At 42.4% G+C, this 144179-nt stretch overlaps 2 protein-coding genes and 1 long non-coding RNA gene across 4 annotated transcripts in view; 2 read left to right on the forward strand and 1 right to left on the reverse strand.

Annotated features, from left to right (window-relative positions):
- The window catches only part of LOC117528766 (interferon alpha-17-like), a 36192-nt gene extending 34294 nt beyond the window's left edge, over positions 1-1898 (forward strand). Inside the window, exons 3-6 of the mRNA XM_034191396.1 lie at positions 676-768; positions 1363-1524; positions 1617-1688; positions 1791-1898. Of these exons, the coding sequence (XP_034047287.1) occupies positions 676-768; positions 1363-1524; positions 1617-1688; positions 1791-1898 (435 nt within the window). The remainder of the gene's footprint in view (positions 1-675; positions 769-1362; positions 1525-1616; positions 1689-1790) is intronic.
- A 4516-nt stretch (positions 1899-6414) lies between these two features.
- crhr1 (corticotropin releasing hormone receptor 1) lies at positions 6415-101936 on the forward strand. Of its 2 annotated transcripts, XM_034190556.1 has the most exons (14): positions 6415-6669; positions 56897-56987; positions 57067-57117; positions 61616-61735; positions 64226-64308; positions 75506-75612; positions 81486-81606; positions 82304-82457; positions 85800-85860; positions 85956-86028; positions 96590-96675; positions 97736-97874; positions 100235-100276; positions 100349-101936. In XM_034190556.1, exons 1-14 carry the CDS (start codon positions 6646-6648, stop codon positions 100487-100489), a joined length of 1293 nt encoding a protein of 430 aa, XP_034046447.1. In that variant the 5' UTR covers positions 6415-6645; the 3' UTR covers positions 100490-101936. The 2 variants fall into 2 exon arrangements, with proteins under 2 accessions (XP_034046447.1, XP_034046448.1); XM_034190557.1 differs by lacking the exons at positions 6415-6669; positions 64226-64308 and having other exon boundaries at positions 56910-56987.
- Positions 101937-108882: 6946 nt separating this feature from the next.
- LOC117528372 lies at positions 108883-121518 on the reverse strand. Its single transcript, XR_004565748.1, has 3 exons — positions 121508-121518; positions 110506-110511; positions 108883-109079 (listed from the first exon to the last, which is right to left on the reverse strand). It is a non-coding gene; the product is annotated as an uncharacterized LOC117528372 (long non-coding RNA).
- Positions 121519-144179: the final 22661 nt, after the last annotated feature.

Below are 144179 nucleotides of genomic sequence, written 5' to 3' on the forward strand. Positions count from 1 at the left end.
ACACAACCACAACAAGAAGCTGAAAGTGTAGAACTAGCCACCAGTTAGCTGCGGCGGCTACCATAAGCTACTCAGACGTCACAATATATACAGAATAATTACCATTTCCAGAAGAGAAAAACATTCCTGCTGTTCCTGCTGTAAGCATTGCAAAATGACAAAGTTTTCAGTTGAGTTCACAGACATGCTAATGTTAAAAGTTTCACCGATTTGCCTAGCGTCAGTTTAATTCCATTTTCTTTGTATTTTGTCAAACTAACAGCAATAATTATACTCAGGGAGTGGTAACCAGGCAATTACGTGCACTTGTTTCTAAGGTTCCCAGTTCAAGGCCACCCCTGCACATTCTCCATGTAATGTACAGTTGCGTCAGGAAGGGCGTAAAACGTGTAAAATCAACAGGCAGATCCACTTCAGATCTGCTCTGGGGACCCGAAGTGAAACACAAGCCGAAGGGACTTTCTAAGAGTAATGATGGCAGTTATCTGGTAGATAGTGACAAAAACCTTTTGCTTAAAAAAGTGAGGTGCTTGTGTTAGTCACCGCGGCTTAAGTGCCGGACACTGGCGGCCATGTTGACACGTTCCTATCTTTACTCGTAGTGTCACATTCTGAGGAAATGCCCACTTTGGACTTCTGCACTGTTGATTCTGTGTTTCTCTGTCTGACCTGTAGGGGGCGCCATTCCCACTCCACTGCCTGCAGCACAACCACAACATCTCCCTCCCAGACTCTGTCTTCCCTTCCACCAAGTCCAACCAGCATCAGGTAACCTGATTCCTGTAGCCACTCAGCATAGTGATGTCATAAAGTGTTGAACTAACCCTGTTTATAGAAAAATAATTATAAATAAAGATACTGTGAGACTTACACATAGGTGGAAATGGAAACATTTTTTAACAAGGCCAGACAGTGTCAGAACAGGTACATGGGGGATTGATAGATTGATGTGTTATGTCTGCAAGCAGCCACTAGGGGATTTAGAAGAAATGGGTAGCTACATGAAGCGAGATGCTACGACTGAAACAAAAGCAAGGTCCAGGAGCTCCTACGTGCACACTCGTAGTATTCGTAGTTCTAACACACGTCACACCTCTGATTCCGGAGCGCCAGCATGCTATCTATATCTCGCAGCATTTTGCCACCGCGGCTTGGTTTTTCACAGAAGTGTAACAGTGAAGCATCATGGGATGCCAAGGCCTGAGAAATGGAGAGCAAACAGATTCATCAGCGCTACAAAACAATCAGACCGTCCAATCAGAAGCCAGCGTTTTATTTCCAGCCTGTTGTTTGGGGATTATTCTGCCATTTGTCTGGAAGCCTTTTGATAGAAATGACTCAACTCTGATTGGTTCCCTGCAGTGCAACCAGGTGGTACGGGTTGTCTATGAGGTGCTGGAAGGGGTGAGGCATCTCTTCGATAACTACACACTACCTGAAGGAGAGGGCGAAGTTTCCTGGGACTCTGAGAAACTCAACAACTTCCAGAATCGTTTGTACCGACTGCTGGACGAGGGCAAATGTGTGAGTGTCTGTATGTCTCTCTCTGTCTGTCTGTCTGTCTGTCTCTGGGTTTGACTGTCTGTCTGATGACCCGTCTGTTTCTCTGTCTATAGTTGTCACGGGTTGAAGGTTCAGTGGTCGTGTCCTTGTACTTTAGACATGTAGCCGCTGTCCTCCAGCAGCAGGTAAGTCACTTTTTTCCATGTCTCTTAATGTGTCATCAAAGTGTGTCAGTCACTGAGCTAAAGGACCAATCACAGCTCTGTGTGTGTGTGTGTGTCAATCAGGGCAGCTCAGACTGTGGTTGGCTGTGTCTGCGAAGAGATTTGCTTTGGGTTCTGGACACCGCACTTCACAATCACCGCGCCTGTTTCTTTTGGAGCCACCCCCACTGACGAAACCAAAATACCAAAATAAATTGCTATTTATTTACCATTTTATTTATGACCATTTTATAGTTTAACTTTAAACATTTTATCTAATTATTCTATTTATTATTTATATTTTCCTCTGGTTTTTGTATTTATTTGTTATTTATTACCCCCACCAACAAAGTTGGAGTAGGTTAGGTAATCCCCCTGTTTGTTTATTTGTCTGTTTGTTTCTTTATCAACAGCCTGGAGCCCACACTTTTTCATATATCGTTATGAAAGTTTTACTGAAGATTCATATCCTTACAGGCAAGAACTGATTAAATTTTCAAGGTCATAGGTCAAAGTAAAAAAAAAAAAAAAAATGTTGGAAAATGGAAAAATTCCTAGCTTTAACATTGAATGGATTTTCAAAAATTCATAACTCTGTCAAAAAAGATACAATTTCTTTCATATTTGGGAATGTTATGTAGAATGGTATCCTTTATTGACTGACAAAGGTTGATCCGGATCTGATCCAGATTACAGATTTTGTGGCCATTTATATTTAACACTGGAAACCTCATTTAATGTATATTTTACATTATATCTTAATCAAACGTGCCCCAATCACTCTCGTATGAAAGTGAGGTGCAGACTGACACTCACCATCATCTGACCTGATCATCCGTTTGATCTGGATCTGATCCTGATTGTGGATTTTGTGCAATTTTGAATTTAATAGTGAAAAGTCCATTTGGTGTACATGTTACATTATATCTCAATCAAAAGTGCCTCAATCACTCTCATTTGTGACAATGAGGTGCAAAGTGGCACTCTCAATGAATAGAATAAGTTTGATCCACATCTGATCCGTATTGTGGATTCAGTGGAGATGTGCTTTTAACATTGAAAAGCCCTTTTGATGTATATTTACCTCCTCTGAGGAGGTTATGTTTTTGGTCGCATTTGTTTGTTTGTTTGTCTGTCTGTCAGCAGGATAACTCAAAAGGTTTTGAACAGATTTTGATGAAATTTTGTGGAGTGGTTGGAAATGACAAGAGGAACAAGTGATTAAATTTTAGTGGTGATCCGGATCACGATCCGGATCCTGATGCTAATGCGTTAGCATGTCTATGGCATTTTCAATGTTAAAAGTTAGCATTAAGCAGTTGCAGCTGTCATCACGTTCGGGTGCATTTGTTTTCAAATTGTAATATTTCTTAAATTTATTTTTGTTTATATATTAATAATCTAATGATTATTATATACAATTTTAGAGAAAGAGACAAAAAGAAATAGATCACTGTGCCAAGGAGAGAATCTCTTTAGGGTCAGTGACCCTATGGCCTTGTTTAGAGAAGTGTTTCATAAATGTTAAAAAATTCATATATTTGCAGTTTAGTTGAATAATAAATTGAATTTTGTCTCTTATTTGTTTTTGTCTATAAGCACATGCAATATCAATATCAGTGCTCAGATGACAGTAGCTTCTGGGAAAGGTGCAAGTTGCAATAAACTGTGATGCCAAGCGCTAAGGATACATGCTATCCAGTCACAGCAGATGAAACTTTTTTTTACTACTGAGCAAACATCATTGTTAGACTTTTTTAGGTTCAATGATTCCACAGAGTGTAGATGTTATGGCGTCAGTGACCCCATGGCCTTGGCGGAGGTTTGCACTCTCTGAGTGCTTCTAGATTGTATTTTATTTTAGCTTTTGATAAGCCACTTCTAACAGGACTTTGACCTTGAAAATTTTTTTCCAAAGTAAAAAAATTGTGGAATTGGAAACTATTGTTAGCGGAGGTTTGCGCTCTATGAGTGCGGCGCACTAGTTAATTATGGATTTGATCAGCTTTGGTGCACAAAGAATGTTTTTATTTTGACTACAAATATACAAATCAATCAAAATGTTTACATTATGTTTTTATTTTATACTGACAGATTCATGTGTTTTGAGTGTCATTGCTCCTTTATATTGTTGTTACTGATGTCTGAATAAAAGGTTTTTGGGAAATTTTTGTTGTTGTTCCTTGTATTATTGTTATGGTGTCAAATTATTATTATTTTGGTAACAAATGTGAAAAATACAAACAAAAGCACTTTTCCTTAATTACAAAAAAATAAAATAAAAAAATCCTGAGAGAGTTTGAGCAATTAGAAAAAATTACAAACAAAAAAATTTAACAGGTTAAAAATAAAAGCCATAATTTGTTCTGGGTGTCTTGGTGGTTTTCCTACTAATCTCCTTCTTACGTGGTCACTCAGTGTTTGAGAACCTCCTCCAGACAGATTTACTGTACAGTGCAGCACTGTTTGTTTTTCTGAGTGATTGACAGAAATGTTCAAGTGTTAATCCCCTGGCTGCTCCAAAGGAAAAAAAAAAGTGTTGATTTACTTGTGTTGCACTAAAGGATGACATTACTCAGGAAACCCCTCATTTTGGCTTCTAAGTTATGTCATGTTTAGGAGATTAGTTTTCACTGTGAATTTAAAAGGCATCATTTTAGATTGTTTTAAAAAAATATTCAGCATCCAGACGTAATAGTTGAGGTTTTGGGCACCACTGTAAAAATTAACCTTGAGTCCTGCTCATATGATGTTGTCTTAGCATTCCAATATAAAACACAACAAATTGAACAGACGTTTAAGGAAAATATACCACAAACAAACATATGTGACCTGAGGAAAAAATAAAATGGAAGAAAAACCACCAGACACATAAGTATAAATATAACAATGCTAAAATACCCTCAGCTGTATGTGCATTAAATAGAAAAAAGAATGTGACCTTGTGATCTCTAAAAATAGGTCAAGGTTAGCCATTTTTGAACTTGCCCAAGGTCTGTGTCTGACAAATGTTCACTGTGAATTTGAAGACTCTGGCAGTAATAGAACTGAAGTTATGCTGAGCACAGACGGGCAGATGCAAAGCCTTCACAATACCCAACGGCCATATTTGATGGCCTCGATTAATAACAACAGGGCACTAGAGGTGGGCGGATCGATCCAAATATCGATACCAATGCTGGTATTGATATTGAACGATCCTCGTGTAAAAAGATCGATATTCATACTGCACGCACTGACTGCTGTGCACGCAGATTCATCAAAGTCTACTCGCTGCGCTGCACTGGTTCACACAACACGGAGCAGCGCACCCTTGTATTGTGGTTTGTCAGCCCTCTACCTCAGCAGATTTTGTTTTAAGTTGCGTTGAGTGATATTTTTTTAAACAAAAATGTTGATTGCGATAATAAAGTATTTTGTTGTCATGTACAATGTTTGGAGAAATTCTATCCTTGGTCTTTTGGATCCTTTGGATCTATGCAGTGGCGGAATCAAGGGGGGGCTTGGGGGGGCTTAAGCTCCCCCAATAATGAGCCAAGCCCCCCCCTCAGCCCCCCAATAATTATGCCAATAATGTGAATAGCAACTGACATATTTGTGGATCTCAACTGCAGTTTTGCGCTGAGAATGTCTCAATGTTGCGTAACTGAACAAAATGATGAATGTGTGTGTTTGGTGATCCACCAATGCTGAATCACACTTCACAAACAGAATTTTCAGTTTTGCAAATAAACATTTATTTGTAAAAACCCACACACGAGGTACAAATCAGAAATTTGTGTTTGTGGATCACAAAGCACGTGTACAAATCAAAGAATATTTGTAAATCACCCTCTGTGCATTTGCAAGTATTAATGAGACAAATTTAACTCCATACTCCAAAAATGTAGGATGTAAAGTTGATTCCATGCATTGTCTTGAGCACAATTTCAATGAATTCAGTTTGCATACCTATGTGCAAGTTTACTGAACTTGCAATCATTCTAAGTGATGTGTGTGTGTGCATTGATACCACATTTTAGAGGAGCATGGGTGACTAAAACATACACCTTGGTAATTATAAAGCAATTTACTCGTATATGTTCATTTTGACGACATTTTGTGGAGCCCCTCCAACTTTTACCGCAGCTCCCCCTCAGCCCCCCCCAACAAAAATTTCCTGGCACCGCCACTGGATCTATGAAGCTTAAATATGAAAAAGTATCAGATTCGGTATCGATATCGGCAATACTGGGCCTGTATTTACTTGGTATCGGATCAATACCAAAATTCCCGGTATCACCCACCTCTACCGACAGATACACAAAGAATTGGAACATGAATCACAAGACAATCTTCATTCATTAATGTAAAAAAAAAGGAAAAAAAATGTTTGGAAATGTTAAAAAAAATCCATCCTGCACTTGATGTTGCTTTCCATCTACTAACGTGCACGCCCCGTGCGTGTGGAGGTGCAGGTACACATTTCCTACAGAACTAAAGACAGTTTCAGGTTTTCAAAAACTGACACGAAGCTGAAGCTTCGAATCCTCGCACGTGCGCATGCGTACAAACTTGTACCTGATCACATTTTCTCAGCCTTGGCCCCGCCCCTCCCTCCCTGCACCGCTTTGATTGGCTCGCGCTCTGCAGCAGTCTCACCGGCAGCGCGCGCTGTACCGGTATGTGTCCAGTCTCAGGCCGGACACGGGCCAAATAGAACTTAGTAGTTCCGAACTAATCCTCGCTACATCCCAGGTTTTTTTTTTTTTTTTTACAATATTTTTTAATTAAATTTCGGCGGTTTGTTGTGTTTAATTCGAGTGCGCTCGTGCCTCAATCTCTAGTGTGGCTCGTGCGAGGATGATCTGATCCAGACTGTGGCGTTAATCCGGATCGAACCGAACCAGAGGAGGCCGGACGCTTCACTGTGAACAGGAGGACGTGCGCGCCCGCAAGGATGGAAGGAAAACTACCGAGTCAGGTAGAAGCGCCGTACGTTCTTGTGCGTGCAGTGACGTCAGCATGCAGTCTATAAGAGCACTCGTCAGAGCGCGTGCTTCTGGTGAGCTTCCTGGCTCCTCCCCTTTACGCCCCTTCCTGATACACATGATGGTTCTTCTTCTTCTTCTTCTAATAGATTCCGGCAGGCTATACGCTGGCGTAGCATAATGCTGCCCCCCACAGGTAATAGTTAAATATCTTATGTTAGACTCTCAAATAGAGGTTGGTGGAATGGAGGAACTTAATCACAGCTTTGTCCACTAAATGCGAGTAACTGCTCTCAGAAAAAATTGACCTAACAGAAAACTCAGTCAATCCACAGTCTGACAAATCTTTAAACAATTTCCGCCTATCACTAGAATACATAGGACAGCACATTAAAACATGATGAACACTTTCCAACTGACCACACTGACACAACCCATCTGGATGTTTTCCAATCACTTTTAAATATGCTGCCAACCCACAATGCCCCAGTCTCAATCTAATCAATTTGACTTGATCCTTACGACAGGATGAGGAGAGGAGTCTCTTATTTTTAATCGAAGGCTGACACATAAAATAGTGCCTCCCTACCGACTCACTCTCCCACTGCTTTTGCCACTTCTGATCACTCAACTCTTTAAAAATACTATAACAATCAACCTTTCCCAAAGGGATATTAGCATCAACTTTATTTTTCAGAAGGGACTCTTTGGCCAATGAATCTGCGATCTCATTACCTAAAATGCCAGAGTGCCCAGGAATCCAAGTGAAGGTTACACAACAGCCAGCTGACTCAACGCGATGGAGGCAAGACAGAATCTCTAGCACGAGGTCAGGACGAGCTCCTCCCGAGGCTCTGCCCATCAAAGCTTGCAATGCAGCTGCAGAATCAGAATAAATATGACACTCAGAAGGTCTGTTACTTTGTAGCCACTCTAACGCCCACCATATGGCCAACAGTTCCGTCGAACATACAGAAGAGCAATTAGTAACACGGGTACTCTGCCTTATCTGATTATTCATAACATAAACCCAAAAGCCTGCCCTACCAGAGCTTGGATCCCTAGACCCATCTGTAAAAATGTGGCACATACTAACTGTATTCTGAGATATAAATCGATTTACTAAATTGCTGGCTACAGTCTTATTCAGCCCCAGAAGGTCCAACTCAACATCTGGTACAGGCAAAACCCAAAAAGGAATAGGAGACCACACTGGCCCTATCACCTTATTTCCCTTGACAGCCCTTTTAGCGACCTGCCGGACATCAAAAAGGAAATTAGATGTATCCTTCTTTTTAGTAAATTCATAACTCTCTTCCAATAAACACTTCGCGGATGAGTTATGCGCAAGTCCTGACAGCCTGGCCCAGTACTGAAGACCCAACTTCTCTCTCCTAATACTCAAAGGGGTCTCTCCCATTTTGACTAACAGTGCTGGGATAGGAGTAGTTCTGAAGGCACCGCTACAGATTCTTAGGGATTTTGCTCGGATCCTATCAAGCTTGAGAAGTCTGGATTTAACCGCAGCACCAAAAACAAAACAACCATAATCCAGTGATGACCTTATCATTGCTCTATAAATCATCACACATGATGGTTTCTGGTTTGCTGCAGCAATAAAGTGTCCAAAAACGAATTGGGTTGTAATTCTGAAGATGTTTTAAGTGTTTGTCAGTGTGGGGAAAGTGTGGGCGTGTCACACTATCTGTAGTTTGGTTTGAACAGGTGCAGGGAGGGTGTCGTTAATAATAATCTCTGCGTTTGATACAGAGGCCTGGTTCAATGAAGATTTGGTCTTCAGAGGCTGCAAAACGGTTCTGAAATGAGACGGTCTAGCCCACAGAGCGTTTTGGGATTGCGTTATTAGGTTATCCTGGCCGGACCCTCTGTCATCTAACAACCTTGACAACCTTGCATGCGTGAAGGTAGCGTAGTGAGCGTAACTGTTACTTAGCAATACATACTTTACTGATTTGTAATTGTACACATGGTCTGTCCCTGCTCAGTGGACACATCCAGGCATGCATTTGTTGAGCGTTAGCGTAAAGAAGCAGGGCCACATATAAACAAACAAACATTCTCACCCGCACACACACACCTACGGACAATTTAAAGTCTCCAATCCAGCTAACCTGTGTATCTCTTGAATGTGGGAGGAAGCCGGAGCACCTGGAGAGAACCCATGTAAACACGGGGCGAACACGCAAACTCTACACAGAAAGGCCACTGGTGGGAATTGAACCCCTGACCTTCTCACTGTGAGGCAACAGTGCTAACCACTAAGCCACAGTGCTGCCCTTCTCCAGTAACTCAAATAATTCAATTACAAAAAAGAATTTGCCTCGAGGCTTCATTTAATTCCTGTCACCAAAGTGTTGAATAAACACGACACTGCTGAAAATGCTGCAGTATATACTCCAGGCCTGTATGTGGTGCTGTAACACTCTCGCAAACAATGGAAAAGAAGACATGGAGCATGTGCATAACTAATGTAAGGAGCTAATCAAACCAGCAGCAGAAGCTAGAACTTTCCAAAGCTGCACAGCGAGTAAAGTAAAACCTTTTAATGCCACGGTCACATTAGCTACAAATGAGGGCGACACACAGTTGGGTTTGTCGCTTGGTGGGCGTTATGAGAAACAGATTTATACAAATCACAGATGTTCTGGAGCGTTTTCTGCCGACATGGATCATTTTGTTTGAGCAAAGACCCAGCTGACGTTACGTTGCCTGTTCACTCTGATCGGCAGTCAGAGTGTTGCGTCACTCAGTATTTGTATAATATAGACTTCAGGTCTATTTGCACTTTAAGTGAATAAAGTTTAACTATTCAAAAAATGCCTTTTCATCAACAGGGTGCACAGCGTATTTATCAGTGTGGCTTTTGCAGAAAAGCTGCATTCCACAGCCGTTTTTCACAGGCTGTGTTCACATTCACACACAGCCCAGGAAAGCTCAGAAACTCGTAATGACGTTAAAAGAAATCAATAATTAACTAGAGAAACAGAAAGGGAACACCCTAAATTTAACTAGAGACATTTCTCACGAATGCCCCGCGCACAGTACTATTTTCCATGTGAAGTGCAGTAATATGTACGTGTGCCGTAGGTATTTGGTTGAACCCTCATGTGTTTGATGTAAACTTGGATACACAGTGGAAAAATTGGAGATTGACATTATATTTATTTAGAGGATGTTGCCAACAGTGACCATAAAAAGTCGGTAGCCTTCGAACAAATGCAACTATTGGTAATTTTTTTAAAAGTAGGTCAAGGTCACTGGACTTCGAACCCATGCAAAGTACTCCGCCAAGGCATGTACCCACCAAATATGAAATTTCTGCGAGCAACAGGTGCCGAGTTACATTGCGGCGAACAAATTTCAGGTAAAGGTTTTGACAGCTGTGACCACTGGTGACCTTGAAAAGTAGGTCAAGGTCACCGGCCTTCAAACCCATGTGAAGTACTCCTCCAAGGCATGTACCCAACAAATATGAAGTTTCTGCGAGCGATAGGTGCCGAGGTACATTGCGGCGAACAAATTTCAGGTGAAGGATTTAAGTTGGTGGACCGGGTCCTTGTGTGATTTTTTTTTTATTTTTTTATCCCTATTTCTCTACGATTCAGCAGATGCATTTCAGCTGGAAGTTGAACATGCAGCCTCGCAGCCAGTTTTTTTATTAAAAATTAAAAAGCGAAACACTCAGGGCGAGTCTGAGCAAAACACAGAAGAAAGAGTGGACGTCTGCTGTTTGTCAGTGTAGCCGGGGACGGAGCTGTGACTCGCACGGTCTGACAGCCCCTCACACCGGGTAGAGAGAGAGCAGCTGGCTGCCAGGTCAGTAGTCACTCTCCACATAGAGCGGACCGTGTGTTTTATAAAATAGACAAACACACTGCTTTGCTTTAAATGCGCAGTCAGTCTAATTCAGATGATCAGCATGGACCGTCTTTCTCTTAAAAGGCTTTATTTTACTCTGTGTGTCATGTTGGAAAGGTGTAGTTATCGTTGCTAATTTGATTAGCTGTTATGCTCTAGTCTTCTGTTTTTTTCTTCTCTGGGGACGATGCAGGCCCACACACAGGCCTGGCATATGTACTGCAACATTAAATGAAGCTTCGAGGGACAGAATTTGCCTCGAACATTTTTTGTAATCGAATTATTCGAGTTACTCGACTAATTGTTTCAACCCTAGATTAAATGCTCATTCTGGACATTATACCGTGATCATAGGCACTGTGTCAGCGAGTCAGTGCGTTTCAGAGCCGGCTGAACGGCCTGTCATTGTGACGCTGAGCATCATGTGCTGTGTTTGACTGTGACATAAAATGTTTAAAACAAAATAAAATAAAAGTGACAGGTTGAATCTGCGCCCCCGCTGAGAAAGGGTGAAAATGGGGCCATCTGTGCTCTGGACTCAAAATGCGCACACACACACATACACACAGATCACTTCCTACTGGAGTGGAGTGCAGTACCAACTAAACTGGCTGGCGTGGCTGTTTTATTCATTTTATTGGAAATTTCCGAGGTGAAGTGCTGCGTAAAAGCAGCACCATGTTTTGGATTCACGTGCATAAAGAGCACCACGTTTGGTTGCTTTGCAGTGGTCGGTGGCGGTGATGCTTGTAAAGTTGTTTTTTTTTTCCCTTAAAGTAGACCTGCATTGAAATAAATGTGGTCAGATTTCAGAAAGAAATAGCTGATATGTATTTATAAGACCCTTGTGAATGCAGTAAAGTAAATCTGTAAGCCCAAATTTGTAATTCAGCGGAGAAATCTTCGTTTAAAAATGACAAATTTGCAGCTAAAATTTAGCCCTCTGTGAAAATAGTTTAATAGTCGTATCATTTCCATGACGTCAGGGACAAGACGACGCACTCCCGCCTTCAGTCCGATCCCGCATTGAAATTGATTTTATCTGTTAGTAATGTTACTTATACACGTCCTGGTTTCAACATCCAAAAGTAAGCTGCAATGAATGTGAGATACAGATCTGTGTGCTCAGATCAGCAACGACATCGACAGCGGGCGCCGTTCTTCCTCTCCCGCTCTCTGCCTTTGCTGTGCTTATTAAGTCTGCGGGCTCGTTAACGAGCTCGTTAACCGCCGACGCGGGCCACTCACACCGCCCGTGTCTGCTTTGCAGCCGGTGTTGTGTCAGATTCAGCGCACAACACCGGCATCACCTCTCTGTCTACTGAATGGAGCTGCAGCACACTTGGCACAAGTCCTGAGATTACGCTCGCTGTTTTAATGCGAAACGGCCGGTACACCTGTTGCTGCAAGGACAGACTTCTTGCGGCAAAATCCACAGCACCGCATGTCTCGGCAATCGGAGCCCCAGAGCTCCATGGACGCTGAGAGAGGTTTATATATTTTTAATGACTGGGATTCTTTGCGGGTCTCGCCTCCATATCCCGCGATGGTACCGGAGGTGAAAGACAGTAGATTTTCATTGCGACACCACTCAAGCAAACGGGTGTATGAAAAAGTCCCCCAAAATAATTTTCAAGCACAAATAAAAGAAATGTGTACTCACCAAACGTGCTGCAAGACAATATGAAGTTTTAAAAAAGTAGATCCTTCTGTATAAGACAAGAAAAAGGTGCAGATGCAAACTGACATAAATCCACAAATTACAATTGGCGCAATGCATGCTGGGAGAGGGTCTTGTCCGTGATGTCTCGGCAGCGTCCATGATGAGAGGGACAATTTGCGGAGGGCTAAATGTTAGCTGTAAATTTGTCATTTTCAAATGAAGATTTCTCCGTTGAATGACAGATGTGGGCTTGCAGATTTACTTTACTACATTCAGAAGGATCTCATGTGTAAATGTAAGTCATTTTTTGTTCAAAAAATCTGACTGCATTTTTTTCAATGCAGGTCTCCTTTAAATCTGGCACAACTGTGTAGCTATAAATGACTGTTCTCCACCCTTCCCTGTTGGCCAATCAGATATTTGCACCAAATGTCACCAGCAGCTTTACCAGCTCTAGGTTCCTGTCAATGAGGGACTTGTGGAGCGCCGTCTGTCCTTCTGGGTTGAAGGAATTGATGTTGAATTCACAGCTTGTCATGTTCTGCAGCAACGAGTGCACCTCCTTGGTGTTGCCTTTCTTCACCGCTTCTTGGAAAACCCTCTGCGATGCATCGACACGTCCGCCTGGCTCATGATTGTAGTTTGGCTGGAAGGTGTTGGAGAAAGTAATCCTGCCTATGCCCTGAAGCTGATAATAATCATCTTCCCTTGTCAAGTGTCTCTGCTCAATACCACAGGTGGGTTAAGAGCAGTCTTTGATATCTTTAATATGATGCGAGCACGACACCCAGCAGTGTGACCCTGCAGGTCTTCAAAAGAGTGGACCACAGCCCCCCCGCTTGCTTTCCACTCAGACCTTGGGTGCCGCGACATTTTCCAATACATGAGGTGCCATGTATCTGCAAATTTCTGCCCGGCTCTCGGGTTCCAATTGTCTGTTCATTGAGCACAGATTTTCTGAAAAATGAACTGAATTGTTGCTGAAAATGTGTGCTGAAAAGTTAGCTGCTTCAGCATCCAGAGGCTGTGAAACGGCAGCTCAGCGTGCAGCTGGAGAAAACAGCCGAACAGAGATTTTGTTTGCTGAAAGGGAGAAAAATCTCCATTAAAGTCCTGCGCGTGAGTGTCGATGATGATACATTTAGAAATTTACGGTTTTACAGTTGAAAGGCTTCGTGTTTCCAAAATGTTTGTAGTTTGCGCAGCATGAAAAAAGTGAGAGAGAAAGAAAAAGAGGGAGAGAGAAAAAGAGAGAGACAGATGAAGAGAGAAAGCAAGCGAGAAAGAGCACGAGAGAGAGAGAAAGCAAATGAGAGACAGAAAGAGAGGGAGAGAGAGAACTTTATTTTTAATTTTTACTCTTAACACTCGGTAAACATGTTTCCCATGTTAGTAAAGCTCCACTGAATTTGAAAATTGAGAAGGAGGGACAGACAGAGAGAGAGGGAGAGACATACAGACAGAGAGAGAGTGCTGCCTTTTCTCTATAAGTGTATAAAAGTCTATTAAAAAAAATAAAAGTGTTATGGTTAGAGGTCTGGATGGGATCGGACCAGTTGAGGCTATGGATCCAAATGCTGGGATAAAGGAACAGAATGGGTTGTGAACAAAAATATATTTATTTACAAGAAGGAAAATAATAATGCAGCGCTGGGGGGCTTGCAGAATGGAGAGTCAGCCCATTCATAGCGGTGGAAAATAGGGAGCTGCAGGTTCCTGAGCCAGTCTTGCAAATGAACAGAGAACATAAGAGGTTCAGAGCCAGGGACCCGGTGGGACACACAGAGCAGAGACCAAGAACTAGGAGAACGGAGGACAGAGATGGTGAGTGACTGCACTTGTAACACAGGATGCCTTTAACAGTTCACAGTTCACAGAAGGCTTGAAACAGAAATGTTCACAGTCCTGGAAATAATGTTCTCCGTTTAGGAAATAAGGGTGCTGTTTAGGAACTGGTCACAGTTCATGAATTATCTTCAGAGGCCAGAGGTCAAGTGCTGCTTGTCTTGTGATGCAGTTCCAATTAAGCAGGACTTGACTTTAGAAACGACTTGGAAAGTTCTTAGTGGTTCAGTGACAGAGCTCATACAGTTCTTGGAGAACAGTTCTTTGAAATAGTTCTTGGTACTAGTTGTTGGAACAGTTCTTGAAAAAAGTTCAGAAATACAGTTCTTGGAAACAACCCTTCGAATTAGCAGCTTTAGGAAAACAGCTCTTGGAATGAGTTCTTGGAATTAGCTTTTAGTCATGCACAATCAAACAGGTTCTCACAGACAAGCGGGAACTTAGCTGAACGTTGGCAGAGCTAAGTGCTCTGAGAGCCGGAGAGTTCCACGGTGACGTGGTGCAGATAGTGGTGGAGCTGGGAGCAGATGCGACATGGAAGCCGTGCAGGAGAGTGGCTGAAACATCAGCGCTCTAATTCGGAAAGTAGAGTTGGCCAGGTTACTTGGAAACCGTTTTTTGTCATGCACAGTCACAGGCAGGAATGCGTGACAGCGGAATTCCACAGAACCTGAGGTCTTAGCTGAAGTGTGGCAGAACCGTGCGCTCTGGAGCAGAGAGCCGTGGATTTCCCAAGTGATGTGGTGCAGATAGGGCCCGCTGGTAGCAATGGAGCCAGGAGTTGATACAGTGTGGAAGCCGCGCCTGATAGTGTCTGGGAGTCACGGATTGCTCTTGCTGGGGCCCATACTTAGACTTGGAATAGGAAGACTCTGGCTTCTTGGAGAGAAATCTGGCTCATGGCATGGAGAGGAGATGAGAGGAGCCGCTTCATGGAAGGGAGATGGAGATGAAATCTGGCTTCATGGCATGGAGTGCAGATGAAGAATCCAGCACAGAATGAGCTAAAAGCCTGGGTTTTTGTAACGTGCTGCTGATGAGCCTCTATGCACGGTAGGTGTGCGGGCAGCGGCTCTGCAGCGCCCCTGGGAGGGAAAACAGACGAACAACACACAAAAAGGACAGACAGGGCAAGGACCGAGACAAACCATGACAAAAAAGTACTTAATTCTTTCACCAAAACATCACTAGCTTTCATCTTAGATACACTTCGGCAAATTAGAGTTAAACTTTCAGGTCTCCTTTTTGAGAAAATCCTCATATAAAATCACAATAATCATAATAATATTCAAGCAATCAGAGCTCTGGTATCGGATTGGGAAAGTATCAGTATCAGCAGATATCCAGATTCAGGTATCAGGATCGGATCGGAAGTGAAAAATTGTGGATTGGTGCATCCCCAGCTTTTCTGAGACAGGCTGTCTTCACCCAAAGCGATCAAATGGATTAATGGGATTATTAACCATCAGATGACAAGGTAAAACCTCTTAAATCATCCTAAAGTCAGTTTTATGCATAAACTAGGCAATAATTGGTGACGCTTTGAAGTAATGGAGGAGCAGTGAACGCAACAGCTAGCAGCTCGTGTAGCTGTTGCGCTGTGATCGCTTCTTCCGTCTTTTATTATGAAATAATGCTGAATTTATGTGGAAATGATTGTTGTACAAAAGCTTCAGATATCTGTCGCTGAGTTAGATTGATTGACTGGTGTGCCGTTTTAAGGAGAAAACGAGGTGATAATCTGTGAAACTGTGGCTGATGAAGGCAGGGCAGAACATTTTTAGGGGGAGCCGTTTGGTCCTGCGACACCGGCATTGTGGGGTTTGTGCTGTGTTGTTTTTATTCCTTGTCGTTTTAATTTTATTCTGTTTTTATTTTTCGTGGGGCAAGGTTTATGTCCGCATTCGACCTGCACTCTGGGTAGTCACCTCGATTCGTGTGCTGCTGCATTTCGAATTGTGCAAATCATTCGAGCTGGCTTTGTACCACGTTCTACAGTAGGTATTCATACATGGCTGTACAAATGTCTGTCCCATATGAATGCAGCTTGAATTCTGTTTGTTTTTCCAATTCATGATGCTCTAGTGTGACAGGCCCTTAGGAGCAGCAAAAAAAAACACCTCTGTGTTGGAAAACCATTCAGAAGATTCAGACGGCTTTCGGTCAAGTGAGTATCCGAGAAATTGTGTAACAGCTGGACATGCCCCAACATGTCCTGTGAGACTTCCAAGACGGAGGTGTTTTTTTTGCTACGCGTCCTGAGCTGCTTCATGCCGATGCGCGAAATCCTCCGCACGTCTTTCATTACAAAATCTCCTGTAACAGTGGAATGTGCCGCAAAAGTGCTATGTCCATCTCTGTTGCCATTTCTGTGGTAGTCACATGATGTCCCGGATCAACACAGCATTCAGTTTAGAAATGATCTGGTCGATCCAGCCTGTCGAATGGCTGCTCGGGGCGCCGCGCGCCCTCCGCCGCTGTGGGCCGTCTTTAAAAGGTTTTAACAGTCCATAATCTGCGTGACACCGACAGAATCTTTACCAGTATCCAACTGAATCTATCGAATGGTTTCCAACTGCCTGTCTCTAACAGTTTCTGAAAAAAATTTCATGGAGCAAAGCGGCAGTCTCTCAGCAAGTTCTCAGACAAAAGAAATCCGACGGGAGGGGTGGACCAGTGCTCACTCAAAGCCTGCCCACAGGCGAATGACGCAACAGACAGGCGTGGAAAACCTCACGCATGCGCTCGAAGGTTCAAGCTTGGCTGACGTAATCACACGTGATTCAAATCCATATAGTTTTTGAAAAAAATAAAAAGGTACAATACTTTTTGGACAGACCTCGTATTTGCTCATTTTGAAATGGATGCCTGCAACACGTTTCAAAAAAGCTGGGACAGTGGTATGTTTACCACTGTGTTACATCACCTTTCCTTCTGACAACACTCAATAAGCGTTTGGGAACTGAGGACACTAATTGTTGAAGCTTTGTAGGTGGAATTCTTTCCCATTCTTGCTTGATGTACGACTTCATTTGTTCAACAGTCCGGGGTCTCTGTTGTCGTATTTTGTGCTTCATAATGCACCACACATTTTCAGTGGGTGACAGGTCTGGACTGCAGGCAGGTCAGTCTAGTACCTGCACTCTTTTACTATGAAGCCACGCTGTTGTACCACGTGCAGAATGTGACTTGGCATTGTCTTGCTGAAATAAGCAGGGACGTCCCTGAAAAAGATGTTGCTTGGATGGCAGCAACTTACACAACTTAAGGTATGCTCCCCATACCATCACAGATGCTCGCTTTTGAACTTTCCGCTGGCAACAGTCTGGATGGTCTTTTTCCGCTTTTGTCCGGTGGACACGATGTCCATGATTTCCAAAAACAATTTGAAATGTGGACTCATCAGACCACAGCACACTTTTCCACTTTACGTCTGTCCATTTCAAATGAGTTCGGGTCCAGAGAAGGTGGCGACATTTCTGGATGTTGTTGATGTATGGCTTTTGCTTTGCATGCTAGAGTTTTAACTTGTAGATGTAGCGACGAACTGTGTTAACTGACAATGGTTTTCTGAAGTGTTCCTGAGGCCATGCGGTAAGATCCTTTACACAGTGATGTTGGTTTTTAACCCTCTGGGGCCGACACCGTCGTATACGACGGCTAAGACCAAGCTTTACTAAATCATAAATAACTTTTTAATGATATGAGATAGAAACTTACTTTTTTTCTGCTGAAAAGTTAACTCTGCAGACTTTCAAGACAAGCCATCGCCATCTTTGTACTCCTCATAGAAGCTGTGTGATGACGTGCGCAATGTGAGTGTTCAATTGGAATTGGTTCACTGTCACATGGTTTTCCAAAATCCAATCGTAGGGCGGATTCACCTCATGTGAAAAGATTGTTTTCAGGAGTGATATGTTACTAGTTGGCCAGTTTGAATAGCCCCCTGGATGCTCCAATGAGTACATACTACTGGGCTCCAAATGCGCCCTGCGCCATTACGCACAGTGATCAGTGAAGCAGACGGAGAGCCTCTGATGACAATCTCACATGTTCAAACAAAGAGTGTGTAACTATCAGGATTGCTCCACTAGTTTGCATGTGAATGTTACTGGATTACTCTGTTGCTTTCTCTGCGTAAAGCACTGTTTACCATATGAATGGACAACAAAACGCATAGACCATTTTTTATATATCAGGGGTGGGCAATCATGTGCCATAAAGGGCCAAGACACTACAGGTTTTCCATGCAACCAATCGCCTCAGCAGGTGATTTCATTAAAGATCAGGTGTTTCAGCAGGTGATTTCATTGATAACCAGGTGTTTATGTTCAGAGCAGAAGCTCATCAGCAACCCACCTGCTGAGGTGATTGGTTACACAGAAAACCTGCAGTGTCTCGGCCCTTGACGCCCACCCCTGGTATATATTGTTCAAAATGTGCATTTGTGTTTATTGTTTGAACCTTTTTGTTGTACAGTCTTTCACACAAGACCTCAAATTACCTTTATAAAGTGTCAAAACAGTTCTTTATTATAGTTTGCTGTGTGTTTTGAATAAATGTGTGTGGAAATTTTTTTTTTGCTTTATTTTTTCCTTGCCTATTTTTGATTGTAAACCTTTATTACACTTATAAACACAACAAAAACATATATATTCTGAAAGCACAAGTTGTCCTGAAAAAAAAGAGACAGAGCTTGATTGTGGGATGCAGGGAGAGCTTTTAACAGCAATAATAAAACATACGAGGTCTATTAGATAATAAACCGACCCTTTTATTTTTTTTTAACTATATGGATTTGAATGACGTGCGATTACACCAATCATGCTTGAACCCTCGTGCGCATGTGTGAGTTTTTTCACGCGTGTCGGTGACGTCATTTCCATGTGGGCAGGCCTTGAGTGAGATGTGGTCTCGCCCTCTCGGCTGAATTCCTTTGTTTCACACGCTGCTCGAGACGGCGCGCGTTGCTTTATCAAAATTTTTTCTGGACCTGTGAGGAATATCCGAGTGGACACTATTCGAGAAATTAAGCTGGTTTTTGGTGAAAAGTTTAACGGCTGATGAGATATTATGGGGTGTTTCTGTCGGTGTAAGGACTTCCCACAGAGCAGGACGTTGTGCAGCGCTTCCAGTCGCCGTCGTCGGCCTGTTTCGACCTGAAAACATCCTAATTTAAGACTTAATTCACCCAGGACGTCGTGAGAGAACAGAGAAGATTCAGAAGAGGCCGGCATGAGGACTTTATGCGGACATTCCACTGTTTAAGGACATTTTTTAATGAAAGACGTGCGCGTTTCCGTGACGACTCGGCAAATCTGTGTGCGCCGCGACAGGAAAAACACCGTGTTGAAAACCATTTGTAAAATTCAGGCGGCTTTTGATGGCTTTCAACAAGTGAGTAACTGAGAAATTGTTTAACAGCTTGGGCATGTTCCAACTTGCCCGTTAAGGTTTTCAACTGAGGTGTTTTTCCTGTCGCGACCCCCCGCGGTCGGGTCCGGTCAGACGTGCGACTCTGCCCGCACGTTCTTTCATTACAAAATGTCCGTTAACAATGGAATGTCCGAATAAACTCCTCATGCCGACTTCTTCTGAAAGTTCTCTGTTCTCTGACGACTTCCTGGATCAACAGAGCCTGAAATGTGGAAGTTTTCAACTTGAAACGGTGAGACGCTGTCGCCTCGAAGCGCAGATCGCCGTCAGGCGCCATGGGCCGTCCTTACGGCGACACTACCAGACCAAAATCTCTCATCAGCCGTTAAAATTTTTACCGAAAACCAGCTGAATTTATCGAATGGTGTCCACTCAGTTGTGCCTTACAGTTTTGAAAAAATTTTGATCAAACAAAGCAGCAGTCTCTGAGCCATTCCTAAACAATGAAAAAATCGACAAGAGGGTGGGCGATTCCTCACTAAAAGACTACCCACAGGCGAATGACGTAACCGACAGGCGTGAAAAAACTCTCGCATGCCCACGAGGGTTCAAGCATGTCTGATGTAATCACACGTGATTCAAATCCATATGGTTTTTGAAAAAAATAATAAGGTCGGATACTTTTCTAATAGACCTCGTATATGCCAGGCGAGTGAACTGTCCAAAAAATGCCCTCGGACCCAGAGGGTTGATACAGTGCCGCCTGAGGGATCGAAGGTCACGGGCATTCAATGTTGGTTTTTGGCCCTGTAGCTTACATGTAGAAAGTTCTCCAGATTGTCTGAATTTTCTAATTATATTATGGACTGTAGATTATGGAATCCCTAAATTCCTTGCAATTGAATGTTGAGAAATATTATTCTTAAACTGTTGGACTATTTTTTCATGCAGTTGTTCACAAAGTGGTGATCCTTGCCCCATCTTTGCATGTGAATGGCTGATACTTTTGGGGTTGTTGTGTGTTGGGGGGTTTGGCTGGACATTTTGGTGCTGTTTTCTTTTCTTTGCTCTCCAGGTGGTATGCAAACTGGTTTTTTCTGTGGAGAAGGTGCTGGCGGAAGAGTCCTTCACCCTCATCAGAACTATTGGCTGCACCTGTGGAGGATGTTCACGTGCAGGCCTAACAACTTGCAGCACCTGTGGATGATGCTCACGTGCAGACTTAAAGACTTTCAGCTGAAGCAGATAATGAGATGGCGTTCTGCATTTAAGCCATGAGTGATTTGAGCAGAATTGCCGGGAACTCGACCTTGTGACGTTCGGTTGTGAGACGCTGAGGACCGCGCCAGGGTTTGACACATCGTGCCTGTGAAGGAGGACGGGTGAGGGACACATGCTGTCAGCACACATCGGAGGTGATTATTGTCTGAATAATCTTTAATAGTAATTTGGCGTTTTGTTACGCAGTATATTTGAACATTGATGAGAATTGTGCAGTTTGCTTCTCACTGCCGTGGCGTACGGATTGATGATCCTCCACCTGTTGTGAGAAGCTGGTCATTTACATAAAGCTTAAATTCAGACCTGAATGTGTTGCTGATAGTGTGTGCCTCTGAAGGATATTTGTTGTAGCTCTGTTGACTTACCTCACCTTTTCCGTCCTTCACATAGTCAGTTTGTCGTATCCACCTGGGGGGTGTTCGGCGGTGAATCTGAGTCCAGAAGTGCCGGGCTTTGATCCATTTGGGCGCGGGAGAGCGCGCCGTCCTTCACCTTGCCAAGACAGCTGAATATTTATGTTATACACAAATTATTGCACATGAGGGGGGAATAAATTTGTTTCTTGGAACCGCTTTCTGGCTATTTAGCGCTGGGCCATTGTCAGATGCTGGTTCGGTTCTCTGACCCGCGTCAGCACATAACAGGGGTGCTCCTTTTATATCCAATCATGAGTGTCCTCAGTTCCCAAACACTTATTGAGTGTTGTTAGAAGGAAAGGTGATGTAACACAGTGGTAAACATACCACTGTCCCAGCTTTTTTGAAACGTGTTGCAGGCATCCATTTCAAAATAAGCAAATATTTGCACAAAAACAATAAAGTTTATCAGTTTGAACATTAAATTTCTTGTCTTTGTGGTATATTCAGTTCAATATAGGTTGAAGAAGATTTGCAAATCATTGTATTTTGTTTTATTTACATTTTACACAACGTCTCATCTTCATTGGAATTGGGGTTGTACTCGATTCCATAAATATTTCATAGCTGCAGCCTTAGAGTCATTGCATAAGTTTTTTATTCAATCACAGCAAAAATCAAATTTATTAATTTGTATAGCGCAAACTCAGGATAAAATCGCCTCAAGGCAACACAACATACTAATGGTAAAACAAGGAGAACAAATGAGTCTTTAGTCTGGATTTAAAAGTCTCTACAGTATCTGACTGCTTTATGTTCACCGGGAGATCATTTCACAGCGCAGTCGCACGATATGAAAAAGCTCTGTGACCGGCAGAATTTTTATTCACACTGGGAACACAGAGAAGCCCTGCACCCTTCAAATGCAGGGCCTGAGCTCGGTTTCTTTGCCTCTTGTGCTCCATGAGTCAAAATACCTGTTAAATACTTTTGTTTAAATACGAGGTCTGTCAATAAAGTTTAGGTCCTTTTAATTTTTTTCAAAAACTATATGGATTTCATTAATATGTTTTTACGTCAGACATGCTTGAACCCTCGTGCGCATGCGTGAGTTTTTCCACGCCTGTCGGTGACGTCATTCGCCTGTGAGCACTCCTTGTGGGAGGAGTCGTCCAGCCCCTCGTCGGAATTCCTTTGTCTGAGAAGTTGCTGAGAGACTGGCGCTTTGTTTGATTAAAATTTTTTCTAAACCTGTGAGGCACATCGAAGTGGACACGGTTCGAAAAATTAAGCTGGTTTTCGGTGAAAATTTTAACGGCTGATGAGAGATTTTGAGGTGATACTGTCGCTTTAAGGACTTCCCACGGTGCGAGACGTCGTGCAGCGCTCCCAGGCACCGTCGTCAGCCTGTTTCAAGCTGAAAACCTCCACATTTCAGGCTCTATTGATCCAGGACGTTGTGAGAGAACAGAGAAGTTTCAGAAGAAGTCGGTTTCAGCATTTTATCCGGATATTCCACTGTTAAAGGAGATTTTATTAATGAAAGACGTGCGGACGGGTCCGCGCGTCGGGACGCAGCCGGCGCGGTGCGGCGGCACAGGAAAAACACCTCCGTGTTGATAACCATTTGTAAAATCCAGGTGGCTTTTGATGGCTTTCAGTGGAGTGAGTATATGAGAAATGGTTTAACAGCTGGACATGTTCCAACTTGTCCTTAAGGCTTCCAACAGAGGTGTTTTTCCTGTGGCGGAGCGTCGCGGCGGCTGCGAGCCGACGCTGCAATCCGTCCGCACGTCTTTCATTAAAAAAATCTCCTTTAACAGTGGAATATCCGGATAAAATGCTGAAACCGACTTCTTCTGAATCTTCTCTGTTCTCTCACGACGTCCTGGATCAATAGAGCCTGAAATGTGGAGGTTTTCAGCTTGAAACAGGCTGATGATGGCGCCTGAGAGCCCTGCACGACGTCTCGCACCGTGGGAAGTCCTTAAAGCAACAGTCTCACCTCAAAATCTCTCATCAGCCGTTAAAATTTTCACCGAAAACCAGCTTAATTTTTCGAACCGTGTCCACTTCGATGTGCCTCACAGGTTTAGAAAAATTTTGATCAAACAATGCGCCAGTCTCTCAGCAACTTCTCAGACAAAGGAATTCCAACGAGGGGCTGGACGACTCCTCCCACAAGGAGTGCTCACAGGCGAATGACGTCACCGACAGGCGTGGAAAAACTCACGCATGCGCACGAGGGTTCAAGCATGTCTGACGTAAAAACATATGAATGAAATCCATATAGTTTTTGAAAAAACTAAAAAGGACCTATACTTTATTGACAGCCCTCGTAGATATGACTGGGTTTAAAGTCATTTTCCCATGAAGATGTGAGTTAATGTTCATGGAAATATGGTTTAACTGTGATTCTATTGTGTGAATCAGTGGATTTTTTTTTTTGTACTACAAGCTCCCTTAAGCCTTAGCGATTGTTCATAAACACCACCACACTCTAGATTTGTTACGTGTAAAAGTGTAAAGATCTTTGATTCATGAAGTCTTTCATCCAGATTTAAACTTTTAAGGTGCAGCTTTGAAAATGACAGTAGTCCAGGTTAAACTCTTGATCAAATAAGATACTTTTATACCTTTTATATTTTCATGTGTTTGATATTTAATGTTAAAGGACATACGGTGCATCCGGAAAGTATTCACATCACTTTTTCCACATTTTGTTATGTTACAGCCTTATTCCAAAATGGAGTAAATTTCTTCTCTCAAAATTCTACTCACAACGCCCCATAATGACAAGAACAATTTTTTTTTTTTTTTTTGCAATTTATTAAAAATAAAAAACTAAGAAATCACATGTACATAAGTATGCACATCCTTTGCTCTGTACTTTGTTGATGCACCTTTGGCAGCAATTACAGCCTTGAATATGATGCCACAAGCTTGGTGCACCTATCTTTTGGCAGTTTTGTCCATTCCTCTTTGCAGCACTCAAGCTCCACCAAGTTGGATAGAGAACATTGGTGCACAGCCATTTTCAGATCTCTCCAGAGGTGTTCAATCAAATCCAGGTCTGGGCTCTGGCTGGGCCACTCAGGGACATTCACAGAGTTGTCCTGAAGTCACTCCTTTGATATCTTGGCTGTGTGCTTAGCGTCATTGTCCTGCTGAAAGATTAACAGTCACCCCAGTCTGAGGTCAAGAGCGCTTTGAAGCAGGTTTTCATCTAGGATGTCTCTGTACATTGCTGCATTCATCTTTCCCTCAATTCTCACTAGTCTCCCAGTTCCTGCTGCTGAAAAACATCCCCACAGCATGATGCTGCCACCACCATGCTAAACTGTAGGTATGGTGCCTGGTTTCCTCCAAACATGACACCTGACATTCACCCCAAACAGTTCAATCTTTGTCTCATCAGACCAGAGAATTTTGTTTCTCATGGCCTGAGAGTCCTTCAGGTGCCTTTCGGCAAACTCCAGGTGGGCTGCCATGTATGTGCCTTTCACTAAGGAGTGGCTTCTGTCTGGCCACTGTACCATACACACCTGATTTGTGTATTACTGCAGAGATGGTTGCCCTTCCCCAGAGAAATGCTGGAGCTCGGACAGAGTGACCATCAGGTTCCAGCTCTAGGAAGAGTTCTGGTGGAGCCAAACAGCTTCCATTTACAGATGATGGAGGCCACTGTGCTCATTGGGACTTCAAAGTAGCAGAAATGTTTCTGTACCCTTCCCAGATTTGTGTCTCCACACAATCCTGTCTCGGAGGTTTACAGACAGTTCCTTTGACTTCATGCGTGGTTTGTGCTCTGACATGCACTGTCAACTCTGGAGCCTTATACAGTTATATGTAAAGGTTTGGGCACCCCTGATGATTTCCATGATTTTCCTTTATAAATCATTTGTTGTCTGGATCAGCAATTCCAGTTAAATATATCATATAGCAGACAAACACAGTGATATTTCAGAAGTGAAATGAAGTTTATAGGATTGACAGAAAGTGTACAATAATTCTTTAAACAAAATTAGGCAGGTGCATAAATTTGGGCACCCCAACAGAAATAAAGTACATCAATATTTAGTAGATCCTCCTTTTGCAGAAATAACAGCCTCTAAAAGCTTCCTATAGCTTCCATTGAGAGTCTGGATTCTGGTTGAAGGTATTTTGGACCTTTCTTCTTTACAAAACATCTCAGGTTTGTTGGTTTCCGAGCAATGGACAGACCTGCTTAAATCACACCATAGATTTTCAATAATATTCAGGTCAGGGGACTGAGATGGCAATTCCAGAATGTTGTACTTGTTCCTCTGCATGAATGTCTTAGTATATTTTAAGCAGTGTTTAGAGTCTTTGTCTTGTTGAAAGATCCAGCCCCCCGGTGCAACTTCGACTGGAATCCATGTGACCCTCAACTTTAACAAGATTAACACTACCTGCACTGGCCACACAGCCACACAGCGTGATGGAACCACCTCCAGATTTTACTGTAGGTAGCAAGCATTTTTCTTGGAATGCTGTGTTCTTTTTCAGACATGCATACCGCCCTTGTTATGTCCAAATAACTCAATTTTAGTTTCATCAGTCCACAGCACCTTTTTCCAAATTGAAGCTAGCTTGTTCAAATGTGCTTTAGTATACCTCAAGCGACTCTGTTTGTGGCGTGTACGCAGAAAAGGCTTCCTCTGCATTACAGCATCATACAGCATCTCTTTGTGCAAAGTGCGCTGTATGATACACAGAGACACTATCTGCAACAAGATCATGTTGTAGGTCTTTGGAGCAGGACTGTGGGTTGACTATGACTGTTCTCCCCATCTTTTGCTTCAGCTTATCTGAGATTTTACTTGGCCTGCCACGTCTGGCCTTAACTAGTACTGTGCCTGCGGTCTTCCATTTCCTCACTATGTTCCTCACAGTGGAAACTGACAGCTGAACTCTCTGAGATAGCTTTTTGTATCCTTCCCCTAAACCATGATGTTGAGCAATCTTTGTTTTCAGGTCATTTGAGAGTTGTTTAGAGGCTTCCATGTTGCCACTCATTCGAGGTAAGGGTGTAATGATACATGTATTTGTATTGAATTGTTTCAGTACGGGACGTATGGTTCGGTACAGGGCTGTCCACGGGTGAGTTCACGTTGCGTGTTTTTACTATAATTTCTGGACTATAGAGCGCACCTGAATATTTGCTGCACCCACCAATTTTTAAAAGAAAAAAGAGATTGTACATAAATAAGCCGCACTTGTCTATAAACCGTGGGTCTCCACATTGTAACATGAGATATTTACACAGAAAGATGTTAGAAAGATTTTTTTAAAACTTTTAATTAGATACGCATTGTAAACATCACCCAGCATGCGTGCATGGTGTCCGGTGCCACAGAGCGACTTTTCTTCACTAAAACTCACAGGTAAGACCTTATATTTACACTGTATGTGTGAATTCACACCGCATGAGGAGTGCAGGGTTCAGGAAATCAGTTGACTGCATCAGTTGACGTTTGTTGTTTATTTGAGAACATTTTATTTAACTTATGACCAGGCAGCACATTGCAATTATTTTATTTTCCTCTTTGTGTAATGTTACAGTAAATTGTTGGTTTAAACAACAAGCAAATTAAGATTTTGCATTTTGTTGCCATACTGTACCAAAAATGAACCGAACTGTGACCTCAAAACCGAGGTACGTATTGAACCGTGGTTTTTGTGTATCGTTATGCCCCTAATTAATAAACCATGATGTTGAACAATCTTTGTTTTCAAGTCATTTGAGAGTTGTTTAGAGGCTTCCATGTTGCCACTCGTTAGAAGAGATGCAAAGAGGGGAATCATTTGCAAATGGCCACCTTAAATACCCTTTCTCATGACTGGATTCACCTGTGTAAGGAGGTGAATGGTCAATGAGCTTACCAAACCAATTTTGTGTTCCAATAATTAGTGCAAAATGTATTCAAATCAATATAATGACAAGGGTGCCCAAATTTATGCACCTGCCTATTTTGTTTAAATAATTTTTGCCCACTTTTTGTAGATACTAGAAACTTCATTTCACTTCTCAAATATGAGTGTTCGTCTGCTATATGATATATTTAGAGAAGAGATGTGCGGTGAGGCAGCACCTTGGATTGCACAATCACTGGGCTAACTGCTGGCATGCTGTGCAGTGAGACTGTCTCATTGTCTCTCTGTATGTCACTATTAAAATGGTCAAACACTTTGGTTATATGAACTTACATTCAAATGAATGAATGAATGAAAACTGTTTATTTCGAACATTTGATACAACAACAATTACAAGATAGATCAGTGAAGACAACAACAAAAACGTTCCTACTGTGTACCCAACATGTCCGAAAAGGGGAAATGCTTCTTGACAGTTTATTTTGTATATGTTTTATATGAGTCTTCCAGTTTATCTTATCTATTATCACCCCCAGAAACTTATTTTCATGTACCCTTTCAATATCTACCCCCTCGACTTGTAACTGAACCTGTATGTCTGTATTACAATAGCCAAATAACATGTATTTTGTTTTACTTAAGTTTAATGATAATTTGTTTCTGTCAAACCATATTTTCAATTTTCCCATTTCTATACTGATCCTCCTCAGTAACTCCTGCAAATCCCCCCCTGAACAAAAAATGCTTGTGTCATCTGCAAATAATACTAATTTTAATATTTTGGCAACATTGACAATATCATTTATATAAATTAGAAACAGTTTTGGACCCAATACTGACCCCTGTGGGACGCCACAAGCATTGTCCAAGTATGATGATGTATATTCCCCCAACTTCACAAACTCTTTTCTGTTACTTAAGTAGCTTCTCACCCAGTGCAACACCAACCCCCTAATCCCATACTGTTCACGTTTATTGATTAATATGTTATGATTGATTGTATCAAAAGCCTTTTTTAGGTCTATAAATATTCCAGCTGAATGTAATTTGTGGTCTGTGGCATTTGTAATCTCCTCAACTGATTCTACTAATGCAAGTGATGTTGAACTATGTGCTCTGAATCCATATTGACTATCAGTAAGTAATTTATATTTATTTCTGAATTTGTCTAATCTATTATTGAATAACTTTTCTAATAATTTTGAAAATTGTGGAAGCAAAGAAACAGGTCTATAATTTGTGAAGTGGTGTCTATCCCCAGGCTTATACAGCGGCACAACCTTAGCTATTTTCATTTGATTGGGAAATTTAACGGTTTGAAATGACAAGTTACAGATGTATGTTAATGGTTCTACAATCCATTCAATGACCTGTTTTACCACCACCATATCAATTTCATTTAAATCGGTAGATGTTTTATATTTACAATTATTCACAATGTCTATAATTTCTTTTCCATCCACTGCTGTGAGGAACATTGAACAGGGATTTCTTTCTATGAGATTATTATCCCAATCCTCAGGTTGGGAATCGGGAATTTTTTCTGCCAAGCTTGGTCCAATATTTACAAATAAATTATTAAAACCGTTGACTACCTCATCCTTATTTTCCTTCTTGACATTATTATCAATGAAATACTGAGGGTAACTATGTTTTTTATTACCATTTTTGATAATGCTATTTAATATATCCCATATTCCTTTAATATTGTTTTTGTTATTATATAATATGTTACTATAATATTCCTTCCTACATACCCGTATAATATTAGTTAATCTATTTTTGTATTTCTTATATCTATTTTCTGCCTCTTTAGTCTTTAGTTTTATGAATTCTCTATACAGTGTATTTTTCTTATTACATGCATTTCGTAACCCTTTCGTCATCCATGGTCGATCTTGGATTTTTTGTTTTCTGTAGTCTTGTTTAATTGTATAATTTTTATCATATAATGATGTAAATATTTGTAAAAAGTTTCATATGCACTATCAACATCACTTTCACTGTACACCTTTTCCCAGTTTTGCTCCTGTAAATCCTTCTTTAGTGTGTTCATGTTTTCCTCTGTCCGCACTCGCCTGTATTTTATTTTCTCCTCTGGCTGATTCCGCCGATGGTTTCTATTATAAACGATGAAAATTGGTAGATGATCACTAATGTCATTGATTAATAATCCACTCAGTGTTATTCTCAATATCATTGCTGAATATATTATCAATTAAGGTAGCACTATGGGATGTAATTCTGCTTGGCCTGGTGATTTTTGGATATAAACTCATACTGTACATTATACTGATAAATTCATCTGTTATTTTATGCTTATTTGGATTGAGCAGATCAATATTTAAGTCACCACAAATGAACACAGTTTTTTGATTAGTTTTTGAGAACATTTTTCCCATACAGTCAGTGAATGTTTCAATACAAGATCCTGGTGCTCTATATATACAGCTAATACATTTTTGCTTTTTTCTTCACATATTTCAATAGTTATACATTCTAATAAGTTATCGATCACAGTTGTCATATTGTCTACTATTTTATAATCCATGTTCTTATCCACATACACAGCCACTCCTCCTCCACTCTTATTCTTTCTGTTTACACAGTTAAATTCATATCCATCCAGTTCAAAATCCATTCCTTTATCTTCATTGATCCATGTTTCTGATATAGCAATTATGTTAAATATTTTTTTAAATTGACTTAAATATTCTTTAATGTTGTTAAAGTTTGCATATAGACTTCTGCTGTTGAAATGGATTATTGATAATTTGTTATCCGTTTTAATGATCCGATTAAACTGTTCATCTGTATAATAGCAACAACTGTTATTGATATTTGAGAAGAAATTATTGTCCGGGTCTATATCGTGCTCCAAGTCCAGTACATTGTGGTCTGTGTATTTAAATGTTCTCAGTTCTACTTTTCCATGATCATCAATCCTTTGAGTTATATCCTTCTTCTCTCCAGATGTAGATGATGTAGTAGATGAATAGGTTCCTCTGGTCTGTGTCATGGTGTTGTGATGTGTTTGTGTCCTCATACCTTATTGGTCGTATTTGTCCAGATCCTCGATGTTCCTGATTACCATAACCTTTGCTTGTTCTGGTGTTCCATTCAATTTGATAAATGTTTTGCAGTTGGACGTCCATGTCTGTTGAATTTTTCCCTGCTTTTTTAAGAAACGAGCTTTCCTGGCGATGTCTGCGTTTCTTTTGGTCAGATGTTCATTGATGAATACGTTTGTTCCTTTGAGTTTCCGTCCCTGTTTTAACAATGCCATTTTATGTTTTCTGTTGACAAACCTCATTATAACTGCTCGCTTGTCTCCATCCTCTCTCCTGGGCAGGGGGTGGCACGCTTCAATGTTATTACAGTCCATTTGAATACCTTTAGATTGCAGGAAGTCAGCCACCTGTTGTTCCACTGAGCTGGCCTCCTGCTCGCTGGCCTCCCCTCCGCTGTCTTCTGACACCGCCCGTGCGTAGGATCGAGGTTTAATATGAATTCCTGTAATAATAATGTTGTTCATCCTTGTGTACTGTTCCAACTCCGCAACACGGTTCTCCAGGTACACCAGACGCCGGTCTTTCTCGGCATTCTGGATCCGGAGAGCCTTCACTTCTTCCACCAGCTCCATAATGGATTTCTGCTGCATTTTAACAACAGAGATTTCCTCAGACAAAAAGTCCAGGGACTTCTTGATATCGTCTCCCTCCTCCGCCGTCAGTGCCTTCTTCGGACCCATGGTCAGATAACTCCGCGCTGGCGCCTCGGGCCTCGGTAAAGCCGCGCCGGTGGAACTGCACTGACGCCTCGGGCCTCGGTGGAGCCGTGCCGGTGGATGTGCGCTGGCGCCTCGGGCCTTGGTGGAGCCGCGCCAGTGGAAAACAATCCTGCTGTGGATCAGCGAACGTCACACTAATAATGTGATTATTAACTGTCACATAACAATGTAAAACCTCTTAATCATTCTAAAGTTGATTGTAAGCAGAAACAAGGTAGTTTAAGTGCAAACGGGGCGATAATCTCTTAATTGCTGCTAGCGCTCAGTCATGACGCTGCTAGCAGCATAGTTTAGCTGATGTACAGTGGGGTAATAAAGTATTTAGTCAGTCCCTGATTGTGCAAGTTCTCCTACTTAGAAATATGAGAAAAGTCTGTAATTTTCAACATAGGTACACTTCAACTGTTATAGACAAAATGAGAAAACAAATCCAGGAAATCACATTGTAGGATTTTTAAAGAATTTATTTGTAAATTATGGTGGAAAATAAGTATTTGGCCAGTAACAAAAGTTCAGCTCAATACTTTGTTTATAATCTTTGTTGGCAATGACAGAGGTCAAATGTTTCCTGTAGGTCTTCATCAGGTTTGCATACACTGTAGCTGGTATTTTGGCCCATTCCTCCATGCAGATCTCCTCCAGAGCAGTGATGTTTTGGGGCTGTTGCTGGGCAACACGGACTTTCAACTCCCTCAACAAATTTTCTATGGGGTTGAGGTCTGGAGACTGGCTAGGCCACTCCAGGACCTTGAAATGCTTTTTACGGAGCCACTGAGCGGTGTGTGTGGGATGATTGCCAGGCTGGAAGACCCAGCCATGTTGCATCTTCAATGCTCTCACTGATGGAAGAAAGTTTTGGTTTAAAATCTCATGATACATGGTCACGCTCATTCTTCCCTTAACAAAGATCAGTCGTCCTGTCCCCTTTGCAGAAAAACAGTCCCAAAGCATGATGTTTCCACCCCCATGCTTCACAGTAGATATGGTGTTCTTGGAATGTAACTCAGCATTCTTCTTCCTCCAAACATGACAAGTTGAGTTTTTACCAAAATGTTCTATTTTGGTTTCATCTGACCACATGATATTCTCCCAATCCTCTTCTGGATCATCCATATGCTCTCTGGCAAACTTCAGATGGGCCTGGAAATGTACTGGCTTCAGCAGGGGGACACGCCTGACACTGCAGGATTTGAGTCCCTCTCTGCGTAGTGTGTAGCCTTTGTTACTTTGGTCCCAGCTCTCTGCAGGTCATTCATCAGGTCCCTCCGTGTAGTTCTGGGATTTTTGTTCACCGTTCTCATGATCATTTTGACCCCACAGGATGAGATCTTGCATGGAGCCCCAGATCGAGGGAGATTATCACTGGTCTTGTATGTCTTCCATTTTCTTACAATTGCTTCCAAAGTTGATTTTTTCACACCAACCTGCTTGACTATTGTAGATTCACTCTTCCCAGCCTGGTGCACATCTACAACTTTCTTCCTCGTGTCCGTCGACAGCTCTTTGGTCTTGGCCATGGTTGAGTTTGGAGTCTGACTGTTTGAGGCTGTGGACAGGTGTCTTTTATACAGATCACGAGTTCCAACAGGTGCCATTAATACAGGTAACAGGTGGAGGACAGAAGAGCTTCTTAAAGAAGTTGTTACAGGTCTGTGAGAGCCAGAAATCTTGCTTGTTTGTGGGTGACCAAATACTTATTTTCCACCATAAGTTACAAATAAATTCTTTAAAAATCCTACAATGTGATTTCCTGGATTTTTTTTTTTTCTCATTTTGTCTCTCACAGTTGAAGTGTACTTATGATGAAAATTACAGACCTCTCTCATCTTTCTAAGTAGGAGAACTTGCACAATCAGGGATTTCTAAATACTTTTTTGCCCCACTGCACATTATGGACAGTGTTTTTTGCCAACAGCTGTACAGTGAGGAAAATAAGTATTTGAACACCCTGCGGTTTTGCAAGTTCTCCCACTTAGAAATCATGGAGGGGTCTGTGCGTGTGCATGCACACACACGTGCACACGTAGCGGCTTATTATGAAAACACACACACTCACACACTGAGCGGTCATTTCCTCATGTCAGCACTTTTACACACACACACACACACACACACACACACACACACACACACACACACACACACACACACACACACACACACACACACACACACACACACACACACACACACACACACACACACACACACGTGAGGTCAGTGAGCCTGCGGGAAAAAGAGGACGAGTGAAGCAGTGATTGAATTGGAGTGACCTCATGGATGGACACATATGTCGTGAGCCCGGTCCATATGTTGGTTATTCTTTGATGTCCTGTGCAAAGGGAGGAACACAGCGCTCCGGTCTTGTGTTTGCCATCCAGACATTTGTGCATCGGGCCGTCTGCAGTGCCTTTTATGGCCATCTGACAGCAATCTGTGTCGTCTACGCTTTGGATGCAGTCTGACATGTGGATGAGGCAGTCTATCTGCGTCCTGACACTGCTGGCCACGCCTCTTTTGCTCCTGACTGTGTCAGATTATGGCAGTATTTGCCGTGTCGGGCATGGCTCCGGTAAATTCTTGCTATATGTGACGAGGGCTTAACCCCTTAACTCAGGGGTGGGCAACGAGGGCCGAGACACTGCACGTTTTCCTTGAAACCAGTCACCTCAGCAGGTGGTTTGCCGATGAGCTTCTCCCTTGAACACAAACACCTGCTCATCAATGAAATCACCTGCTGAGGTTCAGGTTCAAGTAGTTTTATTGTCATTTCAACCATATACACAGTGAAACGTTCCTCCAGGACCAAAGGTGCTACAAAGAATATTATTATGGTTTATCACGATAAACAATAATAAAAACAGGTAAGCAGTAAAGTGCGGTTGTGACCATTTTTTATAAAGTGAAAAGCATAGCAGCAGTTATTGACCATAAACATTGCACTCTTAAAAGATGAGAGTGTGTGTGTGTGCGTGTGCGTGTGTGTGTGTGTGTTCAGTCAGTCACTGAAATATGTGTGACCGTTCAGACCAGACTCTGGTTGTTAAGGAGTCTGATTATTTGGGGGAAGAAGCTGTTGCATAGTCTGGAAGTGAGGGCCCGGATGCTTTGGTACCTTTTTCCAGACGGTAGGAGAGTGAAGAGTGAGTGTGAGGGGTGTGTGTGGTCATCCACAATACTGGTTGCTTTGCGGATGCAGCGTGTGGTGTAAATGTCTGTGATGGTGGGAAGAGAGACACCGATGATCTTCTCAGCTGTCCTCACTACTCGCTGCAGGGACTTGCGATCCGATACGGTGCAGTTCCCAAACCAGGCAGTGATACAGCTGCTCAGGATGCTCTCGATGGTTCCTCTGTAGAATGTGGTGAGGATGGGAGGTGGGAGATGTGCCTTCTTCAGCCTTCGCAGGAAGTAGAGACCCTGCTGGGCTTTCTTGGTTATGGTGCTGGTGTTGAGGGACCAGGTGAGATCCTCTGCCAGGTGAACTCCAAGAAACTTGGTGTTCTTGACGATCTCCACAGCAGAGCCGTCGATGTGCAGTGGAGAGTGATCACGCCTTGTCCTTCTGAAGTCAACAACCATCTCTTTGGTCTTGTCTACGTTCAGAGACAGGTTGTTGGTTCTGCACCAGTCCATTAACCGTAGCACTTCCTCTTTGTATGCTGACTCGTCATTCTTGCTGATGAGACCCACCACAGTCGTATCATCTGCAAACTTGATGATGTGGTTCGAGCTGTGCATTGCTGCACAGTCGTGAGTCAGCAAAGTGAACAGCAGTGGACTGAGCACACAGCCCTGAGGGGCCCCAGTACTCAGCATGGTGGTGCTGGAGGTGTTATGTCCGATCCACAGTGACTGAGTTCTCCCAGTCAGGAAGTCCAGGATCCAATTACAGAGGGAAGTGTTCAGGCCCAGTAGGTTCAGCTTCCTGATCAGGTGCTGGGGAATGATTGTGTTGAATGCTGAACTAAAGTCAATGAACAGCATTCGAACATGTGTCTCTGTTGTCCAGATGGGTGAACGCCATGTGAAGGGTGGTGGATATGGCGTCGGTACGTGGTTGAGCAGTTGGGACGGTACGCGGTGACTGGTTGCAAGGAAAACAATGCAGAATAAGTGTCTTCTTCAGATCTCGGACATTAAGTAGAGTCAGTCGTGTTTCCTACCTGACCAGGAGACTGCTTAAGAACATGCATATTTGCAATAGAACTAGAGTTGTGTCAGGAAGGACATCTTTCGTAAAACTTGTGCCAAGTTGAAATGCGGCGCTTTATGGTATCCGTTGTGATGACCTGAGCAAACAGGGCAGCCAAACACAAAAAAACAAATAACAAACAAACAAACAATTACACTGTTAACAACAATGACGATGACAACAACATATTAATTATGAGTGGTTGAGGTTATAGAGGCAGGGCCATGACATAATTCTTCCAGAAACACACAGAGTTGTGAATCTAGCATTTTCAGATTTATCCACTGTAGGGCTTATTACTCTGCATTTTACTCTGCAGTTCTTGACATTTCTCAGCGTGTGATGCACATTTTAGGAAAAGCAGAAACATCCAGATGGCTGACAGACAATGAAGGAACAAACACTGCTTCGTCCAATAATGAAGCTTCTGAGCTTTTATTTGAAAGTGAAGGTTTGGATTTACAGAGGCTGTACAGAGAGACAGGAGGTGACACACTTCACCCCCAAAATTCTTAATTTTTTCAGAGTCTGTCGGATTTTGGATTCTAACGTGGTGACGTTGCCATTTGTGTCGCTGGACACTATTTTACTCCCGCCGTGAGCATGTCTCCAAGACGCTGTTTTCTACAAGCTGGACACGCAGATGGATTTTTTTTTTTACATTGGTAAAAAGTCGGAATACCTTATTCTCAGGAGATAATGGACTTTCTATCTAATCCTGAGAGAACTTTGTGAGGAGCTCTGCAACACCAGCTGGTGATCGCACGCGATCCGTGCATGGGAACTCCTTTGGTGGAGCGGACTTTGGATATCACAAGTGGATGACTGTTCAGGTTTTTTTTCTCAGTGAAGCTGGTAAGGTTTATTTTTATTTTACTTTGAGTCTGTCTTGATGTGAGACTGTTCTGTAATGGAGCAGTATGCACCGCACCCGCGCAATGTGTACGCGCACTAGTTTTTTGCATAGTGGAAAGTGGCTGCTTTTACTGTGACTGCATCAAAATTAAGTTATCACTTAAAAATGAGTCATCATAACACCACATCACACTTATATAAAATTTGTAATTAATCTATGGTTCCATTTTTAACGTTAGCAGCACTCAAGTGCATGCTGAGACGTTTTCCTCTAAGAAATGCTGTTGGAAACACTCGGAAATGTTATGATTTTAGCGCGACATGTCCTTTAAAACATAGAAGAATGGAAATAATGTACGCCACTGTCCAGCACCAATATCTCAAAGTGTGTCTTGGTACCTGAAGAATTTAGAATTTCGTTCTGCCATTTTGTTCATAAAAGCCTCCCTGTTCACTGTCACAGAGGCTGCAGCAACATTCTTGATCAGATCAATCCCACAGCCGACAGCGAGAATTGAGTCGGCTGTGCACCTGCCTCCGTACGCTGGGCGCCGGCATACCTCGTCCCTAGATGGCCCTACGATCGCTGCGCCCTGCACGGGCTGCGGTCCCCATCAAGATGAAACTAAAAATGCAGAGATCTGGCTTCATGTAAGGCTTGTTTTGTCATGGTTTGTGTCATCTGGATGTAAACAGGATAAAATAAAGAGCTGAAGTTGTTTATGTGAAATTTCCCACAAAAGCGGGTTTGCGTGCCGTCAGGTTCTCCCGCAGAAGTCTCCCGATAAAACATCACGAGATGATACTACACTATAGCGGCGCTAGATGGCAGTATAACGGTGCGGTGCCGTTGTTCCATTGTCTGGGGGGAACCCTGACATGATAAGAGCACACTGCTTCATTTATGTCATGTCATGTCATGACTGTACGTCTATGACCACGGGTCATCTACAGAGGAACAGATGGTTCATACTTGTATTGCTCGATAAGAGGGATTCAATAGAATGCAGTGTTTTTATGGTGTATGGTTTTATTTGTTTTTCTCCACAGCAGAGGCATGATGTTCCAGCAGTTTTTTTCCCTCCACAACAGGTGCAATTATGGGGCTTTTTTTCGCCGTAATTAAAGACTTGCTCTTCATCTACATCATTTGATTTCTCTCTTTTTTTTAAAAATACGTTTATCTCCTTGTTGATTTCAGGCATTTTATACACCTTTTATAGGACAGCGATGGTAGCAGTGGTAAAGTTTCTGTCTGTTAATCAGAGTTTTTGTAAATTGCAGGTTCGAATCCCGTGGGTGGCATGTATTTTTTTATTTTTATTTTTTTCCACTGCAGCTGTGTGATGTGGTTCCACACACTCCAGCTGCTCACACTGTGTTCCCGCTGCGACAGTTTCATGCATGAAACTGTTGCAGCGGGATCATTCACACCTGCCTGACCATGTGTCCCTCCTGCCGTCAGCTTGATGTTTTCGTGGTTCACTCGTTTGGGTTGTTTCGCCGTGATTCTCCCTGATTCCTACTTATTCATGCTATGTGTGAAGGGGCCCTAAGCTTCCATTTTCAGAAAAGAAGCTTGTATAAAGTTCCCAAGGCATTTGCTGTTAAAAGGAGACAACAAACTGATGCAAGCTGTATCTTTACCCCTTCATGCCCTAATTTGCATAAAGCAAAATGGCCACCAGTTACATTAGAATTTCCACAATTGTGGGTGTATATGTACTATAAAAGCAAACTAAACATAATTTTCTATGTATTTTGACTTGCTGAATTCAAATATTGTTGTTGGCAAGCTGTATCTTTACCCCTTCACCCCTAATTTGCATAAAACAAAATGGCCGTTCATTTCAAGAAGCTTTTCAAAAGTCTGCTTGTGTTTGCATTAGAAGAGAAACTAAAACTTCTATTTCTATGTATTCTGATACGCTGAGTACAATTATTGTTGTTGGCAAGCTGCATCTTTACTCCTTCATCGTTAATTTGCATAAAACATCATGTCTGCCCGCTTCGTCAAATTTGTCAGAAGTGTGGCGCTATTTGCTTTGGATGAGAAAATACAACTTATATTTCTATGAAATCTGACCTGCTAAATTTAAATATTGTTGATGGAAAGCTGTATCCCTACTTCTTCACCCCATAATTAGGCAAAAAGGTAATTAATTTAGCAGTGGTAATATTGTTACCAGTAAAAAAAAAAAGTAAGTCATCTTTGATTTGACCAAGTCAAACAAATGAACAAAGTGAAGTAAAAAAGAATGATAGTTTGAAATTAAACGTTTCATGGATAAATATGCATGTCTCTAACAAAATGTGGGTAAATCTGTTCTAATACTATCTATCTAGTAATAGTGTGGTTATGTACATAAATAATACAAATGTTCCTTAAGTCTAACATGAAAGTTAAACTACCTGATACATAATACAGTCTAACATGAACATTGGAGGGACCTGTAATGGGTTCCTCAATGTCAAGACATTGACCTTTTCTCTAGTCTCCGAGTATTTGTCTTGTTGGTGAACCAACTGCAACAGGATCTATGCCATGTTAGAGACGTCTTATCAGAACTCAACATCCTCTCACCTGTGAGTTTGTTCTCCATATGTTTGAGCTTGTGATGGACTCTTGCACTATCCTGAAATGTAGCCCTTCCTTTGTCACTACCCTGAACAAGATTTTCTTTAGTGCAGTCCTGACAAATGATGCAGACATCAACCATCCACTGAAGAATCTCGTTTTATGCTGCCGAAGGCCTCCATTTTTCAATTCAAGACAACAGAGATTGTTACCTAAATAACTACTGAGAACAGTCAGAATGTTTTGATCACTGAAGTATGCAACCAGAGAAAGTGCTAACAAGAGAAAGTCACTCCACAATTGAAGTGATGAACACGACTAAACCTAAATGCTAGAGAACACAGAGATTCAATTATATTATCTTACTACCTAACACTTTAAAGATTATATGCAAGTCAGTCTAGAGACAAGGGACACTGGCAACCTAACACAGTGTATATGAAGAGAATCAGCAGACAAGAGACAACACAAATCTAATCTAATGCTACTAAGTATGAGGTCTGTTAGAAAAGTATCCGATCTTTTTATTTTTTTCAAAAACCATATGGATTTGAATCACGTGTGATTGCATCAGACAAGCTTGAACCTTCCTGCGCATGCGTGAGTTTTTTCACGCCTGTCGGTTGCGTCATTCGCCTGTGAGCAGGCTTTGTGTGAGCACTGGTCCACCCTCTTGTCGTTTTTTTTATTGTGAATAAATGTCTGAACGATTTTGAGCTGTGCTGCATCAGTTTTTTTCCAGAAACTGTGAGAGACCTCCAGGTGGACACCGTTCGGAAAATTAATATGGCTTTCAGGGACAATTTTATGGGGATTATACAGATTAAGGAGTGTTACTGCCGCTTTAAGCACGGCCCACAACTGCTGAGAGCGCGGCGCACTCCGAGCACCGATCGACAGGCTGACACCCCGCTGAAACAACCAGATCATTTCCAACGTGAAGGCTTTGTTGATCCGGGACCTCGTCTGACTTTCACAAAAAGGCAGAAGTCGTGGACATCAGCACTTTTTCGGCACATTCCACTGTTACAGGAGTTTTTTTCATGGAAAGAAAAGCGGAGGGATGCGCCACGGAGCCGTTCATTACGCGGGACAAAACCACCTCGGTGTTGGTCTCACGGGACGGCTTTCAGGTGTATTTCAGATGGATTCCGGTTGCTTTTCAGTCATGTGATTATCCGATTGTGATTGTGCATGAGCTGGACATACCCGAAAATGTCCTGGAAGGCTTCATCACAGCGTTGCTTTGCGCCATGCAGCTCCACCGCGACGCGTGGAACTCCTCCACACGTCTGTCTTAATTTGCTGATGTCCACGTCTTTTCACAATTCCTGTGCTAGTCAGACGACATACCGGATCAAGACAGCGTCCAGTTTAGAAATGAACGGCACATTCCACTGGTTTTGTGAAGTTTTTGTCATGGAAAGCAACGCCGTGATGAAGCCTTCCAGGACATGTTGGGGCATGTCCAGCTCATGCACAATCACAATCGGATAATCACACGACTGAAAAGCAACCGGAATCCATCTGAAATCCACCTGAAAGCCGTCCTGTGAGACCAACACGGAGGTGGTTTTGTGCCACGTAATGAACGGCTCCGTGGCGCGTCCCTCTGCTTTGTTGTCCGTTCATTAATGCCCCCTGTTGTGGGTCCGTGTCACTACACCTTCCCAACAGGATTTCTCGGCCAGCGTCATGGATCCCGAGGGGCGTCAACCATCGCTTGAACAGCCAATGGAAGAGCGAGGTGAACAGGCGTCAGCAGGAGGCGTGTTAGGTGAGCTGCAGCAAATCTTAACCGCTTTCACTGCTCGGTTGGACTTAGTCACTGAGCAGAATGTTATTCTCAATCGGAGGATGGAGGCTCTCACCGCCCAGGTGGAAGCGTGTGCTCAGGGCGCTGCTGCAGCACCTCCTCCTGCTGACCGGAGGCCTGAAACAGATATTCCGCTGGTCGTTCAACGACCCCCCCACCATCCCCTGAAGCTTACATAAGCCCTACGGAGGCTGTGTAGAGATGTGCACGGACTTCTTAATGCAGTGCTCGCTCGTCTTTTCACAGAGTCCCGTCATGTACGAGTCAGACGCCAGCCTGGTGGCTTACGTAATAAATTTGCTTCGAGGAGAGGCACGCGCCTGGGCTACGGCGCTCTGGGAGCAGAATTCACGGCTCCTAACGACATATACTGGGTTTGTGAGGGAGTTCAGACAGGTGTTCGACCACCCTCATAGAGGCGAGACCGCTTCAAGCATGCTGCTGTCGATAAGACAGGGGTGCCGGAGCGCAGCTAAGTATGCAGTCGACTTCCGCATCGCGGCAGCACGAGCCGGCTGGAATGCTGTTGCGCTCCGCGCCGCCTTCGTAAACGGACTGTCTCTGGTCCTTAAGGAGCACCTGGTGGCGAAGGACGAGCCGCGGGATTTAGACGGGCTTATCGACCTGGTTATACGGTTAGACAACCGATTAACAGAACACCGACAGGAGCGAGACGAAGGGCGTGGTCAGGCACAAGCCGTCCCTCTTCCTCCCGGGTCCGAAAGGGAGCCGTCTTCCTCACGCTCCACAGCCAGGGTACTCCTCGTGACGACAGCTCCCCCTGCTGCCGTTGTTAGGGAAATGAGCAGGACCAAAATGAGATCAGATCAGAGACAAAGGAGGCTGGTCCGTGGGGAGTGTTTTCTCTGCAGCTCAACTGAGCACACGCAGAAAAACTGCCCCAAACGGTCAAAACAGCAGCACTCGTCCTTAGAGACTGGGCTAAGGGTGGGTCATAATACTCACGCGGGGAAACCCCGACGATCTGCACGCATCCCAGTTACGATCCTGAGTGGGGATCTAACCATTCACGCCCCAGCACTGGTGGACACGGGGTCAGAGGGGAATCTGCTGGATAGCAGATGGGCAAAGGAGGTTGGGCTCCCTCTAGTGGCCTTACCGTCACCATTGTCGGTACGGGCACGAGATGGCACCCTTCTCCCACTAATCACACACCAGACACAGCCAGTGACATTGGTTGCGTCTGGAAATCACAGGGAGGAGATTGTGTTTTATGTAACACCTTCTACCTCCAGAGTGATTTTGGGTTTTCCATGGGTGTTAAAACACAATCCCCAGATTGATTGGCCGTCTGGGGTTGTGACGCAGTGGAGCGAAACCTGCCACCGGGAGTGTTTAGGATCCTCGGTTCCACCCGGTGTGACAGCTAAGGAGGAGGTTAAAGTCCCCCCCAATCTGACGGCGGTGCCTAAGGAGTACCACGATCTCGCTGACGTCTTCAGCAAAGATCTGGCACTCACGCTGCCCCCGCACCGTCCGTACGATTGTGCCATTGATTTGATACCGGGCGCTGAGTACCCGTCCAGCAGGCTGTACAACCTCTCACGTCCGAAACGCGAATCAATGGAGACATACATCCGGGACTCATTAGCTGCCGGGTTGATCCGGAACTCCACCTCCCCGATTGGTGCTGGTTTCTTTTTTGTGGGCAAAAAAGATGGTGGACTCCGTCCATGCATTGACTACAGAGGGTTGAACGAGATCACGGTTCGCAACCGATACCCGTTAACTCTATTGGATTCAGTGTTCACGCCCTTGCATGGAAATTTTCACTAAACTGGATCTTAGGAATGCTTATCACCTGGTTCGGATCCGGGAGGGAGACGAGTGGAAGACGGCATTTAACACCCCGTTAGGTCACTTTGAGTACCTGGTCATGCCGTTCGGCCTCACCAATGCGCCCGCGACGTTCCAAGCGTTGGTTAATGACGTCTTGCGGGACTTCCTGCATCGGTTTGTCTTCGTATATCTGGACGATATACTCATCTTTTCCCCGGATCCTGAGACTCATGTTCAGCATGTACGTCAGGTCCTGCAGCGGTTGTTAGAGAACCGGCTGTTTGTGAAGGGCGAGAAGTGCTAGTTCCACCGTACTTCTTTGTCCTTCCTGGGGTTTATTATCTCCTCCAACTCCGTCGCCCCTGATCCGCCAAGGTTGCGGCGGTGAGAGATTGGCCCCAACCAACAAACCATAGGAAACTACAGCAGTTCCTCGGTTTTACTAATTTTTACCGGAGGTTCATCACAGGCCACAGTCAGGTAGTTAGCCCCCTGACAGCCCTGACCTCCACAAAAGTCCCCTTCACCTGGTCGGATCGGTGCGAAGCCGCGTTTAGGGAGTTGAAACGCCGGTTCTCGACTGCACCAGTCCTGGTGCAGCCCGATCCAAAATGCCAGTTTATAGTTGAAGTGGACGCCTCTGACTCAGGGATAGGAGCCGTGCTATCCCAGAGCGGGGAGTCCGACAAGGTTCTCCACCCATGTGCCTATTTTCCCGCAGGTTGACCCCGGCTGAAAGGAACTACGACGTCAGCAATCGGGAACTTCTTGCGGTGAAGGAGGCTCTGGATGAGTGGAGACACCTGTTGGAGGGAGCTTCGGTACCATTCACGGTTTTCACAGACCATCGGGAACCTGGAGTACATCTGGACCGCCAAGCGTCTGAACCCCAGGCAAGCCCGCTGGTCACTGTTCTTCGGGCGTTTTGACTTTCAGACCACATACCGCCCCGGGACAAAGAACCAACGGTCTGATGCCCTGTCCCGGATGCACAAGGAGGAAGTCAGGCCCGAGCTGTCAGACCCTACAGAAACCATCATCCCCGAGTCCACTGTCGTGGCCACCTTCACCTGGGACATGGAGAAGACCGTCCGGGAGGCCCTCACACGGAAGGACAAGATGTGCGTCCCACCAGAGGCCAGGGCTGCAGTCCTTGACTTCTGTCACTGTTCCAAGATCTCCTGCCACCTGGGGGTGCGAAGAACTGTGGCAGTGGTCCGGCAGCGCTTCTGGTGGGCGTCTCTGGAAGCCGACGTCCGGGAATACGTCCAGGCCTGCACCACCTGCGCCAGGGGCAAAGCCAACCACCACAAGACCCAAGGCCTCCTCCAGCCTCTGCCCGTGCCTCATCGCCCCTGGTCTCACATCGGCCTGGACTTCGTCACGGGCCTCCCGCCGTCCCAGGGCATGACTGCCATCCTCGCGATAGTGGACCGGTTCTCCAAGGCGGCCCACTTCGTGGCCCTCCCGAAGCTCCCGACGGCCCAGGAGACAGCAGACCTCCTGGTCCACCATGTCGTGCGTCTGCATGGGATTCCATCGGACATTGTCTCAGATCGTGGTCCTCAGTTCTCCTCCCAGGTCTGGAGGAGTTTCTGCAGGGAACTGGGGTCCACCGTAAGTCTCTCGTCTGGGTACCACCCCCAGACGAACGGGCAGGCAGAGCGGACGAACCTGGAACTGGAGCAGGCCCTCCGCTGCGTGACCTCCGCGCACCCGACGGCCTGGAGCAACCATCTGGCCTGGATCGAGTACGCTCATAATAGCCAAGTTTCATCTTCCGCCGGCCTCTCCCCGTTTGAGGTATGCTTGGGGTACCAGCCCCCATTGTTTCCGGTAGTGGAGGGAGAGGTCGGGGTGCCCTCGGTCCAGGCCCATCTGAGGAGGTGCCGTCGGGTGTGGCGTACCGCCTGCTCTGCCCTGCTCAAAGCCCGGACAAGGGCTAAGGCCCATGCCGACCGCCGGTGTGCCCCGGCCCCTACGTATCAGCCTGGGCAGGTGGTTTGGCTATCTACAAAGGACATCCCCCTGCAAGTGGAATCCCAGAAACTGAAAGACAGATTCATTGGACCCTTCACCATCACCAAAGTCCTCAGCCCAGCCGCAGTGAAGCTGGTAGCTTCAGCTTCACTGCGGATCCATCCGGTTTTTCATGTGTCACACCTCAAACCCTGCCATACCTCTCCGCTCTGTACCCCTGGACCGGTGCCGCCACCTGCCCGGATCATTGACGGAGAGCTGGCTTGGACCGTACGCCGGCTCCTGGGCGTCCGTCGGAAGGGCCGGGGGTTCCAGTACTTAGTGGACTGGGAGGGGTACGGAGCCGAAGAATGCTCCTGGGTGAAGAGGAGCTTCATCCTGGACCCGGCCCTCCTGGCCGACTTCTACACCTGGCACCCGGACAAGCCTGGTTGGGCGCCAGGAGGTGCCTGTTGAGGGGGGGGGTCCTGTTGTGTGGGCCGCTGAAGAGGGGGTACTGCTGGCCCACCACCACCAGATGGTGCCCTGCTTGGAGTGCGGGCTCCAAGCACGAGAGGGCGTCAGAGCCGCTGGGAGTGACCACTGTCACTTATCAGCACCAGCTGTCACTCATCACCATCACTATAAAGGCCGGACTGCAACTCCACCTCCTCACCGAGAAATCAGCTACCACTCGAGGTAACCTTCTCTGCGATTGATATTGTAACTAAACATTGTTCTGTGTGCAGCCGTGTTCCTGCAGGCTCTGTCTGAAGCTGGATTGGCGGATAGTGGGAGTGCGACGGTCTTCGCCTCTCACTCCATCCAAGGAAGAGACTAACAGGAGCTGCACAGGTGAAATTGTTTCTGGAGGTGGAGGTTCTCCCTCCCGGAGGAACTAATCAAGGGACGATTACTGGGTGTGTCTTCACACACCCACCATTAACTGTTTCTGTTTCTGCCAGCAGTACCTGGTCTGACAGCTGGAGACGGTGGCCACCTGGGACTCGGGACTTGGCGGCTCCGGTGTTCTTCAGATCCGCTGGCGGTGGAAGCCGTGTGGGATCCGGCTCTTCTCTGGACAGACGTCTTCTATCCTCGAGCCTGCCCACACGTCACCTTGTATACGATTGACTGTACTCCTCTATTGTTATTGTCTGTATTCCGTTGTGCAAACAACATTAAATTGTTACTTTTTGGCTCATCCGTTGTCCGTTCATTAACGCCCCCTGTTGTGGGTCCGTGTCACTACACCTTCCCAACAAGTCAGGCACAATAAAAACACTAAAAACACTAACGAAGAACATATGCAAATCAAAAGTGTAACACAGTCACAACCCGGCACTCACAAGCTTACTAAAGGACTAAAAACAGGCATCAAGAGAAACCACTAAAAGACTGCCAGCATAAAATCAATGTGCAAAAGTCAAATAAATAAATAAATAAATAACTATATCAGTATGTGCAAACCCTGCTAAGATTTATTCAAGTGCGCAATTGCTGCTGGAATAAAGCTACTCCTGTAGCATTTTTTCCTACACCTTGGGACTTTGAACCTACAGCCAGAAGGTAGGAGCTGGGATTTGTTAGCCAGAGGGTGGGAGTCATCACTTGTAATGCAGCTGGCTATCCGTTGTAATTGTACTATAATCAGGGAACATTGCAGTTCGATTGACCATGTCTATGCTGTGGCTGCTACTGCTGCTGTTGAGTCACTGTGGCACCATGTGCCTGGCCACTGACCACTGAGGCCTGCCCTCTGGTGTTGAAAGCAATAGCCCTCTGGTATTGAAGCTGTGCAGTACTGAGCAATTATATAGGTTTTCACATAGTATTATCATTGTTCAGCATTTGTGATAAAAAAAATACACAAGCCATCACATGCCATCGAGGAATGAATACAATAATATTGTGATTTTTAATTCGACAGGAGATTTTTCAACAGGCCAGTATAAATAAGATTGACAAGAGGCATGAGGAAAAATTGGTTTTGTTATCAATTTCTTTTGTAGAACAAGCTTCTACAAAGTATGAAAACAGCAGGCGGCTGTGTTGTATCATGCATATTAGGGATGAAGGAGAGAAGATACAGCTTGCAAATAAGAAACTATGAACTCAGCAGTTCAAATAGCACAAAGATTGCATTGCCTTTCTTGAGCAAAAACAAGCAAACTGAGAAATGTGAAAAGCTGGACGGCCAGAGAAGAAGACGTAGCTAAACAATATGGAGATATGGAGGAGGTCCACATTTACTTAAAAAAAAAATCACGAAACGGGCTTTCTGCAAACATGTCTTAAGTCCAACAGCCGAGGGAGATGCTGAACTAAGGTTTAACCTCCGCTGATGAAGATGTGTTGGAGTTGTTTGAAAAACCAATCACAGAGTACGAGGAACAAATTGCTTGTTTTAAAGAAGATAAAAACAGGCCGAAAGTGCTGGATGCTGATGTCAAGCCAGAAGGTCCCTCGTGTAAAACAGACTTGAATCAGCTTTGTGTGAGAAAAGAAGAAATTTTCCCTGATGAGCAGGATTGGGATCGGGATGTTGACAAGTAGGGCATTCAGAAGGAACAACAGAAACTGTGTGATGCAGGAGGACCAGCCAATTAATAAAATGGAAAAGTTGGCGCTTCAGCTTGGGACTCCTACGAGGGCAGCTGCATCTCCTCCACTCTCCCTTATCTCTGCTCTCTGCTTTAACCTTCAAGTCCCTACTTCACCAGACTGTGAATTCCTCAAATTATATTGGATACTGGATCTATTGGACTACTATTGGATTAACCATGGAATTGATCAGCTGGTCTCTGAACGCTGTTGACACCATCTTTTCTACAAGAAGGTCAGGACCGGGGGATCCTTCCTGCCCAGATGGAACGTATCCTGTGGGCTATGTTCTCGACTCCTGGGAGTCGTGGCGTATTGCATGCTTTGCGCCTTTCTCTGTTGAGGACGTCGAGGATTTATTCATATTTGGTCTTACGATAGCAGGGCTGGTACTTGCTGGCTTATGTGCTGCCCTGACCTACCGGAAAATTGGCAAGACAGCGGCATCAAGAACCACGGCCCCTCGCTTGTCCGTCATTATAACGAGGTAGGCAAGTCAGTGCATTCTCAGCCTGCGATGACTCGTGAACTCAGATGCAAATCGGACGACAGCTTGAGCAGATGCGGCACCTGGCAGATGAAGATGAAGATTTCGGAGGCCGGGGAATATTCTTAATTCATAATTGGGAATATTCTTAATTCATAATGAGATTTGGTTTTTCAAGTGAAGCTGTAAAAAGTGTTTTTCACTGCTCAAACACACAACACGGCAGGCTTATCAACCTGAAGAACAAATTGCCCGACTGTTTTCCTCCAAAGGGATATCTTTGGCCTGGTGAACATTTGGCTGTTTCTTATCTCAACTCACAAAGACAATAAACTGTTTCACAGGACTGAAGTATGCTCCACTCCCTCTCACCACCCCCTCCTACCCCCCATCACACCCCCCCACTCCGGCTTCTGCTCACGTCATCCCTTCCTTTCTGCGGGGGCGGCACGGTTTTAGCTGCAGCTGGTCCCTGTTCCTCCCCCCAAGCTGACGGTAGCTCAACTCAGGGATGCTGCATGACCTTCACCTATTTGCCTCAATTCGGATAACGGACTTATTCAAATTTAGTGCACATAAACAATGTCAAATGTGTATGTGCTGTCTTTAATTCTGATGTGTGCCATTATTACGGTAAACAAGTAATAATTGTGGACTAATTGCTGTCTGAGGTAACTGGAGTGTAAATATAATTTCTCCACTGTGAGATCAATAAAGTGTATCTCATCTCATCTGAAATACAAGTTAACTTATGGGAAATTTGACGAAATGGTGGCCATTTTGTTTTATACAAATTAGAAGGTGAAAGAGTAAAGACTCAGCATGCCAACAACAATTTTTGAACTCAGCAGGTCAAAATACATAAGAATCAGCTTGTTGTCTGCTTTTAACAAAAAATGCCTACTTATCTGAAAATAGAACCTAGCTATCATGTGACATTGCTCAAATGGTATATCATGCAGCCCTAATGAACCTGCACGTGAAACTCTCCACGGCACACTTTTAACTTGGCTGTGTGTACATGTAGCTGAAACTCCACCATAACACTGTTTTTACAGGCTGAGAGAACATCCATATATTTGTAACATTGGAAAAAGTCAGGAATACCTTATTTTCATCAGCTTCAGAACTTTCTACCAGCTGGCGGATGTGCACAAGCATTGCGCGCTGCTCTGTTCATTCAGTGCATTTCGCACAAAGAGGAGACGACACATTTCACCCCTAGCTCTTTTAATTTTTTGGAGAGTCTGTCAGCTAGGATCCAGATGTGTACAGGGTGTACTCCTTATTCCCATTATAACTACCACAATAAATGTGCATGTGAAACTTTCGGCACTCTTTCCACTGGCTGTTTGGCCGTGTAGCTGAAACTCCGCCACAACACTGTTTTTGCAGGCTGCCTGAACATGCATTTATTTGTTACACTGGAAAAAGTCAACAATACCTTATTTTCAAGAGCTTCAGAAATTTCTACCAGCTGGTGCATGTGCACGAGCATCGCGCGCACCACCCTGTTTAGTGCTCCGTACAGAGAGGCGACAGCACACTTCACTCCTAACGCTCTTAATTTTTTTTACTGCGACTACATCAAAATAAACACAGTTATTACTTTAAAAATGAGTTATCATGACACGACATCACGCTTATGTAAACTCTGGTCTTAACATTAGCAGCAGTTTGTCTACATTCCATTCAACAGCGCACTGGAACATTTGCTCAGAGCGACATAAACACTGTTGGAAATACTCTGAAAAACAAGTACTAACAAGTACTTTGCTTTCGGCAGTCTCCGTACTAGCTGTTTGTTTTGATTGGCGTATGCTTACAGACTGTTCACAGAATACATGCATATCATCACATGACCTCGAATAGCCAAAATCTGTGAATTCTGTGCAACATGTCCTTTAAATTGTCGCTTGTATTTTTATTTCCATTTGTTTTTCAGTTCAATTATATTGAAAACTAAAGTTAGAGGGGGGAAACCTGTCAGACGGTGGAGAACCTTCATGTCTGACACAGCTATCTACATCACCACATTAAAGATACTGTGTGTAAGTTTTGAAGAAGGGCGTAAACGCTATGTGTCCATCCAATATTAATTATTTTAAAACATTTTAAACATTATTTGTGACCTATGCATAACATCAAATGACATTATAAAATGAATGAAATGTAAAATAATGCAATATGCATCATATTTAATTTAAATTGCCTCAAGTTGTGGCTGTTACTGTAAACTGGACGAGACGACCCACACCAAGGGACAGACAAGGCTCTACTTTATGAGGAGGCAGCGGCCCTTTAACATCTGCTGGAAACTCCTGTGGATGTTCTACCAGTCCTTGGTAGCCAGTATCCTCTTTTACACTGTGGTGTGCTGGGGGGCAGCACATCCAAGAAGGACACATCCAGGCTGGACAAACTGATCAGATGGGCTGGCTCTGTGGTTTGTATGAAGCTGGACTCTCTGGTGATGGTAGCAGAGAAGAGAACACTGGACAAACTGCTGGACAATGTGGACGATGCCAGTCACCCTCTGCACACGGTCATCATCAGCCAGAGGAGCCTCTTCAGCCACAGACTGCTCCTTCACAAGTGCAGGACCAACAGACTGAAAAGCTCCTTTGTCCCTCAGGCAATCAGACTGTACATCTCCTCACTCAGGGGGAGGAGGAGTAACAGAAAGACAGAGGACGGGAAGGAGAGCAACAGTAGCAGCCACTGAACCAACAGTGATCAGTAGTTCTGGTATTTATATTTGCAAATTGTTTTTACTTTCACTTTTGATACTCTGTGTGCTTCTTACCCTGTGTGCTGCTATACAATACTGCTGAAACCTCAATTTCCCTGAGGGAGTCTTCCCAAAGGATTAATAAAATTCTATCTAATCGAATGTAATCTGATAGAATACAAAACATTACAAATCTTGAATTTATTCTGCTTCACATGGGCCTGTTGATGTCTGAGAAGGGACTATCATATGAAGCAAATTCCTCCTTACTTCAGGTGCTGAGTAGCTATTAGCCCGTACCGCACTTTGAAAATATGAATAGCTACTTTCTTGTTTGTAGCAGAAGAGCACAACACTACCTGATTTGTTAGACGTCACAAGTTCAGCCCATCAACGCTGAAGGCTGCTGTCCCGCAGATGGGCATAGATGAAGGGAGCAGTCTGCAGACTGGAGCTGTGTCAGCTGTATTTCTTTGTTTGATCATTTGTTCATCTTTTTTTGTTTGTTTATTTGTTCAACTTTATAATCCAGGGTGGTGGCCAAGCTAAAAGTGCAGTTATTGTCAGTCCAGAAGGTTCCTGGTTCAAGGCCTCCAGTACCAGTTCTCTATATAATGGCCCAGTCGCACGGCACACGACGATTCCTGAACGAAGGGAAAACATTTTTTAAAAAGTCACAATTCATTGAGAAAAGGTGGATGAAAAGCTTTTATCACCGAACAGCATGCAAAGCAAGAGCGCAAAAGGGGCGAAAGAGGAACTTAAAAAAAATGAAGCTAACTATCTCGACACTTTAAATGAAACACACCTGGAGCCACAGCTGGAACAGTGTGTGTCTGCATCTCTGAGTTCCAGGACTCGGCACTGGGACGCAGCTCATAGTGCCTGAGTCCTGGAGAAACTGCAAACAGAAGCTGTGGAGATCTCTGTGCACGTTGGTGGACCACCTAACCAGAACAAAAGAGGGATCATCTCCATCATCAGAATCCTCACTGTCTGTCGACACACTGCGCGCGCCATCTTGCTCTAATTAAAAAAAAAGTGTGCTGTATCACTGTATTATGTTCTAAGCCATATATATTGATTTATAACAGAAAACTGTCAAAAGGGGGAATAAATATAAGTGTAAAGATGATTGAATATATCAGAGCAGCAAATTAATCAGTGAGTGTGAACGCACGCATAGACTCACGTGCGGTTATTTCCACCAGCTGATCACTGATCCACAACGTGAATTCTTCCTTCCAGAACAGCTCTTTATATCATCATTTGAATCATCTACCTGTTGCCACATGTACAGAAGGACTGGATTATCATTCCTACACTCATATTTTTATTTAATACAAAAGCGCACGCTGCTGCTGCCACTAATGCTGCATTCAAGTACCGTTAAATTACACAACTTTTTTGTTGTTTCAAATTCAACAGTTGCTTGTGGCAAAATAATTAATTATATCCACAGAAAATATTAATTCTGGCCTATATAAGGTGCCTGAGCCCATTGAAGCTGACCCCCCACCCAGATAGACAAAATCCAAGCAAGCAGGCTGAGTTTGCGCTGTAATTTCCAACGGTACATGAACGCAGATGCAACCCCATAATATGGAGTTGCATCCCCATCTACCTCGGATCAGCTATGGCAAAAACAAGGGAGAAGCTGAAGGGCCTTACATTTGTTCAACTTCATAAAAATGCTGCTTGTGTGAAAGTTATTTTGAAAGGTGCTGCTAATTAAACATGCTGTAAGTCATTTCAAGAAAGTTTTGTATTAAGACTTTGTACTACTCTAAATTTTGAGTATTTTTAAGTAAATATCAGATATGGGTCAACAATATTAGTAATAATGGATATGGCTTTTATATATATATATATATATATATATATATATATATATATATATATATATATATATATATATATATATATATATATAAACACCTGAATGTCCGGTATCAGCCGAATATGAAAGCTGCTGATGGTTTTGGGCCTGTAGTCAGACCTGTTCGCTTTCTTCACCTCCATGAAGAACTTGCTAACAGATGGTCAAGATCGTTAGCTAGTAAGCTTCCAGTGCTGTTTAGATATTTATCGAGTATTGTCATGTCCGACTTGGTTTTTCTAATCGTGCCTTTAGCTTTTCAGTCGGTTCTTTACTGTTTGGAGCTGTGTTTTCATCTTGTTGCATTTCATTTTGCACCTCCACTTCAAGCTCATTTTCTGTTAATTCCTCCTTTTTTCTTTGTTCGCTTTTTTGTTTTGTTTTATTTTGCACCATGACAATTGTAAATAAAAGTTGCAAATCAGATACGCTATGTGGACCGATTGTCATGGTAACGGGTCTGAAATGGGAAAATATCAGACTGGAAATCAGCCAATCAGAGCATGCACACCGTCGTAGTCATATGAAAATTCAGTAAGGTATATCTTATATATTATATTCCAATTCTAAGGTGGAACTATGCCAGTATACTAAGGTATATCTAAATATCTAAAAAGGATGAGTAGAAAAGAGTAAAGTAGAGCCACTTACGTGCCTCGTCTTGAGAACCAGGGATGGTAGGTTGGTATCAGCCTTGAAAAAGACATATTGGTCGCCCCCCCCCCACCCCATTTTGATTATTATTATTATTATTATTATTGTGTTAACCCTCTCAAGGCAGGAACTGAAGATTTGCAACAGCTAAATATCAGATTTTTCCTGTTACTAAAAATTAATTTGAGCCTGAGAGGGTTAAAGAGTCAAAGGATGATTGTTATTGTTCTTAGTCCTATTTGTAATACAGCGTGAGCTCGCTCATGGTACAGGGAGCCCCAAACAGGAAGTGCCAAATTTTGAGCCCACAGTGAAACAGGAAATGTCAAATGTTGAACACTTTCTGGAAGCACAGCAGAGGATATTAGCCTGTTTCACATTATGTTGTTTTTTCACTGCAGTGTTTATGTATATGTAAGGTTTTTGTGTAACTTTTTGTTTGTCTCAATTTAAAAAAAAAAAAGGTAAAATTTAAAAAAAGAAAGAGGAGATCTCACATGAATAGCAGAGATCTTGCGGGAATTTATTGCTCAGTCGACACTGAAACGACATTGAAGTCGACATTGAATCCGGGAACGCTAAAGTGGGAGGCAGCGTGCACTTGGACAGCACATGAGCTCAGTCAGTGATTATTTAATGTGTAAATTGTATGAATGTTTTTAGCTATGCTAATGCTGCCCAGAAACATTTACTGAAAATAAAGTCTGAAGGACCTAAATGAGATGGTAAGGATTTTCCAGACATGTGAGATGCAAATAAACAAAAATGCTTAAAATGGCGGGGGTTTAAGATGGCTGTAATTTGGGGGGGGGGGGGGGGTCTGAATGTTTTAGCCATGCTAATGCTGCCCAGAAGCATTTATTTGAAATAATGTCTGAAGAACCTAAATCAATCAATCAATCAACTTTTTTCTTATATAGCGCCAAATCACAACAAACAGTTGCCCCAAGGCGCTCCATATTGTAAGGCAAGGCCATACAATAATTATGAAAAACCCCAACGGTCAAAACGACCCCCTATGAGCAAGCACTTGGCAACAGTGGGAAGGAAAAACTCCCTTTTAACAGGAAGAAACCTCCAGCAGAACCAGGCTCAGGGAGGGGCAGTCTTCTGCTGAGACTGGTTGGGGCTGAGGGAAAAAACCAGGAAAAAGACATGCCATGAAGGGGGGCAGAGATCGATCACTAATGATTAAATGCAGAGTGATGCATACGGAGCAAAAAGAGAAAGAAACATTGCATCATGGGAACCCCCCCACAATCTACGTCTAAAGCAGCATAACCAAGGGATGGTCCAGGGTCACCCGATCCAGCCCTAACTATAAGCCTTAGCGATGGTGAGGACTTTACAGGCATGTGAGAGGCAAATAAACATAAATGCTTAAAGTGGCGGGGGGTTAAGATGGCTGTAGTTTTGGGGGGGGGGTCTTGGGGGCAATGCCTCCCCAGAAGCATTTACTGAAAAAAAGTCTGAAGGACCTAAATGACATGGTGAGATGCTAAAGAGCTTTGCTCATTCACATCCATGACACATACATATTAATAGGGTGCTAATAATTTGAAGCTTTGTTTTCTTGTCACGTTTTGTGGTCACCATCAATCAATCAATCAATTTTTTTATATAGCGCCAAATCACAACAAACAGTTGCCCCAAGGCGCTTTATATTGTAAGGCAAGGCCATACAATAATTATGTAAAACCCCAACGGTCAAAACGACCCCCTGTGAGCAAGCACTTGGCTACAGTGGGAAGGAAAAAACTCCTTTTAACAGGAAGAAACCTCCAGCAGAACCAGGCTCAGGGAGGGGCAGTCTTCTGCTGGGACTGGTTGGGGCTGAGGGATAGAACCAGGAAAAAGACATGCTGTGGAGGGGAGCAGAGATCGATCACTAATGATTAAATGCAGAGTGGTGCATACAGAGCAAAAAGAGAAAGAAACAGTGCATCAGCGCCTTGGGGCAACTGTTTGTTGTGATTTGGCGCTATATAAAAAAAAAATTGATTGATTGATTGATTGATCATGGGAACCCCCCAGCAGTCTACGTCTATAGCAGCATAACTAAGGGATGGTTCAGGGTCACCTGATCCAGCCCTAACTATAAGCTTTAGCAAAAAGGAAAGTTTTAAGCCTAATCTTAAAAGTAGAGAGGGTGTCTGTCTCCCTGATCTGAATTGGGAGCTGGTTCCACAGGAGAGGAGCCTGAAAGCTGAAGGCTCTGCCTCCCATTCTACTCATACAAACCCTAGGAACTACAAGTAAGCCTGCAGTCTGAGATCGAAGCGCTCTATTGGGGTGATATGGTACTACGAGGTCCCTAAGATAAGATGGGACCTGATTATTCAAAACCTTATAAGTAAGAAGAAGAATTTTAAATTCTATTCTAGAATTAACAGGAGGCCAATGAAGAGAGGCCAATATGGGTGAGATATGCTCTCTCCTTCTAGTCCCCGTCAGTACTCTAGCTGCAGCATTTTGAATTAACTGAAGGCTTTTTAGGGAACTTTTAGGACAACCTGATAATAATGAATTACAATAGTCCAGCCTAGAGGAAATAAATGCATGAATTAGTTTTTCAGCATCACTCTGAGACAAGACCTTTCTGATTTTAGAGATATTGCGTAAATGCAAAAAAGCAGTCCTACATATTTGTTTAATATGTGCTTTGAATGACATATCCTGATCAAAAATGACTCCAAGATTTCTCACAGTATTACTAGAGGTCAGGGTAATGCCATCCAGAGTAAGGATCTGGTTAGACACCATGTTTCTAAGATTTGTTGGGCCAAGTACAATAACTTCAGTTTAATCTGAGTTTAAAAGCAGGAGATTAGAGGTCATCCATATCTTTATGTCTGTAAGACAATTCTGCAGTTTAGCTAATTGGTGTGTGTCCTCTGGCTTCATGGATAGATAAAGCTGGGTATCAGCTGCGTAACAATGAAAATTGAAGCAATACCGTCTAATAATACTGCCTAAGGGAAGCATGTATAAAGTGAATAAAATTGGTCCTAGCACAGAACCTTGTGGAACTCCATAATTAACTTTAGTCTGTGAAGAAGATTCCCCATTTACATGAACAAATTGTAATCTATTAGACAAATATGATTCAAACCTCTGCAGCGCAGTGCCTTTAATACCTATGGCATGCTCTAATCTCTGTAATAAAATTTTATGGTCAACAGTATCAAAAGCAGCACTGAGGTCTAACAGAACAAGCACAGAGATGAGTCCACTGTCCGAGGCCATAAGAAGATCATTTGTAACCTTCACTAATGCTGTTTCTGTACTATGATGAATTCTAAAACCTGACTGAAACTCTTCAAATAGACCATTCCTCTGCAGATGATCAGTTAGCTGTTTACAACTACCCTTTCAAGAATTTTTGAGAGAAAAGGAAGGTTGGAGATTGGCCTATAATTAGCTAAGATAGCTGGGTCAAGTGATGGCTTTTTAAGTAATGGTTTAATTACTGCCACCTTAAAAGCCTGTGGTACATAGCCAACTAACAAAGATAGATTGATCATATTTAAGATCGAAGCATTAAATAATGGTAGGGCTTCCTTGAGCAGCCTGGTAGGAATGGGGTCTAATAAACATGTTGATGGTTTGGATGAAGTAACTAATGAAAATAACTCAGACAGAACAATCGGAGAGAAAGAGTCTAACCAAATACCGGCATCACTGAAAGCAGCCAAAGATAACGATACGTCTTTGGGATGGTTATGAGTAATTTTTTCTCTAATAGTTAAAATTTTGTTAGCAAAGAAAGTCATGAAGTCATTACTAGTTAAAGTTAATGGAATACTCAGCTCAATAGAGCTCTGACTCTTTGTCAGCCTGGCTACAGTGCTGAAAAGAAACCTGGGGTTGTTCTTATTTTCTTCAATTAGTGATGAGTAGAAAGATGTCCTAGCTTTACGGAGGGCTTTTTTATAGAGCAACAGACTCTTTTTCCAGGCTAAGTGAAGATCTTCTAAATTAGTGAGACGCCATTTCCTCTCCAACTTACGGGTTATCTGCTTTAAGCTACGAGTTTGTGAGTTATACCACGGAGTCAGGCACTTCTGATTTAAAGCTCTCTTTTTTAGAGGAGCTACAGCATCCAAAGTTGTCTTCAATGAGGATGTAAAACTGTTGACGAGATACTCTATCTCACTTACAGAGTTTAGGTAGCTACTCTGCACTGTGTTGGTATATGACATTAGAGAACATAAAGAAGGAATCATATCCTTGCTGTCAGACATCACTGCAGTGTAACAAATGTGCACAACATTAATGTAGTCCTTTTTAAAAATGTAAAATTAAAGTTAATAACGTGTACTGTCTGAGGATTGTCCCTCAGGAGGTGGACATGTCTGATGTCCTTCTCCCAGTTTGTACATTTTTAATCCCATTTTAGTTGATGGAAATTATGTTTCTGTAAATGTGACAGTGTTTGTTCCACACTCAGACTCAGGATGTTGTAAATTCTGTGAAACAGTTTGGGGCTTGGGTTGTGCTGTCCTAAGTCCTTGTCTGCTGTCAGACACTAACGATCACCATATTTGTATCTGTTCTCTGTATTTCCCCTCTAGGTGGCGTGTATTGTGGCATTGCTCATTGGACGAGTTCTTCCGGTTGAGTTAACTTGTGAAACTCTGGTTTTGCTGTCTACTAACCTAACGGGTAATAAAAGTACTTGTTAAACAATAATATGAAAATCCAGATCCAGTATAGAATACTAACATCTCATCCTGTCTTTCAGCAAGGACATTGACTTTTCTAAACCAGACGTTTACTGTCACTAACAGCTCAGGTTTGCATTTTCACCTTTAATTCTTTGTTGTTGCTTTTTTCCCTCTGAATGAACTTCCATAAATAATCTCTGAAACATATTTTCACTTGCTGCTTTTTAGTGGTTAAACTTTTCAAATGGATGAAGTCTTTCGAAGCAAACATTTATTCTCTGATGGAGATTCTGCTGTGGTCTGGACGGTTTTGGCCACTTAAAGATATGTTACCAGTCAGAATAACAAGATAAATGTTCATGTTATGAGTACTGGAACCTCAAGATCCTTTAAGAGCCGTTTTGGTCATACATGGACTACCTGGACCGGATGATTAGCCTGAATGTGAAACTTATAGTTTTGTTGTAACTTCTCAGTACAATACCACTGAAACATGTTTTTTCTTAGAGATCTGACAACTTGAATTTGAGAACTTTTCCAAATTACCTTAAATTGTCAGTGCAAATCTGCAATGGTCAGTCTGATCCTGGATTACACTGAGCCAATGGTACCGACCACACCAACCCAGGGGTGGTGTTGATTAGTGTATTGATTAAGGTTGGGTGGTCTGGTGTAGTATCCAGAACTAGTCCCACTGCACAAGAATACTCTGGATTTTCATCAGGCACTCATGAGTATTCAGGATTATGATGATGTAATGATCATCCAACACATTTCTGGAGGATTACCTTGATTATACAGAGGTTCCCTGCAGTACCCTGTAGTACCATGAACTGAATTAGACGTCTCTGGAAATTTTGATATGGAGTACTCTAAACATTCCCAAACTACACTGGACCGGGTACAGGTGGATTGATCTAACTACAGTCAGGTCCTTAGGTTTTTGTATGTAAACATGAGTTGTGTCAGGAAGGGCATCCAGTGTAAAACTTGTGCCAAATCCCAATATGGATCTGTATTGGATCTTCTGTGGCCCACCCCAGGAGGCAGCCTGAAAGACACAAAACACAATCATGTCCATAAGTATTTAGTCAGTGTAATTTCGTCTCTGTACAGCATCACCGCGGAGATCAAAGAAAACAATCACAAGTGTTTGTTACAGCACCGTGCACAGTTCTCCAATCAGCCACATAAGGCTAGTTTGTTACCGACGCGTGACTGGTGTAGGTGGAGACACAGAATCGCATGAAAACAGGTAAAATGGCAATAACTTTCTCATGTGGAATCTCATTGAATTGATCCTCCCAACACGTGCGCGCATGATGGCTGACTGTCCGCTGAAGGCTCTCCGCAGTGGCAGCCGGAGAGCCGCCAAATCCATAGCTGTCCGCACACATACCGTGCAAGGGCCACTGACATGGCTCACAGTGCACTTGTGAAAGTTGAGCAGCACTGGCGCGGTTTTTGCAGGCGCAAGGATTTACGTGTGAATACCACGCGGCACTCTCACGGATATTGAGTGTCACTGGCACGGCTGAAATGATGACACGTTTGTGTATACAGTGCTCAGGATGGCTGTGGACTGTTACATTGTTATTATGTAAAAAAGGCTGTGAAATTTCCCACAACTTTAGGCAGAAAAAGTACTTAAAATAATAATAAAATAAATAAATTAATAAAAAAAAAAGAAGAAGAAAAGCGTGAACAACTGTTCACGGACGTACAGAATGATGTCCAGTGAGCTGTCTCTCTCAAGTTACATTGACATCCTCACAGATAATGAAAATAAAATAATAAATCTGAATCACCCTCATCCACGTTCAACACACAGGTGAAGTCTGCTGTCCCTGCCGCCAGCCAGCAGCATTAGCCAGACTGTGTTCACATCCGGGCCACGCATAAAGCTGTGTTCAGTTAGATGGCACAGCTCATCGGTGGGCAGGACAAGATGCACAGGCATCGTGATCCTTTGGAAACACGGCAATAAAAATAAATTGAAAGAATGAAGCCAGGGTGCTGACACCATCCGTCCGGCATGCCATACAAGCGTGCACAGCATGTGGCCGCCGGCCAGCAGCATTAAATGTAATTTCCACTTCTGTCCTTAGAAAAATAAATATATAAATCAATAAACACAATGAATCTTGTTCCTGCAGCTCATCCGTCCACCCCAGCAGGCATGCACATCGGGTGTGCGCCGATCAGGAGCATTACTGTGCGTACGGAAAGTATTCACAGCGTTTCACTTTTTTGCCATATTTATGTTACAGCCTTCTTCTAAAATGGATGAAATTAATTTTTTCCTCAAAATTCTACACACAGTACCCCATAATGACAATGTGGAAAAAGTTTTTTTTTCAGATTTTTGCAAATTTATTTAAAAAAAATGGAAGAAATCACATGTACATAAGTATTCACAGCCTTTGCAGTGATGCTCAAAATTAAGTTCAGGTACATCCTCTTTCCACTGATTAGTTTGCTAGAGTTTGCCAAAGGCACCTGAAGCACTCTCAGACCATGAGAAACAAAATTCTCTGGTCTATTGAGACAAAGATTAAACACTTGGCATGAATGCCAGGTGTCATATTTGGAGGAAACCAGGCACCATCCCTACAAGGGATGGTTATCAGGAACCGGTTCTTTTCGAGAATCGATAAATGATTCGATCCACCAACATCAATAGCCTTTTTGCTTAACAATTCCCTTATCGGTCGTTCAGAGCGGCCTTTGTTTTTGAGGGTGTTTGTTGGGAAAATGATCATTTCTCTACATTGATTACAGACCATACAGCGGGTCTGTAATCAACTGCTTCTGCAGCTCTGCTTTGAAGCTCGAACCCATGAAGCAGTGCTCGGACCCATTACTTCGTTGGTTCTTTGCTTTGCTGCTTTTCAGAAGCAGCAAGTCCACTTCTGAACCCCTCTCAAAGCCATTAAAATATGTCAATCTTGAGTCACTTTTGTGCCAATTAAAGTCACTAACTGGGACTCCTGTCTTGTTGCGAGAAAGAAACGAGAATCGTCCTCCGTTCCGTTCGCACAGCTCCAAATGCTGTGCGGTTGGAATTAATAACTTCAAAGCGAATCCCTGTTTAAATCAAATGACACCTCTTTCCAAACGTTGTAATACAAACAATACATTGCAATTGATCAAAGCATTTTTTTCCCTCCCAAAATGAGACGTCCTGCGATGACTAGTGCAACAGCTAAGAGAAAATTTAGAGCAAAATCCTGCAAATGGTGATACAAGCATCAAATTCGGCACAAATACTCCTTAGACATTACTCTTGAAAAAAAAACAACTAGCCACTTGAATTTTCAATAGGTGGCCAGGTAGGGGACAATTTAAGAATTACACAGGGGTCAAAATTAAAAATGCTCCAATCAAATTGAAAACTACACTACATTATTTGTCTGATCATAATGATTCCAAAAGGGTATAACTTGGACTATCTATGACTGAATGGTATGGAGTTATGGGGTAAAAACAGCAAAAATGGTGACAAAGGTCAGTTTCAGATGGTACAGGGGTCAAAAGTTAAAGTTGCTCCAATTTTGGTAAAAGAAATTATGCAAATTATTAGTTGAGTTAAAAAGGAATAGTTTGGACCATGTATCCTGCTTAGTTTTCATGTTACAGGGTAACATGTCACATGTCATAGAATCCAACCTTGTTTGACTTTTACTTTGGAGACCAAGCATTCAGCACAGTCAAAACTATTCCATTAGTCGTGTTAGCTCAACCAATAACTGCCCACCTGATGATTTGGAGAGGAAGTTCATTGCGGAGAATTTTTTTGTTTGTTCAAAAATCGAGATGAATGGGCACCACCCCACAACTGAGGTGAAGAGACGGTGAACGGTTGTGAACTCCCGTGCCGAACTGCGCAAATTTCCTCACCGATGCCATTCACAGGCTGTCGCAGCCCGGTGAGATACTACCCTATAAGCATGTAAGAGTTGCAGAGGTGTCTGGGTGTCTTGGTGGCTTCCCTCAACAATCTCATTTGTTCATGTGTTCGTCTCCTGACTGTCTTTAAAAAACTGGCTGAAAAAGTGATGATTTATAAAAGTAATCCTTATATATCATTTTTTGAAATACTTGTGGATTCTGAAAATGGAGAGATTGTGTATAAAAATGTCTGTAATTCCTGAATGGTAAATGTGACATTTTTTACTTATGATTAAAGGTAAAAGTGAGCACGTTGGTGGCTAAGTGGCTAGTGCACTTGGTTTCAGTGTAGAAGGTTCTACACTAACAAGGTGCTAAGAAGGTGCTAACAAGGAAGCAGCCGAAGGGACTTGATATTAAAGCTAAAAGTGGACACTACAGGAACATCTGAATTCTTTCAGATGGCAGAGGCTGTCCAAATACTTTGGGTCCTGACTGTAATTTGTAATAGGATTACACTTGACTGTTTACAATTTGCACAGATAAACAGTTAATTGGAATAGAAGATCCAAGATGGTGGTGAAGCACTTTGAACACTGTGTACTTGTTTGTGTCATCACAAACCACATCATTGTCCCTTATCATGACCGCATCCAACACACGCTGATCAGACACATCTTGATCACGGGGACGGGGTGTCGTGTTGGCTCATGACGTCTGTCTGTCTGTCTGCAGGGCTGTACTGTGACCTGTCCGTGGATGGTATTGGAACCTGTTGGCCTCGCAGTGTTGCAGGAGAAGTGGTCTCCAGACCCTGTCCTGAACAGTTCAATGGCATCTACTACAATACCACCAGTAACTACTTGTCTGTCTGTCTGTCTGTCTGTTTTATTAACTGCATTTCAGCCTGAGTGCCCATATGTTTGTTGAAAATGTTCAGTGATGACTGCAGGCCGGTGTGCAGGTTTAGGAATGTGGGCAGACTCTGTGAGAGACTTTGGACACATATGTACAGTGTCACGATCTTCATTCTGACACTAATGTAACAAGAAAGGCACACAGTGAGGCGTCTGACTTTAACGTATTTGATGAAATCGAATCAACATCAGCGGTAAACCACACCTGTCAGGAACTCACAGGTTTCACAGGCACATGTAAGACATTGTGGTAACCATGGAAACCCTTAAAAAATATAATGCAGGGGAAACATAACATCTATCAAGTGGCAGTAAGAAATCCGTTTTGAGAAAGGAGGATTTTGTGTGGTCTCATTTGCTTCCAGCTGGCAGTATGAGTGTGTGTGGGCGTAATAAATATCCCGTGTAATTAGACCTTTAGTCACTGATCTGATTTCATGGACTGAGTCACACGGTGTGTGTGTCCACATGGTTGTGTGTTCAATGATAGGCAGACCATCTGGAGTTTCAAGTGCAGCTGCGTCATCGTTTCTCACTCTCTTCATTAGAATGCCATAGTATGTAAGTCTACATTCAGTAACTGAGACCAGGACTCAAGGCAGGATGGGTCCTGGCCAAAATCTATTTTGTCTCAGCATACAGTTCTGCTGCAACAGGTCTCTGATCTATGTGTCTGATGGTGGACTCAAATGACACATCTCATTCTCATCATCATCATTATCACCACCATTGTTATCATTGTTCTCATCCTCATCCTTGCCTTGTCTCATTGTCGTCATCATCATTATCATCATCATCATTATCATTATTCTCATCCTTATCACCATTGTCATTATTGTTGTCATTCTAATTTATCTATAAGTTTAATCATTAGTGATTAGATCTCTGCTCCCCTCCACAGCATGTCTTTTTCCTGGTTCTCTCCCTCAACCCCAACCAGTCCCAGCAGAAGACTGCCCCTCCCTGACCCTGGTTCTGCTGGAGGTTTCTTCCTGTTAAAGGGGGTTTTTTCCTTCCCACTGTTGCCAAGTGCTTGCTCACAGGGGGTCGTTTTGACCGTTGGGTTTTTCCGTAATTATTGTATGGCCTTGCCTTACAATATAAGGCGCCTTGGGTCAACTGTTTGTTGTGATTTGGCGCTATATAAATAAAATTGATTGATTCAATTGATTGATTGATTCTCATCATCATTGTTCTCATACTAATCTGTTGTGTGTTGGGGGGGTTTGGCTGGACAAGGTTGGGTTGTTTTGTGTTTATTTTCCTTCCCAGGTGATTTGGGGCTGTTCTCTGAGGAAAATGTGCTGCAGAAGAGTCTCTCTCCTCTGTTACGATGATTGGCTGCACCTGTTGCATTCTCGTGCGGCTCTCTATCACGACAATCCACGACACCTGTGATGTTCACGTGCAGATCTGAGGACTTCCAGCTGGTACCAATGTAGTGATGAAGAACTACATTTAAACCAGCAGTGAGTTGGATAAGATTGCCGGAGAATACGACCTTGTGATGACCGTGTGGGGACGCTGAGGGCCGTTTCAGAGTCTGACATCGCGCCTGTGAAGGAGGACGAGGGTGAGAGGCAAACATTGTCAGCACACGACAGAGGTGAATATTCTGAAAAGTTTATCCGTGAATGTAAATTGGCGTTTATACGCAGCTATAAGTAATTATTGGTGAAAATTGTTTGGCGTGCTCCTCACGGCAGTGGCGTGCGGATTAATGATCCTCCACTAGCTGTGAGCAGCAGCCTCTTTGAACTAAGTTTGAAACCAGACCTAAACGTGTAGCTGATAAGTTTGCCTCTAAACAATATTTCGTAGTAATAAGTGTTGAATAATCTCTTCTCTGTTCCTCCTTCGCAGAGTACAGTCTGGGAAAGTCACCTGGGGGGGGGTGTTGGCGGAACTCCTGAGTCCTGAACGTTCGGACTCCGACTGTTGAGACGCTGAGAGAGCGCGCCGCCTTTTCACCTCACCAGAACTTGAATTATTTAGTATTTCATGTATAGCACAAAAAAGGGAGAAAAATAAATATGTTTTCTTTTTGGAACTGCTTCTGATTATTCCATGCTGGGTTCAGTCAGATACTGGACCGCTCCTCAATCCGCGTCTAATCCATAACACTAATCATTCTCATCATCATCATCATCATCATCCATATCGCTATTCTCATCATTGTCATCATCGTTCTCTTCCTCAGCATCGATGTTCTCATACTAATCATCATCATCATCATCATCATCATCACTGTTGTCATCCTCTTTATCCACATTCCCATCATCATCTTTTCCCTCCTTATTCTCATCTTCATTCTTATCTTCATGATCATCATCTTCATCCTCATCAGCAATAACTATGATTAATGTAAATTAGTTTTTCTCTGTTGTCAATTTAATTTGTTTAAAAAGATTCTTTTCTCTCTGTTCAGACCGGGTGTTCAGGGAGTGTCAGTCTAATGGCAGTTGGGCTTCCCGAGGAAACTACAGCCTGTGCACCGAGATCATCTTTCTGGTGAATCATTATCATCATCACTGACCAATACAACTGATCACATGTTGTCTAATTTCTTTCTGCTGTCATGTCTGAGACACTGAGGCCACCATGGTTCCTGACTAGCTTCAATCTCTCAGGTGGGAAAGTTGAAAGAGCATCCAGCAGATCGTACTGTTGGATTTGACTATCCTCTGGTTGTCTTCACAGGCCCCCTTAGAGCTAATGATTCAAGATCTAGTACCAGATTGGGTCCAATTATTAGTCAGGTTGGATTGGATAGGGATTGGATTGGATCTCATTCTTTTACTGTAGTTCTTGGATCTGTGTGTGTTTGATTGACTTGCCGTCACACTTGGTGATTAGGGGTTGCAGAGACTTGTTGACCTCTCATCTTTAGTGCTCTGCAATGATGCTTTGAACTTGATGTCCAGTTGTTACAGATCACGTCATCATGAGTGGAATGACACTTTTTGTCTGCCTCACTGAGCCAGTACTGGTATTGCTGGGCTAGATTGACACACAATATGATTAAGATGCGGGTTAGGGCTTCCACTTCCTGTTACTTTACACATGCCCAGTGATACATCATGGTATTTGACTCCATAGTAGATGGCAAGAAACCTCAGGTCACATGGGGTATGCAGCCAGTATTCTGATTACCGGTCCCAAGCCCGGATAGATGAGGAGAGTTGCATCACAAAGGGCATTAACATAAAATAAAACAAGCCAACATAACCATGCAGAGTACCATGCAGAGTATACTGGATCGGTTGAGGGCCAGGTTAACAAAGATTGCAACTGATACCATTGCCCAACAGGGTGCTGTCGGAAATTGGGCTACTGTTGTTCAAAGAAGGAGAAGGAAAAGAGACAGCAGGAGAATAGGAAAACTAGGAAAAGTAGATGCTCCACAGCATGTCTTTTTCCTGGTTCTCTCCCTCAGCCCCAACCAGTCCCAGCAGAAGACTGCCCCTCCCTGAGCCTGGGTTCTGGCTGGAGGTTTCTTCCTGTTAAAAGGGAGTTTTTCCTTCCCACTGTCGCCAAGTGCTTGCTCACAGGGGGTCGTTTTGACCGTTGGGGTTTTTCCGTAATTATTGTATGGCCTTGCCTTACAATATAAAGCGCCTTGGGGCAACTGTTTGTTGTGATTTGGCGCTATATAAATAAAATTGATTGAATTGATTGATGTGAGAGTCTGGACTTTGAATGACAGCAGTATGACTGGTAAAGGGAGAGAGCTGTCTGATATGATGAAGAGGAGAAAGGTAGACATGTGTCCAACAGACCGGTTGGAAGGGACGTAAGGCCAGGAACATAGGCGGTGGGTTGAAGTTATTGTATCATGGTGTGGATAGGAAGAGAAATAGTGTTTGGGTTATTTTAAAGGAAGAGTATGTTAAGAGTGTGTTGAAGCTTAGGCGAGTGTCTGACAGGTTGATGAGTGTGAAGTTGGAAATTGAGGGTGTTGATGAATATCATCAGTGCATATGTCCCACAGGTAGGTTGTGAGCTGAAGGAGAAAGAGTGAGTTAGAGGAGGTGGGGGAGAGTGAACCCAAGCATGAAAGAGTGGGCATGTTGGCAAAGGGACACAGGTGATGATTAAGTAATGGGTAGATATGGTTAGATTGAAGCAAATAGGCCAGACAAAGGTACTGAGCTAGAAAGGCTGTGCAGTAGGCCTAGGGTAATAAGGATACAGATGATAAATTATTGACAAGTGAGGAGAGTGTGTTGATAAGGTGGAGAGAATATCTTGAGGAGCTGATGAATGAAGAAAATGAGGGAGAGAGAGAGAGAGAGAGAGAGAGAGAGAGAGAGAGAGAGAGAGAGAGAGAGAGAGATAGAGAAGGCCGGATGATGTAGGGAGAGTAAATCAGGAAGTGCAAGAGATTAGTAAGGATGAAGTGAGGGAAGCCATGAAGAAGATGAAGAGTGGAAAGGCAGTTGGTCCAGATGTCATTCCAGTGTGGACATGAAAATATTTCTAACCAGATTGTTTAATAAAATCTTGGAAAATGAGAGCATGCCTGAGGAGTGGAGATGAAGTGTGCTGGCTCCTATTTTTAAGAAGTAACTACAGAGGCATTAAGCTGATCAGCCACAGTATCAAGGTATGGGAAAGAGTAGTAGAAGCTAGGCTTAGAAAACAGGTGAAAATCTGTGAGCAGCAATATGGTTTCATGCAAAGAAAGAGCACTACGATGCAGTGTTTGCTCTAAGAGTACTGATGGAGAGCTTAGAGAAGGAGTTACATTGTGTGTTTGTGGCTTTAGAGAAAGCTTATGACATGATGCCAAGAGAAGAGTTGTGGTATTGTATAAGGACATCTGGAGTAGCTGAGAAGTATGTGGGGGTAGTGCAGGACGTGTACAAAGATAGTGTGACAGCGGTGAGATGCGCAGTAGGAATGACAGACTTATTCAAGGTGGAGGTGATATTACACCAAGGATCAGCTTTGAGTCTTTTCTTGTTCACAATGGTGATGGACAGGTTGACGGATGAGATCAGACAGGAGTCTCCATGTACTACGATGTTTGCAGATGACATTGTGATCTGTAGTGAGAGTAGAGAGCAGGTTGAGTCTAGAGACAGACAGTAGTGAGACCAGCTATGTTGTATGGCTTAGAGATGGTGGCACTAACAAAAAAAAAAAACAGGAGGCAGAGCTGAAAATGTTGTGATTCTCTGGGAGTAATGAGAATGGACAGGATTAGGAATGAATATATCAGAGGGACAAGTCAGGTGGGACAATTTGGAGAGAAAGTCAGAGAAGCAATATTGAGATGGTTTGGACATGTGCAGAAGAGGGACTCAGGTTATATAGGGAGAAGGATGCTGAGGTTGAAGCCACCAGACAGGAGGAGAAGAGGGAGGCCAAGAGGAGATTTATGGATGTGCTGAGGGAGGACATGCAGGTGGTTGGTGAGACAGAGGAAGATACAGAGAACAGGGTGAGATGGAAAAGACTGATCTGCTGGGGCGACTCCTAACGGGGGCAGCCCAGAGGAGACGACGAAGAAGCAGATGGCAAGGAACATCACTAACAATGTGGATACAAACTAGGATGATCAAAGAGCAAAATCTGGGACTGTGATGGCGAGGAAAATGATGACAGGCTGGATGTTTTCTTTTATGCCCACATTTCAGTTCTTGTAGTATACAGGTTTTATTATTGCTGCTGAATTTTTTCCACTTCTTTTTGTAAAAGTGTCCAATCTGTCCGTGAGCCTTAGTTTGTACAAATACAGATTCTCACTTGCTGTAAAGTATTCCCTTCTCCAATGGCTTTAATAATGATGTCATCAGTGATTCATGCTCGTGATGTGTGTGTGCATGCTGCAGAAGAGGCAAAATGAAAAAGAACTAGGAGTGAAGAATGGCATGTATTTAAGGATTAGGATGACAAGTCTAAACAACAAGTGGAATGGGGAATGTTAGGAGGGCGGCTGCAGCAGCTGCATTCAGCGCCTGGATAAAATCAGAGGGGGTGTGCCTTTGAGACAGGTATAGATAAGGTGGCCATTTCAGACACTAGAGTGGAACTGGAAAGGTATGTGGATCCTTGGCCACCTTGGACTGTAGAGGAAAGGTCTGGGGCACTGTGCCAGCCATCAAATGCTTCAGACCCAGAGGTAATGAGTGAAGGAACACAACATCCTATTTACACCGAGTCCACAACGGAGTTGCGATCGAAAAATGGCCTCTGCTCACTGTCACTCTCACTGACTCCTACTGGGGTTGCAGGCTGGTCACAATGGGGTCTCCATGTTTGGAACACAAATCTCTCTTGGTCGCCATTACTCTCCATCACTCCCCATCGGTCTCCAACAGATGTGTGAGTGTACTGAACTGTTTAAAACACTTGCAGAAGTTGTGCGACCAGTTAACAGATACATGGGTCTGATAATCGCTCTTGATAAACCTCACTCTCAACTTGATCCTGTGGGTCGTAATAGATTCTCAGTTGACTCTGCATGGGGTTGCATCGATGTTTGCAAATATTAACATATGTTTTACTCGCACAATTCAGCCGCAGTGCAAGCTTGGTGTAAATGCAAATAACAGATCACAGTGGAGACCAGCCAAGACTTGTGAGAGTTGACAAGATGTCATGATCTTGTCTGTCTTATATATGTCTCATTCCTGTGTAAACGGGGCATAACTGACCCTCAGTCTCCCTGGAGAGTGGATCTGACAAGCTGTGAGGACCCTTGACCATCTTAGGTGCAGCAGCTGTAGAGTTGGGCCAGCCTTTGGGGAACAGGAACTGGGATAGGCACACTGATCCTTGCCCCCCCTGACTTACGCCTTGCTCTCACTGTCTCCGATGCACTTGCTGAGTCTGCGGACTCGATAAACGCCGCAGCGGGCCACTCACACTGCCCCCCTGCCTGCTGTGCGGAGCTGCGGCCAACTCCGGCAACAGGTCCAGAGACTACGCTCGCTGTTTTGATGTGGACCGCTCCGGCAGTCTGCAGGGACAGCCTTGCACAGCGCCGCAGGGTCTCGGTAACCGCAGCCGCAGAGCTCCGTGGCCACTGAGAGAGGTTTGTATCTTTTTAATGACTTGGATTCTCTGCATCCGTACCCCGCAATGGTAGCACCAGAGGCAGTGTGAATGAGGGGTTAGGAGTAGAAACTGCAGAGACGCGCTGTCCCCTTGGCCGTCTCACACACTGGGACAGGGACAGGAGAAGGAGGCCGACCCTTGAGTGAGAGCCAGCCAATAACACAGCAGGGGAATGCTGAGCTGGTGTTCCACCGTGAAGTGAGTGTGCAGGAGTCTTATGGTGCTTTGTGTATAGGGGGCAGATCCTGAGCGGGGGGAACACACAGAGGCCGAAGTCAATGCCCAGGTCAACAACAGATAGGCAGAGGAGGCAACGCATCTGCGGGAACCAATCCAAACCAGGAACTGTCTTAGAGTGATGGAAACCAGGAACTGAAACACTGAAAAGCATTTGAATGATCTGCTGAATGGAAAACAAGACAGGGCTACAGATGCATGGGGAGTGACGGATACAGTTCTGCAACAGATGATAAAGTGAAACTAAAACAGGGAAGCAATGATCCCTTTAAAAGAGACAAAACAGGAAAGGAAGGCACCATAAGAGTTTAAGGAAGCAAAACTGACACTCTGTCAAAATGTCACTTAAGCACTAATGCCCAGAGGTCACTTGAGGTCAACTTTGTGGCTGAGAGCCTCAGTAGAAGAAGACTCTTAAAAAACAAAGTTCACTTTTCAGCTCTAAAAATGGTTGTATACTAACTGTTGAACTAACGTAGGCTGAACTAATTCAGGCTGTGAGTTTATGTTTCTGTCCAAAAACAAAAGTTGACTTTATATGACTTAATGAACTTAAAAGTTCAGCTTGTTTGTTTTCATTACGAGTGCCGGTGTTCAATTCAATTTTCAATTTCAATTTTTTTTTTTATATAGCGCCAAATCACAACAAACAGTTGCCCCAAGGCGCTTTATATTGTAAGGCAAGGCCATACAATAATGATGTAAAACCCCAACGGTCAAAACGACCCCCTGTGAGCAAGCACTTGGCTACAGTGGGAAGGAAAAACTCCCTTTTAACAGGAAGAAACCTCCAGCAGAACCAGGCTCAGGGAGGGGCAGTCTTCTGCTGGGACTGGTTGGGGCTGAGGGAGAGAACCAGGAAAAAGACATGCTGTGGAGGGGAGCAGAGATCGATCACTAATGATAAATGCAGAGTGGTGCATACAGAGCAAAAAGAGAAAGAAACAGTGCATCATGGGAACCCCCCAGCAGTCTACGTCTATAGCAGCATACTAAGGGATGGTTCAGGGTCACCTGATCCAGCCCTAACTATAAGCTTTAGCAAAAAGGAAAGTTTTAAGCCTAATCTTAAAGTAGAGAGGGTGTCTGTCTCCCTGATCTGAATTGGGAGCTGGTTTCAACAGGAGAGGAGCCTGAAAGCTGAAGGCTCTGCCTCCCATTCTACTCCTACAAACCCTAGGAACTACAAGCAAGCCTGCAGTCTGAGAGCGAAGCGCTCTATTGGGGTGATATGGTACTACGAGGTCCCTAAGATAAGATGGGACCTGATTATTCAAACCTTATAAGTAAGAAGAAGAATTTTAACTTCTATTCTAGAATTAACAGGAAGCCAATGAAGAGAGGCCAATATGGGTGAGATATGCTCTCTCCTTCTAGTCCCCGTCAGCACTCTAGCTGCAGCATTTTGAATTAACTGAAGGCTTTTTAGGGAACTTTTAGGTTCCCTAAAAAGGAACCTAAAAGTGTGTTGTAGACCGAACGGCCCCCCTAAAAGTCGGTCTGCCTTTTGCATCTGTGCATGCGTTATTAGCCGCAGTTCACAGATTATCACCTCATTTCTGCTTCAAACCGCACTCCACTCATCATGTCTCAGCGACAGATATCTGAAGCTTTTTGTACAACAATAATTTCCACATAAATCAGCATTATTTCATCATAAAAGACGGAAGGAAGCGATCAGAGCACCGCTGGCTACACGAGCTGCTTGCTGATGCGTTCACTGCGCTTCACCATTTCAAAGCTCACCGAGTATCACCTTGTTTCTTCTTAAAACTGACTTTAGAATGATTTAAGAGGTTTTACCTTGTCATCTCATGGTTAATAATCACATTAATCCATTTGATCGATTTGGGTGAAGAGACTCTGTCTTAAGGCCCTGTCACACCTTGATGATTTAGCCAGCGTATGCCAATCGTTTTTAAAAAACGCTGGCATAAGTTCAGTAAGTTAAGGGTAAGTTTTTTATAAGTTAAGAGCAAGTTCAAACACGCTGAAGCTCGTTGATGTACGTCCTGATAAGCTGAGATTCTCAAAATTTGGGGCATGCTGAAAATTTTCAATGAATGCCAGTGTGTGGTTCACACGTCCCACACATGCTGAACATAAGTTGTAGGTAAGTTATGTGATTGTTGGCGGACGTTTCTTGTCATTTACTCATGAGTCTAAATCCATCTATTAATGCTGGCCACTGATTGGCTGAAAGCCATGGTCTATATGCAGAATGACGGTTTCATTCTTACAGATGGACACGAATCCACATAAAGCTCCTGATTTTTGAAAATGACCTTGGAAAATTCTTTAATTCGTGCCTGGAAACATAGCGTTTTAAAGCAAGTCTCTCTGTGGGTTTTTTTCTGCTCTGGTGCATTTCTCATGCCGGTGCTGCGCTCTGAACACACAGAAGTGCTTTAATAATTTAAACTTTTAAAGCGCCATCGCTGTGGTGTGATCAAATGACCCGATCGATCAGGGTGATCACGCCTGATTAAGTGTCGTGGCTGTCGGTGATCACCACACTGACAGGTTACACCGACACATCACACAGCATGTCATTCAGATCACATATCAGCTGATCAGGTCATCACCGACCTGATCAGCTGATCAGGAAGCAGCCACTCTGCGCTTTAAAAGTTTAAAGAGACAGCCCTCCTTTCATTCACGGCAGCGTTTCCCACAGCCAGTCCACTCATCAGCATTCTGTACACAATGAAAATGGTCCACCAAGATAAAAAATGAAAATAAAAAATATAATAATGTTAAATTACTCTGTGGTGCAGTACCGACCAGAACACCAGGTGGGAACGGCTGTCGGCAGACACTGCTAATTGTCAAGGTGTGAGAGCTGCAATTATTTTATTAGACATACGGCAGTGTTTTTATATGGCAGGCATACACAGGCTGTTGTGAAAGTGTCGTGACACGGACCCACAACAGGGGGCGTTAATGAACGGACAATGGATAAGCCAAAAAGTAACAATTTAATGTTGTGAATCACACAACGATGTACAGACAATAACAATACAGTGACTGTCAATCATACACCAGGTGACGTGTGGGCAGGCTCGACGATAGAAGATGCCTGGCGAGAGAAAAGCCGGATCCACACAGCTTCCACCGCCAACGGAGCTGAAGAACACCGGAGCCGCCAAGCCCTGCGCCCCAGGTGGCCGCCGTCTTCAGCAGTCAGACCCGGTACTGCTGGCAGAGAACAGAGACAGTCCAGATGAGTGTGAGGTCGCACACTCAGTAATCCCACAGTCTGTATTCCTGTAAGGAGGGAGAACCTTCACCTCCATCACACACTCGTGCAGCTCTGAGATAACCACTTATCGGGTGGGTGTGAGGCGAAAGCGTCGCAGTCCACACCAAAGCCATAACTCCACAGACAGGGTAATCCGTCCCCAGGAAAACGGCTGCAAAAAGAGATCAGACTACTACCGACTTTTAAGGTTTAGCAGAGAATTACCTGATTGGTAGTTGATTTCTCGGCGGGGAGGTGGTAGTTGCAGTCGGCTTTATGGTGGTGGTGATGAGTAGTGGATGAGGACAGCTGGTACGGATGATGAGTGACAGCTGTCACTCCTGGTCGCTCCGACGCCCTCTCCTACTTGAAGCTGCACTTCAAGCAGGCGCCATCTTGTGGTGGTGGGCCAGCAGTACCTCCTCTTCAGCGGCCCACACAACACAGGCTAAATCGTCAAGGTGAGACAGGGCCTTTAGACAAGCGGCTGAGTTCCGAAATGACGCATGCACAGTGGAGGCAGGGCAGACCAATTTTTAGGGGTGGACTGTTCGGTCTGCGACACCGGTTACAATCCATTTCTGTTCAAATTACTATTAATTTTATATATTTGCCGGGAACACCTGGATGTGCCTGGAACACCTCCCTAGGGAGTGTTGGTGATTGATTCATCTCTGAAACTCCATCTTGTCCTTTGTGGACCACCGGAGAGCGGAGATGAGAAATAGACTCTGCTTACAGAACTGACTACAAAACATAATGTCTATTTTATCATCATCATCATCATCAAACTTTATTTCAGACACAAGGTCCATAGTAACACAAAAGAACATACAAAAAAAAACAAACAACAATAAAAAGACCAATTTCATCCATGGCCATATAAACTGATACGCCAATATATTTTTATTTTATTTTTTTGGTGAACACCTCTGCCTAATAAAGTGGCCACTGAGTGTTACTGTGGTAACAATACAGCTCACAGTGAGTCAGTTTGGTGCAATCGCAAAGCGAGGTGCTGATACACACCATTTGGATCCTGTGATGGTCCCACGTGATCCCAGTGAGACGGACGCAAAGTGAGGATAGAAGAAACCTTTACAAATGACACGGCCTTTTCTCACCTGAATCATCTTGAGCAGCGCCTGCTTCTGATGACATTGTCATGTCTGGATTAACAGCTGGACTGTCATCTTCTTGGAATGTGATGATCAGACTGAAAATAAGGTGGGGTTTTTTTTGGGATTTTGATCAAACCAAATGTGAAGCCACGCCCTTAGCACATTGTCTCTTAAACTGATCTGTCTTCTAAAAACTCAACAAGTTCTCCAAATCATTAATCACAAAGTTCAAGCTGTCAGCAGGTCAGAAAGGGTGTCAGTGTAAAACCTGTGCCAAAACCCAGTTTGGATCTGTACCAGATCTGGTATGGTGAGTCCGAGCCACAGAGGAAACTGAAAGAATAAATTATTCTAATCAGACTTTAAAGTTCTGCAGAGTAATAAATACCCAGAAAGAGCTCAAAAGTATTAAAAAAAACAACAACAAAAAACTCCAGAGCCCTCAGGCAGTGGTTGACTTTTTAATTCCCAGCTGTTTTCGGTAAATGTTTTTTTTTTCCTGATGTGGTGAACAGCTCTTAGCTGTTGTGATTTGATGTAGCTGCTGTTGTTCCTTTGATGAGACACGCAGCATCTAAACAATAATTTTTTAAAGGCATGCTCCTTTAGAGAGCAGTTACAGACCCACACCTTCATTGTATTTGAAAATAAATATTATTATAGTGCCTGTGTCATTTATCTCACAAACAACTCATGTAGAACTGTGGATATGCTAACGAATCACATCCAGATGACTTTCTGCTCATTATAATGTGATTTTTCTGTCACTGTTCCCCATGACGGTCAAACGTCCCGCTGAGGACGTGAAGCTTAAAAACAAAAGTTCTCAGGGTTTTTAACTAAACCATTTAGTGCCGGGTAATTTACGTGATGCGACTCACGGACGGGGGTCCAGGGGCCCGGCGGTGGTCAAGGGGGCATAGCCCCTTTAAGCTATAGGGCTTTATACCTCTAAACGTTATTGGCAAGCCTATTTTAACTAATTTTGAGTGGTTTTAGATGTATTGAAAGAAAGAATAATAGATTAAAAAAATACATTATGGTGTAATATTGTAATACCAAAGTTGTTTCTTAAATGCTTCTGTCAAGTCTAAGTTATAACATAAATAACATTGAAAAGGTTAAAAAACACAATATTTGATGGCCATATCGTATTTGCTCTCTTCTTCAAAAATGACACACAGCACCTTTTAATCCTGTGAAGCAGCAGATGTTTTCTGTCATGACAGGATTTTTCTAAGTGTGAGTGCTATAGTATTGTTTTTATTTTATTTTCATTTTAAACAATATAACCTCTAATTGCCAGTTTGAACAGAGCGATGAACCCTGGACTGATTTGATTGTCAGTTTTCCACGTTCACTGATTCACTGAGATTCACTCCACCACCTCCCTCTACTCTTGCTCTCTCTCCTCTGCTCCCTCCCCCACCCCGCTCTCACGGCTCAGATCTTTTTGGAAACAGGGAGCCTTTAAACTGTAAAATAAACCATAAAACCTCTGAGGATATTATCAGCATCTGGAGGAGCATTCTGGAGAATTTTTTTCCTTTAAGTCAGAGCGGAGTGCGTCTCTGTCCGCCCTGATCTCTGCTTTCAGCGCTCTCCGGCTTCACAGAGCGCTGAAAGCAGCTGACTGCTGATCTCTCTGCTGTTTGCGCTTAGATTTGAAGAAAATGAGAAATATACAGTATTTATTATTTCTTTAATGATTTGGTTGAAATGGCAAAATAACACAAAAGTATGACTTTATAAGCTTGAAATGCGATCGAATTGGTACATTTTTCAGCAACATTTCAGTTCATTTTTTGGAAAATCCATGGTGGGTGGGACAACCAATTTGAACGCAAGGGTCGGACAGAAATTTACAGTACTGGGCGGTACTGCTCGGCGCCACCCACCGTAGCTAGAACCCTGCTTTAGTCGCCTTGACCAATTCCTTTGCGTAAACATGTTAATTCTGCTGTGGCTGTGCTGAAGAGTGGCATCCAGCACGGGGCACGATGAGATTTTAACAGCATTGAAATGTTTTGTTTTTTCTTTCCAGAGGAAGAGTAAAGTTCATTATCGTGTGGCTGTGATCATCAACTACCTGGGTCACTGCATCTCTCTGGGCGCTTTGCTGCTGGCCTTCATCTTGTTCATGAGGCTCAGGTGCTACACCTGCATCATCCTGCATCTGCATCAACATTGTCACTGACAGCCAAGACATCAGTCAAGTGCCACCCACACATCCCAGAACACTTTTAAGTTTGTTCTGCAATTCAAAACAAATATGCAATGTGACAACATGCAGTAAAATAATACCAATGTACGTTCTCCCGGCTTTATGTAATTTACTGCTCCCTACAAAGAACCACATCGATATATTCCTCATTTTGAATTTATTGAAGGTCACGTTGAAAACCAGGCCTGGGTCTTCACAGAGAGACACCATCTTGGGAAAGACCACACACATAACTCGCACAACACTTTTATACAATGTGGGCGTTACAGTGGGTGTGGTTTAGTCTATATGTTACTGGCTCTCACAGACAGGGGGAGCCCTCCCTGTATCTGAAACTTGCACATGCGTCATGGAAGTGAAACTTAACTCTTATGTTTAAACTTTAAACCAGATCTCAGAGACTTCCATTCAAATAACAAAGGCAAATACTTGATCACTAACATAAATAAAGTGCAGTGAATAAAATAACCCGAACCTAAGTCACAGTTAGAGAAGCACATCAACTGGACGTAGTGTGAAAGCTGGCATTCCCTTGCAATGCAGGTAGCATACCCAATCTGATTAAAAAGTGAATGACTCCATAAGCTCTTTCCAGGCTACTCTGAACTTTATTAGTCAAGCTGCCAGGCATAACTGTCACTGGTGAGACAAATTAACATTGCAAGTTTGAAATTACTTCTGATGGCCAAGTCTAGGAAGTCACTGAAGACACACCCATGTTTTATATGGCTGCACCACATAGATGGTTACTTTGAGAGGTGGGGGTGGACTGACTGTCTGCCTGGATGGTTGTCATCCAGGACCCAAGGTGATTCCATGCTGTCATGGATGAGGCAAAGCACTGTACCAGCACATGCCAGTCTTGACCATTTTTGTCATGTTGCTTCTGTACACCACCACAGTGAGACATTCAAACTGTGGTTGTTGACTAGACTAGGTGTAATTTGAGCGGTTTAACAACATTATATTGGCCATTTAGTAATTGCAGCCATTTGTATTGTTGCGGTTGTTCAGAAACCTTCATAACAGATTCCCTTGAAACCAGATGAGCTCCCTAATTTTCCCTGTTATTCTTGCCTTCTTGACCTTCTTATCTGATCCTTTCCTCATTCCATTTGATATGGGAATGTAATAATACTGTCATTTGTTGTTGGTTGAGTGCAGCATTGCAGTCCGGATTTATTCACCATATTTATTTTTAGGTAAATTACTGGAGAGGTGATTCAATTACATGAATTTAATGATTTGTGACAGTTTGAACTATTTGGATGTGATACCTTGAATGCTAGTTTCCTCTCACACCTTGGTGCCCCTGCCGTGTCGGCATGTTGTATCAGGCGAGTATGGAAGGCTGGATAGCTCATGATGGGTAACATCCCACCTTACAACCCGGGACGACCTAACAGGCACAGTCATGATCACTTGCCTTGTCTCTGTGAGACTCTGGCTAACTGGTTATGAAGGAAAGCTGTAGGAGTAATAAGGTCAATTGATGTTTGTCAGTATGCCTATATATTTGGTAATGTATTGTGTTGAATGGAACATTGGATCATTGTCGAGTATTGAATTTCCATATCAAATTGACCTTAATTGTTGACAATTAATTAAAGTCATGCCAAGAGGGGGAGTTGTTAGATACAACCCCAATTCCAATGAAGTTGGGATGTTGTGTAAAATGTATATAAAAACAGAATACAATGATTTGCAAATCTTCTTCAACCTAGATTCAATTGAATACACCACAAAGACAAGATATTTTATGTTCAAACTGATAGACTTTATTGTTTTTGTGCAAATATTTTCATTTTGAAATGGATGCCTGCAACATGTTTCAAAAAAGCTGGGACAGTGGTATGTTTACCACTGTGTTACATCACCTTTCCTTCTAACAACACTCAATAAGCGTTTGGGAACTGAGGACACTAATTGTTGAAGCTTTGTAGGTGGAATTCTTTCCCATTCTTGCTTGATGTACGACTTCAGTTGTTCAACAGTCCGGGGTCTCTGTTGTTGTATTTTGTGCTTCATAATGCGTCACACATTTTCAATGGGTGACAGGTCTGGACTGCAGGCAGGCCAGTCTAGTACCCGCACTCTTTTACTACGAAGCCACGCTGTTGTAACACGTGCAGAATGTGGCTTGGCTGGAAGAATGTGGCCTGCTGAAATAACAGGGATGTCCCTGAAAAAGACATTGCTTCGATCGCAGCATCTGTTGCTCCAAAACCTGGATGCTCCTTTCAGCATTGATGGTGCCATCACAGATGTGTAAGTTGTCCATGCCATGGGCACTAACACACCCCCATACCATCACAGATGCTGGCTTTTGAACTTTGCGCTGCTAACAATCTGGATGGTCTTTTTCTTTTTTTGTCCGGAGGACACGACGTCCATGATTTCCAAAAACAATTTGAAATGTGAACTCAGACCACAGCACACTTTTCCACTTTGCATCTGTCCATTTCAAATGAACTCAGGCCCAGAGAAGGCAGCAGCATTTCTGGATGTTGTTGATGTATGGCTTTCGCTTTGCATGGTAGAGTTTTAACTTGCACTTGTAGATGTAGCGACAAACTGTGTTAACTGACAATGGTTTTCTGAAGTGTTCCTGAGCCCATGTGGTAAGATCCTTTACACAATGATGTTGGTTTTTAATGCAGTACCACCTGAGGGATTGAAGGTCACGGGCATTCAGTGTTGGTTTTCGGCCTTGCCGCTTACGTGTTGAAAGTTCTCCAGAATCTCTGAATCTTTTGATTATATTATGGACTGTAGATGATGGAATCACTAAATTCCTTGCAATTGAACGTTGAGAAACACTGTTCTTAAACTGTTGGACTATTTTTTCATGCAGTTGTTCACAAAGTGGTGATCCTCAACGCATCTTTGCTTGTGAATGGCTGAGCCTTGTGGGGATTCTCTTTTTATACCCAATCATGACACTCACAATTAGTGTCCTCACTTCCCAAACACTTATTGAGTGTTGTTAGAAGGAAAGGTGATGCAACACAGTGGTAAACATACCACTGTCCCAACTTTTTTGAAACATGTTGCAGGCATCCATTTCAAAATGAGCAACTATTTGTACAAAAACAATAAAATGTATCAGTTTGAAGATTAAATTTCTTGTCTTTGTGGTGTATTCAATTGAATATAGGTTGAAGAGGATTTGCAAATCATTCAATTCTGTTTTTATTTACATTGCACACAATGTCCCAACTTCATTGGAATTGGGGTTGTAATACCTGTGTTAATTCCTTATTTTACTATTTTATGTTACCGACTGTTGCTTCTGTTATCTGTTTAGAAGTTCCTGGAACCTGGTTTTAACTGGTTCAAAGTCTCAGAGAGAGTTAAGTTTCACCTCCATTGCGCATGCAGGGGCTTCAGATATAGGGAGGGCTTCCATCAGTTTGGGGAACGAGTAAGATTAGGTTTGTGACATTAAAGCCTGCCCATCATAAATGCCCATGATTCCCTTTTATAAAAACCACTCGGTCACTGTTGTGCTTTGATTCACGAGATGGCGCCACTGAGAGCAAAGTCTGTGAAATCCTGGGCCTGTGTTTTACCTCAACTCTAAAATAAAATGTAACCTGATAAATAGATTTAATCCAGACTCTGATTGTGAAGAGACATTACAGTATACATAGTGCCTCCATTTTCAGAGCTCTTAAATAATTGGGAAAACTTGAGTATGGGAGGCGTTTGGAGAGGCTATGTAGAATGATTTTTTTGTTGGCCTCAGTGCGGTTCTGACAAACTGTGAGACGACTCAGGAAAGGGAGACAGTTATGAGTCCAAGCTGTTTTCAGCAAGGGTGGAGAGCTGCTAACTGAGGATAACTAGTGATATCCTCCAGCAGCAGAAGGAACACTTTGTGGATCTCCTCAACCTTACCAACATGCCCTCGTTAGAGGAGGTTGGGATGGAAGGCTCGGGCGGGTCTGGTGCCCGCTCCTTTCACTGAGGGAGTCAAACAATTCCACGGTGGCAAGTTTCCAGGAGTGGCTGAGATTCACTCTGAGATGTTGAAGTCTTTTGATGTTGTTTGGATGCTGTCACAGCTATACAGTGATACATGGAAGTCTATGACAGCACCTCAGGATTGGTAAACTGGGGTGATGGTTCCCATTTGTAAAAAAAAAAAAAAAAAAAAAAAAAAGGGTACCTGAGAGTGTGCTAAAATTAAGACTTCTCAGCCTTACTGGGAAAGCTTATGTCATACCAGAGAGGAGACTTCTTCTGTTTGATGTACTTCGACAAGGACTGAGCCTAAAAGTGTTTTATGAGGGGTAGTGGGGGGGTTTGGGGTACTGGGACCCCTGCATCACTCAATCCGGTTTCTGTATGACCAAAGTAGTAGCTCTGTCAGCATTCTCTGCATTTCATCACACCTGTTTCCAGTGGGTGTTGGACTCAGCCAGGGTCGCCCCTCGTCATCAATCCAGTTTGTGATTAATTTTTTTTGTGGACAAGATTTCAAGATGGAGTCATGGATTGGATAGTGTCCTGTCTAGTGACCTCAGAATTGCTTCTCTGCTGTTTGTGGATGATGTAGTTCTGTTGGCTTCATCAAACTGTGACCTCTGTTGCACATGGGGCAGGTATGAGGCAGAATGTGTGAATCAACTGTGACAAGGATTAGCACCGCTAAATGTGAGACTATGGTTGGGGTGGGGGGGTGTGGGGGGGTGGAGCTTCTCACCCTTTGCCCCTATGCTTCTGTTAAGGTGCCCTGACACTTGCACGACTTTGATCCGTGCACTTGCACGCACGTCGTCGTGATGATCTCACCCGCTGTGTTCCCAGCCATGCTTTGTTCCACTGGCTGCCACACACTGTGCACTGTGCGCGTATGGATGCTGCGTATATAAGATAATTATTTTTTAGCACATTAATCAATTTCTCTGCAAGTTGGCTGCTGAAAACAGCTCTAATCGCTTCTTGAATCACAGAGGACCGCTCCAGGCAGAGCCGTTCGCGTACATGTGTTGAACGAGCTGGAGAAAGCCTTTGGAGCCGTCTAGAAAGGTAATTATTTGTCATGTTTACAGTGTCATGGCTTGGTGAAACAGCTGCATATTCTTTCCTTCTTGTGAGCAGCTGTAAAAGTATGTTTATGATAGATTTAACATCTTGTTATAACCGTTTAGCCGAGCTGCACTCTCATAGGGAGCGCTGACGCAATCACTCGGTCTGTTCACTTCGTCTTTACTCGACTTGTTGAGCTGCACGTAATGTTGGTGAGCAGATTGGGGCACGTTGCGGCACATTTATGTGTGAAACATTTTTTGAACATTTCAGAATCCTCTTTGCGCAGTTTCACGCGCCGGCGCCCCTCTCATGTTCATTATATGCCCGTTAAAGGCAAGTTTACTCTCCTGCACGACATAGGGCATGCAGGTGTTTGTATCAAAGTCATGCAAGTGTCAGGGCACCTTTAGCATGAGGAAAATGGACACAGTGGTGAGAAAACTCGGACTGTATGTGTGGTATTGTTTGACTGAGTATTCCCTCACTGTATTTTATTATGTAATGCGGACTGCAGATGGAAACTAGCTATTTAGCTACAATCTGGTACAGATCATCTTTGTTTTATGAGCTTAATGTCTCTGTACATTGTCCCTTTTCAAATAAAGGCGAGTAAAACCATGGCCTGCACTAAGTGATTGGCCTCAGAAGCAGAATATTTATTGAGAGGTGATTTTCATTGACTTGACATTTTATTGATAGTGCAGAGGGACAAATGCTGCTCCCCAGTCTAAGAGATTTGATCCAGATCTATGTTTATGTGCAGGAGCATCCGCTGTCTCCGGAATATCATCCACTGGAACCTGATCTCAGCATTCATTCTGAGGAACGCCACCTGGTTCATCGTGCAGCTGACCATGAACCCTGCAGTTACTGAGAGCAACCAGGTACGCAAACGTCAGGCTGATGATAGGCTGTGACCTCTAATCTGTTCTTACAACATTATGGCAATAACCAGAAATTCCATACTTGGGTTTGTGTGTGACTGATTCAGTGTCAGTCCTTGTGTGGATCATTGGTTCACACTCTTATCTTACACAAAGAACGGCTGGGGTTTGATTCATCCCGTGCCCACTTCCTTTCTATGTGGAGTTTGCATGTTCTCCCCGTGTCTGTGTGGGTTTCCCCCCGACAATCCAGTTTCCTCCTACAGTCAAAAATACATGCAGGGTCTGTTCCTTTCTCTGCCCCTGAGCAAGGCAGCGTCTGTGTATCTGGAGTTGCTTCCTGGGTGTCATACTGTGGCTGCCCACTGCTCCCAGTGCTAGAACTCTGTCTAACTGTAATTCGGATGTTGAATGCAGAGGATAAATTTCATTGTATATGTAATGGCAGTAAAGGACCTTCTTCTTCTTCATCTTCCTCTTCTTCTCCTTCTTGTTCGTCAGTTGTTCCTACATTCCTTTGTCCTGACAACACTCATTGCCACTTTTTCCTGCTTTGCCTCCTCCTCCTGCGCTTCCTTCTGCTCCTTGTTCTGTTCCTGCTCTTCCTCCTGCTTTTCCTTCTCTTTCTGCTGCACTTGCTCCTACTGTTCCTCCTCCTGCTCCTCTGTATCTTGCTGTTGCTCCTCCTCCACCTCAGGCGTGGTGCAGATTGGTCACAGCGGCCTATAATTATTTCCACGTGACAAACTTCTTCTGGATGTTTGGTGAAGGATGTTATCTTCACACCGCTGTCGTTCTCACGTACTCCACCGACAAACTCAGGAAGTGGATGTTCGTGTGCATCGGTTGGGGTCAGTGTGAGAATTTCACAAACGTTTCACTTACGTTCCATGTTTTAGGTGAACATACTACATGCTGTCACACCCAAAAAAACAACAAAAAGCACTCTAACATATCCATGCAGGTTGAGTCAGGTCAACTGAACGATTAGTTCTTTGAAGACATCTCACCTTTTATGCAGAAACGCTTTGTCAGCTCCAGAAAAATTTATTGAGGTGCCGAAAACATTGAAAAAGACTAACGTTTCGATGTACAAATTACATCTTCGTCAGAGTCTCTGACAAAGATGTAATTTGGACATCGAAACGTTAGTCTTTTTCAATGTTTTCGGCACCTCAATAAATTTTTCTGCACCTACTTCTATGTTGCACCAGCCGTTTTCCTTTTCTACAAGTCAGTCCATACCTGGTTGCACTGGATCTTTTGCTTGACAGAAGCACGGAGAACTCTCCCGTTTTGCTTTGTCAGTGTCAGGGATTCGGCCGAGTCAGGGCGCTCAGCCCTTGTTTTTCCCCTTTTTGTGGTTTTCCGTCTGCTTCAGCTTTGATTTATCAGTAATTATTTTCATCATGAGTTATTCAGTTATGTTTTTTTTTTTTATCACTTTTTTTACTTTTCATACTTTAGCCATTGACCAGTTCTGTTCTAGTTCTGTTCAGCCGGTTTGTGTTTTCATTGTTTATCATTTAGCTTTCTTCTGTATATGTTGGCTGTTGTTTTCTGTTGTACTTTTATATCAGGTTTTGCTTTCTGTTTATTAGTCTGTTCCTGTTTAATTTTGCTTTTGTATTGATTTCCTGATCAGTTCTAGTTGCTTTTGTTCACATGCTCATGTTTGATTTCAGTTCTTGTTTTTGTAGTTTCACATTCAGTGTTAGTTTATTCCTCACACCAAGCTTATTATGTTCACATCACTGCACCTGCCCCATGTCTTTGTTTCTCACCTTGTTTATGTCTGCTTTGTGTTTTTGTTTACTCCCACTCTTGCTCCAGCTCACGTGTCTTTGTCTGTTACTTCACTCCTCTGTGCTTTCCTTCCTTCACTATCTTGTACTCTGCACAACCTTTGGCTCCCCTGGTCACGCCCCCTTCCAGAGACTTCCGTGCACCTGCTTCACATCACCCTAATTTGTTTGCTCCTTATTTAAACCATCACAGTCTCACAGCTCATGGCCAGTTTGTTGTCTCGTACACATTCCAGCACCTTTGTCAGTTCTGATTTTTGCTTCGCCGTGTATCGTACCTCTGCTCTGTTTTCCTCGACCATGCCTCTTGCCTCGTCCCGGACGTCTGTGTTTGCTCGTGCCTCTGACCCCTGCTCAACCATGACTGCGTTTTTGCCTGATCCTGATTGTACCTCTGCTCCGCTGCTTGATCACATGTGTACCGAACCAGAGCCTGGAATAAAGACCATGTTTTCTCCTACAGCTAAGCCTAGTCCGGGAGTTTGCATTGTGGGTCCAGCCACCATGGTAGACGGGCCCCTGCCCATTCTGACAGTCAGCTCCAGTTGGAGTAGTGAGAGACTCAGACCCAGTTCAGCCGGGGTAGACAATCCTGCTCAAACTGGATAGGTTTTTTGTGAATCAGAATGGTGCAAACTGTATTTCAACCGAATTGTTTTCTGTCTCTCAGAGGTGGGTTGAGCTTGATTTGAGGGAGACTTGTTGTGGTCTGAACACAAATGGGCATGAATCCAGTTAGCTTGGGATCATCATGTCAAAGTACGTCTGTGCGATCACAGTGTCTTCTCCAGTAAAGAGCTCAGTAAAACAAAAAACATTCTTTTCCTGTGGAACCTTATCGTCACACAGAAAGCACATAATTGTACTCATTCAGATGTCAGCATTAGAAAATCGTCACAGCCGTTATTACAGCAGAATTTTTGTCATCTGCAGTGACAGACTGCAGGTTGATGACGTGAGCTTAAAAAGTTAACTTTTTGTGAGGTTATGAATCAATACCTTTCTGAAAATCACACAAATACACATTTACCTGTTTAACGCCAGGTGACTCTCTGCACTTAAATAATTCATCCAGGTGTCCATTAAACAGCATAAATTCAGATACATACACACACACACACACACACACACACACACACACACACACATGGCTTGAATTTGGCTTAAGGTGGATTGAGTTTGGAGGATGAGCCAGATTTGAAAAACAGGTCTGAACATTATCCAGCTAGAAAGCAATCCGGATTGAATCCAGCTCAAGATGGATTTCCAGCCACAGTCTGAACTAGGTCAAAGAGTCTGCAGTCACTTGAGTTCAGGTGTGAATTGTCATTGTTCTCGTTTTCACTAGAGTTGAGGTGAGAATGATCTTTGAGTCTCAGTGGTCTTGATGAAAGGATAAAATTATAGGTGTGTGAGATGTGGTGTCTCAGCTCCCCACCCCCCAACCTCCACAGAAGGTTTCACCACTTGAACAAAAATGGCTTTCTTGACACCTCTTTCAAAGCAACTATCTTCCTGTCTAAAATATAAACAATGTTATCTTCAAAGGTGTGTTATTTTTCCTAAAGATAAGATAATCCTTTATTAGTCCCACGACTGGGATATTTGCAGGTTGACAGCCGAGTCCTGACCTGAGGAATTGGCCTTCCTGTGTAGGTTGTTTGGTTTCTCCAATGTAGCGCTCATTGTGCTCCTTGCTGCACCGAACCCCATACACCAGATTTCTTTTGTAAGTGTGTGGTGTGTGGTCTTCAGGGTGAACCAGTTTTTGTCTGATGGTGTTGTTGGGTTTGAAGAACACCTTATATTTCTTTGCATCACTGTGACATATGAAACGCCATAGACGTAGAGGATAAACATGGGAGACTCTCACTACTCTAACAGAACTGATGAAGCTTTTCCAAATGAAGAGTGAAACCTTTTCAAGGAACTAAACAAGTACAGTTAACCTCACTCAACCTGTCTGAATACCATCAGCTGGATGACTAAGAATCTCCACAGACACCATCTAAAATAGTTTGTGCTGTTTTAGGTTTTGTCCCACAAAAATAATTGTCAGTAAACATTTTAAACTTTGTGTCTGTGAATGAAATCATTCCTCCCAACAGCAAGGGGCAGTGGGCTGAAACCACTAAACTGAGGAGAGGTTCTGGAACAGCGAGTGGAAAAAAAAAAGAAGTGTCAGGGTTTGGAAAGTTGTCATGAAATGAAAATAAATTTTTCTTGTCATCAGTTCCTTTTATTGTTCTGAATATAGTAACAGTTCCTCCAAGGTACAGAAAGTAATCACATTACTGAGTAAATAAGACACGCAAGCAGCTAATCATTGCTACGGCAGTGCGTGTTGATGGCGTGTTCTTCTGACTCTGGCTGTTTGTGTGTTTGCAGGTATTCCGTTACCGATCATCGTAGCTTGGGCATTTGGAAAGCTTTACTACGACAATGAAAAGTTGGTCTTGTAAAAGATGATCATGATTCAGAGTACAAAGAACCCATCAGATATTAAGGAACGAAAGTGATTGGTGCTTATGTTTTAATTGACAGGTGCTGGTTTGGAAAGAAGGCGGGGATTTATACAGACTACATCTACCAGGGTCCAATGATTCTGGTCCTGCTGGTGAGAGTCCAGAACTCTGACAGCTCAGCTTTATTTGAGCAGGAAGGCCACAGTAAGGTCATAATCTTCTTTTGGAGATCGTCCGGGTCAAGACAAACAACAACAATAAAAACAAAAACATCACAACATTTAAAATGAAATTTAAGACCCATCACACATCACAAGAATGTGCAGGAACCAGGCTGAAATGGCAAATATTACCAGACTACCTCATCCACACCTGCACAATGGCATCCAAAGCACATGTAGACAACAGTTTAGATTACACAGACTGCCGTCAGATGACCATAAAAGGCGCTGAAGACTACCTGATGTCCAAACGTCTGGATGGCAAACACGGGACCGGAGTGGGAGGCAGCGCTGTTTTCCTCACGTTCACGCGCAGCCCCACGCGTGTGCGTGAGGCTGAAATAATCACTCAGCTGTGTGTGTGTGTGTGTGTGTTCATAACCCTAACCCAGCTGCATGAGTCATTAAGCGCGCGGGGCGCATGTGCGCGGATGTCACTGGACACCTTTGGTGAGAGTTTACCTGCAGTGGGCCAAGCAGTCACACCATACGTCAGATGCAGCCTTTCCAGTGAACTTTAATTTCTATTTTCTTTTTTGCTCACTTCAGCAGCACAACACAACTCTGTACACGTGATGTCTGTTGGATTATCACGTGGGATTTAATTTTTGCCATGGTTATTTGCTGCACGCAGCAGCCTGGTGAGAGGCTTTTCACCACAGGCTGTAGTTTGGATCCTGTGCACTGTGCGCTTTTCTGGTTCCATGCTGGCGGTGAGTTTCATGTTTAATAACATTGTCACGGTCTGGGATACAGTTCCACGTCACACCTCCTACAGAGTTTAGATGGTGATCAAGTAATGATATGTATATTACAGCAGTGAGATCCGTTCAGCTCCATGCCTGACGTGCGCTATGAGGTATTACTGCACATGAGACCACGAAGAGCCGCAATTGCACATGGTACTTTAGGTTTGATTGCACCCTGTTCACATTCACTGTATATGATGAATGTGTGCCGCATATATGTTATTACATGTCAACATTTCCTTTGCCCTCCCTGACCGGGATCCAGTGGAGGTGGACATCCCATAACATGTCGGCAGGCTTTTTTGTGACAGATTGATCTCTGAGCTCAATTAACCGCGATTTGTTTCAGATGCTGTTTTGATGGTGTCAGAATATGTAGATTCCAATCAGATGACACAAAAACTGCACATAGACCGCCATCAGATGTGTGTTCCATCTTGATGGTGCCAAGAGTGTTTTGAACATGTGCAACACACTCGATACAGCTGAGCGAATGGGACCAAATATGGACATGCTCACAGACTACCATCCGTTGGTCTTCATCTGCAGTGCCACACCTTAATACTTCCCAATTGTGGCTGGATGTGTTATTCTGACACCATTTGACCTCAATCGGCATATACCGTCATTTAAAATACATTATCCCACCATTTATTTTGGTGCCCATTCGGCTGCTCCCGTTTGTGTTCGGGGTCACCACAGCAGATACATCCAGATCCATATTGGTAGTTGGCACAAGTTTTACGCTGGTTGCCCTTCCTGACGCAACTCCAGTTTTACCTGGAGAAACACACAGCCAGTGGTGTTCCAAAGAGGTCTCCCATCCAAGTACTAACCAGGTCCGGGCTCACACAGAGCAAATCGGCTGCATCCCACCAGGCAATGTAAACAAAAGTAAATAATTACTTATTGAATACTTAATAATAAAAGTAAATATAAAGCTAATAAAAGCTCCATTGATTATTTTTCAGCACATTGCATGTGGTGAATTTGTGAACTCCTGAGAGAACAGAATAAAATGAAATAGCCCAGTGGTGTCCAAAGTATTCCATTCTTTGCAGCCACTGACTCCAGCAGGTGATTTCCACTGATTAACATCACTTTGAGTAGAAGGGATGAGTTCATCAAAGAAAACCTGCACCCTCTTGGCTCTTTCTGGAATACTTTGGACACCACTGAAATAGTCCTAACACATTGCCACAAAATCTCATCATGTCTGTTCTGGCTTCTATGTTGCATATGCAGCCATAGTGCCTCGTATGTCACATGTCCATTCCCTGTCACATGGATGCCTGCCGTTGTCCTATTGTGGAACCATTTTATCAGCTCCTCTTCAGTGTCCACATAACGCACTTTCCTAACCCCCCCAGGCAGCCGTTTTGCTGTTTTGGCCAGGGTTGCAAGCTTATCCTTGTTCCTACACCACCCCGGATGCATTTCCTATCAACTAGGAAAATCTGAGCAGGATGATAGTTTCCCTTCTGTTCTGCTTCTTTCACAACTTTTAGCTTGAACACTGCTGAGTAAAAGCATGGTGACTTAGTGGTTAGCACTGTTGCCTCATGGCAAGAAGGTCATGGGTTTGATTCCCACCTGTGGTCTTTTTGTGTGGCGTTTGCATGTTCGCCCCATGTCTGCATGGGTTCTCTCTGGGTGCTCTGACTTCCTCCCACATCCAAACACATGCAGATTAGGTGGACTGGAAACTTTAAATTGTCCGTAGTTGTGTGTGTGGATGTGAATGTGTTTGTTTGTCTATGTGTGGCCCTGTGACAGACTGGCGTCCTGTCCAGGGTGTACCCCGCCTTGCACTGTATGACTGCTGGGATAGGCTCCAGCCCCCCGCAACCCTTAGTTGGACTAAGCGGTTGAAGATGAGTGTGTGTGTGCTGCTGAGTAAAAATGTTTGCGCTGAGTCATTTTATGTAATTGTGTAGCAACTACTGCATTCAGATAAAACACATTCATTTGAGTCTGTGCTGCTTCTCTTGCATGCAATATGCATGTACATAAGGCTGTACAGTATACAGCATGCATGCATACACACGCACGCAAACGATCATCAATAAATGCCTCCCTTGAAGAAAATTGCAGGCCCCGGGTGTTTAATCATGTAAATACAGTATATGAATAAACTGGAACAGGCACTGGATCTCGTTATTCTATTTGCATGTGAATAATTGGCTGCAAATTTGTTAAAGCAAAGCAGAATAAAATAAATTAAATAATTTACTGTAATGTTTTTTAATCTATTGTAAGAGCCACAACTTCAGCCAATTTGATTTAAAGTTAAATATGATGCAAACTTCATATTTCATTATTTTATTTTATATGTCATGTCATTTGATGTTATACATAGGTCATGAATAATGTTTTAAATGTTAAAAACACAATGTTGGATGGATAGTGTTTGTTGCTGTGCTCAAAAACTTAGATACAGTATCTTATGTAAGTTATGCTGCCTACAACGTGAACACAGGAAAGAAATTATACTATAGATGACTGGAAATTACATGGAGACACGCAGGGATAGTGTATTCGATACGCTGTTAAACGGATTAATCATGAAACTGGAAAAGTGTTTGTGTGTGTGTGCACCTCACCTTTTTAGTGATCGATCTCTGCTCCCCTCCACAGCATGTCTTTTTCCTGGTTCTCTCCCTCAGCCCCAACCAGTCCCAGCAGAAGACTGCCCCTCCCTGAGCCTGGTTCTGCTGGAGGTTTCTTCCTGTTAAAAGGGAGTTTTTCCTTCCCACTGTAGCCAAGTGCTTGCTCACAGGGGGTCGTTTTGACCGTTGGGGTTTACATAATTATTGTATGGCCTTGCCTTACAATATAAAGCGCCTTGGGGCAACTGTTTGTTGTGATTTGGCGCAATATAAAAAAAATTGATTGATTGATTGATTGATTTAAGCTCACAGCGTGTCAGCCTCACACACGTTTTTTTTCTGTGTTCATTTTGTTTGATGTGACGTTGGGGGGAATCCCTGCTCAAAGGGCTTATTTACATGAAATTGCATATTTAAGTGGGCGTGGCCAGGGAGGAGTTTGGTTCCACATTCAGTGGGATGTACAAACGGAATGTGCGTGGATCCACGCCTACGCACACTTTGACACATCTGAATATTTTTGTACTTACGCCAGTTTCTAGGTTTTGGCGTGTGCCAACTTTTAGTAGGAAATCCACGCAAGTCTTTGTACATGAGGTCCCTGGTCTCCTTATGACCAAAGTACTCACTGTATCCACAATCTCCGCATTTCATCAGACCTTTTCCTGGTGGGTCTTGGACTCCGCCAGGGGGCCCCTCATCACCAAACCAGTTTGTGATTTTCATGGACAGGATTTCAATGTACAGTCAGGGACTGGAGGGTTTGGTGACCTCAAAATTGCATGTTTGTGTGTTGCGAATGATGTGGTTCTGGTGCCTTTATCTGACAGTGACCTCTGATGTGCACTGGCTTGAGGCAGAGTGCAAAGTGACTGGGATGAGGATCAGCACCTCCAAATCTGAGACTATGGTCCTTTGTCAGAAAAAGGGTGGATTGTCCCCTCTGGGTCAGGGGAGAGTTACTATCCCAAGTGGAGGAGTTCAGGTATCTCAGGATCTTATTCATGAGCAGGGGTAAGAAGGATCATGACATTGAAACGGAAAATGGATTGAGGCTGCATCTGAGGTCCTGCAGACACTGTTCCATCACCGTTGTGGTGAAGAAAAAGCTGAGCCAGAAGGAGAGACCCTCAATTTACCATTCAATTTACAGTCATGTCCTCATGTATTGTCATGTGGGTAATATAATTTAACCTTTATTTAACCAGGTTAGTCTCGTTGAGATCGAAATGTCTTTGCAAGGGAGACCTGGGTTATTATGAAGTTTCCAATGACTGAAAGAACACTATCAAGGATACTAGCAGCAGAAATGAGATTACTCAATTGGTTATCTGGGACAGGGTGAAAAGCTCAAGTATCCAGAAGGGATTTGGAGTAGAGACACTGCTTCTGTACATCAGATGGAGCCAGCTGAGGTGGTACGGGCATCAGGTGAGGATGCTCCCTGGTTGTCTCCCTATGGAGGTCTTCCAGGCTTGTCTAACTGAGGAGGCTCCGGGGAAGACCCAGGACATACTGGAGGGATTATGTTTCCCAGGTGGCTGGGAACACCTTGAATTCTCCAGGAAGAGTTAGAGTTGTTAACCCCCAAAATGTGAATCAGCTGCAAGTCATGAATTATCCACAAACCGTTAATTGCAAAACATGAATACTGAATCATTCATGATAAATATATTTATTTTCAGTTTAAGTAGTTTATGAAATTCAGTTTAGGGCTCAATTACTGCAGGAAATATTGATCGCAAACCCTATCACCACAAAATTATTTTTGTTTTGTGTTTTTTGGGGGTGGGGGGGTGGGGGCAGTTCCCGACAGAAGGTGAGGCGGGGAGGTGAGCCCAGAGCGGCCCTCACTTCTGGTATCAAGTGTGCGACCCACTCTGGCAACAGCAGCAGGTGTGGATTTTGACTGGGTCAGTATACCTGTTAAACAGTAACGTAGGTGTCAAACTCAGGGAGGACAGAAACCTCCTGTGGAGAGTCGGGTAAAGTTAGAAAGATATTCACAGATTCGAAGTTCACGGCTCAATAATCTTTCGAGAAACATAGAAAAACAAACAACACTAGTTTCTAACCTCAGGAAGGTCGAGAACGAGCTACAACCTTATTTTTATCCATACCAATTTCAATCAATCAATCAATTGTTTTTTTTTTATATAGCGCCAAATCACAACAAACAGTTGCCCCAAGGCGCTTTATATTGTAAGGCAAGGCCATACAATAATTATGTAAAACCCCAACGGTCAAAACGACCCCCTGTGAGCAAGCACTTGGCTACAGTGGGAAGGAAAAACTCCCTTTTAACAGGAAGAAACCTCCAGCAGAACCAGGCTCAGGGAGGGGCAGTCTTCTGCTGGGACTGGTTGGGGCTGAGGGAGAGAACCAGGAAAAAGACATGCTGTGGAGGGGAGCAGAGATTGATCACTAATGATTAAATGCAGAGTGGTGCATACAGAGCAAAAAGAGAAAGAAACAGTGCATCATGGGAACCCCCCAGCAGTCTACGTCTATAGCAGCATAACTAAGGGATGGTTCAGGGTCACCTGATCCAGCCCTAACTATAAGCTTTAGCAAAAAGGAAAGTTTTAAGCCTAATCTTAAAAGTAGAGAGGGTGTCTGTCTCCCTGATCTGAATTGGGAGCTGGTTCCACGGGAGAGGAGCCTGAAAGCTGAAGGCTCTGCCTCCCATTCTACTCTTAAAAACCCTAGGAACTACAAGTAAGCCTGCCATATGAGCCGACCTCAGAGCTGGAAAAATAACAATATTGATCTGAACAAGCAGATGGCTGAGAAACGGAAGTGTGGGGACTGTCTACAAAGTACAAAAACAAAAAGAGACACGAGAAAAATATTCAATAAATTCAGGTGTGTTGTCACCAAATTCACTGAACACATCAATGGTCTCCTGCTGGTTATACTACAGTATTCAGTTTGGAAAAATGTGCAACAATCCCATGCGGTCTGTAAGACAGGGTATTGCCGCAGTGGTGGGTGTACTAATACGCCACACTTTCAATTCTTCAGCCTTCCATACAGGTTTTTTTTCTGTCCATCTCTGCTGGGAGAATAACTACCTACCTCTTCAGGTGTTTCTTGATTCAGAGTTTTATTGATGAGTCATTGGTTACACAGGCCAGAAACTCCACTGAATCACTAGAGCTCCAGGGAGCTTTATGAAGCATAAGCATAGATTATATATATGGATCATAAGTAGATGCTGGATTGTTAGTATTGTTTCTGAAAGTCGCACTGCTTTGATTATGTCTGCTGAATAATTATTTTAGTTGTTTTTCTTATTCTCTTTTTTTTTTTTGTCTTTGTCGGTTTTTATATATTTTCATATTTTTTGGAATTACATTTGTGTAATATTCCGCTGTGGGCCACATGAAGTCCAGTGATCCCTCTGTCCAAACTAATGGGGATCCAAATAAAAGAAGAGAGGATGACAGCGCCTTTAAAAACAGCTCTGGAAAACAAACAAACAGACACACACACAAGCACAAAAGGCTTCAGGCTGCTTGAAATGGAATCAACTGACATGGACTTGAGGTGACGTGGCACAGAAGGTTGTGGGACCCAAATGCAAAAACTCACAGACAGTGGAGTTGAAATTGAAAGGCTTTATCGGTCAAAACAAACGGATTCGGTACACAGTTAGACAGTCAAGGATGCAGAGGTACAGGTAGTCAGCAGGCAAAGGCGTCGTCAAAAGGGAAGGCCCAGATCTTTTATACAGGCAGACAAAGTACGTGGGCAGTACCAAGATGAAGTCACAAAACAGAGCTGGGTCAGTACATGGCAAGACAAGGCAGAGCTATGAAAAAGGCTGGTATGAGGACTGTGAAAATCAACAAACTGACGGGGCTTGAGTGAAAACAGAGGGCTTAAATAACCAGGGTGGAAATGAGGAAAGTGAGAACAGGTGTGTTGGAAGAATCAGGAAGGGGGCATGGGGTGGGTGGACGTGACTAAATGCAGAAATACTGAACAGCAAAAACCAAAAGATAATCCTGATGAAGAAAAAAACAAAGGACAAAATACAAAGACAAGTGCAGTGAGACCGAGACAAAAGAAAACAGAGAGAAAAAAAACAACATCATAACATGCTAACGGAAAGAAATGACCCAAAAACTAATAAATGTAAAGGTGAACAGACCAGCCAGAAAATAAAAGACAAAACTAGAACGTAACTGACCATGGCTAAAGTATAAAAACTAACAAGAACAAAATGGCAAAAACAACCTAAGGACTAAATAGAAAACAAACCCAGACTACAGAATAACAGAATGCCAAAAATGACTGAACAGAAAAATAAGTGATAAACTGAAAACAAAACCAGAGACAAAAGTAAACTTCACAGAAAAAGCCAGACTAAAGCATAACACAAGAAATGAGATAAACAGAACCAAACTAAGACTGAAGTGACTAAGGTAACAATAAATGAAAACAATATGGCAAAACAGCTACTAAGACAAAACTAGAAAATAAATGAATGATGAACAGAAAACAAAACCAACTAGGACTGCAAGCAGTCATATACGGGCCCTCGTTCCGCGCAACCGCCTACCCAGGCCAGTGGGTACCATTGTGACCACATGTGGGCATGTGCATGCAGGGGCAACCACTCATCACACAGTTAAAATTTTAAACAAATCACACAATGCATCAAGGAGTTATGACATGTTGATTGTTCATCCATTAGGGGGCGCTCAATGTACAAACAGAGGGGCTGGGTGTGTTCAGGGGCCAACCGTCATCATAGATGTGAAGTTTCAAGTCAGTCAGGCAAAGCATGAAGGAGTTATCATGACTTGATGTTCCATGGCAAAGGGTAAAAATGGCGGCACCATAGCGGCCACACCCTTCAACATAGAGAAAAGCTTTCGATAAATTTTTGGTCAGTATCATCTTTGGATGCTGTCAAAGAAATTTGAAGTGCATTGGACAAAATGCCTAGGACGAGTTCGTTCAAATACAACATGTGGAAATCATTTCAAAATGAGAAGAAAATTCAAAATGGCCGACTTCCTGTTTGGAGTAGACTCATGGTGCAAGAGACTTTTTTGTACGCCTATGCAAGTCACACATGTGTACCACTTTTCATCTCCCTACTCCAAAAAAACCCCTATGGGGAGGGGTTTTTGAAATTTTCAAGGGGGCGCTATTGAGGCACTTTGCCCCGCCCATGGGCGAGGCCCCTATGAATTGTAGGAGGTTGTCATGCTTGACCTGTGTATCAATTTTCATGATGATATGACAAAATTAAAGCCGTCAAAAGGAATAACGTAATTTCATGGCAAAGGGGCGATATTCGGTACGCCACCACACAGAAGCCTTTACTCGTAAGTTCACGGCGATCATCGCCTACGTTCACCAACTTGTTCTGCATGTTTTAGAAGTGGAAGGAAGTTGATGGTGTTAAGTATGTGACATCAGTACCTGTTTAAGTATAATGTTCCATGGCAAAGGGTCAAAATGGCGGCGCCATAGCGGCCACACCCTTCGACATAAAGAAAAGCTTTTGATAACTTTTGGTCAGTATCGTCTGTGGGTGATGTGGAAGAAATTTGAAGTGCATTGGACAAAATCCCTAGGAGGAGTTTGTTCAAATACAACGTGGAAATCACGGCAAAATGAGAAGAAAATTCAAAATTGCCGACTTCCTGTTTGGAGTAGACCCATGGTGCAAGAGACGTTTTTGTACGTTTATGCAAGTCACACGTGTACCAATTTTCATCTCCCTACTCCAAAAAAACCCCCTATGTGGAGGGGTTTTTCAAAGTTTCAAGGGGGCGCTATTGAGGCATTTTGCCCCGCCCATGGGTGACGCCCCTATGAATTGTAAGAGGTTGTCGTGCTCGACCTGTGTATCAATTTTCATGATGATGTGACAAAATTAAAGCCGTCAAAAGGAAGAACGTAATTTCATGGCGAATGGGCAATATTAGGTACGCCGCCACACAGACGCCATTACTCGTAACTTCACAGCGTTTATCGCCTATGTTCACCAATTTGTTCTGCATGTATGTGACATCAGGACCTCTTAAAGTAAAAATAGGACATTTCCCGCCACCACCAGGGGGCGCTATGGTGCAGGTGGGAACTTAAGATATGTAGACGTTCAGGGCGGAGCCCTCATCATGTCCAGCAAGTTTGAAGGATCTACGATGAAGTATGTGGGCGTGACAGCCGTTCGAAGTGAAATGGCGTGCTCCGAAAAGCTTGCCAAAGTTTGACGACCCCTAGCAGCCACGCCTTTTGACTTAATTAGAATCTTTTGATAACTTTTGATCACCATTGTGTTGTGATGAGTTTGACCAAATTTGAAGTCGATCAGATGAAATCCCTAGGACGAGTTTGTTCAAATGTAAGTAGTGGAAATGGCCAAAAATGGCAAAAAATTGCTCAAAATTGAAACTTAAAATCAAAATGGCCGACTTCCTGTCGATATTTCACCATGACAGTAAGAGACTTTTTCGTGCGTCCTGGCATGGTAAATATGTGTACCAAATTTCGTGAGGCTACGACGAATAAAGCCCAATGCGGAGGGGTTTTTGAAAATTTCTAGGAGGCGCTATTTCGCGATGTTTCTGCGACCATGTGCGAGGCCCCCAAAATATCGAATTTTGGATCCGGCCGGACGACTTTGGAAAGTTTGGTGAGTTTTTGAGCATAGGAAGAGACCGAAATTTCGATTTCAAGAGTGATAATAATAATAATAATAATAATAATAAACAGCGCAATTACAATAGGGTCCTCGTAGGACGTTGCCTACTCGGCCCTAATGAAAACATAAACATGGTGACAATACAAATACAGATGTACAGAACAAGAAAGCAGAGCTCAATGAAAAACTCATGACAGGAAGCCCATCAAGAGCAGGATCATGACATCAACTATGTTTTAAAATCTGTCTGGACTTTGTCACATCCACGTGGTGCATAAATGTTCAGCTTCTTTTCTCTTTTGTAGCTTCTTAGAACTTAGTTTTGTGTTTATTCATATGAGCATCAGCTTTTAAATCTGCAGTTAATTTAATATGAAATCGCATGAATTTTTCATGAAATTCAAACTTTAGGACAGACATTATAGCAGAAAATCATCAGCTGCTTCTACTTCTCATCTGCTCCTCAGATTAATTTTGTCTTCTTGTTCAACATTGTCCGGATCCTGATGACCAAACTAAGAGCATCGACAACTTCAGAGACCATCCAGTACAGGTGCGAGCCTTAACATGCAGTGCTGGTACGATCCTTCATGTGCAGTACGAGTGAGTACATGAGCTGTACTAAGGAAGGCTATAAGGTCTTGTACCAGTTAGCCAAACAGATGGAACAAACTGGAAAGAATGTGTAGCTGGTCAGGGTGAAAAAGGACGTAGACAGAAATGTACGGACAAGAGGAGAGTGCGTTGAGAAGGTGGAGGACGTACTTTGAGGAGCTGATGAATGAAGATTGTGAAAGCTTGAGAAGAACACATATGCAATGATGTCCCAGTAATCCAGTATTTTTCATTAACCTTCAGATTAAACAGTTATCTTCCCTCTAGTTTGTTTTTCAGCAGTCTGCTGTGTAATCTGCTTCACTGTTTTTCCCCTGTCTGTACACCATAGTTGCATAATGACACTTGAGCACTACTCCACCCTCAATGTGGTTTTAAGGTTGGTGAATGTATTTGCCTTTGCTGGAGTGCTAATCCTGACACTAACCCCAGGGAGAGATTTCTTTAAACTGGGGAATACCTGCAGATGTGGATGCAAATTAATGTCATGTCCAGGACAGTTTAATCTGCAGTTATTTTTAGTAATCTGCGGTTTATAATAATATCTGTAACAAGCAGGGATTTCAGTAATCTGCTGTGACTGTTTGTTATTATTATTTTGCATGGGGCGGCACGGTGGATTTCTTGGTTAGCACTGTTGCCCCACAGCAAAAAGGTCACGGGATCGCTCCCCAGGTGCTTCTTTTACGTGGAGTTTGCATGTTGTTGCTGTGGTCACGTGGGTTCTCTCCAGGTGTTCCGGCTTTTTCCCACTTCCAAAGACATACAATTTATGTGAACTGGAAACTTTAAATTGACTGTGGGTGTGAATGTGTTTGTCTGCGTGTGGCCCTGTGATTGATTGGCATCTGGTCCAGGGTGTACCGCGCTTCTTGCCCAGTGACCGCTGGGATAGGCTCCAGCTCCCCCGTGACCTTTAATTGGAATATGCGGGTATAGAAAATGAATGTATGCGGTAATCTGATTTTCATTTCCATTGTACCATGTTTTTCTTGCAGGAAGGCGGTGAAGGCCACTCTGGTGCTGCTGCCTCTGTTAGGAATCACATACATGCTGTTTTTTGTCAACCCTGGAGGGGAAGATGAGATCGCTCAGATTGTCTTCATCTACTTCAACTCCCTCCTGGAATCCTTCCAGGTTAATTTGCCCTTCAGCTCTCTTTCATTTAATTCACTTCACAGACAAAAACATTTCAGTTTCTCATCAATGACAAACAAGGTATAGAAAATAATGTGGGATGAAAAAGTTTCTCTCCCGAGTTTGAAACAAATTAAATCACAATCAAATTTAACTTGACTTTGATGAAACTGCAGGATTTCTTCCAGACATCAAATTGATCTGAGAAAGTTAAGAAAGTTTAATAGTGCTCTCAGGTCATTAAAAAATCACAATCTTCTTAATTATAAGCTTTGCAATTAATTCATCCAAATTAATCGCATGTATAATTTTTTTAAAATATCACCTTTCAAATTACAAAACGCACATCTAATCTGAAGTAAAATTATATGTTAGGGCCCCTTCACACATAACACGATTGAGGCAGAATGGCACATGAAGGAGGAGTCAAATGCCACTCGTGAAAAAACGGAGCCGCCACAAACACTTTGTACAGTTGTTGCAACAACCATTCGTGCACTGTGGGATTTCCCCACATTGTAATAATTACAACACATATCACATTTGCAGCGGATCACTGCGTGCTGGACTCACCATGGCGGCTGATGTGTTCATGACACAAGAGCCCAGCTCTTCATGAGACGGGAGCCAACTTTTCATGACACGGGAGCCGGCCGGCTCTTCATGAGATGAGCACATCAGGTAATTCATGTAAAACATAAAATGGAGAACAGTAATCCATGTCATTTCATTACTTCCTGGTGCATGTCTGGGTGGAGGCTAAATCCGCTCTGTATAACAGGAATGAAGTATTATAAATTGTGGTGTTTTAAAATTTTTTCCTCTGCTACTGTGTGCGCGACTTTCCACGTGCTCGCACTGTGTTCGTGCGCGCGAACACAAAACCGATCCTGTGGTATCGTGCTCGCCTGTCCAACTGTGCGTCCCTCCCAACAGCAGGTGTAAAATTATGTGGTTCTCATTTTGTTTTTGGTTCCCAGATTTTCTTTCAGTTTCTGCGTCTTTCCTGTTATGTGTGAAGGGGCCCTTACATATGTCACAGAGGTGTTAAATGAGTTGAATCATACATAAATTCTGCTTAAATTAGGATAAATTGGAATGTCTGTGAAAACACTCAGAATTGTGAGACTCTGGAGATGAACATTAAATATCAAACACATGAAAATGTAAAAGATAGATAAAAGTGATGTTGCACAATAAGACCCCTTTAATAATTACATACTAGATCCAAGACTTTTTTTTTCAAATCTGCCCATTGAACATTAAAATCAGGATCAAAAACCCAACCCTCCTTCCCCTCCACAATCAATTGGTGCTGTGCTGGACGTCTGCGTGGACTTAATAATTGTCAAAAATTTGATGTTCCTCTGTTGTTAAAAATGTTTTTTTTTTTTTTTTTTATTCTTATGACCTAAGCAGTGGGTCACCCCTTTGAGTCTGGATTGCTTGAGGTTTCTTCCTCAAAATTATCAGCGGGTGTTTTCCTCACCACTGTCACCTGTGTGTTTGCTCTGGGGTTGGTACGGTTCAACCTTACTTGTGTGAAGTGCCTTGAGGCAGCTTTGCTGTGATTTGGCACTGTATAAATGAAATAAATTAAAAATTAATTCACCATAATTTTTACAGAATACTCCTGGTAACCACAGCTGCCAGAATGTATCCATAAAAACAAGGGAATTTTTTTTTTGTGTAGGGTGATGGCATCAGATCCACCCGAGTCTTCCATCCCTGCCCCCTCAACAGAGGGCATGTGAGTAGGGAGAGGACAATAACAGGCATGAATGAATAACATTGGTCTCAAAACTGAGCCATGTGGAACCCCACAAGTTACAGTCTTTATCTTAGATTTGGAACCATTGATTTGGACATGCTAATACCTGTTCTCCGTGTAACTGCATACCCACAGAAGTGCTTCATTAAAAGGTTTTGATTGACAGCATCAAATGCTTTTCTAGAGATCTAAAATATTCCTGCTGCATATTCTTTCCTTTCTGTTGCAGTAGTTATCTGCTCAATAAACTTTATTAATGCCCTTGACATTGTTCTGTTGGCTCCGTCTCCATATCACTGATCACAGTATATATATATATATATATATATATATATATATATATATATATATATATATATATATATAATGTTTAGTTGTAAAATCATGCAATCTGATGTGGAAAAGTTTTTCCAGTATATTTGAGAATTGTGGCAGAAGGGAGACAGATCTGTAATTAGGAGTTCATATCTATGTCCACTCTTATGGATTATTTTTACCCTCATGCATAAATTAAAAGAATCTATGCGCTGGTTGTTGCCAGTTAGCACAGAAAAGTTTTTAATTTGATGATTGCTCTCTCTTTCCACAGGGTTTTTTTGTCTCCGTTTTCTACTGTTTCCTCAACAATGAGGTAATACATTTGCCTCTCGAGCGATCCATTACTGTATTGATAATCATATTTACACAGCATGTATATCTGCAGGTGCGCTCTGCTGTCAGGAAGCGTTGGGCTCGTTGGCAGGACCGTCACTCCATTCGGAGCCGAACGGGACGAGCCATGTCACTACCCACATCACCCAGCCGCGTATCCTTCCACAGCATTAAACAGTCCTCGAACCTCTGATCTCACGGACACGTCGTCACCGAACTGAACCTCATCGTCAGTCAGTTGACGAGTCATAGGCTGTGATACAAACCCACTCAGCCAATCAGAGACATGGCATTCAAGGACTCAAACAGCCAATCAGAGTGAAGCTTAAAGGGACTATGTGGGAACGGACTCAGTCAAGACTTAGAGGTGAGTCTTCTATAGTGTGATTAGCCCCGCCCCACCACATGACTCTGCTTTATGGCCAATCACTGGTCTGGACTCGACCTATAAGCTGCAGTGGTCTGTCTGTGTAATCTCCAATCAATAAGCTATTTATGTATGAGTCAGTATGTAAATATTGATCACCAGCCTTCTGTTAATCTGAAGCTGTGCCCTCTCTCCTTCCTGGTAGGTATTTTCATGTTTTTCCAGTACAGTCTTAAATCACTGATCATGCTGACTGAATCGTCACAAAACCTAATGTTTACTCTTCTATGATTATTAATGAAACATGAGAGGTATGTGAAGGCAACACAGCACATGTACAAGGATAGTGAAATCTAAGAGACTGAAGTGTTCAAGGAGGAAGTGGGTATGCTTCAGGGATCCACTCTTAGCCCACTAATGTTTGCTGCAGTGAAGGACCACATGACAGGAAGTGACCCACTGTGGATGATGATGGCACTGTGGTTTTTACTGTGTCATTTCTCATGAGTACATAGAGTTATGTGTAATTGTGCAGTGCAGAGACTTTTGAATTCTCTAATGTGCATCTCGGCCAACCCGTAACAGCTGAAGGGCCGTGACTGAACAATGCAGAAAACTGCAGATGGACTTCCATGCTCAGAAATAAAATTCAGTGTTGGTGAGGTGGCGATGGACCGGCTGTCTGCCTGAATGGTTACCATCCAGGTTACATCCATACTGTGGTGGATGTAGAGATCTGTGGCTCTCAGACCTGAAATAACAGAAACCTCTGGGTTTCTATGCTGTACTTTTTCAATATTGCCCTCCAGTGGCAGAAGCAGAGCAGTGCAGAAGCAAAAACCAGACTTAAATAGGAGAAAAAGAAAAATGTTAGGCTGCATGTGTAAAGGAAGAAGAGGGACGGCTGTGAATGTGGTAGAAGTCGAGAACATGATGATTGTAAGCAAGATACAAAAAAATGAGGGCAGGGAGGAAAGAGTGATTGGAGAAAAACATCAGAACAGTTGTGTGATTAAAAAGGTTCCCCTGAAGGTAAAGGAACAGATTGATGGTTTGGAGATGGTCTGATGTAACAACAGGAAGAGAATATGGGTGAGAGAGTACCAGGAAGCAGCAAAAGGAAAATAAAAAAGAACGATGAGTTTGGATGAGGTGATGGCGGACAGGTCATCAATCAATCAATCAATTTTATTTATATAGCGCCAAATCACAACAAACAGTTGCCCCAAGACGCTTTATATTGTAAGGCAAGGCCATACAATAATTACGTAAAAACCCCAACGGTCAAAACGACCCCCTGTGAGCAAGCACTTGGCGACAGTGGGAAGGAAAAACTCCCTTTTAACAGGAAGAAACCTCCAGCAGAACCAGGCTCAGGGAGGGGCAGTCTTCTGCTGGGACTGGTTGGGGCTGAGGGAGAGAACCAGGAAAAAGACATGCTGTGGAGGGGAGCAGAGATCATCACTAATGATTAAATGCAGAGTGGTGCATACAGAGCAAAAAGAGAAAGAAACACTCAGTGCATCATGGGAACCCCCCAGCAGTCTAAGTCTAGAGCAGCATAACTAAGGGATGGTTCAGGGTCACCTGATCCAGCCCTAACTATAAGCTTTAGCAAAAAGGAAAGTTTTAAGCCTAATCTTAAAAGTATAGAGGGTGTCTGTCTCCCTGATCCGAATTGGGAGCTGGTTCCACAGGAGAGGAGCCTGAAAGCTGAAGGCTCTGCCTCCCATTCTACTCTTACAAACCCTAGGAACTACAAGTAAGCCTGCAGTCTGAGAGCGAAGCGCTCTATTGGGGTGATATGGTACTATGAGGTCCCTAAGATAAGATGGGACCTGATTATTCAAAACCTTATAAGTAAGAAGAAGAATTTTAAATTCTATTCTAGAATTAACAGGAAGCCAATGAAGAGAGGCCAATATTGGTGAGATATGCTCTCTCCTTCTAGTCCCCGTTAGTACTCTAGCTGCAGCATTTTGAATTAACTGAAGGCTTTTCAGGGAACTTTTAGGACAACCTGCTAATAATGAATTACAATAGTCCAGCCTAGAGGAAATAAATGCATGAATTAGTTTTTCAGCATCACTCTGAGACAAGACCTTTCTAATTTTAGAGATATTGCGTAAATGCAAAAAAGCAGTCCTACATATTTGTTTAATATGCGCTTTGAATGACATATCCTGATCAAAAATGACTCCAAGATTTCTCACAGTATTACTAGAGGTCAGGGTAATGCCATCCAGAGTAAGGATCTGGTTAGACACCATGTTTCTAAGATTTGTGGGGCCAAGTACAATAACTTCAGTTTTATCTGAGTTTAAAAGCAGGAAATTAGAGGTCATCCATGTCTTTATGTCTGTAAGACAATCCTGCAGTTTAGCTAATTGGTGTGTGTCCTCTGGCTTCATGGATAGATAAAGCTGGGTATCATCTGGGTAACAATGAAAATTTAAGCAATGCCGTCTAATAATACTGCCTAAGGGAAGCATGTATAAAGTGAATAAAATTGGTCCTAGCACAGAACCTTGTGGAACTCCATAATTAACCTTAGTCTGTGAAGAAGATTCCCCATTTACATGAACAAATTGTAATCTATTAGATAAATATGATTCAAACCACCGCAGCGCAGTGCCTTTAATACCTATGGCATGCTCTAATCTCTGTAATAAAATTTTATGGTCAACAGTATCAAAAGCAGCCCTGAGGTCTAACAGAACAAGCACAGAGATGAGTCCACTGTCTGAGGCCATAAGAAGATTATTTGTAACCTTCACTAATGCTGTTTCTGTACTATGATGAATTCTAAAACCTGACTGAAACTCTTCAAATAGACCATTCCTCTGCAGATGATCAGTTAGCTGTTTTACAACTACCCTTTCAAGAATTTTTGAGAGAAAAGGAAGGTTGGAGATTGGCCTATAATTAGCTAAGATAGCTGGGTCAAGTGATGGCTTTTTAAGTAATGGTTTAATTACTGCCACCTTAAAAGCCTGTGGTACATAGCCAACTAATAAAGATAGATTGATCATATTTAAGATCGAAGCATTAATTAATGGTAGGGCTTCCTTGAGCAGCCTGGTAGGAATGGGGTCTAATAGACATGTTGATGGTTTGGATGAAGTAACTAATGAAAATAACTCAGACAGAACAATCTGAGAGAAAGAGTCTAACCAAATACCGGCATCACTGAAAGCAGCCAAAGATAACGATACGTCTTTGGGATGGTTATGAGTAATTTTTTCTCTAATAGTTAAAATTTTATTAGCAAAGAAAGTCATGAAGTCATTACTAGTTAAAGTTAAAGGAATACTCGGCCAATAGAGCTCTGACTCTTTGTCAGCCTGGCTACAGTGCTGAAAAGAAACCTGGGGTTGTTCTTATTTTCTTCAATTAGTGATGAGTAGTAAGATGTCCTAGCTTTACGGAGGGCTTTTTTTATAGAGCAACAGACTCTTTTTCCAGGCTAAGTGAAGATCTTCTAAATTAGTGAGATGCCATTTCCTCTCCAACTTATGGGTTATCTGCTTTAAGCTGCGAGTTTGTGAGTTATACCACGGAGTCAGGCACTTCTGATTTAAAGCTCTCTTTTTTAGAGGAGCTACAGCATCCAAAGTTGTCTTCAATGAGGATGTAAAACTATTGACGAGATACTCTATCTCACTTACAGAGTTTAGGTAGCTACTCTGGACTGTGTTGGTATATGGCATTAGAGACCATAAAGAAGGAATCATATCCTTAAACCTAGTTACAGCGCTTTCTGAAAGACTTCTAGTGTAATGAAACTTATTCCCCACTGCTGGGTAGTTCATCAGAGTAAATGTAAATGTTATTAAGAAATGATCAGACAGAAGGGAGTTTTCAGGGAATACTGTTAAGTCTTCAATTTCCATACCATAAGTCAGAACAAGGTCTAAGATATGATTAAAGTGGTGGGTGGACTCATTTACATTTTGAGCAAAGCCAATTGAGTCTAATAATAGATTAAATGCAGTGTTGAGGCTGTCATTCTCAGCATTTGTGTGGATGTTAAAATCGCCCACTATAATTATCTTATCTGAGCCAAGCACTAAGTCAGACAAAAGGTCTGAAAATTCACAGAGAAACTCACAGTAACGACCAGGAGGACGATAGATAACAACAAATAAAACTGGTTTTTGGGACTTCCAATTTGGATGGACAAGACTAAGAGTCAAGCTTTCAAATGAATTAAAGCTCTGTCTGGGTTTTTGATTAATTAATAAGCTGGAATGGAAGATTGCTGCTAATCCTCCGCCTCGGCCCGTGCTATGAGCGTTCTGGCAGTTAGTGTGACTCGGGGGTGTTGACTCATTTAAACTAACATATTCATCCTGCTGTAACCAGGTTTCTGTAAGGCAGAATAAATCAATATGTTGATCAATTATTATATCATTTACTAACAGGGACTTAGAAGAGAGAGACCTAATGTTTAATAGACCACATTTAACTGTTTTAGTCTGTGGTGCAGTTGAAGGTGCTATATTATTTTTTCTTTTTGAATTTTTATGCTTAAATTGATTTTTGCTGGTTATTGGTGGTCTGGGAGCAGGCACCGTCTCTACGGGGATGGGGTAATGAGGGGATGGCAGGGGGAGAGAAGCTGCAGAGAGGTGTGTAAGACTACAACTCTGCTTCCTGGTCCCAACCCTGGATAGTCACGGTTTGGAGGATTTAAGAAAATTGGCCAGATTTCTAGAAATGAGAGCTGCTCCATCCAAAGTGGGATGGATGCCGTCTCTCCTAACAAGACCAGGTTTTCCCCAGAAGCTTTGCCAATTATCTATGAAGCCCACCTCATTTTTTGGACACCACTCAGACAGACAGCAATTCAAGGAGAACATGCGGCTAAACGTCACTCCCGGTCCGATTGGGGAGGGGCCCAGAGAAAACTACAGAGTCCGACATTGTTTTTGCAAAGTTACACACCGATTCAATGTTAATTTTAGTGACCTCCGATTGGCGTAACCGGGTGTCATTACTGCCGACGTGAATTACAGTCTTACCAAATTTACGCTTAGCCTTAGCCAGCAGTTTCAAATTTCCTTCAGTGTCGCCTGCTCTGGCCCCCGGAAGACAATTGACTATGGATGCTGGTGTCGCTAACTTCACATTTCTCAAAACAGAGTCGCCAATAACCAGAGTTTGATCCTCGGCGGGTGTGTCGCCGAGTGGGGAAAAACGGTTAGAAATGTGAACGGGTTGGCGGTGTACACGGGGCTTCTGTTTAGGGCTACGCTTCCTCCTCACAGTCACCCAGTCGGCCTGCTTTCCCGGCTGCTCGGGATCTGCCAGAGGGAAACCAACGGCGGCTAAGCTACCTTGGTCCGCACCGATTACAGGGGCCTGGCTAGCCGTAGAATTTTCCATGGTGCGGAGCCGAGTCTCCAATTCGCCCAGCCTGGCCTCCAAAGCTACGAATAAGCTACACTTATTACAAGTACCATTACTGCTAAAGGAGGCCGAGGAATAACTAAACATTTCACACCCAGAGCAGAAAAGTGCAGGAGAGACAGGAGAAGCCGCCATGCTAAATCGGCTAAGAGCTAGTAGCTGCGCTAAGCTAGCGGATTCCTAAAAACACACAAAGTGAATAATGTGTAAATAATTTAGAGGTGATTCAGCAGAGGGAGTGCTTTAGTTAAGGCACGTGAAGATTACACTGTGAAACAAATCGTTATCTAGTTAACTAGATCAATCTAACTGCACAGATTAAACAGCTAACAGATACAGTAAAACACTGCTGTGCTCCGGAACAGGAAGTGATACAATACCGCAGTGAGAGCCAACCACCAGTAGAGGCAAGCAAGGAACGAGTACCTGAAGGAGAGGTTTAGTGGGTGGAGATCAGTCTGCTGTGGGAACCCTGAACCTCAGGGAGAAGGTGAAAGAGGAAAAAGTCACAAACAACTAGTGTTCTTGATTCGACAGATATATTCAGCTCTTTATAATAAGTACTTCCTCGTCATGGTTAGAATCTCATATTCAGTTGGGTTTCATCTCACGTCCAACGATGTCACCCTTCTTGTGAGTACTGGACCCTGAAGATGCTGCATGCAGTCACTGCACTCTGAGCCGACCTGCTGCTTCTTTTTACATGTCAGTCTAAAAACCCGAGAGTCTGTGAGGCACCAGGTAGGCCCCACAGACACCAGGGGTCCCCACAGATACCAGGGGTCCCCACAGACACCAGGTGGGCCCCACAGACACCAGGGGTCCCCACAGACATGAGGTGGGCCCCACAGACACCAGGGGTCCCCACAGACACCAGGTGGGCCCCACAGACACCAGGTGGGCCCCACAGACACCAGGGGTCCCCACAGACACCAGGTAGGCCCCACGGACACCAGGGGTCCCCACAGACACCAGGTGGGCCCCACAGACACCAGGGGTCCCCACAGACACCAGGTAGGCCCCACAGACACCAGGGGTCCCCACAGACACCAGGGGCTCCCTACGGCACTGGGGAAAGTCTCAAGTACAATGTGTGCCCCTCAACCACCATGGAAAAGCCTTAGGTACCAAATGGGCCCCTCAGGCATCAAGAGTCCCTGAGGCACCAGGAAAATCCTCAAGTACTGGGCGCCTCTCAAGGGGGACCCAAACATCTTGTGGCCTCTCAGGCACCTTCTTGGGGGTATCAGGTGGCAAAGGTACTATGTGGGTTCCAGGGAGCCCCTCAGGCACGACTGGTCCTCAAAACAGTGCAGCTGGGTTTATTTCTGACTGGAGCCACATCCATTACTGGTACTTATACTTTGATACATTCATTAAAAAAAGAAATATTAATATTTGCTGTTTTACATTTTATTTTGGAATACTGACAGCTGTTAATGTTCCTTGTTGATGTCATGCATGTTTGCACTTTACACATTTAATTGCAATCTTTCTGTTTTGGTACTGGGACCTGACATGTCTGGACCTCACAAAAGGCCCTGTCACACATGGGTGGGTTTAACAGGAACTGTACTAACTGTATAGTAACCATAGTAACAAGTAGTTAAAGATGTGTTTAAAAAAAACACTCAGGATGTTCAGTCTGACCTCAGATCAGTGGCATTATTCTGAAACCAGCTTCATCAAGTTTTAAACTGAATATACTTTGCAAATATTATTGTGATCAATAATCAGATGGATGTATACTGTGATGTGTCAGTGACATGAGGCGCTTACAAGCTGTTTTAATAAAGGACACTAGAGGGCGCCAGCTCATGTGCAACAGCTTTGTATTTTCTCCTTCAGTCTGAAGTGTTTGAGATTCTTTGCAACAGTGTACCGGCCTGGACCGGGTGGCCTGGACCGGGTGGCCTGGACCAGGTGGCCTGGTGGTTAGAGAGGCAGACTCCTCAGTGTGATTCCACATTGGGAAGGTCATTAAGGTGCAACGTCACTGATCCCCACGTTGAGGGCCTTGTATGACAGAAAGGTGTGTGTGTGTGTGTGTGTGTGTGTGTGTGTGTGTGTGTGTGTGTGTGTGTGTGTGTGTGTGTGTGTGTGTGTGTGTTTATCTCCGCCAACAAAGGTGGGCAGAGGTTATGTTTTTGTCCCCATTTGTTTGTTTGTTTGTTAACAGCCTGGAGCCCACAATTTTTCAAACATCATTATAAATTTTTTTTATAGGCAAAAACTAATTCAATTTTCAAGGTCAAAGGTCCAAGTCAGGAAAAGTATTGGAAAACTGGAAACATCCCTATCTTTAACACTGAACAAACTTTCAAAAATTCATACCTCTGTCAAAGAAGATCAAATTTCACAAGATTGCAGATTTTGTGGCCATTTAAATTTAACTGTGAAAATTCCATTTAATGTGTATTTTACATTATATCTTAATCAAACGTGCCCCAATCACTCTCATATTTGAAAGTGAGGTGCAGACTGGCACTCACTATCACGTGACAAAGTTTGATCTGGATCTGATCTGGATTGTGGATTTTTTTGACATTTGAATTTAATATCAAAAAGCCCATTTGGTGCACATTTTGCATTATATTTCAATCAAAAGTGCCTCAATCACTCTCATTTGTGACAATGAGGTGCAAACTGGCACTCTCAGTGAACTCACTAAGTTTGATTCACATATGATCGGTTTTGTGGTTTTAGTGGATATTTGATTTTAACATTGGAACACCCTTTTGATCTATATTTTGTACTATAATTTAGCTTATAAAAAGCCACTTCTAACAGGACTTTGACCTTGAAAAAGTTTTCCAAGATAAAAATTTGTGGAATTGGAAACTAGTGTTGGTGGAGTTTTGCGCTCGATGAGTACGGTGCTCTAGTTTGTTAGTTTGTGAACAGTCTGGAGCCCAGTTTCAATTTTTCATATATCCTTATGAAATTTTTACTGAAGAGTCATATCCTGATAGCCAATAAGTAATTGAATTTTCAAGGTCAAAGGCTTACATTATACTGTATCTTAATCAAACGTGCCCTAGTCACTTGTTTTTCTGTTATGGATTTACCTACACAACCAAAATTGGATGGACGTTCCAATTTTATGCCTGTTTGTCTTCCAGATATCAGTCGGAAACCAAAAAGCAATGACAAATTGTTCATAGCAAAGATAACCAATGTTCTGTGACAATGATCTGAAAAAGAATTCAGAAACTGAAAAATTTGAAAAATAAAACACCCGACAACACAAAAAAAAACTTTGAGTGCATGAACTAAATACATCCTCTTGACATTTGATCACATCTAATTAGTTTATGAAAAGCCACTTCTAACAGGACTTTGACCTTGAAAATCTTTTCCAAGGTAAAATTTTGTGTGTTTTCTGTTGTTTGATTGTTTCTTTGTAAAATGTGAATAAAGTGCTTATTTTGGGTGGTCACTGTGACCTGGAGCACGGGGACTGAGTCTAAAGCCACGTGGCTTCTTTGTGAATGTGAGGCGTCACAGAGCCAGCGAGCATGTGTGTGTGATTTGACACTTGACCTCTCAGGTTTCAACCGACGAGGAAACCAGTTCCCAAACAGCAGACAGATGGACAGAACTCTCTGATGTTTACTGGAATTATCTGGAATACACAACGGGAACAGGTAAGACCACAGAACTTTACACATGTGACCCAAAGGCGTGGAAGCAGAAATTCCTGCCAGATTTTTTTTTTCTCCTGAAGTGAATAAATCTTGAGGGAGAAGGTGGAGGAGGTTCTGTTTCTGAATGGGTTTTGCTGAATCATTTGGATCTTTGAGGTGAACAAGCTTTGGTCTGGACTGGAACAGATTTGGGTTGGATCCAAGCTGTGGGTTCTAATGAGAACCCCGACCCTGATGCCGGATGTGAAGTTCAGACAGTTTCAGTTGTTTCAGAACATCTCAAAGTTTTGCTCTGTGTTAGGAGCTTTTGAGTCTGTTTTGGTGAAAATGTGCACACTTTGACGTTTTGCGTTGAGTCTGGAAAAAGATCAAACTAATCAATATTTCATATTTATCAAAAATTGAAAGGTGAATCTTTTCCCATTTTTGGCTCAAAGCAAACAAACATTGACAACAGCAAAAATAATAAATACAGAAAACAAAATGAAGGAAGCTGAATTCCAACTTTCATTTTTCTTTAAGCTGTTACTAGGGGAAGTGATAGTCTGGTTAAGGCATTGGGCTTAAGACCAGAAGATCCCCGGTTCAAATCCCAGCCTGACTAGAAAATCACTAAGGGCCCTTGGGAAAGGTCTTTAATCCCCTATTGCTCCCAGTGTGTAGTGAGCGCCTTGTATGGCAGCACCCTCACATCGGGGTGAATGTGAGGTGTTATTGTAAAGCGCTTTGAGCATCTGATGCAGATGGAAAAGCGCTATATAAATGCAGTCCATGTACACAAACCAGGAACTACTATTAGTGTGGTACCCACTGTTAATTAAACAGCCCAGCAGCACAGTTCATACACACTCTTGACCCTGACCCTAAGTTGTGAGCTTGAAATTCATCAGATGCCTCCAGTACAGCAGTTTCGACATCATGATAATCATGGCGGTTTGTTATTGGATGCTGTACTATGAAAAAGGAATACTGTTGGGTATTACACTTTGTTGTCTTTGCTGACTTACTCGTTTCTTCCCATGTCTGTGATCTGCACGTGCGGTGTGTAACTGCAGGGAAGTGAGTTCATGTTGGATATTTGTCAGACACTGACTCAGGTCCAGTGGAGTCTTCTTGCTCAGTATCAGTGAGAAGATGAGTTGACCTCTGAACCATCCACTGGGGTTTTATCAATGACGTACAAATGTTATTTTTAATAATTTTCTGCTGATTTGCCCACATTAGCGAAAACTATGATTACACCAAATGATGTTGCACACTTACTTTAACTTTGCTTATGTGTTCATAATTTATTTGACAAAAACATTTGAGTAGAAAATATTTGGATGAGTGTTTTCATGTGATGTCACGAACCCAGACGTTGACCATCTCGGCGATACTCCGCCGCCATCCCTTCTGTTTATACCGACATCTGTTTTTAGCATTCAGATGCTGTCATGGTGAATTATTGTTAACGATCGATTTCAATTAATTTAATTTATATAGTGCCAAATAACAACAAGGCAGACTCAAAGTGCTTCACACAAGTAAGGTTTAACCTTACCAACCCGTAGAGCAAGCACACAGGTGACAGTGGTAAGGAAAAACTCCCTTTGATGATTTGAGGAAGAAACCTCAAGCAGACCAGACTCAAAGGGGTGGACCCTCTGCTTGGGCCATGCTACTGGCACAATAGACAATTCAGATATACAGGAATTTTTGGTAGTCCCATGCAGGTGTCCAGGACAGGAGGGTTGCAGAAGAAGATACCCACTCCCATCTCTGCATGGAGCCGCACCTCAAACAGAGAGAGAGAAAAAAACAGAATCCGGCAGGCAGAAAGACAACAAATAAGATATAATTTGTCAGCATTAAGCAACAAGAAAAACAGAAGAAATACTAAGGTGATTGCCGGCTACGAACCCTAAGCTTCATTAAAAGACCCAGACTTCAGATAAAGTTGAAGCTGCGACCTGCTCGATTGCTGAAGGTGATCAGGAATCAGGGCGAAGCTTGTGAAAAAGTGTGTGACCTCTTTAATAATTATCTTATTGAATCCAAGATCATTTCATTTTTAAATTCTCTCACTGACCATTAATATCTGGATGAAAAGCGTCATGAATCAAAACATTTTCAAGCTGTTTTAAACCTGTTGGAGCTCCATGCTGTTAATTAATGATCGTTAAAACCGTGATAGTCGGTAAATGCACAAATTCCCACATTTGACATTTCACAGTAACAGTTATTAAAGTAAGTTAACTTTGGTAGGAAAAGTATTTAACATGCATCTTAACTGCAAGCGCAGCAGGATACATGAATGAGGGAGAACAACAAAGATAAGGGCCCCTTCACACATAGTGCAAAGTTTGGGCTACTACAGTGAAACAGTGCAAAACAGTTTGAATTAGCACACTACAAAACATCGGGCCGACGGGCAGGCGTGCACGATTCTGGTGCGAGAGTTCAAGCACGTGAAGGTGTCTTTCAAGCAGGAACATGGTGCGAGGTGCACCACAACGCACCTCTTATGTGGAATAAAAAAAAAACAGCTGGTACCCGTGGGACCACATCACACTGCGTATGTGGAATAAATAAATAAAAACCAGCTGTTACCTGTGGGATCACATCACACTGCGTATGTGGAATAAATAAATAAAAACCAGCTGTTACCTGTGGGATCACATCACACTGCGTATGTGGAATAAATAAATAAAAACCAGCTGTTACCTGTGGGATCACATCACGCCGCTTATGTGGAATAAATAAATAAAAACCAGCTGTTACCTGTGGGATCACATCACACTGCTTATGTGGAATAATAATAATAATAAATAGAAACCAGCTGTTACCTGTGGGATCACATCACACTGCTTATGTGGAATAATAATAATAAATAAAAACCAGCTGTTACCTGTGGGATCACATCACACTGCTTATGTGGAATAATAATAATAAATAAAAACCAGCTGTTACCTGTGGGATCACATCACACTGCTTATGTGGAATAATAATAATAAATAAAAACCAGCTGTTACCTGTGGGATCACATCACACTGCTTATGTGGAATAATAATAAAATAAAAACCAGCTGTTACCTGTGGGATCACATCACACTGCTTATGTGGAATAAATAAATAAAAACCAGCTGTTACCTGTGGGATCACATCACACTGCTTATGTGGAATAAATAAATAAAAAACAGCTGTTACCTGTGGGACCACATCACACTGCTTATGTGGAATAATAATAACAATAATAATAATAAATAGAAACCAGCTGTTACCTGTGGGACCACATCACACTGCTTATGTGGAATAAATAAATAAAAACCAGCTGTTACCTGTGGGACCACATCACACTGCTTATGTGGAATAAATAAATAACCAGCTGTTACCTGTGGGATCACATCACACTGCTTATGTGGAATAAATAAATAAAAACCAGCTGTTACCTGTGGGATCACATCACGCCGCTTATGTGGAATAAATAAATAAAAACCAGCTGTTACCTGTGGGATCACATCACGCCGCTTATGTGGAATAAATAAATAAAAACCAGCTGTTACCTGTGGGATCACATCACGCCGCTTATGTGGAATAAATAAATAAAAACCAGCTGTTACCTGTGGGACCACATCACACTGCTTATGTGGAATAAATAAAAACCAGCTGTTACCTGTGGGATCACATCACACTGCTTATGTGGAATAATAATAATAATAAATAAAAACCAGCTGTTACCTGTGGGACCACATCACACTGCTTATGTGGAATAATAATAATAATAAATAAAAACCAGCTGTTACCTGTGGGATCACATCACGCCGCTTATGTGGAATAAATAAATAAAAACCAGCTGTTACCTGTGGGATCACATCACACTGCTTATGTGGAATAATAATAATAATAAATAAAAACCAGCTGTTACCTGTGGGACCACATCACACTGCTTATGTGGAATAATAATAATAATAATAATAAATAAAAACCAGCTGTTACCTGTGGGATCACATCACACTGCTTATGTGGAATAATAATAACAATAATAATAATAAATAAAAACCAGCTGTTACCTGTGGGACCACATCACGCCGCTTTGCTCTTTGCATCTCATCTAATGAGTAGCAACTTAGGAGCTTCTAAACAACTCTCAAATTCGGGCAGTTTGTTGTATTTCCACGTTCACTTACCAGCCTTCCACGAGTCTTGTTCGGGTTCGGGTAGTAGGTTGGATTTGGAGGGCTCTCTGTTGGGACTGTTTACACAGAGACTGCTACCTGCTGCTTTGGACTTGAACTAACAGTCTTTTTCAAGACTTTTTTACTTTTTTTTACTTTTTAATTTTTTTTAACTTTTTACTGTGCTCCAACGCCTAAGGAAGACCTCTAACGGTCAAAACATCGCGACGGAGCACTTTTATCAGCTAACTTTTATTAACGTTGGCAGGCTAACTAGCTTGCTAACGCTTTCGTTTTTATTTTTTTTTATTTTATTTTAGCACCGTTGTCGTGCGTTGCCTGTGCTGCTTCATGGCCTGTTTGGTGCCTTGATTGGGGCACTCCTTCTGCTGAATCACCTTTGGATTATTTGCACATTATTTACTTTGTGTGTTTTTGGGAATCCGCTAGCTTAGCGTAGCTACTAGCTCTTAGCCGATTTAGCATGGCGGCTTCTCCTGTCTCTCCCGCACTTTTCTGCTCTGGGTGTGAAATGTTTAGTTATTCCTCGGCCTCCTTTAGCAGTAACGGTACTTGTAATAAGTGCAGCTTATTCGTAGCTTTGGAGGCCAGGCTGGGCGAAGTGGAGGCTCGGCTCCGCACCGTGGAAAATTCTACAGCTAGCCAGGCCCCTGTAGTCGGTGCGGACCAAGGTAGCTTAGCCGCCGTTAGTTCCCCCTGGCAGATCCCGTGCAGTCGGGAAAGCAGGCTGACTGGGTGACTGTGAGGAGGAAGCGTAGTATCAGTGAGAAGATGAGTTGACCTCTGAACCATCCACTGGGGTTTTATCAATGACGTACAAATGTTATTTTTAATAATTTTCTGCTGATTTGCCCACATTAGCGAAAACTATGATTACACCAAATGATGTTGCACACTTACTTTAACTTTGCTTATGTGTTCATAATTTATTTGACAAAAACATTTGAGTAGAAAATATTTGGATGAGTGTTTTCATGTGATGTCACGAACCCAGACGTTGACCATCTCGGCGATACTCCGCCGCCATCCCTTCTGTTTATACCGACATCTGTTTTTAGCATTCAGATGCTGTCATGGTGAATTATTGTTAACGATCGATTTCAATTAATTTAATTTATATAGTGCCAAATAACAACAAGGCAGACTCAAAGTGCTTCACACAAGTAAGGTTTAACCTTACCAACCCGTAGAGCAAGCACACAGGTGACAGTGGTAAGGAAAAACTCCCTTTGATGATTTGAGGAAGAAACCTCAAGCAGACCAGACTCAAAGGGGTGGACCCTCTGCTTGGGCCATGCTACTGGCACAATAGACAATTCAGATATACAGGAATTTTTGGTAGTCCCATGCAGGTGTCCAGGACAGGAGGGTTGCAGAAGAAGATACCCACTCCCATCTCTGCATGGAGCCGCACCTCAAACAGAGAGAGAGAAAAAAACAGAATCCGGCAGCAGAAAGACAACAAATAAGATATAATTTGTCAGCATTAAGCAACAAGAAAAACAGAAGAAATACTAAGGTGATTGCCGGCTACGAACCCTAAGCTTCATTAAAAGACCCAGACTTCAGATAAAGTTGAAGCTGCGACCTGCTCGATTGCTGAAGGTGATCAGGAATCAGGGCGAAGCTTGTGAAAAAGTGTGTGACCTCTTTAATAATTATCTTATTGAATCCAAGATCATTTCATTTTTAAATTCTCTCACTGACCATTAATATCTGGATGAAAAGCGTCATGAATCAAAACATTTTCAAGCTGTTTTAAACCTGTTGGAGCTCCATGCTGTTAATTAATGATCGTTAAAACCGTGATAGTCGGTAAATGCACAAATTCCCACATTTGACATTTCACAGTAACAGTTATTAAAGTAAGTTAACTTTGGTAGGAAAAGTATTTAACATGCATCTTAACTGCAAGCGCAGCAGGATACATGAATGAGGGAGAACAACAAAGATAAGGGCCCCTTCACACATAGTGCAAAGTTTGGGCTACTACAGTGAAACAGTGCAAAACAGTTTGAATTAGCACACTACAAAACATCGGGCCGACGGGCAGGCGTGCACGATTCTGGTGCGAGAGTTCAAGCACGTGAAGGTGTCTTTCAAGCAGGAACATGGTGCGAGGTGCACCACAACGCACCTCTTATGTGGAATAAAAAAAAAACAGCTGGTACCCGTGGGACCACATCACACTGCGTATGTGGAATAAATAAATAAAAACCAGCTGTTACCTGTGGGATCACATCACACTGCTTATGTGGAATAATAATAATAAATAAAAACCAGCTGTTACCTGTGGGATCACATCACACTGCTTATGTGGAATAAATAAATAAAAACCAGCTGTTACCTGTGGGATCACATCACACTGCTTATGTGGAATAAATAAATAAAAAACAGCTGTTACCTGTGGGACCACATCACACTGCTTATGTGGAATAATAATAACAATAATAATAATAAATAGAAACCAGCTGTTACCTGTGGGACCACATCACACTGCTTATGTGGAATAATAATAATAAATAAAAACCAGCTGTTACCTGTGGGATCACATCACACTGCTTATGTGGAATAATAATAATAAATAAAAACCAGCTGTTACCTGTGGGATCACATCACACTGCTTATGTGGAATAATAATAATAAATAAAAACCAGCTGTTACCTGTGGGACCACATCACACTGCTTATGTGGAATAATAATAATAAATAAAAACCAGCTGTTACCTGTGGGATCACATCACACTGCTTATGTGGAATAATAATAATAAATAAAAACCAGCTGTTACCTGTGGGATCACATCACACTGCTTATGTGGAATAAATAAATAAAAACCAGCTGTTACCTGTGGGATCACATCACACTGCTTATGTGGAATAAATAAATAAAAAACAGCTGTTACCTGTGGGACCACATCACACTGCTTATGTGGAATAATAATAACAATAATAATAATAAATAGAAACCAGCTGTTACCTGTGGGACCACATCACACTGCTTATGTGGAATAAATAAATAAAAACCAGCTGTTACCTGTGGGACCACATCACACTGCTTATGTGGAATAAATAAATAACCAGCTGTTACCTGTGGGATCACATCACACTGCTTATGTGGAATAAATAAATAAAAACCAGCTGTTACCTGTGGGATCACATCACGCCGCTTATGTGGAATAAATAAATAAAAACCAGCTGTTACCTGTGGGATCACATCACGCCGCTTATGTGGAATAAATAAATAAAAACCAGCTGTTACCTGTGGGATCACATCACGCCGCTTATGTGGAATAAATAAATAAAAACCAGTGGGACCACATCACACTGCTTATGTGGAATAAATAAAAACCAGCTGTTACCTGTGGGATCACATCACACTGCTTATGTGGAATAATAATAATAATAAATAAAAACCAGCTGTTACCTGTGGGACCACATCACACTGCTTATGTGGAATAATAATAATAATAAATAAAAACCAGCTGTTACCTGTGGGATCACATCACGCCGCTTATGTGGAATAAATAAATAAAAACCAGCTGTTACCTGTGGGATCACATCACACTGCTTATGTGGAATAATAATAATAATAAATAAAAACCAGCTGTTACCTGTGGGACCACATCACACTGCTTATGTGGAATAATAATAATAATAATAATAAATAAAAACCAGCTGTTACCTGTGGGATCACATCACACTGCTTATGTGGAATAATAATAACAATAATAATAATAAATAAAAACCAGCTGTTACCTGTGGGACCACATCACGCCGCTTTGCTCTTTGCATCTCATCTAATGAGTAGCAACTTAGGAGCTTCTAAACAACTCTCAAATTCGGGCAGTTTGTTGTATTTCCACGTTCACTTACCAGCCTTCCACGAGTCTTGTTCGGGTTCGGGTAGTAGGTTGGATTTGGAGGGCTCTCTGTTGGGACTGTTTACACAGAGACTGCTACCTGCTGCTTTGGACTTGAACTAACAGTCTTTTTCAAGACTTTTTTACTTTTTTTACTTTTTAATTTTTTTTAACTTTTTACTGTGCTCCAACGCCTAAGGAAGACCTCTAACGGTCAAAACATCGCGACGGAGCACTTTTATCAGCTAACTTTTATTAACGTTGGCAGGCTAACTAGCTTGCTAACGCTTTCGTTTTTATTTTTTTTTATTTTATTTTAGCACCGTTGTCGTGCGTTGCCTGTGCTGCTTCATGGCCTGTTTGGTGCCTTGATTGGGGCACTCCTTCTGCTGAATCACCTTTGGATTATTTGCACATTATTTACTTTGTGTGTTTTTGGGAATCCGCTAGCTTAGCGTAGCTACTAGCTCTTAGCCGATTTAGCATGGCGGCTTCTCCTGTCTCTCCCGCACTTTTCTGCTCTGGGTGTGAAATGTTTAGTTATTCCTCGGCCTCCTTTAGCAGTAACGGTACTTGTAATAAGTGCAGCTTATTCGTAGCTTTGGAGGCCAGGCTGGGCGAAGTGGAGGCTCGGCTCCGCACCGTGGAAAATTCTACAGCTAGCCAGGCCCCTGTAGTCGGTGCGGACCAAGGTAGCTTAGCCGCCGTTAGTTCCCCCTGGCAGATCCCGTGCAGTCGGGAAAGCAGGCTGACTGGGTGACTGTGAGGAGGAAGCGTAGCCCTAAACAGAAGCCCCGTGTACACCGTCAACCCGTTCACATCTCTAACCGTTTTTCCCCACTCGACGACACACCCGCCGAGGATCAAACTCTGGTTATTGGCGACTCTGTTTTGAGAAATGTGAAGTTAGCGACACCAGCAACCATTGTCAATTGTCTTCCGGGGGCCAGAGCAGGCGACATCGAAGGACATTTGAAATTGCTGGCTAAGGCTAAGCGTAAATTTGGTAAGATTGTAATTCACGTCGGCAGTAATGACACTCGGTTACGCCAATCGGAGGTCACTAAAATTAACATTAAATCGGTGTGTAACTTTGCAAAAACAATGTCGGACTCTGTTGTTTTCTCTGGGCCCCTCCCCAATCGGACCGGGAGTGACATGTTTAGCCGCATGTTCTCCTTGAATTGCTGGCTGTCTGAGTGGTGTCCAAAAAATGAGGTGGGCTTCATTGATAATTGGCAAAGCTTCTGGGGAAAACCTGGTCTTGTTAGGAGAGACGGCATCCATCTCACTTTAGAGGGAGCAGCTCTCATTTCTAGAAATCTGGCCAATTTTTTTGGATCCTCCAAACTGTGACTGTCTAGCGTTGGGACCAGGAGGCAGAGCTGTGGTCTTATACACCTCTCTGCAGCTTCTCTCCCCCTGCCATCCCCTTATTACCCCATCCCCGTAGAGACGGTGCCTGCTCCCAGACCACCAATAACTAGCAAAAATCTATTTAAGCATAAAAATTCAAAAAGAAAAAATAATATAGCACCTTCAACTGCACCACAGACTAAAACAGTTAAATGTGGTCTATTAAACATTAGGTCTCTCTCTTCTAAGTCCCTGTTGGTAAATGATATAATAATTGATCAACGTATTGATTTATTCTGCCTAACAGAAACTTGGTTACAGCAGGATGAATATGTTAGTTTAAATGAGTCAACACCCCCGAGTCACACTAACTTTCAGAATGCTCGTAGCACGGGCCGGGGCGGAGGATTAGCAGCAATCTTCCATTCCAGCTTATTAATTAATCAAAAACCTAGACAGAGCTTTAATTCATTTGAAAGCTTGTCTCTTAGTCTTGTCCATCCAAATTGGAAGTCCCAAAAACCAGTTTTATTTGTTATTATCTATCGTCCACCTGGTCGTTACTGTGAGTTTCTCTGTGAATTTTCAGACCTTTTGTCTGACTTAGTGCTTAGCTCAGATAAGATAATTATAGTGGGCGATTTTAACATCCACACAGATGCTGAGAATGACAGCCTCAACACTGCATTTAATCTATTATTAGACTCTATCGGCTTTGCTCAAAAAGTAAATGAGTCCACCCACCACTTTAATCATATTTTAGATCTTGTTCTGACTTATGGTATGGAAATAGAAGACTTAACAGTATTCCCTGAAAACTCCCTTCTGTCTGATCATTTTTTAATAACATTTACATTTACCCTGATGGACTACCCTGCAGTGGGGAATAAGTTTCATTACACTAGAAGTCTTTCAGAAAGCGCTGTAACTAGGTTTAAGGATATGATTCCTTCTTTATGTTCTCTAATGTCATATACCAACACAGAGCAGAGTAGCTACCTAAACTCTGTAAGGGAGCTAGAGTATCTCGTCAGTAGTTTTACATCCTCATTGAAGACAACTTTGGATGCTGTAGCTCCTCTGAAAAAGAGAGCTTTAAATCAGAAGTGTCTGACTCCGTGGTATAACTCACAAACTCGTAGCTTAAAGCAGATAACCCGTAAGTTGGAGAGGAAATGGCGTCTCACTAATTTAGAAGATCTTCACTTAGCCTGGAAAAAGAGTTTGTTGCTCTATAAGAAAGCCCTCCGTGAAGCTAGGACATCTTTCTACTCATCACTAATTGAAGAAAATAAGAACAACCCCAGGTTTCTTTTCAGCACTGTAGCCAGGCTGACAAAGAGTCAGAGCTCTATTGAGCTGAGTATTCCATTAACTTTAACTAGTGATGACTTCATGACTTTCTTTGCTAACAAAATTTTGACTATTAGAGAAAAAATTACTCATAACCATCCCAAAGATGTATCGTTATCTTTGGCTGCTTTCAGTGATGCCGGTATTTGGTTAGACTCTTTCTCTCCGATTGTTCTGCCTGAGTTATTTTCATTAGTTACTTCATCCAAACCATCAACATGCTTATTAGACCCCATTCCTGCCAGGCTGCTCAAGGAAGTCCTACCATTATTTAATGCTTCAATCTTAAATATGATCAATCTATCTTTGTTAGTTGGTTATGTACCACAGGCCTTTAAGGTGGCAGTAATTAAACCATTACTTAAAAAGCCATCACTTGACCCAGCTATCTTAGCTAATTATAGGCCAATCTCCAACCTTCCTTTTCTCTCAAAGATTCTTGAGAGGGTAGTTGTAAAACAGCTAACTGATCACCTGCAGAGGAATGGTCTATTTGAAGAGTTTCAGTCAGGTTTTAGAATTCATCATAGTACAGAAACAGCATTAGTGAAGGTTACAAATGATCTTCTTATGGCTTCGGACAGTGGACTTATCTCTGTGCTTGTTCTGTTGGACCTCAGTGCTGCTTTTGATACTGTTGACCATAAAATTTTATTACAGAGATTAGAGCATGTCATAGGTATTAAAGGCATTGCGCTGCGGTGCTTTGAATCATATTTGTCTAATAGATTACAGTTTGTTCATGTAAATGGGGAATCTTCTTCACAGACTAAAGTTAATTATGGAGTTCCACAAGGTTCTGTGCTAGGACCAATTTTATTCACTTTATACATGCTTCCCTTGGGCAGTATTATTAGACGGTATTGCTTAAATTTTCATTGTTACGCAGATGATACCCAGCTTTATCTATCCATGAAGCCAGAGGATACACACCAATTAGCTAAACTGCAGGATTGTCTTACAGACATAAAGACATGGATGACCTCTAATTTCCTGCTTTTAAACTCAGATAAAACTGAAGTTATTGTACTTGGCCCCACAAATCTTAGAAGCATGGTGTCTAACCAGATCGTTACTCTGGATGGCATTTCCCTGATCTCTAGTAATACTGTGAGAAATCTTGGAGTTATTTTTGATCAGGATATGTCATTCAAAGCGCATATTAAACAAATATGTAGGACTGCCTTTTTGCATTTACGCAATATTTCTAAAATCAGAAAGGTCTTGTCTCCGAGTGATGCTGAAAAACTAATTCATGCATTTATTTCCTCTAGGCTGGACTATTGTAATTCATTATTATCAGGTTGTCCTAAAAGTTCCCTAAAAAGCCTTCAGTTGGTTCAGAATGCTGCAGCTAGAGTACTGACGGGGACTAGCAGGAGAGAGCATATCTCACCCGTGTTGGCCTCTCTTCATTGGCTTCCTGTTAATTCTAGAATAGAATTTAAAATTCTTCTTCTTACTTATAAGGTTTTGAATAATCAGGTCCCATCTTATCTTAGGGACCTCGTAGTACCATATTACCCCATTAGAGCGCTTCGCTCTCAGACTGCGGGCTTACTTGTGGTTCCTAGGGTTTGTAAGAGTAGAATGGGAGGCAGAGCCTTCAGCTTTCAGGCTCCTCTCCTGTGGAACCAGCTCCCAATTCAGATCAGGGAGACAGATACCCTCTCTACTTTTAAGATTAGGCTTAAAACTTTCCTTTTCGCTAAGGCTTATAGTTAGGGCTGGATCGGGTGACCCTGGACCATCCCTTGGTTATGTTGCTTTAGACGTAGACTGTGGGGGGTTCCCATGATGCACTGTTTCTTTCTTTTTTTGCTCCGTATGCATCACTCTGCATTTAATCATTAGTGATCGATCTCTGCCCCCGTTCTCGGCATGTCTTTTTCCTGGTTCTTTCCCTCAGCCCCAACCAGTCTCAGCAGAAGACTGCCCCTCCCTGAGCCTGGTTCTGCTGGAGGTTTCTTCCTGTTAAAAGGGAGTTTTTCCTTCCCACTGTGGCCAAGTGCTTGCTCATAGGGGGTCGTTTTGACCGTTGGGGTTTTTCATGGTTATTGTATGGCCTTGCCTTGCAATATGGAGCGCCTTGGGGCAACTGTTTGTTGTGATTTGGCGCTATATAAGAAAAAAGTTGATTGATTGATTGATTATGTGGAATAAATAAATAGAAACCAGCTGTTACCTGTGGGATCACATCACACTGCTTATGTGGAATAATAATAATAATAAATAAAAACCAGCTGTTACCTGTGGGATCACATCACACTGCTTATGTGGAATAATAATAATAAATAAAAACCAGCTGTTACCTGTGGGATCACATCACACTGCTTATGTGGAATAAATAAATAAAAACCAGCTGTTACCTGTGGGATCACATCACACTGCTTATGTGGAATAAATAAATAGAAACCAGCTGTTACCTGTGGGATCACATCACACTGCTTATGTGGAATAAATAAATAAAAACCAGCTGTTACCTGTGGGATCACATCACACTGCTTATGTGGAATAATACTAATAAATAGAAACCAGCTGTTACCTGTGGGATCACATCACACTGCTTATGTGGAATAATACTAATAAATAAAAACCAGCTGTTACCTGTGGGATCACATCACACTGCTTATGTGGAATAAATAAATAAAAACCAGCTGTTACCTGTGGGATCACATCACACTGCTTATGTGGAATAAATAAATAGAAACCAGCTGTTACCTGTGGGATCACATCACACTGCTTATGTGGAATAAATAAATAGAAACCAGCTGTTACCTGTGGGATCACATCACACTGCTTATGTGGAAATAAATAAATAAAAACCAGCTGTTACCTGTGGGATCACATCACACTGCTTATGTGGAATAAATAAATAAAAACCAGCTGTTACCTGTGGGATCACATCACACTGCTTATGTGGAATAAATAAATAAAACCAGCTGTTACCTGTGGGATCACATCACACTGCTTATGTGGAATAAATAAATAAAAACCAGCTGTTACCTGTGGGATCACATCACACTGCTTATGTGGAATAAATAAATAAAAACCAGCTGTTACCTGTGGATCACATCACACTGCTTATGTGGAATAAATAAATAAAAACCAGCTGTTACCTGTGGGATCACATCACACTGCTTATGTGGAATAAATAAATAAAAACCAGCTGTTACCTGTGGGATCACATCACGCCGCTTATGTGGAATAATAATAAATAAAAACCAGCTGTTACCTGTGGGATCACATCACGCCGCTTATGTGGAATAATAATAATAAATAAAAACCAGCTGTTACCTGTGGGATCACATCACACTGCTTATGTGGAATAATAATAATAAATAAAAACCAGCTGTTACCTGTGGGATCACATCACACCGCGTATGTGGAATAATAATAATAAATAAAAACCAGCTGTTACCTGTGGGATCACATCACACCGCGTATGTGGAATAATAATAATAAATAAAAACCAGCTGTTACCTGTGGGACCACATCAATCAATCAATCAATTTTTTTATATAGCGCCAAATCACAACAAACAGTTGCCCCAAGGCGCTTTATATTGTAAGGCAAGGCCATACAATAATTATGTAAAACCCCAACGGTCAAAACGACCCCCTGTGAGCAAGCACTTGGCTACAGTGGGAAGGAAAAACTCCCTTTTAACAGGAAGAAACCTCCAGCAGAACCAGGCTCAGGGAGGGGCAGTCTTCTGCTGGGACTGGTTGGGGCTGAGGGAGAGAACCAGGAAAAAGACATGCTGTGGAGGGGAGCAGAGATCGATCACTAATGATTAAATGCAGAGTGGTGCATACAGAGCAAAAAGAGAAAGAAACAGTGCATCATGGGAACCCCCCAGCAGTCTACGTCTATAGCAGCATAACTAAGGGATGGTTCAGGGTCACCTGATCCAGCCCTAACTATAAGCTTTAGCAAAAAGGAAAGTTTTAAGCCTAATCTTAAAAGTAGAGAGGGTGTCTGTCTCCCTGATCTGAATTGGGAGCTGGTTCCACAGGAGAGGAGCCTGAAAGCTGAAGGCTCTGCCTCCCATTCTACTCTTACAAACCCTAGGAACTACAAGTAAGCCTGCAGTCTGAGAGCGACGCGCTCTATTGGGGTGATATGGTACTACGAGGTCCCTAAGATAAGATGGGACCTGATTATTCAAAACCTTATAAGTAAGAAGAATAATTTTAAATTCTATTCTAGAATTAACAGGAAGCCAATGAAGAGAGGCCAATATGGGTGAGATATGCTCTCTCCTTCTAGTCCCCGTCAGTACTCTAGCTGCAGCATTTTGAATTAACTGAAGGCTTTTTAGGGAACTTTTAGGACAACCTGATAATAATGAATTACAATAGTCCAGCCTAGAGGAAATAAATGCATGAATTAGTTTTTCAGCATCACTCTGAGACAAGACCTTTCTGATTTTAGAGATATTGCGTAAATGCAAAAAAGCAGTCCTACATGTTTGTTTAATATGCGCTTTGAATGACATATCCTGATGAAAAATGACTCCAAGATTTCTCACAGTATTACTAGAGGTCAGGGTAATGCCATCCACAGTAAGGATCTGGTTAGACACCATGTTTCTAAGATTTGTGGGGCCAAGTACAATAACTTCAGTTTTATCTGAGTTTAAAAGCAGGAAATTAGAGGTCATCCATGTCTTTATGTCTGTAAGACAATCCTGCAGTTTAGCTAATTGGTGTGTGTCCTCTGGCTTCATGGATAGATAAAGCTGGGTATCATCTGCGTAACAATGAAAATTTAAGCAATACCGTCTAATAATACTGCCTAAGGGAAGCATGTATAAAGTGAATAAAATTGGTCCTAACACAGAACCTTGTGGAACTCCATAATTAACTTTAGTCTGTGAAGAAGATTCCCCGTTTACATGAACAAATTGCAATCTATTAGACAAATATGATTCAAACCACCGCAGCGCAGTGCCTTTAATACCTATGGCATGCTCTAATCTCTGTAATAACATTTTATGGTCAACAGTATCAAAAGCAGCACTGAGGTCTAACAGAACAAGCACAGAGGTGAGTCCACTGTCCGAGGCCATAAGAAGATCATTTGTAACCTTCACTAATGCTGTTTCTGTACTATGATGAATTCTAAAACCTGACTGAAACTCTTCAAATAGACCATTCCTCTGCAGATGATCAGTTAGCTGTTTTACAACTACCCTTTCAAGAATTTTTGAGAGAAAAGGAAGGTTGGAGATTGGCCTATAATTAGCTAAGATAGCTGGGTCAAGTGATGGCTTTTTAAGTAATGGTTTAATTACTGCCACCTTAAAAGCCTGTGGTACATAGCCAACTAACAAAGATAGATTGATCATATTTAAGATCGAAGCATTAAATAATGGTAGGGCTTCCTTGAGCAGCCTGGTAGGAATGAGGTCTAATAAACATGTTGATGGTTTGGATGAAGTAACTAATGAAAATAACTCAGACAGAACAATCGGAGAGAAAGAGTCTAACCAAATACCGGCATCACTGAAAGCAGCCAAAGATAACGATACGTCTTTGGGATGGTTATGAGTAATTTTTTCTCTAATAGTTAGAATTTTGTTAGCAAAGAAAGTCATGAAGTCATTACTAGTTAAAGTTAATGGAATACTCAGCTCAATAGAGCTGAGACTCTTTGCCAGCCTGGCTACAGTGCTGAAAAGAAACCTGGGGTTGTTCTTATTTTCTTCAATTAGTGATGAGTAGAAAGATGTCCTAGCTTTACGGAGGGCTTTTTTATAGAGCAACAGACTCTTTTTCCAGGCTAAGTGAAGATCGTCTAAATTAGTGAGACGCCATTTCCTCTCCAACTTACGGGTTATCTGCTTTAAGCTACGAGTTTGTGAGTTATACATCACACTGCGTATGTGGAATAATAATAATAATAATAAATAAAAACCAGCTGTTACCTGTGGGATCACATCACACCGCTTATGTGTAATAATAATAATAATAAATAAAAACTAGCTGTTACCTGTGGGACCACATCACACTGCTTATGTGGAATAATAATAATAATAAATAAAAACCAGCTGTTACCTGTGGGATCACATCACGCCGCTTATGTGGAATAATAATAATAATAATAAATAAAAACCAGGTGTTACCTGTGGGACCACATCACGCCGCTTATGTGGAATAAATAAATAGAAACCAGCTGTTACCTGTGGGATCACATCACGCCGCTTATGTGGAATAATAATAATAATAATAAATAAAAACCAGGTGTTACCTGTGGGACCACATCACGCCGCTTATGTGGAATAAATAAATAGAAACCAGCTGTTACCTGTGGGATCACATCACACTGCTTATGTGGAATAATAATAAATAAAAACCAGCTGTTACCTGTGGGATCACATCACACTGGTTATGTGGAATAATAATAATAAATAAAAACCAGCTGTTACCTGTGGGATCACATCACACCGCGTATGTGGAATAATAATAATAATAAATAAAAACCAGCTGTTACCTGTGGGATCACATCACGCCGCTTATGTGGAATAATAATAATAATAATAAATAAAAACCAGGTGTTACCTGTGGGATCACATCACACTGCTTATGTGGAATAATAATAAATAAAAACCAGCTGTTACCTGTGGGATCACATCACGCCGCTTATGTGGAATAATAATAATAAATAAAAACCAGGTGTTACCTGTGGGACCACATCACGCCGCTTATGTGGAATAAATAAATAGAAACCAGCTGTTACCTGTGGGATCACATCACGCCGCTTATGTGGAATAATAATAATAATAATAAATAAAAACCAGGTGTTACCTGTGGGACCACATCACGCCGCTTATGTGGAATAAATAAATAGAAACCAGCTGTTACCTGTGGGATCACATCACACTGCTTATGTGGAATAATAATAAATAAAAACCAGCTGTTACCTGTGGGATCACATCACACTGGTTATGTGGAATAATAATAATAAATAAAAACCAGCTGTTACCTGTGGGATCACATCACACCGCGTATGTGGAATAATAATAATAATAATAAATAAAAACCAGCTGTTACCTGTGGGACCACATCACACCGCTTATGTGGAATAAATATAAAATAAAAACCAGCTGCTACCTGTGGGACCACATCACACCGCGTATGTGGAATAAATATAAAATAAAAACCAGCTGCTACCTGTGGGACCACATCACACCGCTTATGTGGAATAAATATAAAATAAAAACCAGCTGCTACCTGTGGGATCACATCACACCGCGTATGTGGAATAAATATAAAATAAAAACCAGCTGCTACCTGTGGGATCACATCACGCCGCTTATGTGGAATAAATATAAAATAAAAACCAGCTGTTACCTGTGGGATCACATCACGCCGCGTATGTGGAATAAATATAAAATAAAAACCAGCTGTTACCTGTGGGATCACATCACACCGCTTATGTGGAATAATAATAATAATAAATAAAAACCAGCTGTTACCTGTGGGACCACATCACACCGCTTATGTGTAATAATAATAATAATAATAAATAAAAACCAGCTGTTACCTGTGGGACCACATCACACCGCGTATGTGGAATAATAATAATAATAATAAATAAAAACCAGCTGCTACCTGTGGGACCACATCACACCGCTTATGTGTAATAATAATAATAATAAATAAAAACCAGCTGTTACCTGTGGGATCACATCACACCGCTTATGTGTAATAATAATAATAATAAATAAAAACCAGCTGTTACCTGTGGGACCACATCACACCGCTTATGTGTAATAATAATAATAAATAAAAACCAGCTGTTACCTGTGGGATCACATCGCACCGCTTATGTGTAATAATAATAATAAATAAAAACCAGCTGTTACCTGTGGGATCACATCACGCCGCTTATGTGTAATAATAATAATAATAAATAAAAACCAGCTGTTACCTGTGGGATCACATCACACTGCTTATGTGGAATAAATATAAAATAAAAACCAGCTGCTACCTGTGGGATCACATCACACCGCGTATGTGGAATAAATATAAAATAAAAACCAGCTGCTACCTGTGGGATCACATCACGCCGCTTATGTGGAATAAATATAAAATAAAAACCAGCTGTTACCTGTGGGATCACATCACGCCGCGTATGTGGAATAAATATAAAATAAAAACCAGCTGTTACCTGTGGGATCACATCACACCGCTTATGTGGAATAATAATAATAATAAATAAAAACCAGCTGTTACCTGTGGGACCACATCACACCGCGTATGTGGAATAATAATAATAATAATAAATAAAAACCAGCTGCTACCTGTGGGACCACATCACACCGCTTATGTGTAATAATAATAATAATAAATAAAAACCAGCTGTTACCTGTGGGATCACATCACACCGCTTATGTGTAATAATAATAATAATAAATAAAAACCAGCTGTTACCTGTGGGACCACATCACACCGCTTATGTGTAATAATAATAATAAATAAAAACCAGCTGTTACCTGTGGGACCACATCACGCCGCTTATGTGTAATAATAATAATAATAAATAAAAACCAGCTGTTACCTGTGGGATCACATCACACTGCTTATGTGGAATAATAATAAATAAAAACCAGCTGTTACCTGTGGGATCACATCACACTGCTTATGTGGAATAATAATAAATAAAAACCAGCTGTTACCTGTGGGACCACATCACACCGCTTATGTGTAATAATAATAATAATAATAAATAAAAACCAGCTGTTACCTGTGGGACCACATCACACCGCTTATGTGTAATAATAATAATAATAAATAAAAACCAGCTGTTACCTGTGGGATCACATCACACCGCTTATGTGTAATAATAATAATAATAATAAATAAAAACCAGCTGTTACCTGTGGGACCACATCACACCGCGTATGTGGAATAATAATAATAATAATAAATAAAAACCAGCTGCTACCTGTGGGACCACATCACACCGCTTATGTGTAATAATAATAATAATAAATAAAAACCAGCTGTTACCTGTGGGATCACATCACACCGCTTATGTGTAATAATAATAATAATAAATAAAAACCAGCTGTTACCTGTGGGACCACATCACACCGCTTATGTGTAATAATAATAATAAATAAAAACCAGCTGTTACCTGTGGGACCACATCACGCCGCTTATGTGTAATAATAATAATAATAAATAAAAACCAGCTGTTACCTGTGGGATCACATCACACTGCTTATGTGGAATAATAATAAATAAAAACCAGCTGTTACCTGTGGGACCACATCACACCGCTTATGTGTAATAATAATAATAATAAATAAAAACCAGCTGTTACCTGTGGGATCACATCACACTGCTTATGTGGAATAATAATAAATAAAAACCAGCTGTTACCTGTGGGACCACATCACACCGCTTATGTGTAATAATAATAATAATAAATAAAAACCAGCTGTTACCTGTGGGATCACATCACACTGCTTATGTGGAATAATAATAAATAAAAACCAGCTGTTACCTGTGGGACCACATCACACTGCTTATGTGGAATAATAATAAATAAAAACCAGCTGTTACCTGTGGGACCACATCACACCGCTTATGTGTAATAATAATAATAAATAAAAACCAGCTGTTACCTGTGGGATCACATCACACTGCTTATGTGGAATAATAATAAATAAAAACCAGCTGTTACCTGTGGGACCACATCACACCGCTTATGTGTAATAATAATAATAATAAATAAAAACCAGCTGTTACCTGTGGGATCACATCACACTGCTTATGTGGAATAATAATAAATAAAAACCAGCTGTTACCTGTGGGATCACATCACACTGCTTATGTGGAATAATAATAAATAAAAACCAGCTGTTACCTGTGGGACCACATCACACCGCTTATGTGTAATAATAATAATAATAAATAAAAACCAGCTGTTACCTGTGGGATCACATCACACTGCTTATGTGGAATAATAATAAATAAAAACCAGCTGTTACCTGTGGGACCACATCACACCGCTTATGTGTAATAATAATAATAATAAATAAAAACCAGCTGTTACCTGTGGGATCACATCACACTGCTTATGTGGAATAATAATAAATAAAAACCAGCTGCTACCTGTGGGACCACATCACACCGCTTATGTGTAATAATAATAATAATAAATAAAAACCAGCTGTTACCTGTGGGATCACATCACACCGCTTATGTGTAATAATAATAATAATAAATAAAAACCAGCTGTTACCTGTGGGACCACATCACACCGCTTATGTGTAATAATAATAATAATAAATAAAAACCAGCTGTTACCTGTGGGATCACATCACACCGCTTATGTGTAATAATAATAATAATAAATAAAAACCAGCTGTTACCTGTGGGATCACATCACACTGCTTATGTGTAATAATAATAATAATAAATAAAAACCAGCTGTTACCTGTGGGATCACATCACACCGCTTATGTGTAATAATAATAATAATAAATAAAACCAGCTGTTACCTGTGGGATCACATCACACCGCTTATGTGTAATAATAATAATAATAAATAAAAACCAGCTGTTACCTGTGGGATCACATCACACCGCTTATGTGTAATAATAATAATAATAAATAAAAACCAGCTGTTACCTGTGGGACCACATCACACCGCTTATGTGTAATAATAATAATAATAAATAAAAACCAGCTGTTACCTGTGGGATCACATCACACTGCTTATGTGTAATAATAATAATAATAAATAAAAACCAGCTGTTACCTGTGGGATCACATCACACCGCTTATGTGTAATAATAATAATAATAAATAAAAACCAGCTGTTACCTGTGGGATCACATCACACCGCTTATGTGTAATAATAATAATAATAAATAAAAACCAGCTGTTACCTGTGGGACCACATCACACCGCTTATGTGTAATAATAATAATAATAAATAAAAACCAGCTGTTACCTGTGGGATCACATCACACCGCTTATGTGTAATAATAATAATAATAAATAAAAACCAGCTGTTACCTGTGGGATCACATCACACTGCTTATGTGTAATAATAATAATAATAAATAAAAACCAGCTGTTACCTGTGGGACCACATCACACTGCTTATGTGTAATAATAATAATAATAAATAAAAACCAGCTGTTACCTGTGGGATCACATCACACCGCTTATGTGTAATAATAATAATAATAAATAAAAACCAGCTGTTACCTGTGGGACCACATCACACCGCTTATGTGTAATAATAATAATAATAATAAATAAAAACCAGCTGTTACCTGTGGGATCACATCACACCGCTTATGTGTAATAATAATAATAAATAAAAACCAGCTGTTACCTGTGGAACCACATCACACCGCTTATGTGTAATAATAATAATAATAAATAAAAACCAGCTGTTACCTGTGGGACCACATCACACCGCTTATGTGGAATAAATATAAAATAAAAACCAGCTGTTACCTGTGGGATCACATCACGCCGCTTATGTGGAATAAATATAAAATAAAAACCAGCTGTTACCTGTGGGACCACATCACACCGCGTATGTGGAATAAATATAAAATAAAAACCAGCTGCTACCTGTGGGACCACATCACACCGCGTATGTGGAATAAATATAAAATAAAAACCAGCTGCTACCTGTGGGATCACATCACACCGCGTATGTGGAATAAATATAAAATAAAAACCAGCTGTTACCTGTGGGATCACATCACGCCGCTTATGTGGAATAAATATAAAATAAAAACCAGCTGTTACCTGTGGGATCACATCACACCGCGTATGTGGAATAAATATAAAATAAAAACCAGCTGCTACCTGTGGGATCACATCACACCGCTTATGTGGAATAATAATAATAATAATAAAAACACAGCTGTTACCTGTGGGACCACATCACACCGCTTATGTGGAATAATAATAATAATAAATAAAAACCAGCTGTTACCTGTGGGACCACATCACACTGCTTATGTGGAATAATAATAATAATAATAAAAACACAGCTGTTACCTGTGGGACCACATCACACCGCTTATGTGGAATAATAATAATAATAAAAACAGCTGTTACCTGTGGGACCACATCACACCGCTTATGTGGAATAATAATAATAATAATAATAATAAAAACACAGCTGTTACCTGTGGGACCACATCACACCGCTTATGTGGAATAATAATAATAATAAAAACCAGCTGTTACCTGTGGGATCACATCGCACCGCATATGTGGAATAATAATAATAATAATAATAAAAACACAGCTGTTACCTGTGGGACCACATCACACCGCTTATGTGGAATAATAATAATAATAAAAACCAGCTGTTACCTGTGGGATCACATCGCACCGCATATGTGGAATAATAATAATAATAAAAACACAGCTGTTACCTGTGGGACCACATGACACCGCTTATATGGAATAAATGAAAAATAAAAACCAGCTGTTACCTGTGGGATCACATCGCACCGCATATGTGGAATAATAATAATAATAATAATAAAAACACAGCTGTTACCTGTGGGACCACATGACACCGCTTATATGGAATAAATGAAAAATAAAAACCAGCTGTTACCTGTGGGATCACATCGCACCGCATATGTGGAATAATAATAATAATAATAATAAAAAACAGCTGGTACCCGTGGGACCACATCGCGCTGCTTATATGGAATAAATGAAAAATAAAAACCAGCTGTTAACTGTGGGATCACATCGCACCGCTTATGTGGAATAATAATAATAATAATAATAAAAAAAACACAGCTGGTACCTGTGGGATCACATCACACCGCTTATGTGGAATAATAATAATAATAATAAAAACACAGCTGTTACCTGTGGGACCACATCACGCCGCTTATGTGGAATAAATGAAAAATAAAAACCAGCTGTTACCTGTGGGACCACATCACACCGTTTATGTGGAATAATAATAATAATAAAAAACACAGCTGGTACCCGTGGGACCACATTGCGCCGGTGATGTGGACTATATTTTTTCAAAAAAAATATTTTTTGAAAAAACAAAAACAAAACGTCACCCACGGGATTCGAAACCATGTCTTCCAAAGGCTCTGATTGCAGTCCTGTAAAAGGTGCTGAACACTGCCTCATATCAGGAATCAAATGGACATATTTAAAAAAAAATAAAAACGAGGCACCGTATAAAACATCGCATAGTATTAAATCCCTCTCATCGAGTGGGCAATACAAAAATGATCCACCTCTTCCTCTGTAGATGACCCATGGTCACTGATGTACACTCATGAAATTACATGAATGAGAAGCAGTTCACTCATCTCATTCATGTCCACATCTGCTGGTGCGTGTTCTGCTGTCCCATGCGCGTCTTGCCAACATGCGTGTCTTGTGGATGATGCGCCACAGGACACCGTGTCATGTGGAACAGAGCTCACGTGGGTGACGTGACAGTCACATCGCCTGCTGCATGTTATGATCTGATGGTTCGTTTCAACCTGGGGGCAGCCTGTCCATGTGTGCACCATGCGCTCGTGCACACTTGCTTGCTGCAGCCCGTCGCCACAGTGATATATGTTTTTATTTATGTTCACTTGATGACAGCAAACAGACACATGCGGGTCACAGTGGGCAGTTGTTAGTTCATGTCTGTCCAAACACAAAACGTGTTGTCCAGTTGGGATCTCCAGAACAACAGATCCCCAAAGCTGCTTCAGTGGGCGGACACACCTCTTGTCAGTTCAGCGCACACACCAAAGCCACACTCATGCGGCACTTAGACAAATTTCAATGTGAGTACGACAGTGATTGTCTGCAGTCTCTTGTTGTGCCAAGAGTGCGAATGGCCACACATTTTCTAAGTGCCATGCGAGCGGTGTTAGAAGTTTGTGTCTGTCCCCTGGAATTTGGTCGACACCTGCCGCGAGAGGGTTTGATGGGCTCGCACAGCGTACACTCTGCCTTTCAGGCACTGGTGTGCACAAATCATCAATTATCATCAATTTTATTTATATAGCGCCAAATCACAACAAACAGTTGCCCCAAGGTGCTTTATATTGTAAGGCAAGGCCATACAATAATTACGTAAAAACCCCAACGGTCAAAACGACCCCCTGTGAGCAAGCACTTGGCGACAGTGGGAAGGAAAAACTCCCTTTTAACAGGAAGAAACCTCCAGCAGAACCAGGCTCAGGGAGGGGCAGTCTTCTGCTGGGACTGGTTGGGGCTGAGGGAGAGAACCAAGAAAAAGACATGCTGTGGAGGGGAGAAGAGATCAATCACTAATGATTAAATGCAGAGTGGTGCATACAGGGTCACCTGATCCAGCCCTAACTATAAGCTTTAGCAAAAAGGAAAGTTTTAAGCCTAATCTTAAAAGTAGAGAGGGTGTCTGTCTCCCTGATCCGAATTGGGAGCTGGTTCCACAGGAGAGGAGCCTGAAAGCTGAAGGCTCTGCCTCCCATTCTACTCTTACAAACCCTAGGAACTACAAAACTACAAGTAAGCCTGCAGTCTGAGAGCGAAGCGCTCTATTGGGGTGATATGGTACTATGAGGTCCCTAAGATAAGATGGGACCTGATTATTCAAAACCTTATAAGTAAGAAGAAGAATTTTAAATTCTATTCTAGAATTAACAGGAAGCCAATGAAGAGAGGCCAATATGGGTGAGATATGCTCTCTCCTTCTAGTCCCCGTCAGTACTCTAGCTGCAGCATTTTGAATTAACTGAAGGCTTTTCAGGGAACTTTTAGGACAACCTGATAATAATGAATTACAATAGTCCAGCCTAGAGGAAATAAATGCATGAATTAGTTTTTCAGCATCACTCTGAGACAAGACCTTTCTAATTTTAGAGATATTGTGTAAATGCAAAAAAGCAGTCCTACATATTTGTTTAATATGCACTTTGAATGACATATCCTGATCAAAAATGACTCCAAGATTTCTCACAGTATTACTAGAGGTCAGGGTAATGCCATCCAGAGTAAGGATCTGGTTAGACACCATGTTTCTAAGATTTGTGGGGCCAAGTACAATAACGTCAGTTTTATCTGAGTTTAAAAGCAGGAAATTAGAGGTCATCCATGTCTTTATGTCTGTAAGACAATCCTGCAGTTTAGCTAATTGGTGTGTGTCCTCTGGCTTCATGGATAGATAAAGCTGGGTATCATCTGCGTAACAATGAAAATTTAAGTGCCGTCTAATAATAATATGCCGTCTAATGCCGTCTAATATGCCGTCTAATAACAATGCCGTCTAATAATACTGCCTAAGGGAAGCTGTTATGTGGGCCGCTGAAGAGGAGGTACTGCTGGCCCACCACCACAAGATGGCGCCCTGCTTGAAGTGCTGGCTTCAAGCACGAGAGGGCGTCGGAGCGACCGGGAGTGACAGCTGTCACTCATCATCCGTACCAGCTGTCACTCATCCACTACTCAACACCATCACCATAAAGGCCGGACTGCAACTCCATCTCCCCGCCGAGAAATCAGCTACCTTGGAGGTAATATTCTCTGCTGTATTTAACGCTGACTAATATTCTGAACTTCTTTGCAGCCGTTTTCCTGTGGGATTGCCTTATCTGTGGGATTGGCGTTTGGTGTGATCAGCGACTGCTTCGCTTCACACGCCAACCAGATAAGTGGTTAGACAGGAGCTGCACGAGTGTGTGATTGGAGGTGGAGGTGCTCCCTCCTTGCTGAACACAGACTGTGGGATTACTGAGTGTGCGTACTCACACTCACCTGTGCTGTTTCTATTCTCTGCCAGCAGTACCAGGTCTGACAGCTGAAGACGGTGACCACCTGGGGACCCAGGACTTGGTGGCTCCGGTGTTCTTCAGGTCCGTTGGCGGTGAGGGCCGTGTGGGATCCGGCTCGGTTCTGGACGGGCGTCTCCTATCCTCAAGCCTGCCCACACGTCACCCAACGTGTAATTGACTGTAGTCCCAAACTGATTGTTGTCTGTATTCCGTTGTGCACAATTTACAACATTAAATTGTTACTGTTTGGCTTATCCATTGCCCGTTCTTTTACGCCCCCTGTTGTGGGTCCGTGTTCCTACACTTTCAATCAATCAATCAATTTTTTATATAGCACCAAATCACAACAAACAGTTGCCCCAAGGTGCTTTATATTGTAAGGCAAGGCCATACAATAATTATGTAAAACCCCAACGGTCAAAACGACCCCCTGTGAGCAAGCACTTGGCTACAGTGGGATGGAAAAACTCCCTTTTAACAGGAAGAAACCTCCAGCAGAACCAGGCTCAGGGAGGGGCAGTCTTCTGCTGGGACTGGTTGGGGCTGAGGGAGAGAACCAGGAAAAAGACATGCTGTGGAGGGGAGCAGAGATCGATCACTAATGATTAAATGCAGAGTGGTGCATACAGAGCAAAAAGAGAAAAAAACAGTGCATCATGGGAACCCCCCAGCAGTCTACGTCTATAGCAGCATAACTAAGGGATGGTTCAGGGTCACCTGATCCAGCCCTAACTATAAGCTTTAGCAAAAAGGAAAGTTTTAAGCCTAATCTTAAAAGTAGAGAGGGTGTCTGTCTCCCTGATCTGAATTGGGAGCTGGTTCCACAGGAGAGGAGCCTGAAAGCTGAAGGCTCTGCCTCCCATTCTACTCTTACAAACCCTAGGAACTACAAGTAAGCCTGCAGTCTGAGAGCGAAGCGCTCTATTGGGGTGATATGGTACTATGAGGTCCCTAAGATAAGATGGGACCTGATTATTCAAAACCTTATAAGTAAGAAGAAGAATTTTAAATTCTATTCTAGAATTAACAGGAAGCCAATGAAGAGAGGCCAATATGGGTGAGATATGCTCTCTCCTTCTAGTCCCCGTTAGTACTCTAGCTGCAGCATTTTGAATTAACTGAAGGCTTTTTAGGGAACTTTTAGGACAACCTGATAATAATGAATTACAATAGTCCAGCCTAGAGGAAATAAATGCATGAATTAGTTTTTCAGCATCACTCTGAGACAAGACCTTTCTGATTTTAGAGATATTGCGTAAATGCAAAAAAGCAGTCCTACATATTTGTTTAATATACGCTTTGAATGAGATATCCTGATCAGAAATGACTCCAAGATTTCTCACAGTATTACTAGAGGTCAGGGTAATGCCATCCAGAGTAAGGATCTGGTTAGACACCATGTTTCTAAGATTTGTGGGGCCAAGTACAATAACTTCAGTTTTATCTGAGTTTAAAAGCAGGAAATTAGAGGTCATCCATGTCTTTATGTCTGTAAGACAATCCTGCAGTTTAGCTAATTGGTGTGTGTCCTCTGGCTTCATGGATAGATAAAGCTGGGTATAATCTGCGTAACAATGAAAATTTAAGCAATACCGTCTAATAATACTGCCTAAGGGAAGCATGTATAAAGTGAATAAAATTGGTCCTAGCACAGAACCTTATGGAACTCCATAATTAACCTTAGTCTGTGAAGAAGATTCCCCATTTACATGAACAAATTGTAATCTATTAGATAAATATGATTCAAACCACCGCAGCGCAGTGCCTTTAATACCTATGGCATGCTGTAATCTCTGTAATAAAATTTTATGGTCAACTGTATCAAAAGCAGCACTGAGGTCTAACAGAACAAGCACAGAGATAAGTCCACTGTCTGAGGCCATAAGAAGATCATTTGTAACCTTCGCTAATGCTGTTTCTGTACTATGATGAATTCTAAAACCTGACTGAAACTCTTCAAATAGACCATTCCTCTGCAGATGATCAGTAAGCTGTTTTACTGGCTTGCCTCTACTGGTGGTTGGCTCTCACTGCGGTATTGTATCACTTCCTGTTCCGGAGCACAGCGGTGTTTTTCTGTATCTGTTAGCTGTTTAATCTGCGCAGTTAGATTGATCTAGTTATCTAGATTCCGATTTGTTTCCCAGTGTAATCTTTACGTGCCTTAACTAAAGCACTCCTTCTGCTGAATCACCTCTAAATTATTTACACATTATTCACTTTGCGTGTTTTTAGGAATCCGCTAGCTTAGCGTAGCTACTAGCTCTTAGCCGATTTAGCATGGCGGCTTCTCCTGTCTCTCCCGCACTTTTCTGCTCTGGGTGTGAAATGTTTAGTTATTCCTCGGCCTCCTTTAGCAGTAATGGTACTTGTAATAAGTGTAGCTTATTCGTAGCTTTGGAGGCCAGGCTGGGCGAATTGGAGACTCGGCTCCGCACCGTGGAAAATTCTACCGCTAGCCAGGCCCCTGTAGTCGGTGCGGACCAAGGTAGCTTAGCTGCCGTTAGTTACCCCCTGGCAGATCCCGAGCAGCCGGGAAAGCAGGCCGACTGGGTGACTGTGAGGAGGAAGCGTAGCCCTAAACAGAAGCCCCGTGTACACCGCCAACCCGTTCACATCTCTAACCGTTTTTCGCCACTCGACGACACACCCGCCGAGGATCAAACTCTGGTTATTGGCGACTCTGTTTTGAGAAATGTGAAGTTAGCGACACCAGCAACCATAGTCAATTGTCTTCCGGGGGCCAGAGCAGGCGACATTGAAGGAAATTTGAAACTGCTGGCTAAGGCTAAGCGTAAATTTGGTAAGATTGTAATTCACGTCGGCAGTAATGACACCCGGTTACGCCAATCGGAGGTCACTAAAATTAACATTAAATCGGTGTGTAACTTTGCAAAAACAATGTCGGACTCTGTAGTTTTCTCTGGGCCCCTCCCCAATCGGACCGGGAGTGACATGTTTAGCCGCATGTTCTCCTTGAATTGCTGGCTGTCTGAGTGGTGTCCAAAAAATGAGGTGGGCTTCATAGATAATTGGCAAAGCTTCTGGGGAAAACCTGGTCTTGTTAGGAGAGACGGCATCCATCCCACTTTGGATGGAGCAGCTCTCATTTCTAGAAATCTGGCCAATTTTCTTAAATCCTCCAAACCGTGACTATCCAGGGTTGGGACCAGGAAGCAGAGTTGTAGTCTTACACACCTCTCTGCAGCTTCTCTCCCCCTGCCATCCCCTCATTACCCCATCCCCGTAGAGACGGTGCCTGCTCCCAGACTACCAATAACCAGCAAAAATCTATTTAAGCATAAAAATTCAAAAAGAAAAAATAATATAGCACCTTCAACTGCACCACAGACTAAAACAGTTAAATGTGGTCTATTAAACATTAGGTCTCTCTCTTCTAAGTCCCTGTTGGTAAATGATATAATAATTGATCAACATATTGATTTATTCTGCCTAACAGAAACCTGGTTACAGCAGGATGAATATGTTAGTTTAAATGAGTCAACACCCCCGAGTCACACTAACTGTCAGAATGCTCGTAGCACGGGCCGGGGCGGAGGATTAGCAGCAATCTTCCATTCCAGCTTATTAATTAATCAAAAACCCAGACAGAGCTTTAATTCATTTGAAATCTTGAAGTCTTGTCCATCCAAATTGGAAGTCCCAAAAACCAGTTTTATTTGTTATTATCTATCGTCCACCTGGTCGTTACTGTGAGTTTCTCTGTGAATTTTCAGACCTTTTGTCTGACTTAGTGCTTAGCTCAGATAAGATAATTATAGTGGGCGATTTTAACATCCACACAGATGCTGAGAATGACAGCCTCAACACTGCATTTAATCTATTATTAGACTCTATTGGCTTTGCTCAAAAAGTAAATGAGTCCACCCACCACTTTAATCATATCTTAGATCTTGTTCTGACTTATGGTATGGAAATAGAAGACTTAACAGTATTCCCTGAAAACTCCCTTCTGTCTGATCATTTCTTAATAACATTTACATTTACTCTGATGGACTACCCAGCAGTGGGGAATAAGTTTCATTACACTAGAAGTCTTTCAGAAAGCGCTGTAACTAGGTTTAAGGATATGATTCCTTCTTTATGTTCTCTAATGCCAAATACCAACACAGTGCAGAGTAGCTACCTAAACTCTGTAAGGGAGATAGAGTATCTCGTCAATAGTTTTACATCCTCATTGAAGACAACTTTGGATGCTGTAGCTCCTCTGAAAAAGAGAGCTTTAAATCAGAAGTGTCTGACTCCGTGGTATAACTCACAAACTCGTAGCTTAAAGCAGATAACCCGTAAGTTGGAGAGGAAATGGCGTCTCACTAATTTAGAAGATCTTCACTTAGCCTGGAAAAAGAGTCTGTTGCTCTATAAAAAAGCCCTCCGTAAAGCTAGGACATCTTTCTACTCATCACTAATTGAAGAAAATAAGAACAACCCCAGGTTTCTTTTCAGCACTGTAGCCAGGCTGACAAAGAGTCAGAGCTCTATTGAGCTGAGTATTCCATTAACCTTAACTAGTAATGACTTCATGACTTTCTTTGCTAACAAAATTTTAACTATTAGAGAAAAAATTACTCATAACCATCCCAAAGACGTATCGTTATCTTTGGCTGCTTTCAGTGATGCCGGTATTTGGTTAGACTCTTTCTCTCCGATTGTTCTGTCTGAGTTATTTTCATTAGTTACTTCATCCAAACCATCAACATGTTTATTAGACCCCATTCCTACCAGGCTGCTCAAGGAAGCCCTACCATTATTTAATGCTTCGATCTTAAATATGATCAATCTATCTTTGTTAGTTGGCTATGTACCACAGGCTTTTAAGGTGGCAGTAATTAAACCATTACTTAAAAAGCCATCACTTGACCCAGCTATCTTAGCTAATTATAGGCCAATCTCCAACCTTCCTTTTCTCTCAAAAATTCTTGAAAGGGTAGTTGTAAAACAGCTAACTGATCATCTGCAGAGGAATGGTCTATTTGAAGAGTTTCAGTCAGGTTTTAGAATTCATCATAGTACAGAAACAGCATTAGTGAAGGTTACAAATGATCTTCTTATGGCCTCGGACAGTGGACTCATCTCTGTGCTTGTTCTGTTAGACCTCAGTGCTGCTTTTGATACTGTTGACCATAAAATTTTATTACAGAGATTAGAGCATGCCATAGGTATTAAAGGCACTGCGCTGCGGTGGTTTGAATCATATTTGTCTAATAGATTACAATTTGTTCATGTAAATGGGGAATCTTCTTCACAGACTAAAGTTAATTATGGAGTTCCACAAGGTTCTGTGCTAGGACCAATTTTATTCACTTTATACATGCTTCCCTTAGGCAGTATTATTAGACGGTATTGCTTAAATTTTCATTGTTACGCAGATGATACCCAGCTTTATCTATCCATGAAGCCAGAGGACACACACCAATTAGCTAAACTGCAGGATTGTCTTACAGACATAAAGACATGGATGACCTCTAATTTCCTGCTTTTAAACTCAGATAAAACTGAAGTTATTGTACTTGGCCCCACAAATCTTAGAAACATGGTGTCTAACCAGATCCTTACTCTGGATGGCATTACCCTGACCTCTACTAATACTGTGAGAAATCTTGTAGTCATTTTTGATCAGGATATGTCATTCAAAGCGCATATTAAACAAATATGTAGGACTGCTTTTTTGCATTTACGCAATATCTCTAAAATCAGAAAGGTCTTGTCTCAGAGTGATGCTGAAAAACTAATTCATGCATTTATTTCCTCTAGGCTGGACTATTGTAATTCATTATTATCAGGTTGTCCTAAAAGTTCCCTAAAAAGCCCCAACCAGTCCCAGCAGAAGACTGCCCCTCCCTGAGCCTGGTTCTGCTGGAGGTTTCTTCCTGTTAAAAGGGAGTTTTTCCTTCCCACTGTAGCCAAGTGCTTGCTCACAGGGGGTCGTTTTGACCGTTGGGGTTTTACATAATTACTGTATGGCCTTGCCTTACAATATAAAGCGCCTTGGGGCAACTGTTTGTTGTGATTTGGTGCTATATAAAAAATTGATTGATTGATTGATTGATTGATTTTACAACTACCCTTTCAAGAATTTTTGAGAGAAAAGGAAGGTTGGAGATTGGCCTATAATTAGCTAAGATAGCTGGGTCAAGTGATGGCTTTTTAAGTAATGGTTTAATTACTGCCACCTTAAAAGCCTGTGGTACATAGCCAACTAATAAAGATAGATTGATCATACTTAAGATCGAAGCATTAAATAATGGTAGGGCTTCCTTGAGCAGCCTGGTAGGAATGGGGTCTAATAGACATGTTGATGGTTTGGATGAAGTAACTAATGAAAATAACTCAGACAGAACAATCTGAGAGAAAGAGTCTAACCAAATACCAGCATCACTGAAAGCAGCCAAAGATAACGATACGTCTTTGGGATGGTTATGAGTAATTTTTTCTCTAATAGTTAAAATTTTATTAGCAAAGAAAGTCATGAAGTCATTACTAGTTCAGCAGAAGACTGCCCCTCCCTGAGCCTGGTTCTGCTGGAGGTTTCTTCCTGTTAAAAGGGAGTTTTTCCTTCCCACTGTGGCCAAGTGCTTGCTCATAGGGGGTCGTTTTGACTGTTGGGGTTTTTCATAATTATTGTATGGCCTTGCCTTACAATATGGAGCGCCTTGGGGCAACTGTTTGTTGTGATTTGGCGCTATATAAGAAAAAAGTTGATTGAAAGTTGACTAGTTAAAGTTAAAGGAATACTCGGCTCAATAGAGCTCTGACTCTTTGTCAGCCTGGCTACAGTGCTGAAAAGAAACCTGGGGTTGTTCTTATTTTCTTCAATTAGTGATGAGTAGTAAGATGTCCTAGCTTTACGGAGGGCTTTTTTATAGAGCAACAGACTCTTTTTCCAGGCTAAGTGAAGATCTTCTAAATTAGTGACACGCCATTTCCTCTCCAACTTATGGGTTATCTGCTTTAAGCTGCGAGTTTGTGAGTTATACCACGGAGTCAGGCACTTCTGATTTAAAGCTCTCTTTTTCAGAGGAGCTACAGCATCCAAAGTTGTCTTCAATGAGGATGTAAAACTATTGATGAGATACTCTATCTCACTTACAGAGTTTAGGTAGCTACTCTGCACTGTGTTGGTATTTGGCATTAGAGAACATAAAGAAGGAATCATATCCTTAAACCTAGTTACAGCGCTTTCTGAAAGACTTCTAGTGTAATGAAACTTATTCCCCACTGCTGGGTAGTCCATCAGAGTAAATGTAAGTGTTATTAAGAAATGATCAGACAGAAGGGAGTTTTCAGGGAATACTGTTAAGTCTTCAATTTCCATACCATAAGTCAGAACAAGATCTAAGATATGATTAAAGTGGTGGGTGGACTCATTTACATTTTGAGCAAAGCCAATTGAGTCTAATAATAGATTAAATGGACCGGAGCTGCGTCAGTCACAGTCAGTCAGAGCTGCGTGTCGTCAGAGCGAGCTGCAAAAAGTTTGTACCTGAGTTTTCAGAGGTGGTGTTTGTAGTTGCCATCTGCCATGCCGGTGTTCGCCAACCCGGACAGTGGGAATACCACCTCAACCGGCAACTTAGCCCCGCGACTGGACAGCAACAACCTCCGAGGCCCGCCCAACGTGGTGAATTCACTGAGGCCGCGCGCTGCGTCATTAAAGCCGCGCGTCACGAGTGCCGCTTCCCCGAGGCCTCGTGCAGCCACCGCGGATCCATCAGCGCGGAAACACCGAGGCCGCGCGGCACCAGCGCAGTGCAGATCCATCCCGGTGACAAACAACGCAGGCTGTTAACATCGGCGATCGACAAGCTGCTCATAAGCCGACCATGGGGCCTAAGAAGGTTCTGACAGCGGAGGAAGGTGACGATATTAAAAAATCTCTGGACTTTCTATCATAGGAGATTTCTGTT

This window comes from Thalassophryne amazonica, chromosome 16, assembly GCF_902500255.1.
Source record: "Thalassophryne amazonica chromosome 16, fThaAma1.1, whole genome shotgun sequence".
NCBI classification, from domain to species: Eukaryota; Metazoa; Chordata; class Actinopteri; order Batrachoidiformes; family Batrachoididae; genus Thalassophryne; species Thalassophryne amazonica.

Excerpts from the sequence above, each read along its gene's own strand:
- crhr1 (XM_034190556.1), top strand. The coding sequence starts at position 6,646 with ATGGAAGGAAAACTACCGAGTCAG. Across the intron at positions 64,309-75,505 it reads GCACCGAGATCATCTTTCTG|AGGAAGAGTAAAGTTCATTA; the intron begins GTGAATCATTAT and ends TTTTCTTTCCAG. Across the intron at positions 86,029-96,589 it reads CAATGATTCTGGTCCTGCTG|ATTAATTTTGTCTTCTTGTT; the intron begins GTGAGAGTCCAG and ends TCTGCTCCTCAG.